Below are 126,281 nucleotides of genomic sequence, written 5' to 3' on the forward strand. Positions count from 1 at the left end.
AACTATGCCCAAACAGGATCATACCTGTACTGTGTTGTACATTACCATGATTACATGCAGTGTGTGCAGTTTGGTCATTCGGAGGGGGCAAACCCATCACTGTAATTGCAAAATGTGTCCTGGTTGGTGGAAACATGTTTCGAATATGATATAAAAGTTCTATGTCCTATTTCACCCAAAAAATATTTTTCCCAGGGGGCACTTTGAAAATGAAGATCCATCTGCCTGGGCTTCTGTAAGATGTGCACCTGAAACCATCAATTAGTGAAATATGCTGAAAAAGCTATAATAAAAAGCTGAAAAACAGTGTGAAATTGGGATAAATAGCTCATATAGGGCTGAAAATATAAAACAGGTAAATTTGAGCATTAAAAAAGAAGCCTACTTTAATCATGTTAATCCACTACAAAGCAGAAAAGATTCAGATCTGAAGATGATGTTATTCAAAATATATACTTATTTCCACCTGATTAAACATTTGTAAAAGTACTTTTTTTATGGATTATCTGATTACACAGTATCCTCTTAAAATTGTCAATCCATGTGTCCTTGCATCCAACAGAGAAGGTAGGCTGTAGTCACTTGATCACCCAAGCAAACAACAACTACATTAATTTTCAGACAGTTGTTGATGTAACCATGGAAACTTACATTTCTATCTTACGGTGCCAAATAGCGAGCGCACCCTTCTTTTCATGTGAGATGCAGTTTTATTTGAAATGTGGACGATGAGCTATAGAGATTGTGCATGAAATTATTGATTGGCTCCAAACAAAGGATTTGAACCAGTGTTCTTCACCATAATCATGTCACAGTGCAGTCCATTCAATCAAATATTGTCATCAACCTATTTGATCGTAGTGCATTTGTTATGTGTGTGAGAAGAACTGTCGCGGTAGATTGCAACCATGCTTTTGTTGAATGCATTTTAGTAGTCTGCATGCCATATTTACGGTATGATATGTCATATGCACAACCTCTATTGAGGTGAGGTGTAACATAATGCTTATCTTATGAAAAGTTGTGTCACAATTTTGAAACCACTTTGAAAGTTGTATCTCAACAGGCAACTTTTGGCATGCAGATGGCAATGTGATAAAGCTTAATTCATATGATAATGTAATCTGAATTTATTACTATTGTATTATTGAAATCCTTTCTTAAAATCCATACATCAGTCCACCCACACAAAACCACCTGTGTCTATTACTTGGAACACCAAAACATCCATCTAAATCTATTGAATTGGTAATATCAAAAGTATAACAAGGTCATACAACTTAACAATATGTGACCCTCGGCACAACTGAGCCCGGATGTCGCCAGTGCCACTATTGAGATATGCTCCATCGAACTTAACAATAAACAATAGGAAACAAAGGATTTATTGACTGATTTATTGATTTTTCACTACTTAAATGTCAAGTACTATAGACATGATATACATCATTTTAAAGCTAATTTCAAGCAGAATATTTTGGTTGAATATCTCAAAAATGATGATTGGCGACTTCAGGGCCAAGTTGTGCCGAGGGGTCACATATGTAAATGTATGATAAAAACAGACATCCAAACACAGTATTAATATAGACTAGTAAGGACATCCAGTCAAGCACCTCATTTAATTCTATGTTACATTCCAGCAAAATTAAAGCTGCAAATACAAACTAAATTAACAGCTCAAATTTACCACAAAAAAAAGCAAGATTCAAAACCAATGATTTCAAGGCATAAAAATAATTACTTTTTAATGTCAAAGTAAAGCATTTTACAAGAATGACAGTAATTAAGGTGTATTTTGGAAATATGGTACAAAAATGATCCTAATATCAATATGATTTACATACATAACATTATTTGTTTGAATACAAATGGAAGAAATCAAAACATAATAGTACTTTCCTTGTCATTGAGCTTCCATTGCGGCAGCTTTCATTGTCTTGTTTACAATATTAAGAGGTTAGCACAAGAGTGCACTATCAGCAATAGCTGCCAAGTGTCTTATTCAATAGTAGCAGAAATTAACTGCTCAGTGCCAGAAGTGGATAAGTGCAATAGCTGCCATGTCGCTGAACATTTAGCAATTTACACAGAGTATATTGTAGGCAGCTACACATGGCAGCTATTACACTTACCCACTTCTAGCACCGAGTAGTCAAAATAGTCAAATGTCTACAGGGCAGCCATCACAGATAGGGCTTTCTTATCTTGCACATCCATTTGTCATTACTGAAAATAGTTGACCAATTTTGGAGTAAAAAATCATGGTCAGGATGTCCAATACACATAATAGAGGCAGTATAAAAATTGATGGTTAAATAATAATGGAAATTTGATAGTGCGCTTTGCAACTGCTTTTCACTTGGCAGTGGCACCACTTGTAATTGATTTGAAGCCAGAGATAAATATTTACTAGCATCTGATGATGAACTCTCCACAGTCTGAAATTGGTTAGTAGGAAGGTTGATTCATCTGGTGCCTTACTTGGAGAGAAGGAATCACAGAATATGGCAAAAAATGATGGTACTTTTACAAGGAAAAAAATTGTGGACATGGTGACTTCAGGAAAGAAAGTTTCCTATTTAATATGACCTTTTGAGATTGTTTGCATGTTTTAAAAGTGCAAAATTAACCATGTGGCACCCTGTTTTACAGCTGCATTCAGAAATTTCAATAAAGACAAATCATAAACAAATCATCTCTGCAGGGCTCGATTAACCTTTTGGGGGCCCTGGGCCAGGCCAAAATTTGGAGGCCCCCAAACGCACCGTGAGGAAAGCATGTGCACTCAAGAGGCCAAGTTTTTAGATTTTACTACGACATTTGCGCGCAAAGCTAGCGAAATAAATTACAATTTTAGATTATTTTAGCCCAAATTGAAGCTGAATTTTGCTATATAATAGGCCAGTGCGAGCGAAGCACGCAAAATTTTGCACTATTTTGGCCCAAAACATGGTGTTTTTCGGCTAAAATGGAAGATGCACACTGCATAGGGCAATTTTGGGGGCCCTGGGCCCAAGCCCATCTGGACCTATGGTAAATCCGGCCCTGCATCTCTGAGTTTCACTAACAGGTGACATCAGATGCAAGCTAGTATTTTTATCTCAGGCTCCAATTATTAACATGTTGAGAACATTGATTTACTAGTCATGATTGTACATAAACATAACAATGTAAACATGATCAAATAAGCATCTCCTTATTTTTCCACCAGGAAAAAGAGACATTACCTTAAATTGAACATCCATGTTAGAATGGCCTACTTTATACCAAGAATTTTCCACCAACCTAAAGAAGAATTTCCATGTTGTTGAGTAGAATGGCCTACTGATACCTTTATACCCAGAAAGTTACAGTCACAAGATGCAGCTATAAAATGATATACACCTCTTGTTCTTTGATAATACCCTTTATTTATCATTTTATGTACATGTATACAACACATTTATACATCATTATTTCTGCATTGGAATTTAACATTTTATTTCCAGTTCGGACAAACAAAAGAATTATTAAGCTATGTTATGTTACATCGTGAAAATATTTTTTTTTCAAAAGATCAGTGTTATAACATATGTGCGAATGAAAATATAATTTTGATGTTTGCAAAACTGACTAGAAGCCATCTCTGCCAAAACATTGGCATTCCAAAGCATAAAAAACCCCATACCCACCACATAATATAATAAATGCATACCTCTAAGCAAAAAACATAAATCAATATGGAGTATTCTTCATTCCAATATTCCGGTTTGCAGCATATCACACATTATTGACTGTGCATCAGTTGTTCTGAGTGAATTGTGTAAATCTAAACATTGTTTCATTGCAAGTGAGGAATTCCCTGATTGGTGTAGCCCAAGGGATATTCCCGTTCCAAAGCAAACTGTTTAGTTATTTCATCTAACCTGAAATACAACTGAAGTATAGTCATTGACCTAATTTGGAACTGTCAATTTTCAAATTTGTAAACATTTTAATCACAACTTATATTTTGCCCTATAAAAAAATCATAGGCAAACTTGCTGCTCTACAGCGCAGCACAAAACCATGCGATGTGCGAAATACAACACTGAACACCGCTACTAATAAATACCAAAATTACATAGCGCTCATTGTAAAAACCAGCTCAAAGCACTTCTATAAAATGGTGGTTGCATCAGATTTGTACGGGGACCTGCAGAAGTTATTGTGCCATGTAATCCATCAATACATCATGCATATAGAGGTCATTGATGGGCAGTGTTAAAAATAAGCCACATTTCAAGGTTGGAAAATTAACGGGCCCTTGACAATTTTATCGGCTTAAATTGTAGAAATGTAGCATCTAATGGCTCTAATTCACTGTAGGAGTGACGTAATAATCGGATTAACTACTATAGCAATAGCAATTTTTGAGTAGATCGCCCTGCACTAAAAGCAGGTTGCACTAATCACCTGTGTGTCAGCAAACATAGATTGAATACAATACTGCTCTTTTTAAGATACTAATGTTACAGGTGCAAGTGATCAGCCTTTCTTTGACATCATTCCTCTCCCAATTGCATTGATAATGGGATTCTATCAAATTGACATAAGAATTACAAGGGGGAAATCTGAACAATTTGGAATCAAGTTTGAGGCAAGTTTCTGCTCTTTTATAAGAGTATTTTGTGATCCTACCATCCTCTTTTTATAGCACTTTTCTGGAGATATCCAAGAAAAAACTTATTCCCAAAACTACAGTATTTTTTTTTTGATTTTGCATTCGTGAGTTATGCATGATTATGTGTATTCAGGCCTGAGAGTGTGTCTTTGAAAAAATATCTGTTTTTAGCTTTAAATATCTGAAATTATTTAAACCATACATACTTTTGTACACATCAAGTGTAGAAAAATATCTGAAAGTTAAAAAAAAATATCTGAAAACAGATAAATATCTGGTCTCTCACACCCCTGTGTGTGTATTACACACCAACTTTGTTGAACAGAATATCAATACCAATTTGAAGATAATTATGCCAAGCGATGCAATCTGCAAGAAATATTTTGCACACAAACATTACTTAACCAGAGGTTAATTTTTTGGTGGAGGATGAGGCTGTAGAACATGAAATGCCCTTTAAAGGAGACCCTGCATGTGATTTTTCAACTGTTAACAGATAAATTACAATGAAATAACATAAGCTTCTGCCACGCTTTACTTCACCTCAGCATTCCAGACAGTATTCATAATTAATTCACGCTCTAACAACATGTATTTTCCTTTTCCAATAAGTTTTTTATGAGGCACTGTGCAGCTTTCTATCACTAGTCAGTGGGCTTTACAAGATTTATCTTTGGGTCACTAAACTCAACACTTGATGAAAATAAAAATTGAACTTATTCCTGAGGTGTGATCATTTTCATGCTGCAGACAGCTGGAAGTAAATTGGGCTATTCCAATTGAAATCCACACTACCCCTGTGGAAGATTTAGCTAAAGTCTTCCACAGAGGGCGTATGAGTTGTGAATAGAATAGACAGTTGGATAAATTCCATTTGAAATACTCACTCCAGCTGTGGAAGATGTGTAGGTAAATAATACAGGGGGAGTAAGGGTTTCAAAATGATTAACCCTGACCAATTACATTTGAAAAACATACTCTGTGTGGAAGGTATTTCCAAAATCTTCCACAGGGGGAGTGTGGATTTTAACTGGAACAGCCCAATACAAGTGACATGGCTACCTTTGGTTAGGCCAAATATAAAATAAAACATGTTTATTGTCATATTTTTAATGGCTTTTCTGGTTGGCTTTGTGGTTCAGTTCTAAGAGTGTATGAATTGCAAATAAATAACAGTATCTCAAAACAAAATCAGACTTGTTCGTTCACATCACATGGTTAATATTATAGCAACACAAACAGGAAAAAAAATTCAAATTTTATTAGACAATAAAATATTACGGCATAGTATAATTTATTTCATATTGATAGTGGTAGGCAGTTGATTCAAAAGCTGGTTTTGGGAGATACATATGGGAGAACCACTTTTAGTTTTAATTATTATTTAACAACATTTTAATCCAAGTTTGTATTCCAAAGTTGACACAAGGCACAAATATTTTGACATTTTTATTACAGTATCTCTAACTTACAAATGTGAATTTTCTTTCTATAACATTTGCAACACAACTGTGCAAGGTGGGAATATTAACAATATATAAAATGTAGGCGGGGCTTTGACAAAATGAATTGGGATCAGAAAATTGAAGCGTTCAACTTGACCAGAGATGAAAATCAAGTTGCTCTAAATTAATTTTGATAATCTGACCATATTGAGCAAATATTGGGTCCAAATCAGATGTATTGTTTTTAAGAAACAGTATTTTGACGTTTCTTTGTATCTCACTGTTGAAACCAATACACCTACATGAGGAAAATATCCGAAATCTGCTCATAAATATTATTTTCCCTAAAAGTAATCAGCATTTCACTTTTATCTTACAGAATCTGGGTCTGAAACAGGAAAGGGATGCGATGACCAATTTCATATCCACATTTGTTAGACCCAATTTACATACTGGCATGTTAATTAGCATTAGCGTAATTAGTTTTGGGGCAAAATAATATTAATGAGCACTTTCCACCATTTTCCATCAAATGTATTGAACTAGTAGTATTAAAAAATAATGCAATACAAAGACACTTCGTAACTAATACCATTTCTTGAAAATACACAGGCAATTTAACCCCGTTTTGAGACTTATGATCAGGAACTATGGATCCCTTTAAGGCTATTACAGGTAAAGTTGAGAGCAACTTAGGTATGCATTTACAAACACTTTATATCTGGTTGCAATTACCACTTACACATGACTATGTAACATCTGCAGCAAATACCAGCAGGAAGATGTCTGCCTATTTCCAACCTGATCACATTATTGTAATTAACCTGTACCGTAATACCCAGAATCCTTTGCAAATCTATGCACAGATTGTCACTGCACCAAGACTGGACATGTTGAACTGCACAATAATTATATGCGCTTTGATGATGATGCAGTTATGGTTAAATGGGCTATTCCATTTAAAATTCACACTACCCCTGTGGAAGATGAGTTAAAAGTCTTCCATGCAGGAGTACCAGTTTAGAATAGAATAGACAATTGGGCAACTTCCATTTGAGATACTTAATAATACTCCAGTGGAACATAGCGGTAAAGCCATAATACAGAGGGGAGTATAGGTTTCAACCTGATTACCCCCGACAAATTACATTTGAAAACATACTCCCCCTGTGATTGATATTTCAAAAATCTTCCACAGGGGTAGTGTGGATTTCAATTGGAATAGCCCAATTCACAAGGCTTTTGGGAATTACTGAAATGGCATATTGACAATCACAATAATGTCTCAACAATAATTGACAGCAAATTCAAGCAAAATTGTACACTATTGTTTATCATATCTAATCATAATTTATTTTTTAAAGTATTTCATTTCTCCATAAAATGAGAAAGCATATCAAGCTTAAGATAATTTTTTTTCGTTGTTAAGTTTACAATCATAAAATCCCCACCCACATCCATCTGGGCTTCCTGATTGACTGTCATCACAGACCTAGGGTCTGTGCTGCCATCAATGCAATTGACAGGGACATTTTTGGTTGCTGTAAATATGTGACCATGAACTTCTTGTAAAGACAGCAAATTTGATTTTGAGTTTTTCAGTACAAAATGCGCACGAAAGTCATCTTCGTATGTGCATCAAAGTGCACAGTTCAAGCAACCATATTAACACTGCTTCTGAAAATCTTAAGTCAAATTATATTATTAGCTTATGTCATATATACTTTCTAATTATAAAACAAAATAAAATTGACCACGCTGACTTTACGAGAGGTTTGTGGTGGATGGTCACATATGGCGAGTCGGCGACCACAACACAAAAAGGCATGAAACAAAAAATGGCATTTTGACATAAAATTTGTAGTGAAGATCCTCTTATGAATGGAATAATGGAATAATAGTATTACCGTATTAGGGATTTTGTCCCTTGGTGCACAAATGCAAATTTCTTAATATAATGCACAAATGATAGAATTCTATATAGCCACAACTTGCCACTCCCTTACAAATTTTTTGTTTCCAGACACACAGAGGGATTAGATCGTGTGTGTATGTCACACTTGTACCCCTTCGTATGCCTGAATGGCGTCACATTTACAACACAAAATACAAGCGCCACATTATACACACCCTTTTATACAAGTCCCTAGGCCTCGGTACCGTATTTCCTCAATTAGTTGCCCACTGGGGTGTTGCATTTTCTAAAAGGGGGCGTTTATTAGGTCATTTTTAGAATGGTAATTCCAGTTAAAATCATTAGGTAAGCTTAAAACTTACGCTGAAATGACAAACCATGAACTTAGGAACGATGACTTCTGGTTCACTTCCGGATTTACGACCAGATTTTCGCCAATTACCAACACCATTAGTGACAATGTGTGAATCTTGGTAAGCTTACAACACAAGATAGCATGTAAATATCAACATTTTTTAAACATCTTCGTTAAAAAAAGTGGTGGGGTGTTCAATTGAAGGGGGCGACTATTCAAGGAAATATGGTATTACCCACCAAACGAGTAACTTCCGTTTGCCCCATGGAGAACATGTGCATTTTCTGAATACGAACACTTTCTATTCTCACTTTCAGTGAATGACACCTAAAGAATCAAAAGCTCAGCCTTCTGATATGGATTTCTACTCATGATATTTTCTTTTCAAGTTTGTTTTCACCCATAAGAGGTTAAATAATTACTTACGTGCCATTTTGTTATAAGCATTCATTGTTTTGCATGTTTCAACTTATGCAGCCTACGAAAAATATAATACACGTTACAATTTCATTTTCTCCCCTTTCTGGTAAAAAAATGTATACAGTGTGACCCAGTTAAAAAAAGTATTCTGTATGGCCTCACCAAGGGAGAAGGAATAAAATGCTCATTTTGTGACCTGCTATCTACCATTAGCACTTTTCTTTATATAATTCATACATACATACATAAGTCCTCTGACTAGTGAGTCACATGGTTTGAAATATAAACCTTTTTAGAATACTCGTAATTTAAAACAAGTACATTAGTAAATTACTACAAGGTTTGTAAAACATGTCCCCATGAATTACGAGATCTGAGAAGGCAAGTTTGTGAAGAACGAACACAATTGTAAAATGACCCCTCACATAACAAATATATTAAAAACCTCGCATCCATTGACATCACACATACCATTGATTATAAGTTAATGAACATGTATTACTTGTTGGGAGAGAAATTAGACAAAAATAATGCACACACGCTGATGTTGATGCGTCTAATGCACAAGCCTCGAAGGGCGGAGTGCATTGGACGCATCAACATCAGCGCTAGTGCATTATTTTGTCTAATTTCTCGAGCAACAAGTAATACGCTTTCATTAACCTATTTCATACACAAGAAAAAACATGATTTTTGCTGTTTTTATAACAAAAATATCACTAAAAATATTGGAGAACAGAACCAAATATAAATGCATCAACCGCCCGAAAAATGAATCAAGCCTACTCGACCCGTTGCAAGCACTGCGCGTAGTATGGGGAGTGCACATTAGACACAATCAATGCATGGTTTGGATTTTTCTAACGCTTGCTCTGATTGGTTCTCGCCATCTAAGAGTGTATGAAACCCAGTTATTCCATCTGCATGCAATCCATACACCCCTATGTAAGACATGACCTTAATCCGTTTGATCTTACCTTACATCACATAAATAATAAGATTCTCTACATAAATTTGGCTATTCTAGTTGAAATGCACACACCCCCTGTGGAAGACATGACCAGGGGTCGCGCTAAGTTGCGTTCTTGCGCGCCACGCGCATTTTTTTAAGTTTGAGCGCATCTATTCATTTTTGCATACCAGTTCGGGGTTTTCATGCGCCAAGCAGAAAAATGAAAACATGTGAAAGAAAAATAAAAGCTTCGATCTCCAATATTTACGACCTGTCCAGAAATTATGTAACATAAAATGCAATAACATAAATGTGGAAGTGAAGTCGCCGTAGCATTGTAACATAATTTAAAAAATAAAAATAAAATACACACCTCCAGCGTAATTTAACACAGATTGTGATATTGTATAGAATCACTGATGAGTTTTATTGCAGTACTGAATGACGACACGCACGTGAGTTGGTAATTTCTAATTCTAGGGATCGGTAAGGAATGCTTCAAGGGTGGTGTGTAGAGATATGCCAGCGGTGAAATACGAGGCCGTAGAAGGAAAAGGTGACAAAAATTTGCCCTTGAATTATGTTTTATAGTCAAAATACTCCAGTAATTCAATAAATATCATGATATTTGGCCTAAACTTGAACTCATTAGCAATGAAATGTCATTTTTATTGAGTAAATCATGGCTTTTTCACTCGTCACATGTGACTTGCAATGATGTTGAATTCTGCACTTTGCCAAAGTTGAACTGCATTTTATGGAATTCGGCGAACTTTTATGGCATAAAGCAACACTTTTATAGCAAGTACACTGCGTGGGAACTTTCTTTAAAAGCCAGATAGTTGGTTAGGGAGTGATCGTTATTTACTACAGGGGGGTAATGGGCGTTTTGAGGGGGGAATCCGAATTTTTTTGGGTCTTGAGCCTGAGGGGGGGGAACACAAAATTGTTCGTGGAACCAGGGGGGGGGCACGCGAAATTTTTTGTCGATATTTTTTCCAAAGCGCCCATTACCCCCTGCCGTAAATAACGATCGGTCCCTTACATGACATTGCCTTAATAGCGAGAATCGCGCGTGAAAGGGAGATCGCTTTTGCCAGGCCATAAACTATTTACACATAACCAAAATCACAAAATCTGATACTGATATATTGAAACGGGCATTCAATACTTGACTAGAGAACCCCTCATTTTAGGATTTGAGCGCATATTTTTAACACTTTCAGGGGGTTCAGGGGTTCTGAGAACCCCTGGATTTAAAACCTAGTGCTACCCCTGGACATGACCATAATCTCCCACACAGGGAGTGTAGATTACAAATGGAGTCACCCATTCAGGTAATCCAATTTGAAATTTCCACTCCCTGTATGGAAGATTAAGGTCTTTCATAGGGGATGTATGGATTTCAACTGGAATAGCACATGTGTCCCAGGTCCCATTGAAATTCATCAAAGCATGTGTGGGAGAAATCAAGATGTAGGGTTGACATTTTTGTCACATACACAGTACATCCACACATAAAGACAGTGCCCATTTCATGGTCCTCTCCTGTACTCGGTCTTGATCAACATGGGACAATAGAACAAGCAAACATGAATTACAATATCAATATTCATTACTTAAAAGTAAAAGATCTAACTACTTGAAAATGGCAGGCACCTTGTTTCCATTCATACCCGGCATGTATGAACCTCATTCAGTTTCTGAATTGATTACACATACAGATAATGTACAGTTTATGTATGTTATTGCCAATGTTCTGGTCATTCCTATGACCATGTACTTCCAATCACAACAGTTATTTCAAGTAAGTTATACTTGAAAGTAAAAGAATTTCAAAACAATGATCCTCAACCATTATTGGAGAAAAAAATGAATACACTACCAGATTCCCACACCAGAGGTACACTCCTGCCCAGCTACTTTGGGGCTACCCGTGCAGCACCAGTCCAGTACCAGTGCGTGTACTGTACGTTTTGATTCCAATGCGTGTACTCTACCAATGACGTACCTGTGCGGTAGTGTAATTCTGGGAGTGGCAGCAATAACAATCTGGTTGTGTAGTCTTCACTTTGTACAATCAGCTCAGTGTTACTTCCATTATCATATTAACCTTTTATAAAATTGATTTTTAATACATAATTTTCAACTTCGTTCACATCTTCGATACTTATTCACCTTATATAAACTTTAATTTGCAGACTATTTAATTATTAATGTAACATAACGCAAACACTTGCCAACCAAGTCATCACAAGTGACCCAAGATGAGGTGGGATATGCAAACAGGTTTCTTCATTGAATCTGATACCTTTATTTTGTCGTCTGATTCAACTGACCTACTTAGACCACCTTTTTTAAATTTATGTACTGACACATTAAGGGCTGGAAAAACTATTTCTCAGGATAAGCCAACTTTCACTAAGAAATCACATTTTTAATAATTTCTGATGTATTTCCAAACTTTCCCTCCAAATCCTGAAATTTCCTTAGAATCAGTTCCCTGGATTCCATGTGTTTTCCAAGCCTGCATGCAATGCTTAATACCTAAAAGAATGTTTTGAGATACAAATATTAAGATTGGTTCAAATTTGAGATAACTATCTTTTATTGATTTGACCCAAGGTCATTTTGGGTCACTTGTGAAGTCAACTCCTTCACAGCATCTCTGGAGTTCTCCTGATGAGGATGTGTGTCTTTACGTTGAAATATTGAGGCTAGTCGCAATTATTTTTGTGTTGAATGACTGTTTAAACCTAATTGATATCATTCAATAGTTCTTGCCCTTCCAATTTGAGGCATCAGTAAGTGACTATCAGGGGAGCAATAGCCTTCCTTCCTGACTTGAAGTACAAAGTCATTTCATTCCTTCAATGTTATTATTTGAGGACACCCTCCACTCACAAAAACCGATGGACATTCTTTCTTTGTGAACACACTGATAAAACGGTACCACCATAATTATTTTGCATTTGACTTCATGTGAAGTATAAGAATGCAAATTATAGGGTTACTGATCAAAACATACCATAAAACAATGCGAAAATCATTAACCTTGATCATGAGCAAGTCATACTGCAGTGCACACTTCGGCTCTTACACACAATAATAACCAGGGCAGTGATGAAGATTATCAAATGTGAAACATTTTTGACAGACATTTTGACATGATTTGCAATGAGGAGTCACATCTTACAATACATCATGATTTGATTCCTGACATCAAGACAGGACACAGAGTCTACTCATCCTCCTCACTGGATGAGGATGGGTCTGTTAGTTCTTGGTCATCATCTTCCTCATCTGCTTCCATACTACTGCTTTCCTCGTCGTCGTCGTCACTTTCCTCGTCAGATTCAGCTGCATTATTGTCATCCTCCTCTCCCGCTTTATCGTCTGCTTCCTGCGTTTCCATTTCTGATTCGGATAACTCCTCCCACTCACCCTGCGATGGAGACAAAGGTGCAATTGTTATCGTTGGTGGTTGAAATCAAATCTTGATTTTTACAGGCATTCTATTTAAAATGACAGACATGCTACAGAGCACACTACTCAGATGTTTGAGTGTGCTATACATTAGTGTGTGATTGAAATCAGCAGTTCAGTGTACTCTCTACATTTAGGTGTGCTTCAAAGAAGATATCGTACACTTCCCATAATGCATTTCTCACTCTACTGATTTGCTATTGACCCATGTTGAACTAAATAGCAAATCAGTAGAGGGAAGAAATGTATTGTGGGAAGTGTACAAGATCTTTTCTGGGTGTCCTTCACATCGCACTCATTTAATGACCACTTTATGCATGTGACAGTGCGCAATCACACTTACACTACTCGAAAGACGAAGCCTGTTTTACCATCCATTTAAAAAAAAGAATTTTACAAGTTTAATTTAAGTAAACATAACATCTTCAACCACCCTTGTATCAGTCACCTTTCAACTCTGTCAGAAAGTTCAACTTTTGTTGAATCCAACTTCGCTGTACTGGTCAACTATTACATGATATTCTGGGCTTCACTGTCATAGCCCCATATTACATTGTACATTGTAGTTCAACTATCTGCCTCAGACAAATTGTGGGTAAATGATGATTATCTTTCACTACCAGTAAGTGTGGTGCATGTTGTCATCATTGGCATATCTTAAAACCACATCACACTCTCCCATATGATTTTTAAGAAATTGAAAAATATATGAATTTTATTGATCGTAAGAAAATGAAATCTGCTGTACCAAGCTTTGTCACTTACCTCGGACTCTGAATGAATTGGTAGAGGCTCTTCTAAATCAGCTTCATCTGAGGAATCTAATTGACAAAAGAAAGAAAATCACAACACACGTAACTTCTTGAAGCATAAAAGTGCAAATGGGGATTCTAGTCAATTCAGGTCATAAAATAATTAAAAATCATAGGCTTGATCATAAGCAACAAGTCGTACTGCAGTACACACCCTGGCTCTTTTCACAAAACAATTAACCAGGGCAGTTATGAAGTTAGTTCAATAACATACTTACCATATAGCTTCAATTATATATTGACAATTTCTCTAGTAAAATAACGATGAACATCTGTCAATGGGCTATTCCAGCTGAAATCCATATACCTCTATGGAAGACATGACCTTAATCTTTTAGACAGGGAGTGTGGATTTCAAATAGGATTACCTGAATGGGTGCATGACTCCATTTGAAATCTACACCCCTGTGTGGCAGATTCAGACCTGCCAACCTACCAAAGTCAGAAAGAGGGACATTGAGGCCAAAACCTTGTACATGTACACAAACCAGGTATCGGCAAATTCAAAGACTTGAGGTGTGCAATATTTTCAGAATTCAGGTTTTGCAGGTGCAATAGAATAAAGAGAATGCTATAGCAAAATTTTAAGTGAAATTTGCATAATTTTCTGCTGTTTTTAACATTTAAATTTGCCATCACTGAAATTTTCAGAAAGCAGGACTGTCCCTCATTTTCACTTTGGAAAACTCCAAATAAGGGACAGTCCCTCAAAATGAGGGACAGTTGGCAGGTCTGTTGATTAAGGTCATGTCTTCCACAGGGGTTGTATGGATTTCAACTGGAATAGCCCAAAGTATCATGTGCAGTTTTGATGGGTGTTTGTTTGGATTGCTCCTGTGTGCATTATAATGGAGTAGATGTATCCTTATTTTCAGTTTTATGACACCTAATGCTGGTTTCCTACTGCTTGCCGCTGAGCGGCGTGACGCTTCTTAATGCCGATTGCACTTGTCTGCAAGCGGAGCGGCACACCACTGAGCAGCAGTGGCATGACTCTGAAATCCACTCTTGCCATTGTGTGAGTTTCACTGTGTGTGTTATGAGAAAGTTATTATATAGCATTCTGGTGCACAATAAATGGCACAACAATTGGTTCGTAAGTAAATGTGACGGCCACGTCTTAAATAGGTGTGATGTTGAGCTGGAGTTCTTTGCCTCAGACAAATAGTTGGGTGAATACTGATTTTCTTTCACATTATGTTCAGTGCGGTGCATGTTGTCATCATCGGCATAATAATTATACACAATCTATTTGTGGAAATTGGGGTGTAAAATCACAAGGTTTCTTGATATATAATGCAGCAGTGTAGCGTAGTGTGCAAGACTTTGGTGAGTGACTGTGTGAGTTTCAAATCCCAGCACCACTCCAAAATCGTATTTTGTTCTCATACGTCAGAGCCGCACCGCTCCGAGTTTGAATTCAACAGCGGTGTTGCCGCCGCGGCATAGCGGTGGAGTGATCGATATATAAGCTTGCCGCTGGTCACCATTAGCATTTTTGGCGTGACTGCGCAGTGAAGTAAAATCATCTTCAGATCGGCAGGAAAGTATGACACCAGCACAGGAGAATCTTAAAACACTTCTTACTTACTCAGGTTTACAAGATTTCCTATACAAAAGATGCTTACCTTCTTGGTATACCAGCAATGCTTCTGCCTGGCTTGGGTCTTCTTCATGCTGCTGTCCTTGTGACTTTATCTGCAACACACAAACAATGTCAAGTTAGTTAAAACAAAGTCATATACAGAGGATGGTTCTCAAATGAAGACGCTACTGTTAGTAAATGACAAAGGTTGCAATATTAAAAAGTTGGCTTTCACAAGTATGCCCCAACCTTGATCATCAATATGATGCAATCATATCTTTCAACTCAAAGATTAAGATCCCTTTTTTCAGTCTATTTATTTTATTTTAATAAATTAGTGCAGAGATGACTAAATATTTGCCAATCCTTGAAACTTTATGCTGCTTTTTGTTTTTGCATTTGCACAAACATTGTCAATGAATCTAAAAACAGGTTTAAGCTATTAATCTGTGGTTCCCGTCATTTGTTCCTCTTGAAACAATAATCAGTCTCAGATAAAATCTGTGGGTAAAATGCTGGTTGTCTACCATACAGAGACTAAGTGTGGTGCATGTTGTCATCACCGACTGATTCCATCCATCCCAAATGCTTTAGCCATATTATAAACTAATACAACAGAAACTATCACTTTAATATAGTGACAAAGGCACCCACGCAATTACCTACTCAAGGGCGGCTTGAACACTGACAAATTTCCGAGATACCAAGGCTAAATCTAAATTCGTCTTGGCAATGAGTTGGTACCCTTGCCTATTTCTTTATGCAGGTTGGATATATCCTATAAAGTCAATCAACTTGAAATGAACTAATTTACAAAGCATGTGATTTATTATTAAGTCATTACGTACGTACCTATCAACTGTTCCAATACCTACAGAGTACATGTAGTGACATGTGTACAACACATATTCAAAAGGTATTTCAGAATGTGGACACACCAAATGTGACAAGCATAATGACGTCACTGACTAGAGTAATCTAAATCAACTATAATAAAACAGTGAAGACCTTGCCATTACCTGTGCTAACATAAGACCAAGTTTGCCCTGTAATCTCCTCAGCTGTCCTCCTGTCCTTGTCCTGGCGTGGACCATCTCATATACGGTGTTCAGTTTGTGTAATAACTCTGGCACGGCCATCAAGTACGAAGCATGCTCCCTAAGGACGCATCTCACCCACAGCGCCAATATTAAACCCCTGACAGGAGAAGATACATACAAATAGAATTATTTGAATATTTGAAAATTGTTAAAACTGTGTACGTCTGGCTTTATACCCCTATCATACTCGCATGCTGATTACCGCTGCGGCAAGTGGCATGACGAATCAGCCAATCATAAGCCTTGATTGTGTATGTTTGGCTGTACTGCTCATACACCATGCCGCTCAGCAGCAAGCGGCATGAAAGTATGAAACCAGCATTAGGGTGTATGGGGACACTCGTATTGTTGGGTGTTATCTGATACGAGTATGTTGTGGCGATGATCAAGTTTTCAAGTTCCTCTCTAGCTCTTTAGACCCTGTTTTGGGGGTATTTTTAGGCTCTATTTGCACCCAATTTGGCTAAGTTTCAGCTCCAAAGTCACTTGTTTTTGCATGGAAAACTATCAGTTCCCAAGACCTTAACATGGTAGGTTAACATTATAATCAATCAAATGAGCACCAAGGATGGCTCACCTTTTCGGGTTCATTGTAACATTTTCAAAACTTGGTTGTGAGAAATGCATAGCATTCTGGTGCAAAATAAATAGCAAATGCACATTTCAGAAGTAAATGTGAGTACCACATCCTTAAGGTTATACACAATTTTGCCATTTTCAGAAGTAAAATGGGATGCACGTAGCCCCCTTTAAACTTATCTATTTCTGGAAATAAATATCGAGAGAGAAAACATAAACTACGTCTAAAAGCTGAAAGTGTAAGGGTCATTATTATGCTTGAATTTTCCACTTGGCTCAAAATGAAATGTACTTTTCAAACATTTCAAATTTTTTTTTTTTTTTTTTTCATCAATATTTTTGGTAACACGGCCATTATTTTTCATTGGAATTGGCGATTTTGTTGGGAACTTCGACGACATTACAAACAAGTCAATAAAAGAATGTGCATATTCATTCTTGATATTGGTTGTCTCGATTTTTTATGTAAGCTTAATATGTTGGCCGTATTTGAAGTAAAATGGCCTCCACTTGTATGTCGTTTTGTAACCAGTAATAATAATTCCGTGCAAGATTTCATAGACAAAATTCTGACCTACATTATTTCTATAAACCCTCTTCTGCATGCAGGTGCTATTTAAATTTTCATTTCGATAGCAGAAAATTGAGATATTTGCTATTTTTCCGACTCGCTGCTGCCAAATTGTCTAGTTTCGCGATAAAAAGATACAGCGAAATCAATTTTTTTTCGAACCATTTCACCTCGTTTTGCTTGTGCTTTGAAGTACAAACTTCAAAATTGATATAGTGATTCTATATTTCAAGCTGCGTCATACTGTGTTTTTCTTACCTCTGATTGTCGCTGCTCAAGGCCAAAATTCGAAATTTTTTGGACAGAAGTGACACTCTCATTTCTTTTTAAAACACACGTTTACGTACGACATTGTTACGACGGGCTGTATTTGCCAAGTGGTGTTGCCGAGGGCAAGTGGTGTTGCCGAGTTTGGATTTTAAAATATTTAGGTATTTTCTAGCTTAAAATCCAGCGCCAATGCTGCGCTTGCAACAGGTAGATATTTAGAAATCCATTTAAGGTATGGGTATGGGTATGGAAATTGGGGATCCCAAAAATTGGCATATGCCTATATATAGGCTATATGCAAAGGGATGGGGCATTTTTGGCAGGCCAAGGGGAGGGGCCACAAAATTTGGCAGTCCAGGGGGTGCGGAAGCGATTTTCGGCTGGCGAGACGGGAGGCAAGCGATTTTTAGCGAGGCGCTTGGAAATTTTGGCTTATAATTAGTAGGCTAATACCGGTACTGATTGCACAGCCTTTCGAGAAAGCAATTTTTTGGCAAGCCGGGCCGGGGGAGGGAATAAAATTACTGATTTTGGCAGGTCGAAAGGAAGAATGACTTTACCTAGCACACATTAAACGGGCATTTCGTGATCCACAGCCTCATACAACCCCATAGGCCTACGTCCTTTCTCACAAGTTAAGATTTTTATACCAGTCATCCCGCTCTGGCCACATGTTTAGGCATTTTCACGCAGATCAATTCATTAAGCAATGGAAAATATTGCCAAATTTGAATTTCGTTTTAAAAGCCTACTCCCCATTAAAAAAAACACACTAATTTTGGAGGATTAAAAAAAAGTTCTTTAAAATGAAACAAAAGGCTGCCTCAATCCTAATTATTCATTTAATAGGCCAGGCCTTCATTTCTGAAAATAGCGGGAGCTCAGTTAGTCACTCTCCTATGTGTAGGCCTACTGAGGAGCTTGACAAGGAGCTCAATTATATAATATCAATATTAAACCATAGGATTTTCAAGAAGTGAGCAGCTCAATAAATTCCATTAGTAAAATTATTGGGCCTACGATTTTTATATTTTATTTGACTGTGATCCGTTTTTCTATAGGCTATATACATGCCTACACTGTATATAGGCCTACCTTTAAAATTTCTAAAATTGGCGGAATTGAACAAGCTCTAAATTTCTCATACGTCCAGCATAACCAAGGGCAACGGGGGGAGGTATGGCTATGGCCATACCCGTGAGTATGAACCAGAATTTTTTTCCGGGCATGGGGCCGGGGAAGTGAATTTGAGACGGGGGCACTTATTGCACTTGAAATTGCCGCAAAAAGTGGAAAATTACATAATTGTTGGGATTTTGCCTAAAAACTGGATGAGAAAGAAAAATATTGGGGAAATACTGCCCCCCTAAGCGGCGCCACTGCATAGCCTATCCATCCATGATGCTAGAATGACGGAAGTTCTGGCGCTGAAATTCAATTTCAATATCACGAGTTTTTATCAGGGATTTTACCAAGGGAAGGCGATAGTGTAGGATTTTGCTGATATACCAGGCAACACGAGAAAGGTGTGGCTAAATAAGGGAGTGTTCATTATAAATTTTTTCCATTATCATACTTTTGACGCCTTGAGAGCATAATTATTTGAAGCGAGGCCTACATCGTGTCAGTCACATGGTCACATTATTTTCTGTTGAAAGAGAAACGCACATGTCTCTGATTAGCTCGGGGATTAGCTACTGCGCGCTGCGTGCTGGTCTGTTGTTGTCGAGTGGAAATGGGAAATTTATGAATGAACTTCCGCAACTCAGTTGCAACATCATCACGCAGCGGCGTAGCTGGGATTTTTTCCAGGAGGGGCAAGACTGTAGGCCCTATGGCTATGGGGAGGGGCCCAAATATCCACCAAATTTCCCACTGGGGGCGGGGGCCCAAATAGACAATTTTGCCAGGCTTATCATAATCAGATATGGTAGGCCTATTGAGCTGTATTGCATATCGTTTGGATTCCCATCTCTCTGCCCCTCCTCTCACCCTCTCCTCTCTTTTTCCTCTTTCTCCCCCCCCCCTTTCCCTTTTTTTTCCTTGCACTAGGGGCGGGGGCCCAAATAGGCAATTTTGCAATTGCCCCCCCCGGCAGCTACGCTTACTGTCATCACGGTAGACATACGCTGTAGGCCTACAAGCAGGGCTGTCAACTCTCACGCATTGGCCGTGAGTCTCACGCGATTGGGTCACTTTCTCACGGTCTCACGCCAAGGTAGTATAATCTCACGCCACGTAATAAATCTCACGCAAAAGCTGGAAAATGAGTAAAATCTCATGCATCGTCCTGAATAATTTGTTGCTCCTACTCCCCGCTTTTCACATTCCCGAGCGCCGTGGCTCAAATATTAATGGTTCAAAATGAACATTGAGTCGGCAAATCCCTGCACGCCTAGCTCTTTATACAGACAAATATAGTAGGCCTATCAAAATGTTGTATTTTTATATTTTCTGGTGGACTCATGGAGAATATCATGTCATGTAGGTCCCGGCGCTGGGTTGGGGGGGGGGGGGTCTCAAGGCATTTTGGTATAGGCCTACCCATGCTTGATTCCGGAGGTTTTTAGCAGGCCCGACCATTTTTTAAAATAAAAACACCTCGGCGGGTCTCTTCAAAACATTTGTACCATGGGGATCAAAGTCATCCAAATTTGGCCTAATTTGACGCTTTTTTAAGGGCACTTTTGCCAAAATGCGCCCAAAAGTTGGTCTTCGCTGTAAACCCACCCATCATAGTCGTTGAAAAGGTAGGCCTACCCCAAAACTGTGGCACATCCACGAACCCGAGGAGAGACCTCCATGGGTAAAAACACACCTCTAGCGGGACCAGATTTATAATTTAAAATAGGCCTACATTTTGGAAGCCAGTCATCACGACAAAACGGGCCATGGCAGTGTTAATGGTATTAACACTTTGATTTTAGGCTTAAATAACGAGTGTAGGCCTATAAATTACAAATTTGCACACACCGGGGAACCTTCTCAAGCTGGTTTGGGTAAGGATGTGAGGCTGTGACTCCGAAAAAACTACGGTACGATTTTTAAACCAAATTTGAAGAAAACAGACCCAAAATTGTATCAACTTTTGGACTGAAAGTTTTCGCAAATATTTACTTTTTCGAGAAAATTATTGAAAATACCCTTCTTGAACCTAATTTTCATGACACTGAGGGTCAATAAAATCATGGCTAAAAATACAACAGAGTCTAAACTAAATGGCTGAAAATGCACCCCAAATCTGTGCCAAGACATCCCCACGACACATTTCACCTTATAGATTTTGAAAATTGTCGCAATAAAATAGGCCCGAACTTATCCCAAATTATCCCCGAAAAAATATTTTTTTGCAGGTGAGGTTGGAGTCTTATTATTTTTATTCTCAGAGAGGATATGGGTTGATATTTTTAGCAGGGTACAATTTGTCTTGTTTTTTGACGTTGAAGTTCTAGATTCTTTTTTTTATTTGTTATTATTCATTTATTTATTTATACCCCGGATTTATACCCTGTACGTGGGGGAAAAGTACACACGGCAGCTACAGAGAAACCACGAAAAACTCCTGTAAAGTGCATGAAAATGGCCCGAAAATGTGCCAACCGAAACACCCGAACAGGAAGATAAAATAAAAAAACAAAACCAAAAACCCAGGAAATTTCCCGAAATAGGTTCCAAATTCTTTGTCCCCACTAAAATATATGAACACTCCCTTATGAAGTCTGCCCTCTTCCGCTATTCTGGTAGTAGGCGTTGACAATTACCTTCATATTTTTGAAGCATGTTTGAACCCGATTTGTTCTCTATTCACATTTTTAACGTTGCAAGTAACATTTCAAGACCTCTATTTGTGACAGGTATTTATTACCTTGCTAGAGATGTGCCTAAAGTTGAAATTCAATATTTCGGATCGCAAAGATCGAGAGATATAAAGTTGTTGAATATCAGTTTAACACCATGGATCATATGGGCGTCTTATATGAACGATTACGATAACTAGGCAAAAATGGCTGGGATACAGGTTGTGTAAATACTACATGAATATTCATGAACTATACAGATTCCATTCTTCTCTAATAATAGAGATGTCAATCACTCTCCCAGACGACAGTTGCTTGGCGCTTGTAAACAAATCGAATAATAGTGCTTGATAACAGCTAAAAAAATAGGCTAAAAACACATTTTCACACAATTTTTTCCGGATTTTTTATTTCACATGATAAGTAGACATATTTTCTTACGTATAAGGTAATAATATATTTTTTCTGGAGGTAAAGCCCTTCAACACTTTGTTTAACCTTAATAGGTTTGATGTTGAGCTGCTGGAGTTCTTGCCTCAGACAAATAGTTGGGTGAATACTGATTTTCTTTCACATTATGTTCAGTGCGGTGCATGTTGTCATCATTGGCATAATAATAATACATCTCAAATCTATTTGTGGAAATCGGGGTGTAGAATCACAAGGTTTCTCAATACATAAACACAAAATGCAGCAGTGTAGCGTGCAATAACATTTTCCAAACATAATATAGTTCATAAGTAAGCCACATCTTAAAGGTGGGTAACCTGATTGGCAACCTCATCCCCTCACTTTACCCCATCAAAATGCCGATTTTGGTATCAGGTGAAAGCTCATATTTTTCTCATTAACATGCTGAAATTAGGCGTTCCAAATTGGTAATTTCCGGAGAAATCATCAAAAAAACTGTCGAAGTAGTCTCAAATGTGGTATACCATATTTTAGACTAATTCAACAGTTTTTGATCATGTCTTTCGGAAATACACCGATTTGGAACTCCTAATTTCAATATGTTAATGAGAAAAATAGGATCTCTCATTTGATATCAATTTAATACATGATCATGATGATTATCATTAATAAAAACACTGTAGACTACCAAAATCATGCTATATAAAATGTCAGTGATTCCATAAGGAATTAGTCACATTTGCAAGGAACATTTACATGTTCTTTATGCATGAATGTTTGAAAGGGACAACATTTTATGGTATAGGTAAGTTTCAAAGAATTCGATTTTCCAAATATATCAGGGCACCTTCCTTTAAATATATAGGTGTAATGCTGAAATGGAGTTCTAGCCTCAGACAAATAGTTGGTTGAATACTGATTTTCTTTCACATTATGTTCAGTGCGGTGCATGTTGTCATTATTGGCATAATATAATATATATATAATTTGTGGAAATTGGGGTGTAGAATCTCAAGGTTTCTTGATTAGGAACACAAAATGTAGCAGTGTAGCTATAAGGTAGCTGTAGCGGTAAGGTGCAAGACTCCGGTGTGTGACCGAGTCCAAGCAATGTTGTTACTCTGATCACATTAAAAACTGAGCTACCTTGAAATTTTCTTTACAAGAACTTGCTGCTGATTTCCCAGTACTACAAATCTGAGGATCCTGGTTGTGAAGGCAAATCCATGTAAATTATCCTGTTAAATCTGTGTATATATTCTGGTCTAAAACCTGGTAGTTATCGTTTCTAAGTTCATAGTTCATCATTTCAGCGTGAGTTTTAAGCTTACCTAATGATTTTATCATGAATTATCGTGCTACCGAGGCAACTATTCAAGGAAATACAGTATGTGATTACTACATCATAGTGTGATGTTGAGCGGGAATTCTTGCCTCAGACAAATAGTTGGGTGAATACTGATTTTCTTTCACATGATGTTCAGTGCGGTGCATGTTGTCATCATTGGCACAATAATTATACAACTCAAATATATTTGTGGAAATCGGGTGTAAAATCACAAGGTTTCTCGATATATGAACACAAAATTCAGTACTACAGCTTAATCAGTAGCGTGTTAGACTTTGGTGTGTGACTGTGTGAGTTTCTGAGTCCCAGCAGCATTGTTACTCTGCTCTCATGAAAAAATTGAGCAAGCTTGAAATTCTCCCAGGCAAAGAACTTGCTGATAATTGACCCAGTTTATCCCTACAAATCTTAAGAGCTGATACTGGTTGTGATGGTTTGTAATGGTATACCTATAGGATGACTGCTTGTAAGTGTAAAACCATGCATGTTGGTAAATGATTTATGGAGTGACCCTGGGCCTCAATGGTCAGTGGCAATCTGTAAAATATGCACTTTCAACCAATTTTGTTTTGGTATTTTCAGGCTATATATGCACCAAATTTGGCTAAGTGACAGCTCTGATGACACTGTCTTTGTTTTTGCAAATCAGTTTCCAAGCCCCTACTTTTCAAAAAAAACCATGTGCAGTACATACCTACTCAAAAACAAATTGTGAGTGAAATACCGTATTGTTTGTAATAAACGCCCCCCTCCAATGTTTCTGTGAAAAATTGACAAAAATGCGAACATTTCCATGACATATCGTGTAGGTAAGCTGAAAACTTGCATCAGTCATGTCAGTCACCATCCATTTCATTGCCTAATTATGGTAGAATTTCACTAATTCCATGCACTTACAGGTGTCATTTTGTTGTATTCCCACGAAAATATCATTTTCCGTGGCGCCGCCATCATGTATAGTGTAAATCCTCCTTTTAATAGGAGCACCATCGGAAACTGAACATGATTGTTAAGCTTTTTTCACTGACAATTCACTTCCAATAAACGCCCCCCTTTTGGAAAAATGCAACGCCCCCGGGGCGTTTATTACAAACAATACGGTAAATAGAATAAAAGAATTCTCCATAACAACATTATTTGTATCTCATTGGTTTTACTTTACTAGATTATCCAATAACCAACTTCTGCAGAGCACAGGTCTTCTGCAAGATGGACACAAATAAGAACAATTATAGTCGAACTCCATTGCATCACTATGTGTCTGATATTAATAACATTTTCCAAACATAATATCATTCATAATGTGACAGTAACATCTTAAATAGGTGATGTTGAGTTGGGAGTTTTTGCCTCAGACAAATAGTTGGGTGAATACTGATTTTCTTTCACATTATGTTCAGTGCGGTGCATGTTGTCATCATCAGCATAACTATTATACAACTCAAATCTATTTGTGGAAATTGGGGTGTAGAATCTCAAGGTTTCTTGATATACGAACACAAAATTCAGCAGTGTAGCTTCTTAGAATGCTAGATTCTGGTGTGTGACTGTGTGAGCTTGTGAGTCCCAGCAGCATTGTTCCTCAGCTCTCATGAAAAAAATTGAGCAAGCTTGAAATTCTCCAGCCAGGCAAAGAACTTGCTGATCGACACATCTTATCCCTACAAATCTGGAGAGCTGATCCTGGAAACCATGTATGTTGGTAAATGATTTATGGAGTGACTTCAGGTCTCAGTGGTCAGTGACAATCTGTTAAGTATGCACTTTTTACCAAATTCGTTTTGGCTAATTGGACAGCTCCAAAGATTCTATTTGTGTTGACATTTAGTTTCCATGACCCTACTTTTGAAAACGTGTGCAGCACATACTGCACCTACTCAAAAATACTATTTTCCATTTAAAGAGCGAGTGAAATAAACAGAATTAACAAATTCTGCTTACCAACATTATTTTTATGTATTGATCCAAAATCTGTAGAAAGCACAGGGTTTCAATAAGATGGGCAAAAATAAAGATCAGCGGTTCAACTCAACTGCATCATCTCCAACCAGTATGATTTTTTATTATTTTTAGGTGTGTGATTTATCGGACTCCTTCTGATCATTTGAGGCATGCGATCACACTCCCACACTTTACAACTCAACTCTTTACTACTACATCCTAAATACAGGGGTGTGAAATGGCTTTAAAAAAAAAGCGTAAAATTTACCAACCAGTGGGTTTTGAAAAAAAATCGGAAAATTTACCTACCAAACTACAGTACAAATTCAATGCTATTCCGCACGTATTTCACCAGCAATAAATTGAAGATTATAAGCTTCCATTTCATGGCCTAAATGTGAGTGTCGCTCGACAAAATTACATTTTATGGTAGCCATGATGTATCTTCTCTTAATTCCATATGATTTTTATGAAATAAAATGTGAAACTTCCGATGTGATGGTTCGGATTGAAAATCGCTTCCGAACACTCACGTATTTCGTATTTCCCCACAGGTACCACGATGCCATTTTTAACTCATTCCGATGGGCGCAGTTCCCAAACAAACATATTACACAATGAGTTAGAACGAGGAATCAAACAATATCGCGATGATGTTATATATGACCTGCGTTTCATGACCCGGGTATGGGCCAGGTTCATGACCTTTCAAGCATCGTTAATCTCATTTCCCAGTCGTTTTTATTGCGACACACATGTAATGCTATCAGAAGTACACAGACACACTTGATTTTTGAAAAGCGGAAATTGAAATCGGTCAGAAAAATGAAAAAAGCGGATTTCCGCTCTGTAGCGGAGATTTCACACCCCTGTAAATAGGTGTGATGCTGAACTGGCAGAGTTCTTTGCCTCAGACAAATAGTTGGGTGAATACTGATTTTCTTTCACATTATGTTCAGTGGGGTGCATGTTGTCATCATTGGCATAATAATTATACAACTTAAATCTATTTGTGGAAATCAAGGTGTGAAATCACAAGCTTTCTCAATTATATATGAACACAAAATTCAGCAGTATAGCTTCATCAGTAGCGTGCAAGACAATGGTGTGTGACTGTGTGAGTTTCCAAGTCCCAGCAGCATTGTTCCTCAGCTCTCATGAAAAATTGGGCAAGCCTGGAATTCTCCCAGCCAGGCAAAGAACTTGCCGATGATTGACCCAGTTTATCCCTACAAATCTCAAGAGCTGATCCCGTTCTGATGGTTTATAATGGCATACCTAGCATGACTGCTTTTAAATGTAAAATCATGCACCGTATACATGTTGTTAAATGATTTATGGAGTGACTTCAGTCCTCAGTGGTCAATAACAATCTGCAAAGTATGCACTTTTTACAAAATTTGTTTTGGTTAATTGGACAGCTCAAACGAATTCTATTTGTATTGACATTTAGTTTCAATAGCCCTACATCTGAAAACGTGTGCAGCCTACTCAAAAATACTATTTTCCATTTAAAGAGCATGTGAAATAAACAGAACAACTTCTGCTTACCAACATTATTTTTATGTATTGATCCAAAATCTCTGGAAAGCACTGGGTTTCAATGAGATGGGCAAAAATAAAGATCTGTAGTTCAACTCAACTGCATCACTATCCACCCAGGATGATTTGTTTGTTTTTTAGGTGTGTGATTTATCAGACGCCTGCTAATCATTTGAGGCATGCGATCACACTCACACGCTTTACAACTCAACTATATACCGTATTTACTGGAATAATCGCCCACTTCAATTAAACACCCCACCACTTTTTTCAACCAAGATGTTTAAAAAAATGCTGATATTTCCATGCTATTTTGTGTAGCAAGCTTACGAAGGTGCACACATGGTCGCGAATGGCATAGGTAATTGGTAAAAGTCTGGTCTAAAACCCTGAAGTCATCATTTCATAAGTTCATAGTTCAGTGTGAGTTTTATGCTTACCTAATGATTTTATCATGAATTATCATTCTCAAAATTTACCTCTAATAAACACGCCCCCCTTTTGGAAATACAATGCTACCGGGGCGACTATTCGAGGAAATACAGTATGTGATTACTACATCATAGTGTGATGTTGAGCGGGAATTCTTGCCTCAGACAAATAGTTGGGTGAATACTGATTTTCTTTCACAATATGTTCAGTGCGGTGCATGTTGTCATCATTGGCATAATAATTATACAACTCAAATTTATTTGTGGAAATAGGGGTATAGAATCTCAAGGTTTCTTGATTATGAACACAGAATGCAGCAGTCTAGCTCGATCGGTAAGGTGCAAGACTCTGATTATAAACTGAGTTACCTTGAAATTCTCTTAGGCAAAGAACTTGCTGCTGATTTACCAGTACTACAAGTCTGGGGAGCTGGTCCTGGTTGTGAAGGCAAATCTATTTAAGTTATCCTGTTAAATATGTGCATATATCCATCCATGTATGGTAAATCCATGCATGCATCCATCCATGTTGTATGTTGCTTTAGTGTGTTTTAATAGAAAATTCCTATTTGGCAGCCATTTTGGATGTCATATTTAATTTTACTTGATCTGAATTTCTTTCCCAACCTGTTCTGAATGTCTTGGCATATATAACATGACAATACAAAGTAAATTTCTAAAAGAGTCATGTATACATACGAAAACACCCCCAGAGCCTGTACTAGTTATTTTCAGGCTCTTATATGCACCGAAAGAAGTGTCAGCTCTGAAGATAATGCTTTTGTTGCTGTTTTTTTTTTAAATAGGAGAGTGAATCAGTTTCCAAGACCCTACTTTAAAATACATGTGCAACACATGCCTACTAAATCTGAAAAATAACATACCCCGTTCTGTGGGCAAGACCCAGACCCAGATTTTGATTTTGTTGTTGTTGTATGGAATTTAACCAGCCATTTTGGGGCTGGAATGGATTGATTTAGATTTTGTGCAATTACCACATCCTAAATAGGTTTTGATGTTGAACTGGCAGAGTTCTTGCCTCAGACAAATAGTTGGGTGAATACTGATTTTCTTTCACATTATGTTCAGTGCGGTGCATGTTGTCATCATCGGCATAATAATAATACAACTCAAATCTATTTGTGGAAATCGGGGTGTAAAAGCACAAGGTTTCTTGATATATGAACACAAAATGCAGAGGTGTAGCCCAATTGGTAAGGTGCAAGACTCTGGTGTGTGACTGTGAGTGTTGTTACTCTGATCACATTAAAAACTGAGCTAAATTGACATTTTCTTAGACAAAGAACTTGCTGCTGATTAACAAGTATTACAAGTCTGAAGAGCTAATCCTGGTTGTGAATGCAAAACCACGTAAGTTGTTAAATCCTGTTAAATCTGTATATGTATCCGTCCATATATGGTAAATCCATGTATGTTTTTAAATTAATGTATGTTGTAAAATGATTTATCGAGCGACTGACTCAGTTGTTTGCGACAATCTGTGAAGTGTGCACTTTGCATCAATTTTGTCAGTTTTCAGGCTCTACACTTTATTCACCAAAATAAGTGTCAGCTCTGAAGATACACTTTATTCACCAAAATAAGTGTCAGCTCTGAAGATAGTGCTTTTGTTGCTGGTTTTTTTTATGGGAGAGTGAATCAGTTTCCAAGACCCTACTTTAAAATACATGTGCAACACATGCCTACTAAATCTGAAAAATAACATACCCCGTTCTGTGGGCAAGACCCAGACCCAGATTTTTTTTTTTTTTGCTGTATGAAATTAAAACAGCCATTTTGGGGCTGAAATGGATTGATTTAGATTTTGTGCAATTACCACATCCTAAATAGGTTTTGATGTTGAACTGGCAGAGTTCTTGCCTCAGACAAATAGTTGGGTGAATACTGATTTTCTTTCACATTATGTTCAGTGCGGTGCATGTTGTCATCATCGGCATATACGTCAGCTCAAATAACTTGGTGGAAATTGTAGAATGGCAAGCTTTCTAAATACACTATCAAATCTACTAGGGTAACTAAACCAGCATCTGATGTGTAATGGTACAAGTTTGAGCCACTTCAACTTGGTCTATTTTTATTAGGCTTGAAATTCTCTTGAGAAAGAACCTGCTGCTTCTTGTCCCTGTTTCCCTATTCTCTTGGTCAGGGGAAAAGGCCTTGTAAAACCAGTGTGCGCATGTGCAGTTCCCCTTCCTCGAGCTGATTGCTATGCGCGTGCTTGTGCAAAGGGGGAGAATGTTCCCAGATGTCCGACCCAGCGAATACAAAATTCCTGAGCTGATTCTAGCTGCAAAGATTTAATAAGATGTGTCTAAGGTGAATGAACACTTCTGTGTGTAAGTCTTGGTTGTTATATGGTTTAGGGAATAGGTTTGGGCCACAGAGGTCAGCCACAATATGTTAAGTGAAGGTCTTGTGAGTTTGGTGCAGTGCTATATAAATCACCACCAGTTATACAATAATGCATACCTTTGTGACGTTGTATTCATTCTTGTAATCAATTCCTTCACTAATGGAATTACTAATGGCACTGGTAGTCTCCTTACTGTTGATGTCACAACACTCTCCTTCTGGTGGTAAAACACTCTCTGTAACAAAATAAAAAAACAATTTTTCATTTAAACTTTAAAAAAAATCTGTGAAATAGTTGTATGGATATGTTGCCCCTTGCTCTTTAAATTATCCAAAACATTTCAGTAAAATCTTCCATGAGATGAGCTTATCAATACGCTCACAGTATGTCATCCTCATCTGCTAGGGATGCTTGTAAATGATTTTTAACTTTACTGGATACTACCCAGCTTTAGTGCTTAACACATTGTATGATTGCCATAACACATCAGAGTGGTAGTGCGAAGTTATAAATCTATTTGCTTCAGACAAATGTATGGGTGAATACTGGTTTTCTTTCACGACCCTTGTAAGTGCGGTGCATGTTGTCATCATCAGCAGATATCACTACTAGCTATCTATACCCAGGCTGGGCCAGCTAAACAGTTATCTATAGAGGTGAGAATCCTGGTGTGTTATGTTCAACCACAAATCCCCACGTAACTCCTCCCAGGCAAGTAAAGTCTGTACATTGTGGGATAGGCTTTTACGACAGGAGTTTGCTTTTGGACAAGTTTAGACCTGTCAAGCTTACGTCAGGAATAGCTCGGACTTCTTCAGGACAACGTATCTAAGAATGAGACATGTAGGCCACCCCTTGCCTACTGGTAGCTCTGAAAAGAGCCGTTCACTGGAGACTGTCCCTTGTCAACAGAGAACAAGCAGATCTCGCCTATCTGCTAATGTAAGTCTGCACAAGTCCTATAACAAATTTGAACTTGAGTAACCAAAAGCTGATAGAACGAAGTGTGGAAATAAATTGCCTAGATGGAAGAAAGAAAACAGAGAGATATATAAACAAAGAAAGAAAGATGGAAAACGAAAGGGGAGAGAGAGAAAAAGAGATAAAAGAGAGATAGGGGGACTGTAAAAAAATTGACTCTAGTAATGTCCGACATACTTTTGACCGCAGGAAAGTGACAGCCCGTCAGCCCGCTGCTTCCGAGGCGCTATCAAGGCTTTATACCATCTAAAGGAACTATATCTCGGGCATAAATTCTAATGGGGTTATGAGACAAATATGAGCCTTCCTCAAAGATGCCAAAATCTCAATTTGGATGGGATCAATTTTCCAGCTCTAGTAGTGTTTTATATTTTGTAAGATTGACATGCAATTCCACTTGCTTCAGACAAATGTATGGGTGAATACTGGTTTTCTTTCACGATCCTTGTAAGTGCGGTGCATGTTGTCATCATCAGCAGATATCACTACTAGCTATCTATACCCAGGCTGGGCCAGCTAAACAGTTATCTATAGAGGTGAGAATCCTGGTGTGTTATGTTCAACCACAAATCCCCAAGTAGCCCTTCTCAGGCAAGTAAGTAAGTCTGTATAAGTCCTATAACAAATTTGAACTTGAGTAAAAGAAAGCTGGTAGAATGAAGTAACAAATTGCAGAGAAGAAAGAAAGAAAAGGAGAGACAATGGAGAGATATAAACAAAGAAATATCGATGAGAACGAAAGACGAGGAGAAGAAAAAAAAGGTAACAGAAATAGGAGGACCATAAACAAATGGACTCTGGTCATATCTGACATACTTGGAGACCTCCCCTTCGAAGAAAATGACAGCCCGTCAGCCTGCCGATTCGGAGATGCTCTCAAGGTTTTATACCATCTAAAGGAAATATATCTTGGGCCTAAATTCTAACGAGCTTATGAGAAAAATATGAGCCTTCTTCAGATGCCAAAATCTCAATTTGGATGGGATCAATTTTCCAGCTCTAGTAGTGTTTTATGTTTTGTAGGATTGACATGGCAAAGTTATAATTCCACTTGCTTCAGACAAATGTATGGGTGAATACTGGTTTTCTTTCATGACCCTTATAAGTGCGGTGCATGTTGTCATCATCAGCAGATATCACTAATAGCTATATATCCCCAGGCTGGATTCGCTCACAGACATCTATTTAGTAGTGAGAATCCTGGTGTGTTATGTTAAACCATAAATCCCCAAGCAATTCCTTCCAGGCACATACCAATTAATAGGTCTCTAACATTTGATTAAATCATAGAATCAGGCCATTGATTACTCAAGTTGTAAATCTGACTACAAGGGGCAATTTGCGGTTTTGGTCCACTTCTGGTAATTTAACTGAATGACAATGTGTCAGAAAAAGATGAAATATAACAAGCATCTTATTTTATCAATCAAGGCGAGTAGTCTAACCAGGGAACTTAGATCTCCGGGAATTGCGACTGCAAAAGGTCACGTTTCACACAAGTCGGACCTCATATCTACGATCTAAGGTTGGTTCCCCTTGCAGTTGAAGGTAGCCAAAACAGTTCAGTAAATGCCTCTATGAAATGACTTTTAAAATGGGTCAGCTCTTAGACAATGTCTTCGTCACCTACTGTGGACATATTGACTTTCATGGCATTTCCTAGCTCTAGAAGTTTTTCATGCTTTGTAGCAGAAGTTATAAATCTATTTGCTTCAGACAAATGTATGGGTGAATACTGGTTTTCTTTCACGACCCTTGTAAGTGCGGTGCATGTTGTCATCATCAGCAGATTTTGCAGATATCACTAAGTACTAGCTATCTATATCCTGACATGGCTTACATACACATCTGTCCAAAGAGGTGACATTCCTGGCATGGTATGCCCAACCACAAAATAAGTACCCAGGCAACCCCCTCGGGACACAAAAACATTTTTTTGCTGTGCAGAAAGTTTGATTAAACTGGTCACAGAATCATGCCATAACTCAAACTGTGAATCTGACCATAAGGGGCAATTATTTTTGAGAGCAATTTGTGCTTTTGGTACACATCTGGTAAATAAAATGAATGGCGTATTACAGAACCCATCATTCTATTGATCTTTATTTATATTTTCAAGAGGTGATTTGTCCTGACACAAATTCATGACAAACGTGCCAGGAAATGATAATATTATAAAAAATTTAATGTAACAATAAAGGCAGGTTGTCCAATTTTTTCATGTTGTGTTTTCTACCTGACATTGATTTAACATAACATTGTGTTTCCTCCAACTTGTGAGTTAATTGATTTGATTTTGATATATTGATAATGATGAGCTTTCCTCAGACACCAAAATCTCAAAACTTGATGGGATAAAGTAGGGGAGAGGGGATGAGGCTACTAATCAGGTCACCCACCTTTAAATCTGTGAAACTATTGTATGGTTTGTTTTCCCCCTTGCAGTTGAAAACATTTCAGAAATTTATGCCTCCATAAATTTCACTTGCTTAGTTATAATTCCACTTGCTTCAGACAAATGTATGGGTGAATACTGGTTTTCTTTCACGACCCTTGTAAGTGCGGTGCATGTTGTCATCATCAGCAGATATCACTAATAGCAAACTACTGAGGCTATCTTTCCCCATCCATTATGTTCAACACCATAAATGTGCTGGAAAACCAAATGGACTGATTGATGATTGTTATTTTACTGGGTGAATGTCAAAGCTGCAATGACCTACCTCTAGCATGTCTTTGTCTTGACTTTGTAAACCTTGCGTCAGCAGCTGTACAAGGGTTCCTGATGTTGGCACCTTCTTCAAATCGGTCTCGGGCACGGCTTGTGCTATGCTTAATGCATTGATCCGATCCTCCATTGTGAGCTGTAAATGTACACGTAAAAATGAGATTATAGGTACTATGAAGGTATTTCCTACAAGATTTGATGCATACTTCAATCATTGTAACTTTTAATCATTTCTTGTTTATTTACCATTTTATATTCATAGAGCAACTTTTTAAACTAATTGTCATTTTGGTTTCCTGTTCCCCACTGCAAATACAAAACAAGGTGTACACACGGCATACCACTGTTGGAAACACACAGCACAATGAGTTCTAATTACAACCATTTCCATCATCTTTCTGAGATTGTCTAGTTCAACAGTGTCCCATTACATTGCTTAACAATAACCGATTCCTTCGCTTTTCACCATATACACAATGGAGTCCTTTGTGTATATTTCACATTACAGAATATTGCTTTCACATCATCACACCACTCCATTAAAAGATGCGTCATAAAAACTATTGTTAAGGGGATCCCTAATAAAGCACCCTTAAACTTTAAATCAAATCTGGTATAGGTAAGTTAAGCTAGCTCATGAATACTTATTGCAGATCAGTTAAAGTAAACATCATTACACTGAACAATAATCAGTCTCAGACAAAATCTGTGGGTAAAATGCTGGTTGTCTACCATACAGAGACTAAGTGTGGTGCATGTTGTCATCACCGACTGATTCCATCCATCTCAAATGCTTCTATATCATACCTGTTTTCTGCTTTGCTTTCTTTTGGCACCTTTTGCTGGAGCTAGTGTGGTAGGTCCATGCACTGCTGCATCAGCGGTAGCGAGTGGCTTCTTGACCTGCAAACAAATTGATTTGAAATATTGAAAATCAAAATGTCTATTCAATACTTTTCTGGAGAAGCTCCACCTGGTAACTTGTAAGCTGACCAGAGTCTACAACAGTTACTTCACATGTGCTTGTAGAAAATGTTATCACTAAGAATTTGTCTCAGACATAGTTGTGGGTAAAATGCTTTTTTTCTTGCACAGGAATAAGTGTGGTGCATGTTGTCATCATTGACAGATTCTCAATTCAATTTAAACACATTTACTCGACACTCCCGACTCAGTTTTGATTCCAATCATTTTAATGTTACCGGTGGTACTCCATACATTCACAAGTGAATCAGAGATCTTATACTATGAGATAAGACACTCTGTACAAACGGCCTGCATGTACACCGAAGTTGAGGAGCATAACCACTATGGAATAACAAAAAGTAATGTTACAGCCTACACTCAGTGATATCAATTTGTTTGCTTGTTGCACTTGTATGATGTTGTGAGGTACATTTTCCTTTATTTTATTTTATTTTGTAGCATCAAAATGGTTTTGACCACTTTTTAGCGGTCAAAACTAGGCGCTTTATAAACCCTGTGGTTAAAACCAGGGTGGTTTTAACCGCCAACCCTGCATAAAGTAGAAAGAGTAGTGACCTTTCACATCAGACATGACCTCTTGACCTTACCTTATCAGCTGAGACGTCCACTTGCAGGTGGCTCTTAGCTGGATCTTCCCTCACCAGACAGATTGACTTCTCGTTGGATAAGAATGCCTGTAATCACAACAAAATTTTCATATTATATGAACGACAGTTACACACATTTGATCACAACAAAATAAGACGGTAAAAGAAACCTTAGTATATTTATAGGGTTCAACCTACCACAAGGGAGAATTTCGAAAATGTTCATTAGATCAGAGTGTTACCTTCAGGTAAGCCTACTCACGAGTCGGCCTAGTATGAAGGTAGGGATTATCCCAGCTTATGGAATAAAGCTGTCTAATCCCTCAATGAAGTCTTGACAAAAAGCAAATTTTGTGTACGCTTATAAAGGATAGATGTTGATGACAATGGGTGTAAGACACTTGGCAAAAATCCAAGTACGAAAAAATATTTACCCTACAATGCCCAACTGATCAACTAACTAATATGAAAAATCCCATCCAAAACCCATTTATTCATTGAAACCACTCAAGCACTTTACTCCAGTTATAAGCGACTTCTTGCGACAGAAGGAGACCCGCGGCGGTGCCCTGAAGCGTTGTCAACAACGAGAACCCATTTCAGAATGGTGTCACACTTTCAAAATGCCATAAAGGAACAAAGGTGTTTATGATGTGATTTCAATCTACTCCTCCCCCAACCCCACCTCACGCTAACTTACTATTTTTTCGAAGACTATTTTGAGGAATGTGCCATGTGCAATGATGATTTCCCTGTCACTGATGAACTGTACAGCTAAGATAGGTATAGGCCTGGGTGTGTTTTGCTTGTCACCAGCCGTACTGATTTGTATTGTATGCCTCGCACTCAATGGTTTCTTGGATCGCCTGCAATACCAAGAAAATAATAGGGAAAGGAAAATGTGTGACGATTATAAGGGATGGCTTCAAAACTCAACCAACGGTTGCCTGCCTCCGTCCAGTTTCCGCCAGTTTCTATTGTTCTAAACAATGGAATGCGGTTCAGCTGCCGGTTGAGTTTTGAATCCGCCCCTAAACAAATATATATCTGGAAATGGTAAACTTTTTTCTTTGAAGGTTCACAAATAAAATCATTACACATAAAAACAATTTTTAAAATTCATACTAACCCATTCAGAATAGGATCAAATATGTGGACTTGTCCATCATTGGTTACTACTGCTAGGTAAAGTGTCTGCTCTGTAGTGCAAAACACATCGTACTGTAATGGTTCTTCTAAGACAGAAAACGAAGCCATCGCCGTTTTGTCTTTGGATGATGACCTGACTTGCCTGGAAAGAGCGAAATATAAATTAATTGGTACATAGTTGTTTTGTGAACAACTGTGTACGGATACAAAAAAGTGTTTGCCGAAAAAGCTCTATGTGTGGAGCTGCTGGCAGAGTCTTAATTTTACCACTAAGAATTTGTCTCAGACATGTTGTGGGTAAAATGCTTTCTTTCTTGCACAGGAATAAGTGTGGTGCATGTTGTCATCATTGACAGATTTTCAATGTAAAGTCAAATTAACTTGACACTCCTGACTAGCTTTTCATTCTAACCATTTTCATTTCATATAGCTTTGCCGTCATATATTGAAAAAAAGATGTGAACTTCCATCAGATTTTCCACATCTATAGAGGTTGTGCATATGACGTATCATACCGTAAATATGGCGGACTACTCAAATATATTCACCAAAAGCATTATTGCAACCTACCGCGACAGTTCGTCTCACACACATAACAAATGCACTATGATCAAATAAGTTGATGTCAACATTCGACTGAATGGACTGCACTGCGCCATGATTACGGTGAAGGACACCGGTTCAAATCCTTTGTTCGGAGCCAATCAATAATTTCACGCACACCCTCTATTATATTGTTTTCTAATCAGGAAACAAATTTATTCCTTTTTTCTTAGTCTAAGCCATGTATAATTGTACTTTTGCATTCCATTATATTCCTGTATTAATTTGCAAGATTCAATGCAAAAAGCAAGCACATATCCGATATTCAGGTGCTCTCAATCAAAAAGGATCTGGTTAGATCACATTCACAATAAGTCTGTGCTAAGTCAGCATTGTTTGCTCTTTGTTTATATGCTCCTCTACAACTCTATACACAGGTATAGCCCTACAGTGGAAAGCAATGTCAATTTCTAATCACAAAATGTCTGCACTTCTTGTACACAATACTTACCACATGTTGAGGACCCTGTCTGAGACAGCACTAGATAGGAAATATAAGCCCTCCACAGATTCTATCCCACCGCCATCCTGCACTGAGCTGTCTGTAAAAGCTACCTTTAACCTGGACACTGGACTTGCATGCCCTACAAATTTCTGAGGAAAACAAAAATCAGAAAACACAGTTATAATTGCTTCATTGTGGGGGTTTCTTTCACTCAATTATACATTTTGTTTGGTGTGTAACTTACATGTAAGGGCAGAGTAATGGGAGAGAACACAGGCCTTTTCAAGCATCATTATTTTTGAATTGTATGTCCAAAGTATATAAAACTATACATTTTTGGAAAGGAAATGAGTCAAGGAATCCCATGGTGATGTCAGATTTGTTCAAAAATCTCAAGATTTTGAAAAAATCACAAAATGCACTTTTTACCCCAATTTTTTGTGACAACTTAAAAAAAATCCGCTCGAGTAAAAAAAAATTAGTTAGTTTTTCATGAAGAGACATGAACTTAGGGAAGGTTTTTTTATTTTTTGAAATTAGTCTTATTTTTCGAAATATTGCAAAAAACATGTGAAAAAAGCAATTTTGTCACTCTATTAAGCTAAAAATTGCACATAATGGTGTATATTTTTGTTTAAAAAAAAAAAAAAAAAAAAATGAGAAAACCTTCCCTAGACTTTGATGTGCTCTAAACGATAGTGCAAAAGGTTTACGTTTTGCTTGCATATTTTTCGAGTTATCTTGTCACAAAAATCGTACAATATTGTTAAAAATGAACTCTGAGAAATCAACGTTTTAGTAAAAAAATTGTCAAAATTATGCACAAAACGTCCTTATATTTTAAAACGGCAAGACTTTCACGCTTGTAAAAGCTGTATCTGGTGCATGGTCTAAATATGCATCTTTTTGCACCAATGAATCTATAATGTCTGCTTTTAGTGCGCCTAAATCCAAAATAATTAAAAAATCTAAGTGGCTTTTTCACTGCAAATTTTTGTTTTGTTTACATCACATTTGCTGGCGTTAACAACATATACCGAATGCGCCTTGACTGCATTGGACATACGCCGCAGAGTTGCGCGTCACGCATAATCACAATATTTCAGATTCAGCAAGCATTGCCGACTCATTATTTCCCGCCAATTTACTAAGCTGTCTTGAGCCATGTGACTTTTTAGAGTTGAAAAGAGTGAAATAAATCAAGCAACAATACAAGTAAATATTAGGAAGTTGTATTTTTATCAGTTTCAAGTGAAAGAATACATCTTAGTGTTGATAAATATCAAGAAATCTCAAATTTGGGTGTGGACGAATGTGTCTCCCCTTACTCTGGCCTTAACACAGTTTTGTTTTTAAATATTAAAAGTTTAATATGTTTGTAAATATTAATGTGAAACACCTATCAGAAAACTCATTTCATAAAATACAGACGGGGCTAGCAATTTTGGTGAGAATCTGATAATCAATTCTCGCAAAGATTCAGCTGAGTAGATTTGCAAGAATCAAAGCACATGTAGATGCTTGTAAAATGTTGTGTGATACTTTATTAAATGGAAAATCAAAAGAATTCTTCAGCGAGAATTTAAGTTGATTCTTGCATCATGTAATAAACTTCTAGCCATGCAAAATCCAGTTAGTACATATGCGCACTTGAAAACTGCAGAGATTTTGCTTTGAAAGGTAGTAGTCAAGCATGTAAGCTATATTGATACCGATGCCACCAATAGAATGAGAAGATTTGCCATTTTGCATACCACTTTGTCCAATTTTTTTTTCTTTTTTCTTCACAAAATGCAAAAAAAAAGAAAACCCACACAAAAAATGGGTGTAGAACCCCCTTAAAGAGCTAAGAATTTGCTCAATGATGTTGACCACTTCCGCCGGGTTTCTGAGATATGACGAGTTATCCAATTTAAAGATATGTGATGTTCAGTTCTATGCTGCTCATGTGAATTTATTTCTAGAGAAAAGCAAGACAGATCAGCTTCGTGAAGGAGCATGGGTAGTGGTAGGTAAGACAGGTAAGATCACTTGCCCGGTTGATATGCTCATGAGGTATATGAAATGTGCAGGTATTGAAGATATGTATTCAGATCAATTCTTATTTATGCCAATTGTGCTCAAGAAGTCACAAGGGAAATTTACCCTGGGATCTGTTACATTGTGCTATACAAGATGCAGGGAATTGTTCAAAGAAGCACTAGAGGACATTGGTGTAGATTCGAAGAAGTTTGGATTACACAGTTTAAGGGAAGGGGGGGTATCTGCTTCAGCAGCATTTGGAGTGGAAGATCGCCTGTGTATTCAAGAGGCATGGTAGATGGAAATCGGATAGCTCAAAGGACAGATATGTGAAGGAAACCCTCAAAATTAAGTTGTTAGTATCAGGCCCATTTCACGGTTAGGCGCCACTTTTTGATTTTCAACGTATCTGGCCTGGTGTGTAAAAAATAATGGGGTTACAGAATTGACTGTTGGTGATTTTTCATTGTCTCTGTATAGCCTACCTCCACTAGCTTAATCGGCCTTTCTGCTTTTATCTTTCAGGGCGCACAGGGGTCAGAAGTGGTCAAAAACCACATTTTACTAGCAACCTAAAAGAGACATTTATTTTCCAATGCTGTCACTTTTAACTATGTTGAGCCTACCAGCTGCTTTTGTTGTTTTTATGTAATGAACAAGTTGCACTATACAGCCATACATGAACAAAGTAGTAGTTGTCAGTTAAACTAGCATGAGAACCATTTAAATTTCTGAATTCGGATGTGACATTTTCCGTTCACATCTATGTACCTTATTCAATGTGGAATAGATCGACTAATACTTTACATGAATGGCAAACTAGTGTGTTTTAGTAAAGTTCAGAGTCTTGTTACTATTTGTTGAACAAATTACACTTGTTGCTCTTAATACGTAGATACAGCGATATTTTGAATTTTTGCCAACAAATTCCGTTCACAATTTTGTCACATCCGATTAATTTTCCAAATAGTATAATTTATTAACAAATAAGTGGCAGAATTTGTTCTCCTTGATTTTTAAAAATCTCCTGCTATAAGCTATCTAATGACACCATTTAATGAAAACTCCTTCATCAACTTAGCTTGCAGATGTCATTTCAAAGTTTCCGTTCACATGTGTCACATCCATGGTACCTGTCACATCCAAAATAGTTTCTTCAAAGAACTAAGACAGGAATGGGACTAGAATGCCAGTTTGAAGTTATTTCATTACAGGTTTGTAGGGATCAAAAGGCACAATAAGTTTTTAATTCAGCATGCCTTCTTTAATTGTGACAGGAGATTCAAAAGCTTCAATTTCCGTTCACATGTCACATCCTCAAAATTAGTAGTTTTAGGCCAAAATACTTAAACAACATGATATTTGACTTTCTAAAATAGGTTTATTATTTCATACATGTCACATATGATTATTTCATGGCTTTGTTGTTGTCTTTTAGGGGACAGTTTTGTATACAATTTACAGAAGCGGATGTGACATTTTCAATTGTGAACGGAATATTTCAGTATTATAAACATTTTGCTTGGCAAAAATATAAAGGGTCAGGAAAAACATTTTAGCATTGCTCAATTCAATAGAATCTATCAAAATATATGTGTTAGAAGTGCTTTAAAGCTTATATTTTGACAAGCAAACTGTTTATAATAATGAAATATTAAAAAAAAAAAAAAAAATGTCACATCCACCTCTATAAATTGTAAACAATGTTTTAAAATGAACACTAACACAGGTTAATATGTTTCAATATATCCCATTTAATTTACTGAGTGTGTGAAAACTCTTTGAATCATTATTTTCTGAAACATACTCTGCTTTACAATGTGTGGTTTCCGTTCACATTGACATCTGTCACATCCAAAATTGCACAAACATAAGAATCTTGAATTTGACCTGTGCTTTCAAAGTGGCTGATATTATTTGTGAACACTACCCATATTATGACCATCAAAGCTGTGAAATATCAGAGTCATTCATTGATTATTAAAAATTTTGAGTAAACCTTTTCATGTCAATTTCCCTTTTTTACCACAAAAATTACATGTAAGTGGCCATAAATTTGTCATTACACAACAAAATTTGCCCAAATTTGGTCAGAAGAGAGCCTATGACATACTTGTTTATTTTAAATATCTATTATATATGTATTGGACAGTAAAAGTATAAATATTCACTACTCAATATTTATCAAATTTGTTAAAAATTACATAACATGAGATAATAAATTATAATTTTCTTCAAGAAGTAGAGAGATTTAAGCTGGGAAATGATATTTTTATGAAAATCTGGTCTTATGTGGAAAAGAAAACCCCAATTAAATGAAATTTAATCCATTTTGAAAATTTCAAGTTTTTTTCACCAAAAGTGGCGCCTAACCGTGAAATGGGCCATCAACAAATCTGGATATTTAGGTAGCTCTGAGAAATGGTTGATAGAAGATCAGTATTTAGAGGCAGGTGGCAGTAATTAAGGGTCAAAGAGCTGTATTCAAATATGATGTAATGCAGAGTAAGTAATATACATCACTTGATATATGTGACTCCTCGCCACAACTGAGCCCGGATGTCGCCAATCATCATTTTTGAGATATTCAACCAAAATATTCTGCTTGAAATTAGCTTTAAAATGATGTATATCATGTCTATAGTACTTGACATTTAAATAATAAAAAATCAATAAAACAGTCAATAAATCCTTTCTTTCCTATTGTTTATTGTTAAGTTCGATGGAGCATATCTCAATAGTGGCACTGGCGACATCCGGGCTCAGTTGTGGCGAGGAGTCACATATATGGTATTGGTTTTGCATTGATTCATTCCATAATATGATCCTGATATTGTGTTAGTGGTTGTTGAATTAAAATTATTATGGTGACAACAATTCAATTTCGTGGTTTTTCCGTTCTTTAGTTTTGACACAGGGGGTACAGGCTTAAGTGCTCGGCGCTGAAGTACAGTGCTCCCCAAGGCTAGTAGTGTGTGTTTGTATGTGTTGGTAAGTAAAGTAGCGATGGCTCAAGACGAAATTTGTTTATTTCCATTTGAGCTTGCGAATTAGGAAATAATGAGATTTTCCCATTGAGACCAAGGCTCATTTGCATATTGATTATGCTAATCAAGTTTTCAGGTTTTTTTTTTTTATGCGGTGGAGGATGTGGTTCCTCATTGACCGTGTTCAGCCCAGCACACGTTTAAGGCATGTTTAAGGTGATAAGGATTATGGGATCAATATAATACTATAGTTTACTAACAAGTTACATTTGCAGATGGGTAAGATATACCGGGAGAAGCCAAAAAAGAACAAACAGGAATAGCGGAGAGATAGGCAGGAGGACAGAGGACAGGTTGGTAGGTGGAGGAGCGAGTAGTGGAGGCAGTGTTAGATAAGCAAGGCGTCAGGGACACTATTAGGCGTGTCTACTCAAGTGCTTGGCGCTGAAGTACAGTGCTCCCCTGACACATGGGGCACAGGCTCAAGTGCTCGGCGCTGAAGTACAGTGCTCCCCTGACACATGGGGCACAGGCTCAAGTGCTCGGCGCTGAAGTACAGTGCTCCCCTGACACATGGGGCACAGGCTCAAGTGCTCGGTGCTGAAGTACAGTGCTCCCCTGACACATGGGGCACAGGCTCAAGTGCTCGGCGCTGAAGTACAGTGCTCCCCTGACACATGGGGCACAGGCTCAAGTGCTCGGGCTGAAGTACAGTGCTCCCCTGACACATGGGGCACAGGCTCAAGTGCTCGGCGCTGAAGTACAGTGCTCCCCTGACACATGGGGCACAGGCTCAAGTGCTCGGCGCTGAAGTACAGTGCTCCCCTGACACATGGGGCACAGGCTCAAGTGCTCGGCGCTGAAGTACAGTGCTCCCCTGACACATGGGGCACAGGCTCAAGTGCTCGGCGCTGAAGTACAGTGCTCCCCAAGGTTGGTAGTGTTTGTTTGTATGTGTTGGTAAGGAAAGTAGCGATGGCTCAAAAGGAAATTGTTTATTTCCATTTGAGCTTGCAAATTAGGAAATAAGGACAAATAATATATAACTGCATGATGTATCATCATACTCCATATGCAACTTACTTTTAAGACTTTCTTAGTTTCTAGGTCCCATAGTTGAATAGTTCTACCAGCTGACAGTAATGTTTTCCCTCCTGGACACACACAAATACAATGAACAGCATTCTTGTCTGCTTTCCATTTACTGTAAGTTAAAGACAAAGAAACAATGAGAAATGGAAGGTTAAAACAGTAATTTAACACATACGGTGACCCATCTGCCTCCTGACTGATCTCTGTGATATGCTGAATTAAGGGGGTACTACACCCCTCGTTAAATTTGTGTCTATTTTTGCATTTTTCTCAAAACTAATAACACAGTGGTAACAAAAGTTATGTATATTATAGGGCAAAAGAATCCAATTACTACACTGGAATTTCAGTGACCCAAGACAAGCGGTTCGTTATTTATGATAAAAAATGAGGAACCGCTAGGATGTACCTCATTTCCTATCATATATATACTGAACCGCTTGTCTTGAGTCATTGAAATTTCAGTGTAGTAATTGCTTTCCTTGCCCCAATAATATACATAACTTTTGTTACCAGTGTGTTATTATTTTTGAAAAAATGCAAAAATAGTCACAAATTTACCACAGGGTGTAGTACCCCTTAATGACCAATACCTTAAATAGCTGGCACACGACAGGGTGCACAAACTCAAAAACTATATTTTTTGAAAAAAATTCATCAGGTTTGGTAATTAACAAATTTAAAGAGTTTTTCATTTGATCTGATCTGAATTGATTCTTTAATCCTCTTTGAAGAGGGGGCGAGGAGTAATGAACAGACACAAAGGGTTCTACCATCTAAGTCACATGTATGATCCACTTTTGAACACTGCTATCAAGACTAACATCGGTACTGGAAGTGACAGGTATCCATAATGCACCAAACAAATGTGGACAGAATATGGACTTCAAAATAAAATAACACTTACCATTTGACCGACTTAGTTGGAATATGCCATTCTACTATTTGCTGGTCATCGGAGGCACTATATAAGACATCCTCTGCAGGATGCCAACTAACATCATTAACCCTATCATTATGACCACCACTCTGTAACAAACAGAATTGAATTATTACAAAATATCAATAATGTATCCATACATGTATGTACACAGCAAGAGGGATTACTTTCCAGTATGTACAGCTGTGTCGCATGCATATCAAGCAATTATCCTTACAACGAAACCAAATTATATTGCAGTACTCGTCAGGACCCAACGATATAAGTGAAATCAATCTTGTACGGTATATCATGTGCGTTATGTGCCTATCCAAATTACAATAAAATTTTCAGTGTTTTGTCACCAAAGTCTGTAAGATTAAAGTTCACTCAATGTCTACTTCAACATAAATCCATGGCATGAACTGTTGTTGACGAATTTGCAAATCTGAAACCACAGCTGGTTTCTTCAGATGGGGGTGAAGGGGTTAGCTATGAAACAAAAACTAGTTACAGCTAGGACTTACATCAATCTTCTGGTTTGTTCCCTTAACCTGTCATATGCAAATGGACCCCAATATTACAACATATCTTACCATTTGACTGTGTACATCTCCTTTAGCTACACTATACAGCATAACATGCCCCGCTATTGTACCTAACGCTATCACATCTGATGGAACAGGATGAGATGTATCTGGTTCGGAGGTGCAGCTATCAGTGCGATGCCGCCTGGCTTTCTTCCGTTTCCTTACAGGGGAAGCCTATATTATAAGATGGAAAAAGTAATGTAAAAATTTAATTTAATGCTGTTGCTAGTCTAGAGACCATTGCATTCAAAATCTAGTAGGATTCGCTGAAGTATGACACTGTGTAAAGCAATGGAAGTTCAAAAGTAAACAGCAGATCATGACAGGCAATTGCATAATTCAATGCATTGAAATCAAATTGAATTGAAATGAATTTTGGGCTATTTTCATTTGAATGCATTGGAATTGAATTGGAATCGAAATGAGTGGCCTTGGGCATGAATTGAATTGGATTGGAATTGAAATCATCGTGAGCACTGAGCAATGAAGAATTGAATTGGATTGGAATTGAAATCATGTTGAGTGATGAAGTGGAATTGAAATGAAATTCAGCTTTGATTTCAATTCAGCATTTCAATTCACAAGCAAATGTCTGTGATTCCAGATCATTCCACCTGTAAAAGGGCCCTTCCCCATTCTGAATTCATATACACTTCCAGGTGGGCGAGATGGCCGAGCGGTCTAAGGCGCTAAGCCGTCGGCCGGGATAATAGTAAAATACGATCTGCGTGGGTTCGAGCCTTGGGCTTGCCTTTGGTGAGAATAATTTCATTAACCTATCCCAAAATGTTCCTATAAGGTCGGGAATCCTGCAAATATGTTCAGTTACTGAGTCTGTGAGGTTAGGGTGGTCCTGTGTACAGGAAGAGTCAAATCCTATGCACGTTAAGTGTCAGCTATTCGAAAGAGAAGGGGGACCAATAAACCGGACCATTCCCCGGGCCCGGTTCTGGTATCTGTATAATCACCTCCTCTAAGTTCCAGAGGACTTCAAGTTTAGCTCAACTGCTCAAATGAGCTGCTATAGGAAGTACAAGAAAGGAAAGGAAAGGGAAGGTCTAATCACACAAAAGACACACATTAAAAATTTTTGTCACTATTTCACAAAGCCCCTAGGCTATTTTTCTCAAACTCCTAATTTTTATGCTCAAATAGAATAGAAATAACTAATAATGAATAATGAAAAAAAAGCCGCATGTGATTTCAAAAAGTTCTGCACGCAAATCTACTACTTTAATTCCCATGGCCTAATGCATGGGCATGCATGGCATGCATGCATATGCATAGACCGAATAATCAGTCGCAATACAACATCTGTATAGCGACTGAAGTGGTTACAATGCTAAAGTCCATGGTGGTTTTTTACCGTATTTATGTCACTTTTTGTTGAATTTGTCTCAACTGCATTTATATGAACCACTCCAAATTGTTGCTTGTATATAATACGAGGTTTGGGTGTGCAATCGACGTCAATGCATTCCTTAAAAAAGCCAATTTGTAGTTGCGTTTTCAGCACAGTTTCTCTCATCACATGCTCGAGTATTTACTTTTAAACTGGCATATGGACAATTCCACCGTTACGGACGTTACAGATACATGCAACTTGCAACTTTTAAGTGAATAGCACACATGTTTGCTGTTAGGATAACACTTTATTTCTTAGTATGCTACTAGTACACACTCTAATGTTCAATATAATGAAGCAATTTTGTTTTGGCTTTCTTAGCTAATTAGCTACAGATAATTAGAAACGAGCGTTACGGATGTTACGCGAAAGTGCCTGCCATTTTGGCAGATGGTACATATCCTTAAATCTCCATTCATTTCTGTGTTTTATTTTTTTCTGTTAACTATATTGAGCAAGCCCTGACTCCATTCTATGTAAACATGAAAAGCAAGTTTGAAATTAATACTCCTGTACCGTCCTACACTGTTGATTTAGTGTTACGGACGTTACATTTTATCTCAAATGTAACGTCCGTAACGTTTTTCATAATGAAAAAAAACTGTCAAGGTGATTCCTCAGATTTTTTTCTTTACTATCTTGAAGTAGGTCTGACATCAATCTATGGAGGCATGATTAGCAAATTTGAAATAAATGCTCCTGTTTTGAGCAACAGTGTTCCAAAATTTTGTTACGGACGTTACAAAAGGCACTTTTGGCATGGAATTGGCCATATGGAGCATGCGCGGCTAAGCTGAATTTATACTCCATCGCCGATCAGTACTTGACCAATGAGATGCACGCTTTTTCCAACGCAACAAAAAGTGGTCTACCTCATTGGCCCAAAAAAAGTCGCTACCGTATCGCTTAGCGATGTAGTATAAATTTAGTTTTAGCCTAAGTCTTCCGGCCCCGATTTTGAAGCTAGTAAACATAGTAGTTCCAGTAACTGTAACTCAGTAATCTTTATTTAACATTATGACATTATCTGATTACTGAGTTACAGATCGGTCTATTTATATCCTTTTCGCAAAGAAGCTTACTCAGGCCAATACCACATGATTACCGGTTGCCGAAAACTTAAAATTCTTCTTTCTCTAAATCACATAAATAACTTACGCAAATGTAGTCCAAAATATGTGAACTTCAGACACTCCGGCGAACTATCCGCATATGGATGTCTTCATATTTTCACTTATAATACTGTAATTTGATGTTTTTTTTCGGACTTTCCACATTTCGTTTCACACTGTTTACATGGTGTGAATTTTGTGACGTCACTTCTGACCAGGGTTGCCAAAACTTTTTAGCCCAAGTCGCGGGTATAGCCGTGAAATGGCGCCCAATAGCCAAAAAATCGCCCAAAATTTTAAAAGTGGAAATAGGGGAGGCTCTACATCCCTTTTATTCTGAAATTTTTATATAATTTTTACAGCCAAGGTTTAATTCAACTTTTATCCAGAACACTCGTTACTGTCACCCACCGCTTGGAGGTAGATATAGGACTTTGGGAGCATTATTACATAAATATACTATTGTAAAACCGCGTCCATGCTGTTCTGACACAGCCCAAGGTGTAAGTTTGTAAACACGCCACACAGGTTGACAAATTTGACCTTTAACCTCACTTCCGCTCGACAACTTCTACTTAGAATATAACGGGACCAAAAATCATGAAATAATTGCTTTTACAAGAAAATGAAGAATACAGTGAAGTGTTAACAACAGCGTATGGAAAGCTTGTAGTTTAGAGGTAAATATTAGACATGATGTAGGTGTTTATTTTTATATAACATATTTTATGGGCCGATGAAGAAGGCGAATTTATTTGCGAAACGGATGACAATCCACCGCAGCATGTCGAAAGGGCCCAGTAAATGTCAGTATGTTGAAGGATAGGACCGAAGACATGTTGGCAGGTCTAGTAAACATAGTGGAACGAAATGGTCATTTCTCATTCGATGACCGTGCGTAGCAATTGAAGACTAATGGGATGAACCCTAAATGCGGTGTCGGCCATATTTATTTCCGTTGTCCATGCAAACAAGATTCGCGATGAGCAGGAAATTTTGAAGGTGAGAGCGCAAGAAATTGGATTTTTTTTGCACATTTCAGTGCCCATCCAGAAGCTTGAAGTACATGTATTCTGGTTCTGGTTCTGGTTCAGGTTCAGTCGGAATCACAGTCAAGCTGCATCTTCTCCAACATTCTTTGAAGATTTGGGTAGTCAATGTGCCGTGTGTGTCTCTCGTAACTCGCGGAAGAATAAATTAATTACTTATAGCTGCTTGAGGTCCTACTTTTGCCCCCAACTGGTTCCAGTCTGCAATTGTTCTGGGAATGAAGCTGTATCTGTGGGCGTCTTTCTTTACGTGCGGTCGGTAGATCTTCTGTGATCCCCTTCTGTTAGCCCTGGTGGTTTTTGTGAGCTGAATGATGCTGTCAGCCTTGATCCCAACCTCGTTGTTGATGATTTTGTTCATCATCTGGATTCTTGTTTCTTTCCTCCTGTGTTCTAATGTCTCCCACTTCAACTCCTCTATCATCTGAGTGACATACACTATCCCTTTGTTTGTAGTTATTGAGGCAAAACCTGGCAGCTTTCCTCTGGATTGCTTCTAATGACTGTACACCTCCCTTCCTGTATGGATCCCAGACACTATTGCGCTCGAGAGATAAGTAAGTTATTTAGCACGTATGGTATTGCAGGGAATTATTATTATACAAGATTATTTAGGGGTGAAAAATATCAAGTAAAACACATTGTGGCCGTTTGCAAGTTCAGGATGTAAATATCGTCATCCTCGCCGAATACAAAACATAGCATAATAGTACGGCACTAGCATATATGCTACCCTGAGTAAAGATAGTCACTTGTGCTGAGCATGAAATTGGTCACATATCGCTCACTGTTCAAAATGTGACATCTACACCAATTACAGTCCCCGAAACTGTCTACTTTTTTAGCCGACCTCAATTCCGAAACATTTAGTGATAGTTAAAAATGCGATCCCCAACCCTTTGGTTACCTTTGGACGAATTTTTCGAAATCTCCGCGGAGTCTCCGTGTCTGAAATTCCCCAGTACAAACATCGAAAATGTCGCAATTCTCAGTTCTCGGTGATGATACTATATCCGCATCGCTGTTTCCATACATGAATATGCATATCTCTGACCCCTGTAAGGTCAAAAACGTGGCGTTGATTTCAACCAATCCGATCCACCGTTTAATAAGCAGCTTGATACTGACGTCATATCTGAGGTGACCAGGAGGCAGGAGCTACCATTTTGGTAAACTGAACTCGACTCGTGCGTTCTTTTGGTTCACATTTTCAATAACGGGTAATAGTATGATTTCAATTTTTTATTAATGAAGTTACTTGTAGTTTTGAGGAATGACAAAGTTGTTTTTGGAAACTTAGATGTTTGTTTCAACTGATGATGTAGGATCGCAAGGTGAGTGAATTTGTGAAGAGATTTGCTTGTTTGAGTGATAGTAGGATACTAGACTGCCTAACTAGCCTGTATCTCGTTTCGGCCAAAGGACGTCTGTAATACATACCTGTTTTTAATGACTTTGCAACAATGTTTCTATTGTCAGCAATAACAGCTTGGATTCATACTTTTGAGTTTATATGGTGAATTTTCGTACACATCATAAATAAGTGAAATCAGAATATCCTGAAAGGAATTTAGGTAACAAATTCAACGACACTGTCACACTGACCTCGCAGCAGCTAATGTTTTCATGTAAACATGGCGTCATTAGACATTTTTAGCCTACGTTTCGTATAGTGATGTGGTCGACATGCCTTATGTCGGCGATCGGCACAATATGCCGACATGTCGACATCAAAAATCATGTCGACATATTATTATTATTTTTTTTTTTTTTTTTTTTTTTTTTTTAGTTTTTCAAAAAATATTTTTGGCCAGAAAAGCAAGTTATAGGCCCAAACTGACTTGTTATTCAAGGTTGGAAACCAGAGAAATACTGCTACTAAAAAAAAAAAAATGCCAATTTTTTACAAAGTTGGATGAACTTGTACATTTTGATTACCTTTGCTTCTATTGAACAGTCAGGGACACATTGAATTAGTATGCATTGCTAGCTGTTCAATAGAAACAAAAGTAATTAAAATGTACAACTTTTTCAACTTTGTAAAAAAAATTGGCATTTTTTTTTTTTTGAGTAGCAGTATTTCTCTGGTTTCAACCTTGAATAACAAGTCAGTTTGGGCCTATAACTTGATTTTCTGGCCAAAAATATTTTTGGAAAATTTAAAATTTTTTTTTTTTTTTTTTTTTTTTTAGAATTTTTTTTTATGTCGACACACTGTCGGCGTCGGTATACTGAATTATATCGACATGTCGACAATAAAAAACGGTGCCGACCACATCACTAGTTTCGTATCCTACTACATGTATCATATCGTTGAAACAACAAAACCTCAATCCCCGGCCTCATTCACAAATTCACTCACCTTCCTACACCACCAGTTGAAATAAAACTCGAAACATCCCGTGTTATTCCTCAAAACTACATGCACCTTCATTAATAAAAAATTGAAATCCTAGTAGAAATCCGTTATCGAAAATTGTTTGATATAAAACGTCAACAAAAGTAATTTTTCTGAAGAGTAGATACCGCGTGTCAAAATGGCGGCCGCAGTCGCATCCCCCCCAGCTTTGTACGTGTACAAAGGTCACGGTATGTCTACGTGACGAACAGTCAAGGTCAGAGGACAGCGCAACCTGTGTGCTGTCATGCCGAATATAATGGCTCCGCCCAATGAGCGGCGCTGTCAATCATCCTTATTCACAATCGCTTTGTCGAACAGACTTTTGCGCAGGTAAGAGCTCACGCTGTCCTTACTTTAGCGATTAGGATCGACGAGCGTCAGGCCGACACAATCTGGTTGTGTAGGAGACTATCATCGTGATGCCCACGTTGGAACCATTGGATTACGGAAGAAATATTCATACCAGGACTGAAGCAAATGTGGCCATTTCTATGTTTGTACCGGGCAAGTACCGGACATTTTTCAACACGGCGCTAGCGGAAATTACTAAAAATTCGTCCAAGGTAAGCAAAGGGTTGGGGATCGCATTTTTAACTTTAACCAAACTGTTTCAAAGTTAAGGCACGCTAAAAGTAGACCATTTCGGGGGCTGTATTTGGTGTACATGTGACGTTTTGAACAGAGTAAAAAAAACGACCACTTATTCGCTATTGCTGAAGTATACTCGCCGAATCATGTACCAATACACAAGGTAATTGGTACATGATAGGTATAATACAAAAAAAATTGAACTTTTTTTGATTCTCATCAAAGTAATCTCATATTAAAGAGCTAAATGAAAGAAAACTGATGAGGCATAAATGAATGTCATACGACATGTGGTTGCGGAGATATGCTAATTTGAATGGCTCAATTTTTCAGCCAATTTCCTGTACAAACTTTTGTGCATGCACATATTAAAATGCTTATAGGCCTATACTGTGCATTGTGAGTACACAATTTTAAGAAACAAGCACTGTCTTGCTATTTACTGGTCCTATATTGATTGAATTTGTATTGATGTGAACGTAAGGGCCTATCATTTTCTTTGGAAGGGGGTTCCCAAATATACAGGGGGTCATAATTTTTGGAAAGTAAAATAGGCGGGGGGGGTCATAAAATTTTGATGACCAAAATGTAGGGAGTCATAAGATGACCACAGATAGTGTGTTTATCTTATTCAAAAAGACTGAATACAAATAGCCTTTTTAGGGGGTACATGTAAGGTGTATCAGTGGGTGGTGGGTAAGGCTGGCATTTTCGGTCAGGTAAACGGGTACCGCTTGAGATTACATTACCAGGTAGGAAATACCCTCCCAGGTACCCGAAATTCAAAAAAAAAAAAACAAAAAAAAATTTTTTTTTTTTTTTTTTTAAAGTTTTTATTTTTTTCGGTTTTGTAGTGTCCTGGACCTAGACCTAAATGCTAGGATCATTCATGGTTGACCTAAAAAAAAAAAAAAAAAAAAATTCAAGATATTTTGTTATTTTTAATATGAAAATTGATAATTTGTATTCATGTCATAGTCTATTAATGATTTCAAAATGCATTCAAATTCAATACATTTTGAAATCATTAATAGACTATGACATGAATACAAATTATCAATTTTCATATAAAAAATAACAAAATATCTTGAAATTTTTTTTTTTTTTTTTTTTTTTTTTTTTTTTTAGGTCAACCATGAATGATCCTGGCATTTAGGTCTAGGTCCAGAGACACTACAAAACCGAAAAAAAAACTAAAAAAAAAAAAAAAAAAAATTTTTTTTTTTTTTTTTTTCAGGTACCCGGTTACCTGCCCGAAAATTGCGGCGGGTACCCGGGTACAAAATTACCCGAAAATGCCAGGCCTAGTGGTGGGGGAGGGGGTCAAAAAATTTTGTTGCCGAAATAGGGGGATCGCAATTTTATTGATACTAACTTTTTGTAAATTTGGAGCCCCACAGAAAATGATAGCCCCCTAATATACAAATGAATATATGTATGAGTAACATTCTGTTTTATTTCTGTTTTCTGATGCAGATTCCAGGTTTGACAGAGGATGGAAACCAGGGACTGTCTTTTGGAATTTGCAGGAGAGCATTAAATAGCTCTTCTAGAGCTTTCAAGAGCTGTTTAGAACATTTACAATAAAATGTAATGAGAGAATGGTCAACTAAGGATTAGGAAAGCTAAAAATCACTCAATCTCCTATATCTGATTTAAGGAGAGCAGTAGAGAGCGATTGCTCTCGCTCTCCTCAAAAGGCAGTCCCTGGGAAACCACAGTGAGGGCCAACAGCAAATTATGCAAAAATAAAGAAAAACTTATTCAAAAAGATGAAATTTGTGTTGAAGTGTCTTATTTTTTTTGTCATTGAAAAACTCACGGTTTTGATACTACCCACCTGAGTACACCTTTTCACTGATACAAGGGGGGTAATTTGTTTGAGGGGGCACCCTTTAAAATGTTTAATTATTATAAGCAGTAGCTGATGCATTTACCCCCTCCCCCAGGAAAATGTTTTTGAGCAGGCACCCTTTGGAGCACTGGCTGGCGCATGCTCCCTATTCCGAAGATCATTATGAAACTCGAGGGCCAGTTCACTTGATCATCAGAAGGGGTCACTCCTGCTCAAGTATGAACCCCCTGCCCCCAGCTGGCTTTGAGCAGGCACCCTTTGGAGCACTGGCTGGCGCATGCTCCCTATTCCGAAGATCATTGCGGAAACTCGAGGGCCAGTTCACTTGATCATCAGAATGGGGTCACTCCTGCTCAAGTATGAACCCCCCTGCCCCCAGCTTAAGTTTTGTCTTTGAGCAGGCACCCTTTGGAGCACTGGCTGGCGCATGCTCCCTATTCCAAGATCATTGCGGAAACTCGAGGGCCAGTTCACTTGATCATCAGAATGGGGTCACTCCTGCTCAAGTATGAACCCCCCCACCCCAGCTTAAGTTTTGTCTTTGAGCAGGCACCCTTTGGAGCACTGGCTGGCACATGCTCCCTATTCCGAAGATCATTGCGGAAACTCGAGGGCCAGTTCACTTGATCATCAGAATGGGGTCACTCCTGCTCAAGTTACCCCCATTACACCCCCCCCCATCAATTTGAACATTTAGAAAATCAAATAGGAAAATGGCCAAAAAGCGGCATGTGTCCGTCCCCCCCGGCCATCATACCCGATGTGCCCACAGTCATTCATGCATCTATCATAGCAAAAATCTGCTAGCGCTATGCATGATGGGATAGGAATAGGAAATGTCCAAATTTGCTTCTTTCCCTGACTCAAAGTCGGCACAGAATGAGAATCTATCCCAGCATCCACAGCATGAGCCAAGGGTAGCGCTAGGTCCAAAAGCTTGGGGGTCCCAAGGGACCCCCGAGCTAACAGAAAATGCAAAAATGGGGGGTCCCTAAAGAAATATCGGGGGGTCCCAACTATTCATAATTGAATACCTGAGTGGAAGAAGGGCCCAACTCCAATTTTTTGCAAAAAAGAGTTAGACCCATCATTTTATTGCCAGCAGACTGTTCTTCCTTGTGTGTGAAACATGAGCCAAAATCCACTCTCTAAATAGTCTTCCACGTATAGTTAATCATGGTTTTCATGGAAGAAAGGCCCAACTCCATGGAGTTGGGCCCTTCTTCTACAAATATTGGGTTAAAGTAGAATTTTGTTCATCCATGAAATCTGCTTTTCATTACAATAAACTTTCATGCTAACATATTACATGCTTCTACTTGTGGAATCAATGGATAACTATCAAATTTCTGTAGCTATTTATAACACATCTGCTTACGGAACTCGTACTTGCAGTATATTAGTGGAAGAAGGGCCCAACTACAGCTCGTATTAAGACCTGTACCGTTGTCATGGAGACATCATATATAATTTCGAATGTATGTAATATTGTATGTTAATGTATTAAAGGTCCTCTGAAGACGAAAACATTCTGTCTATAAAACTTTTCCAAATATTAAGTTTTTTCTTAATATCTCAAAAACAGTTTTGATGGAGTTGGGCCCTTCTTCCACTCAGGTATTCACTTGTCTAGCCAATTCAATCTATTTGTGTGATACCATACTATTTTTTTTTTTTGGTGGGGGGGCAGGGGTTTATTAAATATTATTGTATTTTTTTTGTTTTTCTTTCATTCTTTTTTCTTTCTTTACTTTCTTTTCTTTTCTTTTTCTTTCTTTTTTTCTTTTTTTTTCTTTCTTTCTTTTTTTTTTTTTCTTTTTTTTTTTTTTTTTTTTTTTTTTTTTTTTTTTTTTTTTTTTTTCTTCTTTCTTTTCTTTTCCTTTCTTTTCTTCTTTTCTTTTTCTTTCTTTTCTTCTTTCTTTCTTTTCTTTTTTCTTCTTTCTTTTTTTTTTTTTCCTTTTATTTTTTATTTCAATCAAATTAGTATAATTACCTAATATTTACCGCCCGCCACTGGCTGCCCAATAATACTTTTTATACTGCCCTCTATTTTCTGTAGTTACCAGTAAACATACAATGGCTGCCAGAGATCTCGCCGTATTTTAGCGATATCACAGCTGTTTTGCTGTCAAAATTTTCACTCATAAAGCAGTATTACTGTGCATAATATTAATTATTGAAGTAAATAAGGCCATAATTTGGTATTTCAGGGTTCAGTTGCTTGAAAATGATGTGCATAATGCAAGTTGAGGAAACTTTTGAGCCTAGTTTTATGAAACCTGGATATAGAAAACAACATGTGGGAATTTTTGTTGCGTATGACGGGACGCAATAACTCACTGCTTTTGCAATATTCATGCGTGAGATTCGGGTTTTGGTGGGTCCGGGACGCAAAAACGCAGCCTAGCGCGACCCTTGGCATGAGCCCATTCAATTAGTATATACGCAAACCATGCCGTGTTAAACATGTTCACTCACTGGCAAAAGTCGCCGAATTCGTACTACACAAAGTCCCCAGTTCACTCACTTTTTGCGCAAGGCATCCATCCAATCTCATCAAACCAAACATTTTTATGTACAAAAAACTACCTTTATTCACCGCGTGCTCCATTTAACTTACCGCTCAACTCCGTTATTTAGATATTTGGAGAGTAATTTAGATCGAAATCGTCACTTTCAAACCCACTAGAAAGTCGCCAAAATTTGCCGCGACCACGTGCATGAATCATCTGACCTCTTCCGGTTATGATCAAGTTCAACCTTTTGACTTGACCTTGTAAGCTTTGGAACTGCTTTTAACTCGATCTAATTCCCCCAAAAATTTTCAAAAACATCGCCGTAAAATTTACTACCGGTAATGAATTTTCAAAATGGCGCGGTGCGCGATTTCCCTATGCTGAGAGAGGCTGAATATTGCGCATGCTCAGGTAAGGAATGCTCACATACCTATACATGAGATCAGGTATAGTAGGATACGGGATGCATGGGATGTAGGCTAGTCCTCTGTGTTTGACCGGCTCCGACGTCTCAATTCACGACGTCTCAATTCGTACCTGCTTACCAGACAGCAATACTGCGTATTGCTGTATGGAACCAGATATACATATATGCATGGTCTGCATGGTCGGAGAATGAGAACGAGAAAGTGCTAGCCCGAAAAATGAGAATACTGATACACTCTTTACATGCAAAATACAATATCTTGGGACAAGGCCTAAACATTTAATACACATTATAACAAAATCAGGAATTACATAGTCACTGAGTACCGGTATTTAAACATGCTACATCTATAACCACATCACCACTAGTCTAAACATGCAAACTTGTCTTCCAAATTTGGCAGTACGCATATATGTACATGATGTACGAACTTGGCGAAGCTTACCTGCTGTCGAGAAGGGCACCATGCTAAGCAAGTACAGGTTACTGACAGGTGAGAACTTGGCGTGTACTGCTGCTTTGGAGTTCCCCCTACAGTATCCCATATTGTTAGACGTCCATCTGGGGATGAAATCGCCAAAGAATTAACATCTGGCGAGTAATCACACTTGCTAGACCAAGTCGCCGCCATTGCCAATCTCCACGTGTGACAAATCGCGCATGTTCCGTGACCTATTTAGTGTTGCCAAGTTTTAAAATCATGAAATGAAGTTTAAAAACAGATTTAGATATTTTGTATTTTCTTCAATAAAAGGAAACCATAGAGTAAATATCATTAATTTATTAATTCTATCCCTTTAACTATTTACACATTACTAAAATAATGTTTTTCTACCCAGAAAGAAGTCCAAATATCGGAAAAATATTATATTCATTTGGAGATATTTTGGAAATTTTGATTCAAGAAAAGTTTTTACTGGAAATGGAACGGCAACGTTGTTGATAAAATGCATGACACCTGTCCTGTAAAATAAGTCAGCTGAGCCTGAGAGATGTTGCAAGTGATCATTGCATCCTGTAGAAAGTTTGTGAAAGATAAATTGTTTTAATGAAAATAAAATGGCATTATCATTATACCAGATCTTCCTAGCCTGTGGCATGCTCATCACTGGCAGCATCAATACAATCAGCAAGAAAGCACAAAATGATTTCAAGTAAGTAAGCTTAAAATTTGAACTGATCTGAGACACCGGTCCCCGCACTCCGTGCATCCGCGGGTATTCATGCTCGTCGAAAATTTCGCGAAATAAGAGGTGTTTTCAGATGAAGAAACGCGATTCGCGAAATACACAAAAAAGGGGTGTTTTTTCAAACCACGTGTTCGCGAAATTGAAAAAAAGGGTATTTTCATTGAGCAGCCTAGGCATTTCTGCCAGAAAAGGGTATATTAGAAATATCGTTCGCGTTTTAGCGAAAATAGGGGTATTGTCGAAGGGCAAATAATTCGCGAAATCGCTAAAAAAAGGGATGTTTTTCCCCTAATAACTTCGCGAAATGAGATGCAAAAGGGGGTGTTTTTAAAGTTCACCGACAAGCATGAATACCCGCGGATGCACGAAGTGCGGGGACCGGGTCTGAGACTAGAGCTGAGTGAAGTGCACTTTATCTTTCATGCTTTACAGAGGTCAAGAAGAGGTGTTAAAGTTAATTTTTTATTACTTCCGTGGTCCAGGTATGCGCTGGCGAATTGCGATCGTGTAGAAGTGACAAAGTTGCCTACTACGGGTCTACGTGCCACGCCGACAACCAATGGGTCAACCAACTTGTTGAATTGTCAAGTGCATTGATCAGCCAACATCAGCGTGATTGTTTATCTGATGTTTACGCTCTTGTACGCTCACAGCTCGGACCACGGAAGTCATAAAAAATAAACTTTAGGTGAAGTAAAGTATTATACAATAATACAATAAACACTTTTAATAGAAACATATCGAAACCTTTGGGGAACTAAGATTTTCCGAGCTATTCCACGCTTGAACTGCTATAGAAACACGGGCTAAAATCGGCTCTTTTTTACATCTCTTGCCACCAAAACATAATTTGTAGTGATATAACCTGGATCTGCTAGTTACATGGAGCAAATACTGTGATCGTTTGATTTTTCAAAAATAAACAGGCACGAAACTTGTTTAGACTCAGCGTAGCTGGGGTAAACCTTTTATTTTTAGTCAAAAATCGCGAAAATTTCAGTGTAAATTTCGCGTTTCTTGATAAACCAGGAGCTTCTAGTCAGCTTCTATTCACCAGAAAAATAAACAGCGCCATCTAATCACTTGGATCTCTTGAGTAAAATTTCTTCAAAGTGACCGCTTTCCATTGATGTAACAATAATTTTGGTGGCTTCAGATTAAGACTCGCGTGTGTTCAAGAAAGAAAACATCGTGAATTCGAAGTCTGACTGAAATCTAGTCATCAGGCCGTCATATCCTAGTCTTTTGCACAGACCTAAACATTTCGACGCACTGAATGCGCAAAGCCAATCGATCAGAAAGTAAATAAACAACCCGCTGAAGAGGTTAAGTGAGCTATTGTGCATAACGTGGACAAGCTTCTTCGCAAAGTTCGTGTAGATTCAATCGTATTTGTGGCCAAATTGTAATTAAATATTTATTTTTTTTATTATTCTGTAACCACAGTATTGTAAAATAAGTAATACAGAATAAAGGTGTGTATTTGTTTGCAATAAAACACAAAATAAAGTGGTTAAAATAGCGATAAACGAGTCGTATGTCAAAATAAAAAATTCGACCGATAGTATCATAGGTTTCAGTGCTTCGTTGACAGTATTGATCTGTGTTCACTATGCGTGACCTGTGCGTTCAAGCCAATTTTGATAGGGCCCTTTTCACCTAAAAGGTTTCCATATGTTATACATGCATAAAATAGTCATGCAATGTTAATCATGAATGATATTGTATAAGTTATAACTACAATAAACTACGGTGAATTTGAGCCGTTTTACTCTGATACCAATTTGCCCGAAGAAATAGATCATATTATAGAGGGCGCTGTAATGATACACTTAAAACAAAAATAACTAGAAGTGCTGTGGTCCTTCGACCACAAAGACAGCCATTTTGACCTGTCTAGGTACATGGGCAAATTTGTGAGCAGCCCATGGTCCTCCTGGTCATGAGGTTTGTTGTCACCAAGTTTGAGCCCTTAGCCCTGTACCCCAAACAGAATGATGTCCAGATCATGCAATTCTAAGATTGAACCCCAGATGACCTTTGACCTGACCCCTGCAAAATGTTCCATAATGTTCCCATGAAGACCTATGTAAGATTGATTCAACACCACTTTCTGGATTAGATTTTGAAATATATTGCACTTACAAAATTGCATCTCTGCACAAAATGTGTGCACTCGTTGCACCCTCCTCAAATGTATGACACAAACAAGGTTGAGTCAAGGCAGGCTCTCCTATCCTTTTAAATACCTCTTGGGTATATATAGGCCTGCTAAGAATACGCGATTTTGGAGGCCAAAAAACGCACCCCAATTTTCCAAAAACGCAAAAATCCGCGATTTCCCGCCAAAAACGCAAAATCAAAAAAAAAAAAAAATTTTTTTTTTTTTTTTTTTTTTTGAAATTTTAATTTTTTTTTTCGCGGATTTGGAGAGTCCCTGGGCCTAACATCAAGTGCTACCATCATTAAAAAAATTGAAAAAACTTTAAAAAAAAAAATAAAATTAAGAAAATAAAAAAATAAAAAAAATAAAAAATTGCGTTTAAAAAAAATATTTTGCGGATTTAGAGAGTCCCTTGACCTTGAGTGAGGTACTGCAATCATTTGTGGCTGATTTAAAAAAAATTGAAAAAAAGATACAAAAAAATGACAAGTTTGTATCCAAATGGGACCGATTTGTAACTTGTGTTCACTGCATAGTCTATTGAAGATATAAAAATGCAATGGTTTTGTACACAAGTCTGTATCTTAGATAGATTTTGAAGTGAACACAAGTTACAAATTGGTCCCATTTGGATACAAACTTGTAATTTTTTGGTAACTTTTTCCAATTTTTTTTTTTTCCAATTTTTTTTAATGATGCTAGCACTTGATGTTAGGTCCAGTGACTCTCCAAATCCATGAAAAAAATAAAAATCGCAAAAAAAAAAAAAAAAAAAAAAAAAAAAAAAATTTTATAGATTTTTTCAAAAATGTCAAAAAACGCAATTGGAGCCAAAATACGCAAATTGCTTGCGCAAATAACGCAATGCGTATTCTTAGCAGCCCTAGGTATATACCTATGTGTACAGATACAGGATAGAATGTTTTATGAGATCATAATTGTGTGATTTCATTCAGAGACAGTTCAACATCAGCAATGCATCCTCTTGGGGAGGGGTCCCTTTTCCGTGAATTTCCGAGGGGACTGTGTATGTTGTGCTGTTGTCACCCAATGACCTCATTCTCTGTATACTTACGCTTCATCACTCACAGGTAGTCCCATATTTCACTACAGATCTGTCACCTGCAGACCCTGTGTACAAATTTATTTCAACCTTGAAGGGCAACTTTCATTCAACACTTGACTTGTTTCTATATGTAAAATATACAAATTCATTTCAAGCTACAAATGTATTTGGAACTACTGTAGCAATCAATAATCTTGGCATCTGGGGCTCTGAGCTCTGAGAATCACCCAAAGACCCCCTTTTTAAAAGTCCAGATCCCATCTGGCACCCAAAGACCTGATATTGTTATTTTTTCCCTCTTTCTGAATGTCCTATACTAGCAAAACCCAGCCTTACAGTGTACAAGTTACACCTGTATCAATTTTAATGAAGTGCCTCCAGTCATCCTACAAAAAATAACCATTTTTGCCAACAGTCCAACTGGAATGTGGAACAACTGAGATGTGCATTGTGTCCTTTCTCTATCAGCCATTCCAGCTCAACTGACAACAATATGTCATGAAACAATCATCAGAATCTTAAATTGTTCTGAGATATCATTTATCGTCATTTTTCATATCACCATCTAGAGTTGCAGGGAGACCTCTTCCTGGTGTTAATGGAACCAATTCAACAGCAGAACCTCATAATTTTGATCATCCATGGTTTCAAACTGTCATCATGTTCATAGGTATGTTACTTCATTCCATTTTATGTCACTTTCACATCTTGTAACACAGCCTTGCAGTACAGTTTGTCCACTCTGAAGTACAAAGTGACAATGCGCGTGTATACAGGGCGTAAACAGTGTGCAGTGCTGCGTTTCTGCTGCAGGTATGCGTATCTTCAAAGTTGGCACAATATGTACGTCCACGTCGGTACTTTGTACTTCAGAGTAGACTGACTGTACATACATGTTCAATTGTTCATGTATGGGATTACAGGGTTTGTCTTTTACATAGTGCTGTCATCATGTTCATAAATATGTTGCTTCACTGCCAAGCCATTGAAAATCACTTTCACTTTGCATATGGTCGCATGTCATAAGTTGGGTACAATTTCCATTACATGGTCAAAAATGACAAAAATGAATTTTTTGATATGTTGTATATATTGACAACCTCTAACAATTAACACCACTTTTAACCTTAGCACATGCTTAATTTTTGAGATAATGCTTAATTACTAATTAATTAATACACAGGCGTCTATGTAAATCTCAATTTTCAAATGCATTTTTCTCAAATCGGACCTCAATTACAAAAATGACTAAAATTTTTATTTTATGCAAGAATGTCATCAGATTTGGAGGATATGTTCTCAATACATTAATGCTTGAAATGAACTATTTAAAATAATTGTATGTATGTTAATTACATTGTGGAGGTCAATGACCTTTTTACGAGTAATTAGCGAGATGGTTATTCTATTGTTGAGGAAATGAATATCAAGAAGAGAAATGTACATTAGCATATTGCTAAAAATACTGAAATTCAACCAGGGTTTCATTAAAAATGAAAAAAAAGGAACATATAACCCTTTAAGGTGGTACTACACCCCTTGATAAATTTGTGAATATTTTTGCATTTTTCTCCAAAAAAAACAAAAACACTGGTAACAAAAGTTTATGTATATTATAGGGGTAAGGAATCCAGTTACTACACTGGAATGTCAGTGACTCAAGACAAGCGGTACGTTATTTATGATAAGAAAAGAGGTACCGCTAGAATGTACCTCATTTCTTAACATAATAATGAACCCCTTGTCTTGAATCACTGAAATTTCAGTGAAGTAATTGGATTCTGTGCCCCTATAATATACATATAATTTTTGTTACCAGTGTGTAGTTACTTATTTGAGAAAAATGCAAAATTAGTCACAAAATTTATCACAGGGTGTAGTACCACCTTAAATAGTTAGTAATTGTTTTAGGTGTACAAATTCAACATTCAAAGCTTTCAATACATCATACCCTCACTAGATTTGAAAAAGTAACCAGTAGTTTTGACATGCTGACATGTGAATTTTCACATAGGCCCTATTGCACACCTCCGCATCCGCCTGCTCCACATCCGCCTGCTCCTCCACCCCTGGCATTTTTCATTTCAACTGATGTGATTTTTTACTGAATAATATATAATTATATGCTTCAGTGGACTGATAGAGTATAAAATTAGGCTTAAAATGAGGTATCAACCACTGCTGTAGGATATGGGGTTACGGAAAGCCAATCAAATTTGTATCGCAATTTTCAGAAAAGTGTAATCCCTCCACCCTTTTTGCATACCCAACTTATGACATGCGACCATATAGACAAATCCAATTTCACGCATTCCTACACCTCAATGGCAGTCATATTTGGGTCCCCGTGGGCTCCATCTCACCTAAAATGTGAAATGATGCGGCCTTGGACTCATTGGAGGGTATTTTAAACTGCATTCTATCACCCGTGTTACACGTAGACAAAAGAATGATGACAGTTTACAACACAAAAGAATCCAACATCAAATTTTAAGCGGCTTTAATCCACCCACTTGGGCAGTCACAACACCAGTTTGGTGCTGCGGCCCCTGGTCATGGCCGACCAAATCCTGACCATGACTTGGCTCGTTGGATTCGTCTATATACAACATTCTTTTTTCAAGACAGCATGTCAGTAAATTTAGAATTACAATTACTAAGTACATTTTAGGTAGTGAACTAACAGCAGGCTTATGTTAGATTTCCACACACAGTACAATGTGAGTGAATAAAATATACACTATGATGAAAACTATGATGTAATTTAGAAGTCCTGGGTTCAATTCCTGGCGGGATCACTTTTCCTATTTCCTCCTTTAATCAATGCTCTATGGCGAAACTGGAAAAACTGTCATCATAGTTTGCTTGTTCCCATCGAAAAAAAGTCACCATTTTTAATGAAATATTTCCTGAAATCAAACTGTCATTTTCTCAGGGTTCCCACGGTCCTTGAAAGTCCTTGAATTTGAAAAAGTCCTTGAAAATTGGAATTCTACCTGAAGTATAATTTTGACAAAATTTGGGGAGTGGAAAGGAGCTGCCACTTTAGTTAATATGTGCCACATGGAGAGCCGCATCATGATTTTTGTGTTGTGGAAAGTCCTTGAAAATCATGCTTTTGGACCTTGAAAGTCCTTGAAAAGTCCTTGAATTTTGAAGGCTTCAAGGGGCAAGAACCCTGTTTTCTACAGCATATATATATAGTAGATGCATTGTTATAATAAAGTGTTGTTTTCCGCTTTCTTTACACTCAGGTGAATTTCTATGCATATTTGGACTTTTGATATATCGACGCAATGAAAGGGAAGCTTTTAGACAGCAGGTAAGGTGCCCGGATAGAATGGCTTGGTTCAGAAATGGGCACACATCAATCAATCAATCATATTTATTTCCATCAAAATTTAAATATACAAATAACAAAACATGATAAAAAAATGATGGAGGAGACACAACTAGAAGCAGAAGCCTGTATAATGTTGTGCCCCCTGAAACGCTCAAAAGTAGGGCCTAAATATATAAATACAGATACACAAAATGAAAAAAAAAATACAATGCACCAAACCTGTACATGATACATGAGTTGTTGTTGAGCTCTATGGAATTGGTCCATTTTGGGTCTTTTTAAAAAGTAAAAAAAGGGAAGCCCTAGGGTACAAATCTGGTTGTAACCTATTTACCTGATTGTACAACCTATCCAAACAAGCAGGTATTAAGAAAATACACTATATAATTATGAAGGGTACGCAAATAGCTTCTTTATGGAAGAATTAAATCCAGTTTAGATTGTATTAAGGTGGTACTACACCCCTTGATCAATTTTGTGACTAATTTTTTTTTTCTCAAAAAAATAATAACACAGTGGTAACAAAAGTTATGTATATTATAGGCAACGAATCCAATTACTTCACTGAAATTTCAATGATTCAAGACAAGTGGTTCATTATATATGTTAAGAAATGAGGTACATTCTAACGGTACCTCTTCTTATCATAAATAATGTACCGCTTGTCTTGAGTCACTGAAATTTCCTTGTCCCTATAATATACATAACTTTTGTTACCACTGTGTTATTATTTTTTTGAGAAAAAAAATTATCAAGGGTTGTAGTACCACCTTAAACACTATACTATTTGAGCACACAAAAATTGCAAGCATCCTGTAAATTTATGTATTGACTGCTGATGACTTGTTGCTGTCAGGCGGTAAATATTTCAAGAGCAGCTACCTGTCTGTCTGGTAACTTACATTTTGATCAGTGCAAGTTGCACACATGTTTGGGCTGGCAATTTTTCAGGCAAGCCAGTATTAAATAGGCCCAGTTAGGGAGCCCTCTGTAAAAATCAAGGTACAGAGATCCATCTGACCTTAATACAAATGTGAAATTGATGAATTTAGCTATTTATGTTTACTTCTATTCTTGTACATGTAGCTACAGCAGACTCAGATACAAGCAGACAGCAGTGTTCCACAGACATCAACTTTGAAACAGCCAAGGTCAGTTAGCTTTTACAAAAACTGTAAAGATGGTGAATTGATTGATAACCACATACTGCACTTTACCTCATCAAAACATATTTCTTTCTTAGTTTTTCTTATAACCCAATAGACCTTTTCATACTGAGTAATTCCGATAAAACCCGAAGCATGAAATAATTTCCCCTGTCGCGCGCGTCTAAAAGTACCTCTTCATCATCATGTACAGTGCGAAGTTCCAATGTGTAACAGGCATCATAACTACGATGAACTTTCGATGGTCAATTTAGGGACGAGAGATGTACTTTTGCCAAGGATACTCAACGTGCAATTAAGCGTGTGGCGGTAGCGTTGTGTAAGAGACTGACTATGGAAGAGGTGATGAACGTAAACAAACACGTTCTGGAAAAAAAATTTAACTGACGAAAAATTACGGACATTATCCATTTCTTTCAATTAGTATCTTATTGTGAAAAACCAAGTAGCTGAGGTGTTAGCTCAATATGCTAGGAAAATATTTATCGCGATGACCACATGTTCACAGTGGCTTAATAAGCTGTATTTTCGCGCAAAAGGGTGTCGTAATTCATGACATTTCTTGTCTGCCAGTTTGGGTACAATTTGACCCCCTAGCTTACTAAATAAATATCGCGGTTTTCCAAACTTTTCCGATCTTGATATGAAAAGGTCTATACAAAAAAGTATTTGGATGATGGAAGAATTGGCTGCACCACAGACAGGAGTACATACTTCTATAGTCTCCAGTGATACACTTTATTCATTTTTTTAATATCCAAACTGCTAGGGTGATTATGATTAAACTTAAAACTTTGTCTGATGTGTTGGTGCAAAATTGCAGATACTTCTCAAGTGAAACAAACAGACCAAAATAGAATTATGTGACTCCATCATATCAAAACCGACCAGTTGTCAGCTGACTTCATCTGCAGATAACAATGAAAGAAGATGAGAAAATATAAAGAAAATACCAAGAAATTTAAATAAGATGTAATTTTAAAGCTAAAAACTAGCAGTTTATCCTGTTTTTTAAAGCTCAATTTTCTCTTCTGAAGACAACTGGTAGGTTTTGATGTGATGGGTCACAAATATACTTTCTGGATTAACTTCTTGTGATGGTACAAGTACTTGGAACTTGTATTGGCATCCATGTTTCTGAATTCCAAATTGTTGCAGTTATAGTTGTTGTTTGAATATATTAGGTAAATAATAGTATATGTGTATGTCCATATCAAAACGATGCATTTGTCGGCTGCTACATGTGTCTCATTTCACATAATAGCTAGGAATAAATACCAGACTCATCTCTGAAGTGGAGGTCACTTCAAATCATCCCCAAGTCACATGGTTAAGGAATGTCCTCTGTATTCCAAAACCATGTGACTTGGGATGATTTGAAGTGTCTGGTGTCTTCAGAGATGAGTCTGGTATTTATACCTAGCTATTATGTGAAATGAGATACATGAGGCAGCCAACATACAAGTGCATCACTTTTATATAGATGTACACATATTAAAAAGAAAATGATTACAGTTGCTAGTAATTTATGATAGAGCAGATGGGACCATTAACATTTTGTTCTTCTTTTATTTTTGTAGGATATTTCAATGGATCATTGCAGTGCCCACAGTATGCGACTTGTTTGGTACAACACTTGCAGGTATTTTGTTTTCCAATTAAAAACTTACATTAGTGTTTGGTGCAATATATTATGTGGATCCTGGGTTTTTGTATCTGCTGTCAGTTTGACCGAAATTACCCTGTAATTGCGCATATATGCGTATTCTGGAATAACACGTAGCGTAAGTTGCTCAGTAACTCGCACTGTATGCCCTGCTAATCATGTGTGTTGGGTGCTAATGGATGCGCTGTTAGAACCCACATATTTTATTGTGGGAAAGAATTTTTGGTTAAACTGACTTCCGGTAGAAAAACCAGGGTTTTACGCCGTAACACAGGAAAGGAGATGTGGGTAGAAATGGAAAGGAAATTATCATCCAAATGTAAATATAAATAAATTTATAATTACAGGCCTTTAATTATCTTTTGAAACTCCAGTGGTGCTATAAATCACACTCTTTGAGATGTTTAGTTGTGATGGGGTGTTCACTGTGTGCAGGGTCAGAAATTCGCAACCAAGTGCGAGAATCCTTTTGGATTCTCCCAGTGGAATTTTGCAAGAATTCATGGATTCTCGCCATATAACTTTGTATGATAAACTGAAATATTTACTAGAATCCATATAGATTATTGCAATTTTGTTGTGCGAGGGGTGTTTTGGTGTGTAATATAAATCCCACTCTTTGGGGAAAATTGTGATTAATTAAATGTTGGTCAACCAGAAAACTGATATGTTTGTTAGATGGAAACACTGATGTTGTGATCAAAACCTGTGGTCTTCAGCTGGTTGGGTGTTCTTGGATCATTTGAGGTCAGCCAGCGAGTAAGTTCCATGATGACCCAATCAGGCTGCAAAATAACCGAAGGCACCGAAGGGAATTGCCCCTACCAGTTGCCTTGATGGCCTATTAATTGCTGCTATTCTTTAACATGTAAAATATATACAGTGTGCTCTTTCAAAATTGCCTTGAAATGGGTGCCCTTCAGAATCCTTATTTTGCAGTCTGGACCCAATCCCAACCATGTGACAGTTTAACTCAAATGCTCCCACCCTAGTTGAATAATTCGAGAATAAACGATAGGAATTTTTATTTTGACTATACTCTACCGTGTGATAGGCAGGTCCAATATTTTGAGTAGTGGATGCCGGCGCAGCCGGCATCCACTATGATAAGATATTGGACCTGCCTGTCATCTATCATAGGTAGAGGATAATCAAAATAAAAATTCCTATCGTTTATTCTCATTCTTAGTCAGTTAAATAATTATTATTTTATAACTGTAAACTATTTGTTAAAGCAAGAATTAATTAAACGTCATAAAAACTCCCCTTTTTCTAAAATGAACGAAACTTGTTTACAACTTCACTTCTGTTGCGCGTACTGCTAGCGCGTACGAGTATTTCGCACTGCGTCTACGCATACAACTCGATACATACGCGCACCACTATGAACGTGTAACACATTATCAACACTCATGATGATGTGGGGTCGTCTATCGCCTGATAGACGACACCCAAAATCATGTGATATCCAATCAGATTATGTGTCTACGTAATAGACCACTCCCACTGACTAAGAATGGCTGTTCCACTCATATCCACACTGCTTCTTTGACCACCCCCCCCCTCCCCCCACATTTAAATCAACAGTGTTCTTGGCTCAAATTGACATTCTTTAGGATTTTTAAGTGTGTATGCTGTGAATTGACATTCCTAATCCTGATATTAATCTTGGCACAACTTGTTTTCTTTCCTTATATTTCATTGTTAACAGGAATAGGCTTACTGTATGTGACAGCATCGGTCTGGCAGATGTTAAGAGGATCCATCATCATTTTTACAGGGTTACTTTCAGTGAGTAAACATTAAAAATATACCCAAGTTACCTTCAAGTTCGGAGTGATGTCAACTTTTTCATGGTTGCACCGCAAGCATGCCAACAGAGCACTCTTGTACATGTAGATATATGCTCTGCACGGTTAACTTTATTTGTGTGATCAGATACTGTGACCAGTGAAGTATGATATGTCACTTCCAAACTTGAGCTGAACCAAATTAGGCCAAAAAAAAAATTGTTGTGTTGCCCTCCCAAGCCTTAAATCTGGTAGTACAGCCGGCCAGATTAAATTTTTTTTTTTTTTTACCAACTCAATCATTTGATACCTACTATTAATAACATGAGTGAAGACAGGCATATGCATAATATTGGCTATATTTTCTACCTAATATTTTATTGAAGTAAATATTAACATTAAGACCCTTCACAATTAATTCTTAGTTTACTATTTAAAGATTTTAAAAAAGGCATGAGGTAACTTAATTATTAGTTATTTATTACTTATTATTTTCTTCATTTTGAAACAAGTGGTCACAGCCCAATATCAACATGCTGCATGGTACATTTTGGCACTGCAGATCATATTGCAATTATGGTTGATTTTATACATTGACAATAATATGTGTTATTTGTTTGTTCAGGATTCATGATCAAAGTAAGAAAGTAGCAAATTAATGTAACAAAAATGTCATTTAACAGAGAAAATGACAGATAAAAATCAAATAATTAAATATTTTGCAATTCTCAATTTTTTATGCGGGCGGGAAATAGAAAACTCAAAATCAATTGTGAAAGGCCTAACATCCATGTTGTTGGGATTCAATGAGTAAGTCCTGCTATCCAATTTAAGTGCTGGCTTGGGGCACAATCTTTTTAGTGAACGTCAGGGATCCGGGAATAGGCTTGGGGGTACATGTATGATATAAAAAAAATCATTTGTTAAAAAAAATTATTAAAAAAAAAAGATTTTGACCCGACCGTGGAGGGCAACACAACATTTTTTTTTTTGGCCTTATAGAGAACTACCATGGCTGTTGTGGTTTCAAAGTAAAACTTGGTTGAGTGTTTGCCAACTCCATTTTATATTATAAAGATGAAAGGTTAAAGCCATATTATAACATTTGCTGAGGAGGACGCCCTCGCTGATTTTTTAAAATTCATTTTTTACACGATTATATTGTACTTGATTAAACCAATATACCCTGCAAAAATCAAGACTCTAGGTGCTGTAGTTTTGTCAAAATCCGAGATTTTGAATAAAACGACGGAACCGGCGTTTTATTATTACGACGGAATTATTAGTCGAACGCATACACAATGCTCATAACACACAGTACGTACACGGCGTGCGGGACGGTGATCTACACAACAAAGGGTTGTACCATAACATGGTACGACCATATGACCATATGCGCTGGTAGTAAATTCCAATTTTCTTTGCTTTGCCGTAGTTGTTCGGCTCAAAAATAAAGGGGATATATCTGACAGTAAAACTAACATTTTATGGCAAAGAAATGCTAATCTAATTTGTATGAAAATGTTATAATATGGCTTTAATCAAACTGATTTCAATTGCCCATCCGAGTACATCCTTACTCATTTTCACCGACAACCATGGACCCATATTGTGCGTGCCTAGAAAAAATGTCGAAAGTGGTATTCCCACTTACAAAATGCATTATTACGACGGAATTATTAGTCGAACGCATACACAATGCTCATAACACACAGTACGAACACGGCGTGCGAGACAGTGATCTACACAACAAAGGGTTGTACCATAACATGACTGAAGGAGTGGTACGTACATGTACTGGAGACATATGCGCTGGTAGTAAATTCAATTTTCTTTGCTTTGCCGTAGTTGTTCGGCTCAAAAATAAAAGGGATATATCTGACAGTAAAACTAACATTTTATGGCAAAAGAAATGCTAATCTAATTTGTATGAAAATGTTATAATATGGCTTTAATCAAACTGATTTCAATTGCCCATCCGAGTACATCCTTACTCATTTTCACCGACAACCATGGACCCATATTGTGCGTGCCTAGAAAAAATGTCGAAAGTGGTATTCCCACTTTCCACATTTTTTCCAAGCCTGCTGGCCAACTGATTCAATCTGGCCTTCCCATTGGAACTGTGATTGAGCAGTGAAAATAAGACATATATTGTATCTTTGATAGAATCAACAGGAGATATGTATACACTAGCCTATACTTTGATCAGTGTCAAATTAAGGGACCTCATAATTCGGAGGGAAATTTGTCTTTTTGAAGGGAAATTTTGATCATCTTCCATGGAAATTTTCATTTTTTCAAGCCCTGTTGGCCAGATCTAGCATGCAGGTCAAATGTCATACTCGCCTACATTAGAGCTACATGTGATTTGTTTGTTTGTTTTCAGAAATTTTTCTTGAAGAGAAAGTTGAGGTATTATCACTGGGGAGGAATGATATTGACAATGGTAAGTTTTGTTCCTCATTTATTGATAAAGAATAAGCTTCTGTCTAGAAAATATCACACACCAAAAATCAATTGTTACAGACTTAATATGTATTACCATTTTTAGGATATAAACCAAAATATTGATAGAAACCTTTGTGAGAAACTCTTTGGGGGGGGTAAAATGTTAATGTTTCAGGTTGGGATGGAGGTTAGCATTTACATTTTGAGAGCGTGCAACGCATGGGAGTGGGGTTCTGATTGGCTGAATCAATCGTCTGACAATCATAGCAACAGACCGATAATCTGATTGGCCGATTGTGCGTCAAATCGTTGGTCGGCGCAGATCGGCACCCATGAAGTGAACACAAAGCTCTGTGTATGTCGCTCATTAACAGGACGCTCACATCAATCTGAGCAAGGGACTGCCATTCTTCTCTGAAACCCAGTGTAGTTACACCATCTGATTGGAAACATTGTGACAACCTTGTCAGTGATCACTGGAATCTCAATTTCAAGAATAGCAATTTCCAGAAGTTGCCGGCATTGTGACATTGATTTTTGTCATCTTGCAACAGACCGATAATCTGATTGGCCGATTGTGCGTCAAATCGTTGGTCGGCGCAGATCGGCACCCATGAAGTGAACACAAAGCTCTGTGTATGTCGCTCATTAACAGGACGCTCACATCAATCTGAGCAAGGGACTGCCATTCTTCTCTGAAACCCAGTGTAGTTACACCATCTGATTGGAAACATTGTGACAACCTTGTCAGTGATCACTGGAATCTCAATTTCAAGAATAGCAATTTCCAGAAGTTGCCGGCATTGTGACATTGATTTTTGTCATCTTGCAACAGACCGATAATCTGATTGGCCGATTGTGCGTCAAATCGTTGGTCGGCGCAGATCGGCACCCATGAAGTGAACACAAAGCTCTGTGTATGTCGCTCATTAACAGGGCGCTCACATCAATCTGAGCAAGGGACTGCCGTTTTTCTCTGAAACCCAGTGTAGTTACACCATCTGATTGGAAACATTGTGACAACCTTGTCAGTGATCACTGGAATTTCAATTTCAAGAATAGCAATTTCCAGAAGTTGCCAGCATTGTGACATTGAGTTTTGTCATCTTGTTTCAGTTTGGTCTAGTATTAGTAGGAATATCTAGTATCTTTGATGAAGAAAGAAAAGGAACATCAGCTGGTTCTGGTGGACAAATAATTTTAGGTAAGGAAATTAATAGTAGTAAAAATGATTGTTAAATTGTGAATAGATTCATTAAGGCTCGGTCAAAAACCTTTGCACAGTATTGTTTCAAAAGACCTGAGAGTACATCAGACACACCAAATTACATTCTGAATACGAGGAATGTCCTTCAGATATCAAATATTTTAAATTTTTCGTAATATATAACAAATTTTATGGCAAGATTGAAATTTTTGACATTTAACAGTCCTCTAAGTAAACTTTATAAATCTAATGATATGAACTTAAAATGTATGTAGCTGGGATGAAACGCTGACCATAAATTGAAAATTTTGACTTTTCGTATTGAAGATACACATTTTTTCCCCAAAAGGCCTAAAATTTTTTGGTATTTTTTTGGAAAAAATGTATATCTTCAACACAAAAGATCCAAATTTGCATATGATGGATGGCTTTTCACCCCAACTACAAACATATCATTAGATTTATACAATTTACTTAGAGGACTGTTAAATATTAAAAAATGTTAATATTTAACGATTTAGCATAAAATTTGTATTATATCACAAATTTCAAAAAGATCAAATTTATTTGATATTAGAAGAACATTCCTCGTATTCAAAATGCAATTTGGTGTGTCTGATGTGCTATCAGGTCCCACCAATAAAATAGGTGAAAACATCGCTATCCGAGCCCTTAATGGAATGAACATTTTCAATTTTGTTAGTCAAAACTAGCTGGTAAGGATTGTGACAAATTGTTCAAAAATAATTTCTTGATTTGGTCAAACAAAATGCACGAGGCAGTGTGAATAATATTCACATTGAGACCTGTTCTCACAATATGAGCGGAAAGTCGACAGGAAAGAAAAGGAGATATAGTTCATTGAAAATGCCAGGAAACAGAGAATTCTGGTTTGCTATATTGACTTTAGAACACCAAGTGAGCGAGCAACCCTAGCAAGTGCTATATCTTTTTTTGAAGCTAATGATACAGAGACTATGAAACTTGTCATAACTTGAAAATAAAGATTTGCAATTTCCCTCTCATTTTATGGAAGCAGACCTGTCAAATTAAACCACTATCATTTATCCTTATGTCATTCCAGTTTCACTGACCAAAAGGTGATAAAACAAACACACCGCCTTTGGCTAGCTTGGCTAGCTTACACCTCCTTTGGCTAGCTTACATCTCCATTGGCTAGCTTACAATAGACAGACAATAGCCCAACCCAATGATACATTTAAATGGTAGTAAAATATGTGATCCCACTTATGACACCATGGAGATCAGTATTGAGGTTAATTTTATCACTTTTTTCTTTGGGCAATCACAAGTATATGTCTATCTAAATGCAAGTTATGGTAGGGCTAGGGAATTTTAATACATTTTACACTTATTTTGAACACATGGAGGACAAGTTAAAAATTAATCATTGTTTTTTTTTCACATTTTAAGGAGTTCTTATGAAATGCATTTTTGTCCCCTGCAACAATGGGGCATTTATTCCTCAACAGCACATAACTCAAATAGCACATAATAACAAATACGAGGGGGTATCCAAAAGTTTTTGACATCCCTCAGAAGCGAAGGAGCTATATCGATGAAATTTTGTCAGTGCAATTACTGGTCCTTTTGTACATTATGGTCCAAAAATGGTCTCATCAGTATGTTTACTTTTTTTTTTTTTTTTTTTACAGGTGGCGCCAGATGGGCAGTAGGCGCATAACCTGTTGCTTTTGAAAAAATGGTGAAAATTGAAGACGCATGAGCGTGATTAAGTTCCTGCATTTGAAGGTTAGGCCTACAATGCTCAGAAAATCTATGATGAAATGAAAGCTATCTATGGTGATGATTGCCCATCATATGGCACTGTTACTTTTTGAAAAAAAATTTCCAAACTGGCACATGTCCCTCACAGATGAGCCAAGTGGGCGTCCATCACTTTTCAGGATGATCCTCCACTTTTTTGAAATTCAAAGTGGAGGATCTTATCATGAAAAGGTTATGGACGCCCACATCTTGGCTCACCTGTGAGAAATGAAAACATACTTATGAGACCATTTTTTGGACTATAAGTGCCACATAATGGGCAATCACACTGAAATAGCTTTCATTTCATATAGATTTTCTGAGCATTGTAGGCCTAACTCTTCAAATGCAGGAACTTAATCACGCTGCGTGCCTCAATTTTCACCATTTTACAGGTTATGCGCCTACTGCCCATCTGGCGCCACCTGCACCACTAGCATAACAGATTCCTGCAAATGTTAACCGTTTTTGAGAAAATCTCAAAATGTGATTTTACTTTACTGACTCAAGGTAGGTATACGGACTCATAGGAGGAATATTACATAATATAGCTCATCTGCATCTCCTTGGCTACCTACCTTGAGACTTTTTTCAAGTGAAATTCCCTTTAAATAGAATATATACATCAAACAATATTTGTCATTTATTTATTTGATCTTACAGGTATAGTACTGATCTTGGCTGGGCAACTTGTGAATGGAGTCCAAATGATTATAGAAGAATTATTCCTTAAACACAGAGGCTTCCCACCACTACAGGTCAGTTACAAAAATGGGATTTTACTTTATTCCCACCATTGCTCTTGACATTGGTTGAAGAATCGCATGATTATAATGTGTCAATTGAAATGTCATCAGGCATGAGTACTTTCTTGATAAGGAATTCCTATGATTTTTTTTGCCTAAATGTCTGTTTTGATTTGTTTGTAGCCTACTTTGGGGGATGTTGATATCATTTCATGCATTTTCCATGCTTTCTTTAATAATTCCTGTTTTCAGTATAATTTATTTTAACTGTAATAGCACAATCAGCTAAAAACAAGAAAAGTCTAACACTTGCAGATACATTAGAATATGTGCAATGTCATAGATAGATGAAAGTGAGATGAAAACAGAACTGCTTGCTGGGGGATCATGTATTTTCAGAACACTTTCGGGTCAATTCAGAGTCAGACCCCAAATATCAATGTATTTGGTATTGAGTGACTTCAGTAGTGCATAGAAACAAAGAAACAGACATTTGAGAACTCCCCACTAATAATGGTTCACAGAACTGTTAGCAATGCAATTCCATTGCTATTTCATGCATTTTCTCATTTGGATCAATATAAGCTGATGCTTGTGAATATTTTTTAATATTCATGCCTTTTTTTAAAGAAATAGTCCAATTTGAATCATGGAACTCCAAAACAAAAAAAATGGATAATCTTTGTCACACCTTGAGGTGTAGCCTATTTGATTATAGTATTCTGCAGGGTTGCCAAAAGATTTCAGCCCGAATCGCGGGTCAAATAATCAAAAAGTCGCCCAATTTTCTCTTAACCATTGGTTTCTATGGGGCAGGAAACTAGCGGAAGTCGCGGGAGCCAATGTTGAAAAGTCGCCCAATTTTTTTCTTAACCATTGGTTTCTATGGGACCGGAAATTGTCAAAAGTCGCGGGAAAAATCTTCAAAAGTCGCCCAATTGGGCTACCAAATCGCGGGTTTGGCAACCCTGGTATTCTGATGAGGACTTCATAAAATATTAGGCCAAAAAAAAAAATTATTGTGTTGCCCTCAACCGCCCGACCCTAAATCCTGAAAAAAATCAACGTTTTTGACTTAAAATTAATATTTTATTGAAATACTAGTCTTTAATTGATGTTTAACAGGTATCCAGAAGTCAAAATTGACTAATGTCTTCTAATTGAAGAAGCATTATTTAATATTTGAGGGGATATTTTAAAACTGAAGGTTTGAAAAGAAAAAAAAAAAGAAATCCGACCGTCCGACCCAACTTTCCCATTTTCCCACTTGAGGGCAACACAACAATATTTTTTTTGGGCCTTATAGAGTTCACTACTTCATATCCCAATTCTTAACAGTATATTTGCCAAATGCTTTTGTAGTTCAATAACCCTAATGCCCCTGGTACTCCTTGGAGAAGGAAAGGACGAAAGAAAGAAAGGAAAATTTTTTTTTCTCAGGTGCTGTTTTGAACCATGGGCTGTTTAGGGATACCTTGCCACAGGGGTCTACCTTGTCCAGTCAAGCTTTCCGTGCTCATATGACTGTTCACATGATGACGCAATCTCATCATATGTGAGATACCTGGTAGGCAAATGTTCTCAACATAGATCCAAATAGTAAATTAGGTACTCAAGAAATACCCAATTTACTATTTGGATCTGTGTTGAGAACATTTGCTTGCCAGTGATTTATGAACGATCCTGATGAATCTGTTCAGAGATGTGAGATACATGCGCTTGCAGATGCTTTGTGAATTTAGCTGTTTTGATGTTTGGTTCAGTTATGCAAGTGTCAGTTTGAAGCTTGAACCTACCCTCCTCAAGCCTTCGACGCTACATCGGTGTAGATTCAACGCTAAAGCCGTGCCGGTATTGCCCTGCATGTTTCTCATTGCCAGTTAAACACTTGTGTCAAAGTAATCAGTAATCCTATTGTTACTAAGAGTATAATAAGCTTGCAATTATGTCTGTACAATTGTTATTGTACAGCTCTATTCTTTATCAATAAATCAATAACAGGTTCCATTTGTCAGAATAAGAATTTTTCCTTTTTATTTTTATTTTGGCAGGTTGTTGGTATGGAAGGAACCTTTGGATTTTTGATACTTTCTTTTGTAAGTATGTTTCACTTTCAAATAACTTCAAACAAGACCCTCTACATGATTTTCCAATGTTTAGGCTAATGAAGGCATTAATAGCAGTTTTAGGTAATGATGATGGGTTGGTACTCTGGCTCGAAGTTCTGCATATCCTGACGTGAGGTGCGTAGTAATGATATACGATCGGCGTGATAACATCACAGGCCTATCCGCAATGCTTATGAGATTTAATGAAAAGGTTAATTTGATAAAACAGTTCAAGTTGAACACTTAGAGGAATCAGCCATCATGACCGCCCCTATTGAATGCAAGCCCAAGCTTTGGAAAAGATACGTCGACGATATTCTGGAAGTAGTAGCCAAAGACGCAGTGATACCGCTTACTGACCATCTTAACCAAGTCGATGACACACAGTCCATCAAATTCACTTTCGAGAAAGAAGTCAAAGGAAAGATACCATTCTTAGACACTCTAATTGTTACGCCGCAAAGATGGGTCCGTGAAGCTTTTAGTTTATCGCAAAGCCACCCACACAAACCAGTACTTGAACTTCAAATCGCACCACCCCCTACATCAAAAACTTGGGGTAGTTCGCACACTGTTAGATAGGAAAGACAAGATTGTCACCGAAGCTCAGGACAAAGAGGAGGAGGAGAAGATAATTAAAGGTGCCTTAAAACAGTGTGGATACCCGGACTGGTATATAAAAAAATATACAGTTCAAGTTGAACTTTGGTTATCCCTGCAGTGCAGGGGCTGCACCAATTTCTCAGATTGTGTTCCATTACTCAGGCCAAAGTCAGAAATTGTGAAAAATGAGTTACTACCATTACTAATTGTGCCATGTCATGTCAAAAGGAGACACTTTTGGGCAGGATCGTAAATGGAGAAATAGCCAAAAATCTCTCGGTGATTTTTTCACAATTTGGGTTTGTTGCTTAATTTGTGATGTTATTAATGTTAAAAATATTGTCTGATAGTTTCAGACCGAATATAACTGGCATCTTGTATTTTTTGAGGCATTTTTCAAGGTAATTCCTACTTCCAACATTGTCAATAGTATTTTTAAAGGCTGATATCTCAATTTCCAATTTTATAATACCATAACTTACGAACTCAATTTCTTCGCTTAGAAATTTCATTGGGGAAAATGGCCTTGTGGAGCAAAATATCTCTATTATTTAAGATTATGTAAAACACTCAAAATTGTTAACCTGCCCAAAAGTGTCTCCTGTTGACATGGCACGTCACAATTTGCTCAGTACCTGGACTTACTGATGTTGAATTTCCAGGTCTCTTGAATACTTGGTTGCAAAGTTATGAGCCTTTTATATGTCCATTGTTTGTGTTTTTTACTCCTCTGTTTTTGCCTTTATCTCAGTTTCTTTATTGCCGACTTTAGCCTGATTGGATCAGATCTGGTCACATATTGACTCTTTCCAATTATGTTGTGTCTCAATTTCAGATAGTACTGCCAATATTATACTTCATTCCTGATGAGGCTGCCTACAGTGGTCGATATGAAGACAGCATAGATGCATTATATCAAATTAAGAATAGTCCCAAGCTATTAATGTTCTGTTTATTCTACCTCACATCTATTGCATTCTATAACTACTTTGGTTTAGCTGTTACCAAATCTTTAACAGGTAAGAAAGCCATGCTAATTTGTGGAACATTTTGATATCCTTACTACAAATACAGCACCTTGACTTTGACGAAATACTGGCCAACGTTCCCTGCGGGAATCGGTCTTGATATAATAGGTCTTGATTTTTACAGGGTATGTTAGTTCATTACAGTACATAACAATCATGGACAATTTTAGAATTTTGGAAGATAAAAAAAAGAGGCATCCTTGTCCTGGGCATTTATTTGAGGGGGGGACTATTTGAGGAAATATGGTAAATGATTATTGAAATTAATATATAATATAAGATTGATATTAATAGTCACCCCCTTCAATTACATACCCCGAACCACTTTCAGATGTTTCAAAAATGTTAATATTTCCATGATATCTTGTATAGTAAGCTTTCCAAGGTACACACATGGTTGCTAATGGCGTCGGTAATTGGCAAAAATCTGGTCGTAAACCCGGGAACTGCACTGGAAGTCATCGTTCCTAAGTTCCTAAGTTTTATGCTTACCTAATGATTTTAACTGGAATTATCATTCTAAAAAAATGACCTGTAATAAACACCCCCCCCTTTGGAAAATGCAGCGCCCCCAGGGGCAACTATTCGAGGAAATACAGCATATCATTTATTAATTTAACATGGATAGATACATATAATTTTAGTTAGTTGCAACATGTCTGTTGTATTGAGCTTTTACATTTGAAATCAATACACCCCCTTTGGAAGACAAGACCTTAATCTCTCACACAGGGCGGTAGGTTTCAAATTGAGTCACCATTTAGGTAACTCCATTTGAAGTTCACACTCCCTGTGTGGAAGATTAAGGTCATGCCTTCCATAGGGGATGTATGGACTCAACTGGAACAGCCCAATGAAAAGTACAAAGACCCAGTCCAATGGAGCCTGCCTGGTAATTTACTTATTTGCTGCCACCTGCAGTTGCAAATTACCTATTTGTCATTCCACCCAGCGAATGTCATTAGTTCTTATTAGTCCACAATATACTACAGGCATGAGAATTTGCAGTTTTAAAACTGAATTCATTTTTTTCAGTCAAAATGTCCGCAACTTTATTTAATTTCAGATGTTTTTGGTACTCTTTGCCCAATTTCATGCATATTTTCATTTTTTTCAGGTTTTTTTACATACTACTAAGTAGTGTGATACTAATGAGTTGTATGTGTTTGTCTTGTTTATATGGGTGTGTTTGGGAGGTGGTGGTGGTGGTTAGGGGTGTGTTGGTGTTGGTGTGGGGGTGTTTGTGTGTGTGTTTCTTTGTCTTTAGGTTTCAATAGAACTTTAAGAAAACATGTTAGTAGACCTGTGGTTCTGGATATGAATTTGGTGGTAGCATGCAAGGAAGTTGGAAAGCTTTCTTTTTAAGGGGAGGGGGAGGGCAGGCAACCTTTTAACAAAGTCTGGTACTTCCATGGTTCATGTGAAAGATCACTTTTTCATGACACACACCTTCACATGAAGCATTTCAAACATTCAACTTTCTTTGACTTGGAGTGTGAATTTCAAATGGGGTTACCTGAATGGGCGACTCCATCGAGAAATGTACACACCCTGTGCTGGAGATTAAGACCATGTTTACCATTGGGGGTGTATCCATGTCAACTGGGATGGCCCACTATTCCCATATTAACCATTTTGTTTTGTGTTTTTTGCCAGCTGTTCACAGAACCCTAATAGATGCGTGTAGGACAATAGTAGTGTGGGTCGTAGACCTGTTTATTTTCTACCTCATTGATGAGTCATTTGGGGAGTCATTCGACATCACATATGGCATCCTTCAAAGTAAGTTTATTGGGCTTTATGTTGTATATATTGTAGCATTCAATTACTGAGAGTACAGTAGGTCACTCACAAGTAGGTTTGCATGACTTGTTTAGAAGTTGACTAGTCGTCGCCAAATAGTAGCGACTGTGATGACAACTACTTGGTTAAAATCTGAATAAACGATTGTGGTGTCTTAGTGCATAAAATGGACAAATTAAAGTATGAGCGGGTAAAGTAAAATGTATAGTGAAAGCGACATGTTACACAACCGTTTAATGCCTTCAACTCAAGGCTTACTGGCTTTATGTAAGCTGTACCTATGGATTCATCCCCAAGATTTATCCAGACTTCTTTTATGAATGTACTTGTAGTGCCATGAGTGCCATTAAGTGTAAAATCTATGAATGTTATCTGAAGGTTAACATGTTATTATACGTGAGATTGTAGATAGGTACAGCTTACGTAATGTAAGTTAACTTGAGGGCGCCATAGGTAAAAGTTGTCGTAATAAACCACCGTAATTAAGGACCTAAAACACTAATTTCGCCCCTTGTGGTTCTGGATAAGAATTTGGTGTAGCATGCAAGGAAGTTGGTATTAACTTTCTTTTTAAGGGGAATTGGCCAATACAAGCTACCTAGAGTCTACGATTCTATTTTGAGGTCAAGTGTCCAAAAGGTCGCTGACCCCTAACTTGGGTTGCCAGTCTGCAGATGAAAGTTTCCACTGAAGTGTCCACTAAAAATTCCAGTTACACAAATTTTTGTGTTGTGATCAAAGGTTAAAACCACTAAATTATGTTTACTACCAACACAGATGAACCTTCATTCTTAAACCCAAAACACTGTTAAAATGTCAGAAATAAACAAAGATATAATATAGACAAGCGTCATAGCTAGCTTTTTAGTGTGCGGGGAGGGGGGGCCAAATTTTTTTTTTGGGGGGTGCAATTTGCTACCTCCATGGCGCCCCTGGCTATGCCACAAATATAGACCAATTGCCACAACATTTATACACTTATTTGTGCTCTTTGAGGATACGATAGATAGGCAACTATCACCAAGTCAAAGTCAAAAGTTGTGACTACATCCAATAGTCATGACCACTATAGTTGCCTTAGTCATGCAATTTTGACTGGGGGTACTCCATATACCTTCTACTGTGTGTATGTGCCACCTTCAAGGACCCCTATTTCAAGCTCTCTTTCCATACCCAAGGCCCTACATCAATTTCTGTTTCCATTCTGGAGACTTGAAGTTCAAAGAACCTTTGGTTAAAATTTCCTACAAAATTGATACACTAAAATTTGAACTCCAAGCACTTATATATGAGAAATTTTCGCCAAAAGGGTATTGAACAAAGCCCCATTTCTAGTTCTTGAAATCTCATTTTATGTCCGCAAACTCCGGTCCGAAGCTGGCATTTTTGAAATCTGGGCAGTACGTATCTACCAAAAGCACACGTTTGATACTTGCCCATCGGTAACTGAGAGTTGTAAATCCACAGGGCAAGTTGTGGCAGCTGTTACTTGCCCTGTTGTTTAGTTGTAATTATCAATGTTGTTTAAATGCAGGTGCATACCCTGGGTTTTAATTGGGGATATAAGACTTTAAAAAAAAGTAGACATTTACCCTTTCTGGCAAAAAATGAGTAGTGAAAAGTTGAAGAGAAAAAAAAAAAAGAAGAAAAGCAAATAATGGTAACCATCTTAATAGTGTCAGCATTACAGCCTTCAAGCAAACATAAACATGATTATGACAAAAAAAGTCACCATCCAACATTTCCCGAGATTAAAATTTCTCTATCCCTGACTCATTAGAGCCATAATGTACGATCTTATAATATGAAATTGGTTAATTTTTTTCAAACCTGATTTTTTTGCTTATTTGTAATGTTTACACATGTCCCAACTTGCACCTAAATGGAATCGGCCAAATTTGTTGTCTTTGTAGGTCAACATATTATCATAATTTATGATAATATGTCCTCCCATAGAACTGCGTGTTAAATGGCCAGTGGGGTTTCTTTCAATTTACCTTGTTATTTCAACATAAATTGGACATCAACCATTCCCGGCAGTTATTACTAATATTATTTCAACATTTTGAATAAAGAATAACAAAATTGAAATTTGACGGAAATCGTACATTAAGGCTTTAAGGTGGTTTATCGGCTAAAGTGTCATGCACAGAATTCCTTGAAAATGGTAGGATGTGTGTATTTTGAATTCACAAGCTATTTCAGAATTCTAAGAATTTCTATTTTAACTACAGCATCCACATTGCTACTTGAAAGCAACTGTTCTTAGAATCTGACCTCTGTCGTTTTTATTTGTCTCTCATTCTTTTAATAGCCCCACTCTCTTAACTGGAAAAAGGGGCACTCCACCTTTTTTCAATTGTGTCACCCATTCAAATAACCTTAACCCCACACAGTGTAATTTACCCATTACCAACTTCAAAGTAATGCGCCATATTGCCTTAGCTCCAAAGCTGCAGCACCCATATTTATCCAACAGTCAAATATGTTGAAAAATCACTCATGAAGTTTCATGTTCAATTTTTTCAGGTTCAAATTATTGTTAAATTATTCAAATGCTTATATTTACATCATAATGTATTTGAGAATAAACATTGACTTTGTTGTATATTTTACACCCTGCTACAACTGGTACACTCAGCCAGCAGTATAGTGTTTCTGCATGCAGGTCGTATCAACAGAATCCATGTGTGCATAGCCGACCCCCATTCACGTACACCCCCACACACCCGGGAAACACACACAGCGGCCATGCGAAAGATGGATTTTTAATGTCACAAAAAACAAAAGATCCGCCAAATTTGCAAGGGATCCGCTTCACAACCTTCAGCGCATTCCACGCTACGATACGTCAATGACAGATACTGAGATAGACATTGACATTCATACACACACAAAATAAATATTTGCAATTAAAAATTCGTGTTTTTGAATGATTTTGAATTTTATCAATGAAATTGCAGCGATATCGTCATTGGGTTAACGATTTCCCAAACACTGATTGGTTGATTGCGTCACTGTCAGTGATCTGTGCATGCACTGTACGGAATGATTTTTCGTATGGGTAAAATACACTGTGCCCCATTAGAAATCCACACTCCTTGTGTCATTTCTTCCATGTTTGAATTTCAACTGTATAGCTCATTTCTAACATGCTTTGGAAGTAAAACTGTTGAATTTCTTCAAACAAAATAAAACAGCGATTAAAGTAAGAAACACAATAATGGTGACAACAAATAGGAGGGTAGGAACCTGAGACGAAAATACCAACAGGGATTGGAAGCACGACCCAATTCACCCGTGTTCAATGAGCTAGGTCTGTTACGGCTTTATGTGCATGCATGCTCAGATGAATTGACCCAATTTTCTGCTTCAATAACTAATTGTACCTAATGCGCATGAGCAGTCCAAATAGACTGGCGCAACATTTAACATGACCTCGCTTGGATCAAAACAAACTTGACAGGATGGACTATGTGTATGTGAATTGGGAACAAACTTGTGCTGCAAACTACATAATTTATTATTGAGACTTACATCATGATTTTTAACCATTGCAATGCATCAAGGAAATAATACACCATGTATATAATGGGCAACTTTAAATTTACCTAAGTTTTTGCATTAATATGTAGTTTGAAGCACAAGTTTGTTTTCGATCTGAGCATGCGCATAAAGCTGTAACAGACCTGGCTCATTTGTGCAAGTATCATATTGACACGTCTGTGATATTGTTTCATATCACACGACTAAGAACCAATAAGATTGCAGGAACTGTTTAAGAATTTCTATTTTAACTACAGCGTCCACATTGCTACTTGGAAGCAACTGTTCTTGGAATCTGACCTCTACCATTTTTATCAGTCTCATTCTTTTAATAGCCCCACCCTCTTAACTGGAAAAAGGGGCACTCCACCTTTTTTCAATGTCATAACTATTGAGCATGGTGGAAATGGAAGGAAAAGCAAACTTGGAAGCAACTGTTCTTGTAACCTTTACCTCTACAATTCTCTCATTCTTTGAATAGCCCACCCTCTTTTAAGGCACTCCACCCTTTTTTCAATGTCATAACTATTGAGCAAAGTGAAAATGAAGGAAAAACAAAATCAGGATGAAAAAAATTCAACATTTGAAAAGTGAATGTAATGATTTGTGAAGTTATTTTCATATTTGCAAAACCAATATCAATTTTTCACAGAAAATAATGATGACTACTTTGACCTTCATCTGGAGACTGACAACCCAAGTTTGGGATCAGTGACCTTTTGGACACTTGACCCCAAAACCCGTTCGTACACTCTGGGTAACTTGTATCGGCCCCCGTCATGGTTGAGAGATGGTTGGTTGACTCTGATGTAAATTGACTAATAAATGAAAATAATGGTAGAAGAAAATATGCACTTAGGGATCCAATCAAGTTTCACCTTTGTTCACCGCCGTTTAACAATGATGCGTCCATGTTCTACGGTGTTGTCTGTGTGGTTTACTTCTCAAGTAAACCATGCTGGATGCACCGGACACAAGTTGTTAACTGGTGATGAACACTGTGAATCCCTTTTAACAACAAAAACAAGCTAAAGTTTGTCAATCTGCTGGATTCTTTCATGAGGAATATCCAGTTTAGTCATTGCCATTCAACATTACAAGAAGATTGTTGATTTTTCTGTTGATATCAGATCGAACAACATAATAAAACGGCAATGTTTAGCTGCTTTCTCCAAAATAATGAATAAAACATGTAAGCGCACAGAAGTTCCAGGAATGGCAAATTTTATGCGCTAATGTAACAAAATACCTAACGTAAGATTAACAATGGTTGGCTCCCATACAAAGGTATGTAGGAAGAGATGTTGAATACATAAGTAGGGTGTCAATTAAAGCCACTATTATTTATATTTTAGAGTTTGAAAATGGGGTTTATTGCATGTGAACCCTTTATGAGATTACACCAAGATATTCTGAATGCATTGCCCATTAAACAAGCTACAATATCCTGAATATTGGATGCTGATATTATACTCTGACCAGGCTATATAACAGGCATTAATGTTTGCCTCATCAAAAGAGGTGAGAATCATGTTGTGAATGCACAACCACAAGTCCCCAAGCATCCCTCTGAATGCACTGACCAATTAACAGTTTCTCTTTGACATTAAATGCAATAGTTAAGGGCTGGGGTATGAACGTTTGGACAGTATTTATTTTGGGACATTAGAGCACATCAGACATATCGAATTGCATTCTGAATATGAAGAATGTCATTCTGATATCAAATAATTTTGATTTTTTGAAATTCGCAAATTAATACACATTTTATGGCAAATCATTAAAATTGATATTTTTGATATTTAACAGTACTTGAAGTAAACTTTATAAATCTGATGATTTATACTTAAAGTGTATGTAGGTGGGATGAAAAGCCGACGATCAATTGAAAATTTTGACCTTTCATTATTGAAGATATGGATTTTTTTCCCAAAACACCAAAAAAAATTAGGTCTTTTTGGGAAAAAATCCATATCTTCAATATGAAAGGTCAAAATTTTCAATTGACCGTCGGCTTTTCCTCCCTGCTACATACACTTTAAGAATATATCATTAGATTTATATAATTACTTCGAGGACTGTTATAATATCAAAAATTTGAAAAATAACAAATATTTATAATATGTCATAAAATTTGTATTAGATTGAGAAAAAAAAAAAAAGAAAATTATTTGATATCAGAAAGACATGTCTTCAGTATTCAGAATGCAATTCGATAGGTCTGAGGTGCTCTCATGTCCCACAAAAAATACTGTCGTAAACGCATAATAAACGCTCATTTTGGATCCCTTAACTGTGCATAACATTTGATTTATCATAAAAATGTGCCAGATATAACTCAAGCTGTGATTATCTGACCAAAAGGGCAATTATCAATAATTTAGTGAGCTAATAGTGGTTTTCGTTCACTTCTGCTTAGATATACATGTACTGAACAGAGTATACATTCATGTTGCAAAATAACATTAAAATACAAAATAAGTTGGTCTCTTCTAAGAGAAGATATCGCTAGTATCCAAGATCCTTTGCGGTCGCCGCGGTCGACTTGCTAAAACCATGCTAAAACCACGTGATATCACGTGATACGTTGTTATCGGGTATCGATTGATCAGTTGCCTCTCTCAGTTGTTTACCTTGTGTTTACTATGCAATGACCATGGACCGAACGAGAGATCGCAATTAGAAAACATCATGCTCAAGAACCATGAAATGTTTTCATTATTCAGTAGAAAACGACATACCAATAAATATTCCAGGGTATGTCAAGTCCAACTGTTGCACAATAAAGCAAAATGGTCATCTGAAATTTGGATTTCGTCAGCGAACCTGTCGAATTCCACTACCGTATCGCGTAGCATACATTCATTCATATCAAAGGAAAGTTCCACAGAAGTCTCATTTGCATAATTTCACGATATTCGGGCACAATTTCAAGATATTTATGGACATTTGCATAATTTCACGATATTCGGGCATCTATGCAGTGCATAATTTCACGATATTCGGGCACACAGAACCCTTCTCGGCACGACGTATCACATGCAATCATCATTCATATCTCACTCAGTCAGAATGCTGACTATAATTAGGGACCTACTTGAAAAATCCCAATTGTAAATCTAAATGGTTATTTATGCACATGTAAACAAATGAACAATCTTTGACTTTTGGATATATGGTATCAAAACACATGAATCCACACCACGGCCAATTGTCTTTATACACCAATCCGAGAGGCGTTTACTGTATTTGGCCCTCTATTGACGGCAACACAGATGTACCAGAGCGGGAGATTTAATTCGTAATTCAATACTCATGATTGTGTATTGAATATCACTGCTGTGTATAATTCCCGGTACAATTATGTATAGCACACAATAAATAATGGATGGAACCCCCGACCTCAGGACACCGCAGTTTACATCTGGGACACCGCAGTAATGGCGAAGTCGGATAGGTGTATATCCCTGGTCCCATCAACTCTATTTTTTGAGGTATGGTATTAATGCGGCTGTCAATTGCAATCCCGCCCCCTAGAAATAATAGGTGCATCCACCGCTCAGTCCGACACGCAGCTAGTCCGACAACACAAATTCCCTATACTTAGAGGTGCGTCAGTCCGAAATTGAAAAGCACGGCGCTAGTCCGAAAAAAAAAGCATGCACCAGTCCGAAAATAAAAACCACTGCAACAGTCCGACACGCTGCTAGTCCAAATCTGAAAGCAGTTTTCTGTCTGACACACCGTTAGTCCGAATCCGAAATACACTGCGCTAGTCCAAATTTGGAAAACATTTCTTCAGTCCGACACTGCGGTAGTCCGAAACTGAAAACCATGGTGCTAGTCCGAAACTGAAAACTACAGCGCTAGTCCGAATCTGAAAAACACTGCACTAGTCCGAATCTGAAAAACACTGCACTAGTCCGAATATCAGACTATCGCAGTGTTCCCCAATTCAAATTCGGACTAGCGCAGTGTTTTTCAAATTGAGACTAGCGCAATGGTTTTCAGTTTGGACTAGCGCAGTGTTTTTAGATTCAGACTAGCGCAGTGTCGGACTGAAGGAGTGTTTTCAGATTCGACTAGAGCAGTGGTTTTCATTTTCGGACTAGCGGCGTGTATTTTAGATTTGGACTAGCGGCGTGTCGGACTGGTGCAGTGCATTTCAGATTCGGATTAGGGGCGTGTCGGACTAGCGGAGTGTCGGACTAGCAGCGTGTCGGACTAACGCCCTGTACTCGTTTAATAGTACCTGGGCCAAGTGATGTAACACAGTCACAGGGCTGTCAACGGTCACCCGGTCAGTCCGAAACACCGTCAATCCGAACCCCTGTCAACCCAAAACCTCAAAAAGACGGTCTTATTTTTTAAAAATGCAACTTAATTTAAAAAGACGTCTTATTTCTAAAAAGGCAACTTAATTTAAAAAGACGTCTTATTTTTTAAAAGGCGTATTTTTTACAAAAATCTCCCGTTCTAAAAATAAGTCGTCTTTTAAAATAAGGTCACCTTTTCACCTCTGAAAAAGTTTAAGCAACGCTACAAAATAATGTACTGCAACACACTGAAAGATACGAGTGCTTCCACACTTTATATTTAATTTCTTTCTATTTTATTTTTAATGTACATGATTTTTTTTATGCAATACAGTATTACAATGAATAATTTTTTGTTAAAATGTAAAAATGAACAATTCAGTACCATATTCAACAGGTTTAGAAAACAATAATTTTCTTCCTGAAAATTGCAAAATATGCTCAATATTTTGGGCATGCACCATTTAACTTCAGGGGGGGGGGGCTGGAAGATTTTTGACAAAAAAAATCCTCCCACTACATGAGCAAAAACCAAAAGCTACATTGTACATGTAGTGTAAAAAAAAAATAGCTGGAAAAAAATGCATGCCGTGAAAAATAACTTTGTATTTGTATTTGTATATAGTACTACACACAGTAAATACTCATGTGAAACATTATTTTTGCATTTTTGTTAAACCATTTTTTTTTTCATTTTCAGCCAATTTGACCTCAAATGAACTTTGACCTCGTACACCATGAGGGTTCCCATAGTGCAGCTATGACTCAAGTTTGATATAAAATTGGATTGACTGAGTTTTAAAATATTGGACAAGATGTAGTCGATTCCAATATTTTAAAACTCATAGTGAGACCAATAAATACTGGGCGTAAAGCATCCAATTTTATCATTATTATGTGTTGGTTCCAATATTTCCACACACTTGGATTAAATAAAACATATAAATAATGGTTGCAATAGGATTTGAACTGTTCACATGTGTACATCCATTTCAAAACGATGCACTTGTCGGCTGCTACATGTGTCTCATTTCAAATAATAGCTAGGAATAAATACCAGACTCATCTTAAGTGGAGGTCAATTCAAATCATCCCCAAGTCACCTGGTTAAAAAGGAAGCCCCGCCAGATCATTATTCTGGGGTGAACCAAACCTGCCTGGTTATCAAATTAATCAGTGACAAGGTTATCTCTGAATTTGATAGATCCTAATTGATGTTTTAATGTTATTAATTTTAATGTTATTACATCAATTAGCATCAGAAGAACTGCTCTGGCAGGGCTTCCTCTTCAAGGAATGATCTCTGTATTCTAAACCATGTGACTTGGGATGATTTGAAGTGACCTCCACTTGTGTTGAGTCTGACATGTAGCAGCCAACAAGTGCATCATTTTGATATGGATGTACTTTGTACACACATGAGATCAAAAAGCCTTACATTAATTGTTGACACACGACTCGTGATACCATAAGGTCTTTTCCTTAGGACGACCTAAAAATTAGTAGAAAACGATAAGCTATGTTAAAAAAATGTTGTCCCTAGGGGTCAAATTTCATACTACAGGGGTCAAATTTACAAATGGTCAGATTTTGTCAAAAACCACGGCATGGTATACCTCTGGTAATAACGATTCAGAAAAGTATAGTTTGATCTATCTGTGGCATACTGTTTCAGAGATCAAAAAGGTCAGAATTAGGAGACGACTCACCAGCGGAACACTTTGGCATATAGTTTTTGACAAAATGTGAACAATTTTGAAATTTGGACCCTGTTACATAAAATTTGACACCTGTTCAACCCCAGGAAATTTTTTTGAATATTTTAACAGAAAACGGAGATTGTCGTTTTGTACACATTTTTTCTGATCTACAGACATTGATTAGAAGTTAATTTCTGAGGGTGCACAATTCTCGCTATTCGCAATAAGAAGGCGCCGCCAGCGGTTTGCGATGTAATCGTGATGTATCATGGGAAAAGGTCGACATCCAAGTCCGCATAATACTGAATATTACCATGCTATTACATAGGAACACGTGACAATATTTTTTAGTTTGTCAAAATAAAGGTGTTACACGCGAATCGATACTCAGTGTGATTTGAAATGTGCACAATTAATTTTTTCTCTATCGATTTGCGTGTAATACCGTTAAATTGACAAACTAAAAAATATTGTCACGTGTTCCTATGTAATAGCATGGTAATATTCGTATTGCGCGGACTTGGATGTCGACCTTTTCCCATGATACATCACGATTTTCCCATGATACATCACGATTACATCGCAAAATTGAGTGACTCCCTCTTTTTCCAACTAAACTACATCTGGAACATCACCCTGTGGTTGCCTAATGTAATTTGCTACATTTATAAGCATGTGATGCATGTAATGCAGCGTAGAGTCTAATGGAAGTTAATGTCCATGTATACGGGAGCGAGTTCCAGTTGTGCAGTCTTTGGGAAGAACTTCTGCTGGAAGCAATCTGTAATGATACGATGATACTTTTTGATGGTACTTTTGGGGGAGTGGATTAGGATTTCTGGTATTATCATTGGTGCTACGTTGATGGAGTTGAGGTAATTCCCTTGAGGTAGTTCGCAAGCTGAAGGCGTAAAACTGGATATCCATTCTCCGGTTTACCGTTTTCCATGTGATGACTGTCTGAAGCCTCGGGGCTGTTTCATGGTTGGGTAATCACCTGTGTATACAGCAAAAAGGAACAAAAAACAATTTAGTTGTTTCAAAGTATGAAAATCAAATTGCAGCACTCGTTTTATACAGTCTGAACAGTCGTGGCGGCATCAGATATTTTTGCCGGAGGGGGCATTTCATTAAATTTCCACAAAATTGTGCCACAAGGGGGGAACTGGAGAGGGATTACTAGTACCCCCGGCATGCACTGCACCGCCACTGCTGAACACACAATCACATCACATGAACAGGCAATAAATGAATTTTGTATTTGAATGATTTCTTGCCCTGTTTTGTATACGGTACACATAAATTTTTAACTTCCCGACCAAAAACACGAGTTCCAAAGGAAATTCATCAGGTGGATTATTTGTGTTTAATTTGGACAACCATGTATTTACATGTAGAACTTTGTTGTTGTTGGGCTCTGTCAAGTCAACAAATTACAAAGGAAAAAACAATCATGTTGTTTACCCTTCCTACATGATGCACAGATGCAGTACACACTACATTACAGTTAGGCCGTATAAAATTAATGGTTTGGTTCTCGCCCAGAGGATTTTCATGAATTGATGAGGGAGGGAGGTGTTTTTTTTTTTTTTTTTTTTCAATGTAAAATTAGCATTGTCAGTAGTTTTCGGTCTTCTCCAACAGTGCTCGAGGAAGCGATGAGGCCTTTTTTTTTTTTTTTCAAATGTGAGATTCTGAGGATAAACTAGTACCACAAAAAGACTTGGAAGTGATGCTTGTTCTCTAATAAACTTATTCATATGTATGAAGATTTCATAAATCATTCCAAAGTCTAAAAAATTGAAAAATCTAAAAAAAAAAAAAAAAAATCTGACAAATCCCAGAAATTGAGGAGGGAGGGACGAGAACCAAAATATTAATTTTACACGGCCTTAAAGGGGGGTAACCCTATTGGTTTTGGATATGGATTGTCTTTAAAATTACATAATAATATCAAATATCGCCCCCTTTATGCTGCTTTGTGAAAAACCAGAGCATTTTCGGCGTAAATGTGAATAAATAGCCAAATTTGCAATCCAATACCTTGGTATACGTGAATTGCATTCTGGGTAGGCAAGCAACAACAACCATTTCCGTTCGTATGACGAATTTAATGCTGACATGCTGTACAATCAATGCCCGGCCCGTATTGAACGAAAAATATTTGTGTTTTTTGTACCGTTTCAGAAAAAAAGGAAACAAAATATATTTCCCTTGCAATATGTACATTTCAAATGAATATAAAAAAGTTTGGGTTAAAAATGGAGAGGAAAAAAACATTCCGACACGGATTTTGAACCGGTTACCTCTTGGGTAGAAACATGAAGCTGGCGCTAACCGACTGAGCTAATCGCCCGCTGCCTCCATCGTGGAAATTTTATAATTAAATACGGCACACCGTCTAGACGCGTCTCCTCAGCAGTTAGTGTGGTTCGCTTTTTTCACAGAATGTGTATGACGTGAAACCAAAGTAGCTGTTGAGGCGACTGATATTACGAGCTATTTCGTTCATAATTCCCGCCCAGAAATCAAAGTATTTACCATTGTTTACAAACTGGTATACCTGTAAAAGCCGACGTGTTTCATGATTTCTCCGAAATACATCGACTTGGAGCGTCAAATTTCAGGATAGTAATGAGAAAAATAGTATCTATTATGTGATACCAAAACCTCATCAACAATGAAAAAATCGGGGATGATGCTGTCGATCGGGTTACGGACATGGTTAATACACCAGATTATTTTAGGATTTCACTACATTCATAACATTCTAATTTGCATGTACCACTCGGGGTGTCATCTCATCTCAGCTCCTATTAAAAAAAATTTTGTCAGAATTAAAAACCAACCCACAACTATTTATTGGGAAAATATTCTTTGAAGAAGAAATAATTACAACGATCGACATGAAAATACAAAGCCAACAATTACATCACAAGCATGAAGTCTACGTGCAGCAATGGCCAATGCTACAGCTGATTTTATCATGACGAATGATGACATAATGCACGAATATCATTCTTTGCCTGGATCCGGGAAGTCATCTCATCTCGGAAACAATGAAGGATGTACTACAAAACATCAGAATTAAAAACCAAACCACCGAGTCAAGTATTTATTCGGATAAAAGAAGGAAATAAAATTCATATTGCGATCGACACGGCATGTGAAAATGCAATATCCACACGCGAATGCATGCAACCAAACAGCCAAAGAAACTCTCTCTGACCCGCGTACCGGGCTCAAACCAAGTAACAATCGAATATTTAGGTACACAAAGACTCATACTTACCAATATATCCAAAAACATTCAATCAAACTTGATATTTTCCACAATTTCATAGCAGATTCCATCATTCTGTTCTGATCACACTCGCTGTCCACACACCACTCGTGAATCGTGACCTCGGGTTTGTTTACAACTTGGTAGCCCGATATCGATTGATCGCTGCTTTGTATACATTTGGCTGATCCCCGCTTTTTTCAGCAAATTTGGCGAAATTTGGACAACTTTCATTGACTGTTTTGCCGTCTAAACCTGAATCGTTAGTGAAAAAAATGAGCATAGACACGAAGGGGAACCACTGTGAACAAGAGATCGTCTTGATTGCACTAACGATTCAGGTTTAATGCCTATTTAGTGAGTTCAAAGATGGGGAGTTTCAGACGGGAACACACGCAAGAGAATAGGGTGTAATTTGAAACGCTTGCGAACACGCAGGAGTTTCGGAGCGAGTTCTGCTGTATGCAGGGATACTAGCGATATCTTCTCTTGTCTCTTCTGGTGGACGTATTTCAATGTTATATAGCAATATGTGGCGCATTTTGCATGATCGTGTTGCATCGCCAGAAACTAGGTGCTGTGAGGGATAAAAGTCGACAATCCTGTCTTAATTAATGAGTTGAGTCATCACCAGCCTTGCACATGGATCATGTTATTGTGACTTCATTTATGTTAAAATACATGAGACTTCACATCTTGGCTAAATGTCAATGTACTCGATGACCTGAATTAGTTGGGGTTTTGAAGGGAAAACATTTAGAACATTATGGGTTGGGGAAGTAGTCATTATTCCTTGTGAAGTTCAGTCATTGATTATTTCAGGTAGCAAGGTTACTGTATTTGTTTCATTTATAGTGCTCATGCCTCCAATAAGCACCCACCCAAGATTTAGGGATTCAATCATGTTTCACCGTTGTTCAGCACCGATTAACAACGATGCGTCCATGTCGTCTGGGTGGTTTACTTCGAAGTAAAGCGAAGTAAACCACGCATAAACGCGCCGGACGCGAAGTTGTTAATCGGTGATGAACAACGATGAAACATGATTGAATCCTTTCAACAACGTAAACAAGCTAAAGATGTCTAATTCGCATGATTCTTTCATTCGGAATGTCCGTTTGTCATTGCCACTCAACCTTACAAGAAGATTGCGGTATTTCTCGTTGATATCGGCAATAAAACAAAAGAATAAAGCGGTAATATTTAGCTGCTACCGCCAACATAAGAGAGTTCATGTTTACGCATATGTTCCAGGCATGACGAATTTTACGCGCTCGTGCGTAACGCGTAACCTTGCGTTCGCGTATACGCTACTGGACTATGGATTCATCACCGATTAACAACGCTTGGCTCCTGTACAAAGGTATAGGAAGAGTTGTTGAAATTGCAATTAACAGAATATAATACTATTGCACAAGCACCAGAATATCCCTTCTTTGAATTTGTGCATTTGAAGTCGGCAATATGAGGGCGCACTGCAGTGAAATGAATGATTAGTTTTTGGCCCCCACACAATGTGTGGAACTGATGTTATCATCCAAATGGTTGTTTGTTTGTATGGTTCTTTGTTTGTTTCTTTCTTTCTTTGTTTGGCTGTCGGGGTGGAAGCAAATTCTTTAATCCACTGTGCAGCTCCAATTTGAAAATCTACACTCCCTGTGTCAGACAGGGTCTAATTCTGCATAAAACCGGGCAACGTTATTTCTATAGATCTGCTGCGCATTCAAATTGCATTGTATTGCATCGTAATTTCATTTGTGTCTATGCTAATTATGTTTACACAACATGAACTCACATGTTTTCAAGCAAATTCGCCGATAATAGGTGATCAAAAGCGATCGGAATGTTACAAAAGTACAGATCGCATTCAGCTTACTTCATATGAGATGATCTTTGGAAAAATACGGCATAATTTGTCTTGGTGTTTGCGGAATGCCATGCAGTAAAATATTAATACGCTATGCGGCAATTCATGATTGACAACTAACAATCGGTGTGTCCTTCAGATCCTCCACTGTCAATTTCTTATCCACTCACTAATCCTCACAAAAGCTTTGTGTTGATTACGTAATGTGTGGAGGCAAATTGCAATAAGTACAATGAAATAATGAGTAGGGCGGGCTCCGAGGCGAGTTTCTTCTTCATCTTACGTAACAGTATTGTTCTCCAAAAAAACCCGGAAGCTTGTCATTTGGAGCTCTAGCTGAAATACAGCAAGATAATGTAAGATAGTAAATGTAAACCTGTATTTTAGCTAGAGTATCTCGAGCTACCCTGTGTGAGAGATTAAGGTCATGTCTTCCATATAGGGGTGTATGGATTTCAACTGTAATAGTCCAATACAACAGACATTCAAGTAACCTCATTTGAAATTCACACTCCCTGTGTGGAAGATTAAGGTTTTGTCTTTCACAGGGGGTGTATGGGTTTCAACTGGAATAGCACATTATATGTAGCTTTATGGAAAGCTCTCTGTTTTAAAGGAGTATCTCGTGATCCTAACATCCTCTTCTTATGACATTTTTCAGTAGATATCCACGAAAAAAGCTCATTCCCAAAATTTCAGGTGATTCGGATTTTGCGTTTGCAAAGTTATGCATGATTATGTGTATGACACTGCTTCATAGGCCACTGTTGTAATTTTGTTCTGGTGTATCAGACCGTAATTCAAATTTGGCGATATTTTTTTGGTGAACGAATAAATCTGCAAGAATTTTTTTGACATAAACATATGTAGCCAGAGGTTTCCAGTGGTATAAAAATCTCAACTTTTTTTTGGAGAAAAGTGGGTGGATCACAAAATGCCCTTTTAACAATGTAAAATTAAAGAAAAAAAAAAGATTGTTTGCTTGTCCTCCAGCGACCGATCGTAATTTACCACCCGAAGTTTAAAAATAAAAAGTTTTTAAAAACTTTTACCGACCGACCGACCCATGTTTGTGACTGCGAGTTTTTTTTTTTTTTTACAATGATAACAAACTCAAAAATTAAATAAGATGAAGAAATTAATAAAATAGAAATAGTTTTCACCAATAGTTCAAAAATATCGCAAAAAATGGCAAAGATCGATGATAGAGAGGGTCATGGGGTAGGAACTTGGGAATGCAATCAAAAAAAAAAAAAAAAAAAAACGTTTCCCGACCGAACCGACCCAACTCTGAAAAAGTTGTGGAGGACAAGCAAACAATCATTTTTTTTTTGGCCTAATGGCAAGGTGATACTGAGAAATGCACTTGTGAATCATTTCAAACAATATAAAGTGTCCTTAATTCAAGTTTGCTATATGGGATATGCCACTTAATACTGTAGCACTGTTCATGATATGACATGTATCATCTGTGTCTAAAACTATGTAAAACAAGGTTGTTTTTTAACATGTGTTTTTCGCAATTTAACAATGTATATTACATATTATAGGGTGCTATATCTATATGCAGCTTTCAAATTGTAACAAACTTGTCTATCATATTCTCATCATTATATGTGACACAATCTGATTCATGGAGGCCAAAGAAGGTATTTTTGAAAATAGAGTTACTATAATTATAAACTTATACAAACATTATAGCTATCATATACTGAAGGTCTATTAAACAGTTTCATTTGTAGGATTGTTTCATACGATTGGTAATTTTTGGACAAACAAATCCAACATTTTTTTACTCACTTTCTGAGCTTTTGATGACCGGTTATGTCATCTTCATCACAGATGTCCAGGCTCACTGCACTTCCCGCCATGACAGGGGCTGATTTAGAGGGGGCGCCCCCTCTAATTTGTGCAGAGCGGCGCCGCACCCCTAATTTTTGCAGAGCGGCATCTGACTTGTGTGGGCGGCGGCGGTGGGTCGGTACCCATAGCGACCCCTCTTTTGAAAATTCCTGGATCCGTCGCTGCATGGGTAGGCATGTTCATAAAATTTTGAAATTTAATAAATTCATCTAAAATTGCTTTCATTAAAAAGAGAATCATTTAACGTAAAAAATGAGGGGTCAATCATGTATGTAGGCCTATAATTGGCAATGTTATGAGGAAAAGTATGCTCGCCTGAATGTCCCAAAATGGGCCAAATTGTGTGTCCCAGCATTATCAATGGCTTCCTATGTCATAACATGTGTGTATGTACTTTATGGCTAAATTTTTGAGCACGAAGGGCCATTTTACAAAACTTTCATAAATGTTTCATGAAATGTGGCTTTCATTACTTGATAGTATCAAATATTATTCAAATGCAGATTTTTAAAAATCATGCTACATTGGAGTTTTGAGGGTCAAAATCCAAATTTTCTTCATTTTCCTATTGGATTACACAGTTAAGACAGGATCTTGGTGCACAAGTAAGCTTAATGAAGCCCGCCCTCACATGTTCAAAATGTGATCATGTCTAGCATGGGACTTGGTAGTCTCATTCTCATCGGTTGGTGATTGGTTGAGCAGCAAGTCAAAGATGTGATCTAGAGAAAAATGTAAGGTCTAGCATACTTGGTACTTAAGCTATGAAGTTTTGTGATGTCAATTTTCTTATATTTTATTGGTTTTTTTATTCCATATTCTTATTCAATGGGTGCGTCTTGTAAAGAAATCACGTAATTTGATTGGTTTTCTGGTGTATAATATCTCACAATAGTTGATAGTGATATTAGTCAGGCGTAGCGCCACCACGCAATGATGCACGCTTGTTGCTCCTCAATGATCGCGCGATAATGCGTTCGCGTTATACACGTGCTAGAACTAAGAACGCGGTTTGGCGGCTTCAATGTTTGTGACGGTTTTGTTCATTTAAAACAACAGGGATGTCCTCATAAAAGTAACTTTATTTTTTTCTGAAAAAATGCAGTTTTTCTCGCAAAAATTACATTAAAACTGAATAAGAATGAGAGTAAAAGATAGGATTTTGTCTTTTGCCTATCCAATATCGTGCGCCGGCATCCACTACTCAAAATATAGGCCAGCCCATCCATTATGACACGATATTGGATAGGCAAAAGACAAAATCCTATCATTTATTCTGTAATTTTATCTCAATTTCAAATTTGCCGCCATTGGCCTCCATGGACCAGATCGTGTCACATATTAGTCCTTCAGCGTGTTTATACTGAGCGTACGGCTTTTTGACCCGCTATTTTCCGGGCACAAAATACCGATCATAATCCGGCCACCGTTACCCAGCTTGTTTCTACTGAGACCAGAAAGCCGTTTCTCTCACGATGCACGGCATTTTTGTCCTCTAAACCTTAAGTACTGAAACCAGATTTGACGGTTAATTATATCCTAAATTTAAATGTCTCACGGATGGCAGCTCATGGCATATGACTCTACAATCACAATTTAGTATTTTCAGTAAAATCCAAATTGCATTAATTTACCAGTGGATCTAGTAATTGGCTATTATGATAATTAATTTACAGCTCATATATAACCAACTCATTAATTATAAAGATATAACCAAATCATTAACTAAGGGGCCTATAAAGAAGTAGGCCTAGACTAAGTAAAGTCATATCCATTTTACTTCATCAAGTTCATGCGAGTCACACATGTGTCCAGTGTATATAATATCGGAAAGAAGGAACCTACTACATCATAGGCCTAAGCTAGACTATACAAGTAGAATATAAATCGCGTTATTTTTGCAACACGCATGACCTCGACCCGGCAACTGATGACACGGCTTGTTTCTACTGCGCAGATTACACGCTTTGATTCGGCATGATCCCCTCAAGAGGTGGATCACGAAAGCGAGCACATGACACGGCAACCGATTACCCCAAGTCGTTTCTACTGGGCTCGTTACCCGGCACGGCACGGCATGGCCCGGAATTTTACCCTCAGTAGAAACATGCAGCTTGTTCAGACTAGTGAAAATGTTCCATTTAACGTATTATTTGGAGTAACTTCAGAATAGTGGTGGAACTATATAATACAACCATTTTGCAGAGAAGTACTGGGGTTCTTCCCAATGTACAAAAACAATGTAAATGTATAGGAGCGAAATTGCAATAGTTTGTAAGAGGCTGAAATCCGTCGCTTACTCTCTGAAGATTCTAGCTTGTTTCTAGTTGTTTCTTACCCGGGTATCTTGTTATTTAAACCTTAACCCTAAACCCAAACCCTAAACCCTAACCGTAACCCTAACCCTAAACTAGGGAATTAATAAGATTGCCTAAACCCTAACCCTAACCCCTTATTCAAAAGTGTGTAAAAAACGAACCACGGTTCTTCCCTGCATTTTGACGGCAAAATATACCTCGGTGGTGGCCTTGTCTAACCATAAACCTGATCTCTTAATCCTAATCCTAATCTTAACCATAATCCGGTGTTTCCGTCGTGTAAGCCATGCAGAGTTAGACTAGGGTACAGACTTAATAGAGGGATTAAAAGATTATAATCCCTCGATGATGTGACTAGTTTTGGTGATTTTTTACATAAAGATGAAACCCATTATGTTCAATTTGCTCATACTAATCGCAACTTTTCTAATAACCCTAAAACCTAACAGATTTCCCATCTTTTGGAGTGACAGCCATTATTCTTCAGTCTTGACCAGTTTTTGACGTAAAGCCACACCTTGATGTTATTGTCCCTGCCAAACAAAGTTTGAAAAGGGGACTCAAACGAGCTCCGATGTATGTCCAGGTGTGTGTGCACAACATGTTTGCCTTTTGCAAAAAAAAGGTTAAAAAAAAGGTTAACCTGGCTTCTTTTGTTGGTTTCTCCCATGTTGGTTCGCACACAGACCTTTGTTCCTAAAAAATAAACAATTTTTACGTTTTGCCTTTCCAAAAATCGATCAGGCTAAGGACGACCGACCAATAACAGTAGTGCGAATTACAATCTGTGCAAATATGGTTGCGCGCAATCCAAATACAGCGGCTAGCACTCTCACAATTTGTTTGATGCACAACATGGTGCGCGTGGAGGTTACTAATATTTACGCTGACGGCACGGAGGTCCACTATCGAATGTTAGTAACCGTGTTCAGCGTTTGCGTTTTGGCAAATAAATAAAAATGGTTGGATTGCATGTATCACGTATATTAATGAAGTTATGAATTGTTTTTAATGTGTAGGTTTTCAATCGTAAGCCTTTTTTTTGTAAATGTGAGGTTTCATATTAGAGTACACAGATGTCACAGATGACATAAATTACACAAAACAATTATGGCAAAATGTGAATGTTGAAATCTTGAAATGATATGCACTATAGGTACCATTATAATCACTCAGTGTGATATTGGGTAGGCATGTTATAACATGTAAAAATAAATTTATTTCAGGATATTTTAAAATATGGCAATAGAGCAAAGTGTTTTGAATTATGGGACATTTTTGGCTTGAGTTTTTTTTTTAATCATTAGGATACTTCGAAAAGAATAATTGCATAAGTAGTGTTTGTGATTTATTCCGTCAAAAATGTGATAATTATAACAAATCCTGAAACCAAGATTTTTGAAATTATATGTACATTGCTTCAGTATTAATAATTATCCAAATATTAGGAATTTATTAATATTTATTAGTTTTGTGTGAAATATTATCAACAAAAATACTAGCATTCTTTTGCTTGACATAATTGATCCTATTTTTGTAATCTTTACAATTATAAACTAATCATTAATATGACAATATAATAATTAATTATCCCAAACAATTAGCACATACTGAAGTTGTTGGTTAACCCGATTGTGTCAATGTACTTTGTGACCTCATAATGAGGTGGCATATACCCCAGGTGGCATTCAGACACGTAGCATATGTGTTTATATCTGCCATGATATGTCCTAATGAGGCCAATCTATTAGCCGATTAACGCTAATTTAATTAGAAACAGGTGGTTAATCACTTGGATGTTTTTCAAGTCTATGTTTCAATTTAGTCAGCGACATTAATGTGTGGTTTGTTGGGTTGGGATGTGAACTAACAACATCAATGGGATTCAAAACAATTTTTTGTTTTAGACATATTTTATGAAGCTTTTTAAGGAATTGGATAGATCTAGCAATGTTTGCATAGTATTTTTTGTGGGATCTGAGAGCACGTCAGACATATTGAATTGCATTCTGAATACAAGGAATGTCCTGATGATATTAAATAATTTATATTTTTTGAAATTTGGGATATAAAACAAATTTTATGGCAAATTATAAAAATTTGATATTTTTAAATTTTTGATATTTATAAGTCCTCGAAGTAAACTTTATAAATCTAATGATAAGTTCTTGAAGTGTATGTAGCTGGGATGAAAAGCCCACCACCAATTGAAAATTTTGGCTTTTCATATTATTGAAGATATACATGTTTTCCCAAAAAGACCTATTTTTTTTGTTGGTGTTTTGGGAAAAAATCTATATCTTCAATATGAAAGGTTAAAATTTTCATATGATGGACGGCTTTTCATTCCAGCTACATTGTACATACACTTTAAGTACATATCATAAGATTTATACAATTTACATTGAGGATTAAAATTTCAAAAATATCAATATTTAATCATATGCCATAAAATGTATATTACAAAAATGTATATAGCAAATTAAAAAAAAATCATAAATTATTTGATATCAGAAGGACAAACCTTGTGTTCAAAATGCAATTTAATTTGTCTGCAGGTCCCATAAAAAATATGTGAAAATGTCACTATCCAAGCCCTTAAATTATTATATTGAAGCTTTTTAAATATAGATAGTTCATTGCAAATTGGAATGATAGTGATTTGTATGGATTCATATGATTCAATAATCATGCTTTTTTACAGCTTCATATCAGTATATCTGCATGGATATGGGTTCATCATGATTCGGCATATTTTGTTGTCTGCGTCGCATACTGTCGTAACTCTAAAGGCTGCCTAGTGTGATTTTTTACATTTTTTTATGTTGTCATGTAATTATGAGATACACTATAAAATTAACTTAGTATTAATTTTAAGGTATTTGTCATAATATTATGTCATGAAAGAAAGAAGCATAGTGAAATAGAAAATAACAATGTGAAATACAACAACAATAATAATAAAAATCACACAAGGCAGCCTTTTGAGATATGACAGATGCCCAAAACAACACTTGTTTATGTTTGTTTGTTTGTTTGTTTACCCAGGTTGGTCTGTGAGGGACACATGCTTATCCATGGGAAATCCATGGACCGTTCCAAGCTCATACTATGAAAAAGCACAAGCCTGGATAGCCAGTGTAGGCTAATAAAATGCATGCTGGCATAGATAGCTTTGATAAACAAAGCAAGATATAGCAGAAAATAGCAAGGAAAAGAAGAAAGAGAGAAGGCCACTACCAAACACAATTGTACAATTTTACTCTTAGCCCTTACTTCGTGAGAAAGGAAACTGGAATTCCAATCTCAAGCCCTGATGCAAAGGTGTTAAAATGTGCGACCTGCTATATCATATATGAAGTACAAAATATGCATATCATTTCATGTCAAGCGGAATGATTATTCAAAATAAATTGTCCATAATAAATGATTTGTCTTTGTTAATTCCCTTTACAGTTGATGGTTTCCTGTTTCTTATTGTGGGTACAGCCTTGTACAATGGATTATTTGATTGCTCCTTCCTTCCATGTATCCCATCGGAGCCTCCAACATCTGGTACTTCACCTTCACAAGAGGACGTCCATGGTCAAGATGGGGCCCAGGGTGGATCAGGTGATGCATATGATGAGAATGAAAGGACACCGTTACTCAAAGACAATAAGAATGTGTCAATTTAGAGCATGGATATATATTTTTATAGTTGCTAAATATCGCCAAGTTTACTTTGAAATTTGATCAGATACTGGAAAATAGACACTTGCTATTTTTTTTAATACATTTTTCATCGGAAATAACTCTGTGAGTTGGAACATTCACTAGGATCCACAACATGTTCATCTATCAGGGCACAGTTCTTTAACCCCAATACATTTGTACATTCAATGAATGACCTTTGAAAATTTGGGTACAAAAACTCATACTCTGCAGCTTGAGGTCAAATTTTGCACTATGATTGTTTAATTGAGGTTATCGAACTATGCTATTTGGATGAGGCCATTGTGGACCATAGTGATTGTGAGTCAGAAATCTCTATATTCAGTATTTGATTCAATTTCTAAGTGAGATGAGAGCTGCTGGATGAAGATGTAATATACAAAGACATTCCCAAGTTTGCTTCATGCATTAAAGACCCATTCAGTGATTTGCTCATCCGGACGATCGTAAAATCATCAAAATTCAGATTTTGGTACCTTTGCCATAGATGTGCTAACATAGCCTGTGAGTGGTTCAGCCGAAAGCTGTGTATTTAAGACAAAATAAGACATTTTACACGAACCTGTAATTTAGATACTGACAGTATATAAATTAGCTACATGTATTTGAATGGGGCTTCAACTTCTTCAGTACTGCTTTTTTCTTTGTTTGTCATTTCAAAATACCAAATGACAATTTGAATGACTTATCCTTCACTTTTAAGCAATTTATAAACAATTTTATTTTTTCACACTTGTGCTCGGATCACTGAATGGGTCTTTAAGTGTTGCATGAGGAGCCCAACAGTTGGGCAGCATTTTCATGTGTGCTCGGATGATTGCGCAATCGGATCATGTGAGGCGCTTGCAGTCACTTTGTGCTGTAGCCTTTAGTAACCTCAGGCGGTTAGACTGTACACTCCTGGAACCGCGTAGCCAATCAGAATAGATGTTAGAAAAATATAAGGATTGTATTGAGAGTATAATTGCACTTTGTATAGTTTGATCAGCTTGTAATCGGCAGGCCTTATAACATAGCGACTTAATATCAATACATTTTATTTCAATAAGTGTCTTGTGACATCTCGCCAGAAATATCACAAATTATTATATAAGTCCTATACTTTGTCTACTTTATTTACATGCACAATATAGACCAGACAGGTCAACTATAACACCTTAACGCTGGACTATTTTTCGGTGTAGTGGTAAAAGCCTAACAATTCCCACCGATTACGAGTTGATCAAACTATAGTGTGTAGTGTAGTGTATAGATAGAGCTTGCCCACCTTATTTTAGAAAATGAGAGATCAGGTGCACCTTTTTGCCACCTTCCCCAATCAAACACATTTCTCTTGCATTTGATCATTTTCTACTCTTCCCTAGAAAAATCATTATAATACCAAATCTACACACCATGGAATTCACCATATCACGTCCAAGCACTATTCATCATATACCCCTGCATAACGAAATTCAACAATATTCAATATCCAAAGCAATATCCTCACTACAATAGGTCCCAAAAACAGAAATCCCCACCCACATAATCGCAAATTGACACGTAAAGCTTCATTCCCATTTATTTCATCCAAAACGGTCCTGTCATACACCTTCCCCAATCAAACACATTTCTCTTGCATTTGATCATCTTCTACTCTTCACTAGAAAAATCATTATAATACCAAATCTACACACCATGGAATTCACCATATCACGTCCAAGCTCATATTGGGCGCCCCATTCCTTTTTTAAAGGAATTTTTATTGCCTAATGTTTGGGAATGTCTCTGTAAGTTTTAAAAGATATATAAACACAGATTCACTGCACAGTGTTTCACGCAATGGCGATCTTCAGGTGAATGAATGAAAACATGATGAGGATCTTTCTAAATCAAAATTATTTTGTTGCTATGTTACAAAGTTTTGATTTAGAAAGATATGTGTGGTTTCATTCATTCACCTGAAGATCATTGCGTGAAACGCTGTGTGGTGAAATGAAATAAAATCTGTGTTTATATTTAAAATAGCTCTACCATTTATTGGTATTGAGGACTGTTTGGCTGTCTTGGATGCATCTACATCTTAATAAGTTTTGAAAAATATATATTTTTGTATTATATCATAAGTAATAAACAAACATCAACCTTACATATGTCAACCTCATCAGGTTCAAAAGTACTATTATTGTGCAATTTGCACAAAACTGATGTAATTCCAAGTATAGTGGGTGGGATAATGATTGTTTTCAAGATAAGCCTACTAATAAATTAATGAATTTATACGTCATAATCATAATAAGAAAAATAAATGACAAGAATAAGAAGGCACATTCCAAGAAAGTCAAATATTATTTACTTCCAACTTATAGTAAATCTATTTTTTTCTGGTTCTCTATATTTTTGTTAGTCAAAAGAAGGAATTTCTCTTGAATCAAAACTGAAGTAAATTTGAAAAGTGTGTGTGCAGTGGCGAGCCAGGAGTTTGGAACGGGGGAGGGGGTAGGCACAACTTGTAAATGTACCGACGGAAATATTTTTTGCTGACGGAAGTTGTGATTTGTTGACCCAAATTTTTTTTTGCATGGCTTGAATAAGTGAAGAGAAAAAAAAAGGTTACTAGGCGGTACTAACATAAAAACACACAATTTTTATGTATAATTCAATATAATTCACAATTTTTCAGCATTTTTTTACAATTCTCCCCTTTTCTGTCACCCTGGGTAGAAAATAGTCTATTATTAACCCAATTTTTTTGTTACAAACGCGTTCCCCTGCCCCCCCCGCTGGCTACGCCACTGTGTGTGTGTGTGAGAGAGAGAGAGAGAGCTCTAGAGAACAGTTCTTGAATATGCAACAAAATGATATTTTAGGTTCAGCTTTACTTTGTTTTCATCAATGTAGACAAAACTTTTGTAATAGTTATGCCATTCAACCAGCGTTTCCAATCACAATACCAGAAATAAGAACTGCCAAACCAGTGTCACAGCCATTAGTTTGTAATGATTTGTATTGTTCAGGAAACATTTTTGCATTGCTTACTGAAATGGGAACAGGGGTGCTACATTTGTAATAACCCAGATGGGAAGTACAAATGGTCATTGGAGATGTGCCGCAAACGCAGGTAGCATTTTTGGCCATTTGGTTTATCGATGGGTCAATTTTTTTTCTAAAAAAATAGCCCAATTTTGCCCTCTATAGCCAAAATTTGACAAATATCTTGACAAATTGCTTTTAATAAATTGCATTGGGTCGAATTTCTCGTATAATTGGTGTATGGATGGGTTCACTGTCAAATTCTCAGCAACACATCTCTACCCAATTCAAACTTGAGTACCCCTGGGAAATAACAGGAGGCTGTTACTTATTAAGTCAAATATGGTAGTTGTAATTGTTAAAAAATTGTACAAAGTAAAATAATGATCTTGCCAAATCTTGCCACCAGGCCGGTAGCCAGGCAGACGATGGTGGACTACATTATTCAATGTGGCAAGAGCCAAAAGCGTAAACAAAACAGACATGACGGCAACACTGCCTGCACGATGGACGCAATATTATTATTTTTTCCCGGAGCCAAGTTCCGTTTTTAGCTCTATTGGCCGGGTGGCCCCATTACAGAAAAAAAATGCACAAAAAATATTTCCCAGTGCAATATATATAAATTTTCACATGAAAATAAATAATTTTAAATTCAAAGAAAAAAGAAGAAGACAAATTTTAATCATCGCCGGGATGGGAATCGATCTCGGGACCCTATGCGTGGTGGGCGTAAATCCAGAACCACTACACCACGTTAACTCATTGATACACGGGGAAATTTTCAGTATATATCGTAACATATCGTATGCGTTATTCATACAAAAAATATAAAAAACTACTTACAATGAGGTTCACTGGCGTAACCTCAACGGATTTAGACTGATAAAATAGTGCTTAATAACATACGTACAGTTTTGGAATAATTTGAGACATTTTTGTGTTTACGTAAAACCAATGACAACGCCAAAATTGAGCCAATCTTGGCGGCCCCCTGTAGCCAGGGGTACAAAGTACAAAGATGAAATGTATCTGAAAATGTCCAAATTAGAAAGAAACATGAACAAAAAGGGACCACTTTTTCATGATCTACTGTTCATTCTTAGTATTGTATTTCATTGGTTTGTGTATGCTGTCTATCGCACGGTAGACGGCAGCATCTGCATCATCGCGGAATGTAGCGTGTTCTGTAATAATACACGAACAAGATCGCAGTACAATCCAGAAAAGGGGGAGTTTTCACTGACGGTAACTTAATTTATGCTAAATAAAACAGTGTTTAGTTATTAAAATATAACTGAATGAGAATTAACGATAGGAATTTTTGTTTTTACTATCTTAGCTACCGTGTGATAGACGACAGACAGGTCCAATATTTTTAAAATCCTAGCTATGGACTTCCTATTGTCTGTTTTTCTGCTATGTGGGTTTTTGATTTATATATTTACATGTAGCTAAAAAAGTTATTTTTTATAATAAGAAAACTCAATAGAGTTGCAATAAATAGCTCTAAAAGCTATTGTAAATAGAATTTTGCATTTAGCATGATAAAAATACTTAAAATTTGTTTAAAATGGCTTAAAGAACCTCAAAAGATATTAGGCCTAAAAAAAAATTGTTTGATTGGCGTAACCCGACCTACCCTAAAATTAGGCCCGACCCTAACTTTTTTTATTTTTTTTTTTTCAAAAAAAAAAAATAAAATTTAAAAAAATTAATTAAAATAAATCAATTTAAAAAAAAAAAGAAAAAAAGTTCCAAAGCCTTTATCAAACGAAATTTACAGCTTAAAAAGTAAAAGAAAAAAAAAAAAAAAAAAAAAAAGAATCCCGACCTACCTACCCTAAAAATTTTTTTATGTTACGCCAATCAAACAATTTTTTTTTAGGCCTTAGTGTTAAATATAACAATTACTTTAATCGTTTTTTTTTTTCCTGTTTGGAATCTCTTTTTCTGCTATGTAGGCTTTCCTGTTTGTAAATGCAAATAATTTATATATTTAGCTCAAAGTTATTTTTTTAAATATTTTTATAATATCCTTTTCCTGTTCTTAGACCTCCAATGAAGAAAACTCAATAGAGTTGCAATAAATAGCTGTAAATGCTATTGTAAATAGAATTTTGCATTTAGCATGATAAAAATACTTTTAAATTGATTTTAAAAAAGCTCAAATTTCAAGGCCCTCAAAAGATATTAGTGTAAAATATGACAATTAACTTAATTGGTTTTTTACCTGTTTGGAATGATTTAAGTGCATCTACATGTACTTGCTTGTGGAATCAATTCAATTATAAAATTTCAAACTATTTTGATAAGTTTATTTGTGACTCTTCTAATTTATTTTGTTATTTTATTCTCTCTATATATTGTGCAATTGTGAACAAAAGTCACATCAGACATAAATTACTCAAGTTTTATCTTGGAGTGGAGCATGACCTAGCAGTGTTTGGTATGGGTCTAAAAAGGAAATGCCAAAGCTTGGATATCTAAGAGGTGTAAATCCACTCCATGTCAGGCATGAGAATTTTCAGGCTAAGCCTGAATTCAGGCTTTTTTTTGTACCACATTTCCGCACTTTCTTTTAATTTCAACTTTTCAGGTTTTTTCATGGATGATCATTCTCATGCCTGCCATGTGCATGGTTTTTCTTGGGAGGGGAAATGCCCTGAACTTGAGTTTTTGATATATTATTTGCCTTGACTCAAGAATGGCAAGATCTATGGATGTATAAATGTGATTATTGGCTTCCTAGACTCACTGGCTATATGATCACTGATATATTCATATCGAGAAATACACTGCACCTTTTTAGTTAAATGACTATTTAATTGTATTAATATTGCTCCTGTCATCCAACTCACCTTGAAGTCGCTGTCAACAATAGGCGTAAATCCTGGGGGATTCCCCCAATATTTTGATGGGGGGGGGGGTGGTCCATACAATCATCCCCCTTGTTGATGCCTGTATGTGGGTCTCTAACCAAATTAACCTCATATTTGGCCATTTTAGCCAATTTATTCCACTTTTGCACCATATTTGAAGCCAATTTAGCTTCAATATGCCAAATTTTATCATACACTTATTCTGTTGCCAAAAGGTGCTGCATACTTCAAGAAATTTTCCCCAACCCCATCACCCCAATGTCAAAAAAAAATCTACGCCACTGCTGCCAACCATATGTAAAAATGCTTAGTGCTACATTTTACATTTGTAAATACAATTTAAAAAACTTTAACATCTTCAACTGGTGCTATCAGTAAGGGTTTAGGGAGAGTTCATTATTTATGCCGTGAGGAAATGGGCATTTTCGGGGAATGTGAAATTATAAATGGAGAAATTTCATAACATGTTTGAATGGAAGCAAAAGGGGAACGTTAAAATTATTCCCGCAGCATAAAAAATGACCAGTCCCTTACATATGCAGATCAGGTAGTATCGTTCATCAATTCAGCACTTTATGAGACAGTGGTTCTTATGATGATATTTTATGTCAAATTCATAAGCACCTTTGACCAAACATTTAAAACAATATTTACCTGTGAGTTTTCTTACAGCTGCTAAAAATGTATTTTGCTTAAAATAAATCTTAAAATTGTATTTTTTTCATTTTAGTATAGTTTTATTCAGATGGAAGCAATTTTCACTGTCATTGCTTGCTCCATGTAAATTGAAAACGTCTTTTTGTCAGGATTCAAATTTAAGCATCCTATAAAGAATTCAATATGGGCTAGTATAAATCAACCAGTTGGTCCAAACTAAGTTGGTAAGCAAAATAAAACATGTAGGCACATTCACATGATTTTAGATGGCTCAGCAAAGAAAAGGAAAAAATAAACATTTATCCATTCATCAGAGACTTCTTTCTTTTTTTCTCATTGTACTTTTATCGGCCCCATCAGAATTTACTCCTCTTTACAATGTTTAAGGAAGCTTATGTGTGGGCATAATGGAGATATGGGGCAAAGATTGTATTCATCTGGGTGTTACATGCACTAAATGGCCAGCCAATGCGTCACTCATAGTTCTTGGAATGCATAACAAAAAAAAACGTCTGATACAAGAAATATTATTCTGAGGGAGGTGTATGTGAATATTGTATTTTGTGTAGGTTTATATGACTGAAAATGAGAGTACAATTTATATTGTGAAACTGCAAAAGTGGGTAACCATGATACTTGTATGACATAGGAGGAACCGGGAGGAGGGAAAGAGTGTGCTTCAAAGTTACATCTCAAAATAAAACTGTAATGAGACCAGGTGAGATTTATGTTATTTTGGAGGAGTAATTTCCTGGAGAATGGGTTCTTATATTTGTTTGGGTTCCCATGGCGATTGCCAGTGTGGGACTAAGTTGGCAGGGGACTACCAAATAGGGTATAAAAGTTGTTTCGTCATTGAAGGGGCTACCCTGCTTGAAGAAAGTTTAAATAAATAAATATGTGTGGGCATGATGAAGATATACATGAAGATTATATACATCTGGGGTTATTACTAAATGACCAGCCAATGCTTCACTTAGCTACTCATGATTCCTAGAATGGGTAACAAATATGTTTATCAAAAACATGTAAGGTGTGTTATTTGATGATTGTGTTTTATTGAAAAGTGTAGATGTGTAACTAGGAATACCAAGTAAATTTGTTCCTTGAAGGTGCATACAAGCTGTATCAAAGTGATTTTTTGGTATTATTAAAAAAGCGTGCCTCTTCCAAGCGCACCATTGGATTCACTTATAGCGACCAGGATTTATACTACATACACTTTATATTCTGATCATTTCAAATGGATCCAATGGTGGGTTTGAAAGAGGCAGAAATTTCAAAAACACCAAAAATCTATGGGGAACCAGTTTTTGATGCAACTTGTAGGTTATCTTGCTTAATGCACAAGTCTAGAATAAGTTACATCTCAAATAAAACTGCATTATGAGCACATGGTAACAAGTTGCATCCAAAATAAAACTGTCATGTGAAAACACATGGTAATTTATTTTTCAAATTAACTGGAATGTGAGTACATTGTTAAAAGTTATATCTCAAATAAAACTGCCATGTGATGACGTGAACACAAGGTAATTTTATCTTTCATATAAAACTGCCATGTGAATAAAGTTACTTCTCAAATAAAACTGCCCTGGTAATGTTATCTTTCAAACAAAACTGTCATGCGAATAAAGTTACATCTCAAATAAAACTGCAAAGTGAACATGTGTATACTATTTTGTGTTAACCTTCCTATAATGTGCAAAAAATTGGGAATTTTGTTTCAAGGCATATTGTAACATTTGCTGAGGATGGTGCTCTCATTTTGTTTTCAAAATTCTGAATTTTACAAGATTGTAACATACTTTACCCTGCAAAAATCAAGGCTTTAGGTGCTGTAGTTGTGATAAAATCTGAGATTTTGAATAAAGCAACAGTTTGTCGTTTAACATTAGTCAAATGCTTATACAAGTTCACAGTGTACAAATTAAGAAAAAAAATCTGGTTATCCTGCGGATGACCAGGTCATGAAATCTGGTCATCCGCCAGAGTTTTTGGTAATCCGTATATATCCGCCAAAATTGGGATTTAATAAAATATCATAACTACTAATAATAAGTACTCAAAATAAAAGAAAAGACACAAATCAATACAAAATCCAGTGTCATTTAGATTCTAAAATTTAAGTTTTTGGCTGATGTCAAAGCCTCATCATCATCACAGGCGCCGCTATTGCGCCCACAAAGCCACAGTACTAGTTTGGACTGAAAGAAGGCCACACAGCGCACACTCAAGCCCTAACTAATTATGTGGGGATGTGGTGGTTTGAAACTTGAAAGCTTTGAGGAGTACGAAGACTAGACAGAACTGGAAAGCAATGTGATTTTTCGTAAGCTTAATAAAATATCGGGACTAAATCATTTTTATACTGCATGAAGGTGAAAAAAGTGTGGGTGTCCGACGGATAACCTGCAGTGAATTTCTGGTTATCCGTCGGCAAATCTGGGGGTCAGGACTACCGGATTACCACTTAATTTGTACACTGCAAGTTCATAATATTGTATCTTCATGGCGTGCGAGAAGGTTATATCACTTCAAAAGGACCAACTTCAGGCGTGATGGAGATATTGACACCCATTGGCAACATATGTACTGGTATTAAATACAAATTTCCTTTCTATTGCCTCATTTGTTCGGTTCATAATTAAAAAGGTCATATATATGACATTGAAAACTAACATTTTGTGGAAATGAAATACAATTGTATTTACTGTACTTACAGTATGTCCAGCACCTCCTGAGAGATACTGAAGGGATGCTGCAGCCAAAACAAAATTGCTTCGCTTGCCCAAGATCGCAATAGTTGGAGAAAGCTTGTAGTCGCCTGCTCCGCAGCCGACTGATGATGATGTATTTCTTATGGAAATGTTACAATATGGCTTTAAAAGGCAAGAGTTTGCAGTAAAGGTAACAAGTCCGGGCTTCAACTCAATATTGACTATGTGTACATAATCCTTCTAAATTCCAAGAAAAAAGGGGTATATTTTCAAGTCGGATCGCAAATATTTACTGTCTGTAAAATCTAAAAATAGAGTGTTTTTCAACACAAAATCCTTGCAATAAATTTGTTCAATAAAGTGGGAACATATTTGCAAAATTGAACAGTGTGTTCTTGGACAGGAAATCAATATATCTGTCAAAATATTGCTGTTGATTCTGTACTTGATACGTCAAAATAGGGGAATATCAAAAAGGTTAATATTCAACGCATTCAAACTAAATGTATAGTTTGTGAATCTAAATTCCCATTGAATTGTTTCAATTTTTATGTTGTAGGCCTCCGAAAGTCGATCTTGAGTTTCACATCACATAATTTCTGAAAACAAGTGAGGTAACTTATTCATTATTTTTGTGACTTTCATTATACAAGGTGTATCAAAATGATTGGTACCCATCAGTTTCCAGTGATTATGGACAAGACTACTACAACAAAACGTATTTGGAGCTACCTTATTTGTAGATGAATGTTATGTAAGGTCATCAAACTATAAATCATCGGCATTTCAAGAGAATCCAATGTTGCATATTGAAGAAGCATGCTTGCCAATAAACATCAAATCTGATGGGTACCAAACATTTTGATACACTCTGTATGACCAAACATGAGTTTAAAACACAAACTGGGTCTATAGGATCTAGGACATTCATTTTTTTTGTGCAAAAATGACCAGTTTTTATTTTTATTATTTTTGGAAAATCACAGTGAATTCAAGTGGAGGGGAAACTCAAAATCACCTTTCTGAGGCCTTGTGTAAAAGAGGGATTAAAATGCAATTACTGCCATATGCACATTTATACTATTCCAATTTGGATACATTTAAAAGTACATGCACTTAACATACAGTGACGATCATGTATACATCGCTTTGTGACAGCATTTTGAAATTATTTTAACAAAAATAATTTTTTATCAAGACTCTTTGCCTTTTGGGGAACAATGTAAAGCCATAAGTTTTCCATGTTCTACATTTGAAATTCCATTTTATCAATATGTCACTTTCCATGTTTTTATGTTTTCATGTAGCTTTCTGTGTTTTGTCTGTTTATTACAAACTTAATCAGACTTTTTACATGATTATTTTATTGAAAACAACAACAGATACACATTTTTTTCTTTGTATTGTTTTCAATTTTATTTTTCAAGTTCAGGATACTGGCTTTGACAAATACGGCAAATATGGGTGTGATCATGATCATTGGCTTAACACTCAGCACAGTGCTTATGTGACAGACCCCCGGGACAGACCCACCCTGGCTTTAGGCGGGCTCAAGTGGCCACATGTCATGTTCCTCGAGCCAATTCAAACTCAGCTACACTGCAGAACTGTGTCATAATCTAACCAGGGCTTGAGCATAGGTATCGGTGGCATTTGGGATTGACCTCTTGACCTTTGACCTCTTAAACGTAGGTCTGAAAAAAAGATCACCGTGGAATCTTTTGTTTGTTAGTCCAAGGTGCACCCACCCACCAAGTTTGAGCTCCAGAGGGGCAATTTGAAATTTTGACCTTTCTTGACCTATGACCTCTTAACCGTAGGGTCTGACAAAAAGGTAATCGTGGAAACTTTTTGTGTGTTAGTCCAAGGTCCACACACCCACCAAGTTTGAGCTCAATGGGAGCAATTTGAAATTCACCTTTCTTGACCTACAGGTATGACCTCTTAACCGTAGGTATGACGAAAATGTCACCGTGGAAACTTTTGTTTGTTAGTCCAAGGTCCACCCACCCACCAAGTTTGAGCTCTATAGGAGCAATTTGAAATTGTGAACTTTCTTGACCTATGTCCTCTTAACCGTAGGTATGACTAAAAGGTCACCGTGGAAACTTTTGTTTGTTAGTCCAAGGTCCACCCACCCACCAAGTTTGAGCTCCATAGGAGTAATTTGAATTTGTTACCTTTCTTGACCTATGACCTCTTAATCGTAGTTATGATGAAAAGGTCACCGTGGAAACTTTTGTTTGTTAGTCCAAGGTCCACCCACCCACCAAGTTTGAGCTCCATAGGGGCAATTTGAAATTGTTACCTTTCTTGACCTATGACCTCTTAACCGTAGGTCTGACAAAAAAGGTCATTGTGGAAACTTTTATTTGTTATTCCAAGTCCCATCCACCGACCAAGTTTGAGCTTCATAGGGGCAGTTTGAAATTTTAAATTATTTTATTTTGTATAAACTGAAACTTTTAAAATACCAAAGTACTATCCTGTATTATATTTTTCTTTGTTTTCCAGTGTCTTTGAATGGCAATTTACAAAGAAAGTTTTTTTGTATTGTTAAGCATTCAATAACTGAGAGGATATGATTCTTTAACAGAAAATGAATTATCAATCTTACATGATGACAATTATATAACTAAATCTTATTATTATATTTTGTATAAGCTGTGTAAAGTTCTTGTTTGCATTGTAAAGATAGTTAAAAACTGTAATGTAACTATTCAATAACGGTGAATGGTATAAATATCAAAGTTGGATATACTTTTTAAAAGGTTAATGATTTACCAATCTTCCATGAAGACAATAATAACTATAAAATTCATTTATTTTGAAATACCAAAGTACTATCAAGTAATAAAGAATAATTCATGACATTTTATAAAGTGTTTCATCAGCTGAAAGCAAACAAATGTAGCAAAATATTTTAATTGAAAAGTACCAAAAAAGAACTGAAAATGTGATATAATAAATTACCATTTACCACCCTCTCCTTCTCGTCATTGTTAGACGTCACAAAACACAAACATTCGTTTTGAACTTTGAGTAAATGTTAACTTTTTCAAAGAGATGCCTTTCTTATAACTGTTTTGCTGATGATGCAAACACAATTTATCATCGTAATCATTAAGCTACGCAACTGATAGACCCTACCTCGGGTCCGTGGAGAACGACTGGTAATGTAGATTACATAGCATTAAAAATCAACCCAATACACGGACCCTCCCAGTCTGTAGGCAATTTGACTTCCAGCTCCCACAAACTGCTGGAAGTTCACTTTTACGGATTTGGAGTCACGCAATCTTTCTATATACCACGTCCATGTTTTCACTACATTAACGCTTGTGTAGCGACTAAACAACGATATTGTATCCGACCAATCAACGCAGCTTGGCAGCGCTGGGATATTTGAAAAGGCTTCCTAGCTAAATAATGTGCAAACATTTGCAAACCGCACGCGATAATGTACGCACTTAATATGGACAATAGGCCTAAGTCCGAGTCAGTGGTTGCCTTTTATTATTGCGCTGCACCATGGGTCTATCAGACGCGTGCCACTTGAGCTCAATACCTCTCAGTTGTTGACAAGTGTCCCATCCGATCTTCGCCACATCCCGCGGCATAGCTTTGTGCTACCATATTTGAATTGAAACTGGGGCGGGCTTTCGAATTGACATCGGAATCACCGTGCTTCGTTGAACGAATATTTGGAAGTGATATCTCTAACAGATTGGACCAGTCTCGGAATCAGCGCTCAATGGACTTTCGCGTTCACTTATAATACGATTGTATTTCTATATTGCTGCATGGTTGACTGTGGTGGGTGTAATTAGTGGCGCCGATTTGTGGATGAAGAGGAATGGGTTTTGGCATTGAAGAAAATAAGGGGGGGGGGAGTTGGCATTTTTTTCATAGGGCATTACGTAATTATTTATTGTTACATTATCCAGAGATGGAACCGAACCGAGACTGGGGGCCAGTCTACGCAACTGATGACAATTGTTTATCGCTTTTAGTGCTAAAAATATGTGCTATTGCCTGTAGTAAAAGCAGTAGTAGTAAACGTAACCTTGACTTTGTTGTTTACTCTGAGAGCTCACTTGTTGAAGCACTAGTACTCCTCCATGTCCTTCAAGGCATTGTTTTGAACATCAGATATTGCCATTACATAAGTGTCAAGTACAGATCTCTTCTTGAATAGAATTAAGATAAAATCATCAATGGCGTAATAGGACATGCGTTATTGCCTGAATCTTTGTTGCGTCTTTGCCAGAAAAGCTTGCCACCAAACTGACGCACATGACATGCAAGCTTATTATGTGACACGATCTGGTCCATGGGGGCCAAAGGAGGGTTTTTTGAAATTTGAGTTGCTGTAATTATTACATTATAGGCCTACATATATACTGCAGGCTATCATTTACTGAAAACACCAAAGGTCTAGCATTATTGGTTATGGAGGTTTTTGATGTCTATTTTTTGATGTATTTTATTGTTTTTTAATTACTTCATATTTTTACCTTTATCTCAGTTTCAAATTTGCCGCCTTTGGCCCCCATGGACCAGATCGTGTCACATATTATAAGCAGGAGCTGGGCTTTTTTACCCCATGGTTGCCAAGTTTTGGCTCCTGGTGTGTCCAATATTTTACACTGCAAACTATAGGACCAGGAGCCATGCCTGGTCCAGGCATATTAAAGGCTTAATGATATGCATGCATGTACCCTAATTGTAATAAGATCTGCAAAGAAGACTTTAATGCCTTCACCGTGAGGCATACTGTTTTTGCAATGTCCAAATTCTGTCCTTCCGTAGTCCAGATACCAATTTGGGTATTTTGCCTTCACGTACCATGCAATATTCATAAATATACCACTATAATGCCCATATTTGGTAAACCATATTACGCAACTATTATACACAAGTGCACTAGAAATTTTGTGTCATTTTTTGACACAGATAATAGGTATCTTCTCTTTTGATGTTTTAAAGTATAGAGAGTGTGGCCTTCAACACATAAAATTGGGAAAGCTATTTAGCATAATAAAGGGCAAGTTCTCGATACACTGCGGAGCAAGGAAAGTGGTTATTCGCTGTCGTAGTGCACGTTAGAATATGGCCATTGCTAGGTCAACTGGATCACGCTTTCTTTGTTACGAACCACTGATCGAAATGATCACAACACAAAGCCTATGGCATATCAAAATTCAGAACAGGTATATGAGCCCAGGCTTAAAGCAGTAACCAATGGTAACTAACGTGCACTATGACAGCGATAAATTGGGTGATGATGTCACCATGGTCACAGCTCATTAGAGTTTGTCACTCGCTCTATTGTAACTTATTGTAATGCCACATCTATTGGTAGTGTCAAAGGTCATATGCTGAGGTCAAAGGTCATCTTGTAAAATACCAATATGTAAGACTCTTGGTTAAAATTTGGTCTCATATGAACAGTTCTAGTCCTATTGCAACCAACCATGGTGGAGGCATCCCAAGCGACCCCTTGCGTCAAAAACCGCTGCCTGCTTTTCTAGTTCTAACTTAGGACATACATGTAGCACACCCAAAGCTAGGCTCCAAACCGTGGACCCATTGAAATTTTTACTATCCAAATGAGTCTGAGACATGACCCTACACACCAGCAAACAAGACATTGTCTTTTAATGCATATATAATTGTGTTGTTTGCAACATGCTGGTAGATAAAGGAAACTGTGGACATGCTCGGTTGCAGGGTGTCCTCTGTTGCTCTGCTATTGTCATGTGAGTGTCCTCAGTTCTTTACAAAAGCATCCCTACTTACACACCACCACCACCCCCCCACACACACACCCGGCCCCACACTTAAGGCAAAAAATTATTGTACATGAATGGCGTAACGACCTGGACTGAACAAAAATAAGGAAGCAGGAATTTTCTTTTGTAGACTACATTTTAAAAAAATAATTTTAAATTAAATTTTTTTTTTTTTATAAAAAAAAGTCTAGGGTCAACATTATTTTTAAGGTCAGTCGGGGTAAGCCAATTCAACAATTTTTGTTTTGCTTTACTATGTCCACACACATTACCCATACACCAGACACGTGCATTTACACTTCATCAGCTCAGTGGTGGTGCCAGGAATTTTTTTCAGGGGGGGGCAATGTGAAAATTGCCGCAAAAAATGAAAATGTTCGTAATTTTGGGTTTTCGGGGCAACAGGAGGGGCAAGAGTTCTGACTGGGAGCATTTGCCCTCCATGCCCCCCTGGTGCCGCCACTGTATCAGCTATTTGCAAAGTTACATACACAAACATGCCCAGTATTATTTTGCATACAATATACAAAGAACACTAGCTGCCCATAAGCTCCCATACTTCATACAAAGCAGCAGCAGCATTAATTTTAACACCCACTATTATCATGATATTCTCCCTTGTGCTACAGGCAACAGACACCAGCTAAGCATGATCATTCTTGAAGATCAACCTTAGTAAGGTTAAGCAGAAATAGCATTCATTGATTACGTACAATGGAGGCATTAGTTGTTCACGTCATCAAAAGTATTACTAAATTTACTTTCCTGTAATTTTTGATTGAAACTGACAATTGATTTTCAAATTGATGATATAAATACCAAAGTGAAAACAGACTTTGTCAGGAGTCCATTAAAAAGGCAAATGTCAAGGTTAATATCAAAATCAAATTCCATTCATAAAAATAAGTATATTTTTAGTTAATAGTACGCAAACTAATCGGTGGTCGTCATTACAGAGCTATTAAGAGATGATGTAGTAAGAATTTTCATTACTGACAAAGCTGAAGTGATTGGGGCGGAGAATATTAGACTACCCTGGGTAAAAGTTAGAATTCTATTTCATCCATACAGGCAGTGACGTAATGAGGACTTTTACAGAGTGAGTGCAAAGGGGGAGGGGGAAAGGCCACTTTCAAGGGGGGTAAAATTTAATGAAACTTGTTAAAAATGGGCTAAAAAGTACAAAAATGGCATTCAAATATTAAATATCAGGTGGCCAGCATCCGGGAGGGGGGGAGAGGTCAAGAGGGGTAGTAAGACTTATCACACTCACGGGGGCACTTTTTTGTTCTTTTTGCACTTTCTTGCAGCTTTGCTCACTCAGGGATCGTAACTTTGGGCGCCCCATTTTTTGTCACCTTGCTACTTGCCTGGTACAAACAAGACTAGTAATGGTTCAGTGGTTCTTGAGATAGCTCTTGATATTTTGAGAAAACATCTCAAAACTTAAGGATGGCTGCATGTCCGCATCTCTGTCACAAGATAATAAACCTTTCCCTCTCTATACAACATTGCCATGTTTTCATTATTATACCTGAAGAGGTTGGGTATGTTGGCATATCATATGTACAAAAATCAAAAGATACACAGCAATTTGATATAGTCAGGGAAGGGTCCCAGGGAGGGGTAAACTTGCCTTCAGCTTAAAAATTAAGGATATGTGGAATAAGAATTGGTTGTTATTCAGAATAGCCTGACAAAGATAAGGGCCCTGGGTGCATACAAAGTGCGGACAGACATTTACATGTCTACTTCAGAGAAGGAACAATCAATCCCTAGGCCATAGACCATGCAGTGAATCAGGCAACTACATGGATGTGTTGAAGAGGGTCACTTTCCTTTCCAAACAGACAAACACAGACTGAGAAAAAACAATGCAAACAAGGTAAATCTCAAAAGTCACAGGGTAGTCAATCCTTAGGCTCTTAAAAATTTTCTCCCACTTGCCACTATAGCCATCAAAATCCCTGGTTCAAATTCGGTTCAAATATCATACTTTGTCAAGTTTTTGCACGAAAATATCCTTATTAAGCGTTAAAGCCATAATGTAGATAATTCAGTAATAACAAGGGTTTCTGTCCATTTTAAGCCAAATGACAAGGTAAAGTGAAAGAAACCCCACTGATTATTTAGGCGGTTTAACATGGTGTTATTGCTACTCAAAGAAGTGCAGACTTTGTTTTTTGATATGTTTAAATACACAGGACGAACCCAACTAAGGACCGCCATTTCATGTGGTGATTTTGATATAACAAGTCAAAATTGTCAACTTTTTCTTGTCCAAAGCAGCTACATTGTACTGTATACCCCTCATTTAGAGTATTTAGGATGGATATAAGGGGCTGTGCAATAATTATGAGCCAAAAATCGCTTCCCCCTCTCTCGCCCGCCAAAAATCGCTTGCCCCCTCTCGCCCGCCAAAAAAATCTTTGCCCCCCTTGAACATGCCAAATTGCAAACCTTAAATGGTCTATACACATGTTGTGAGGGCAGCGAGCAGGAAAATTTGCATATTTAAGCGTTTCCGTACTGTTTTCCTAAGCCTTTTTAGAGGATTTTATTTAAAAGGCGCCCAAGAATTGGCTTGCCAAAATTGCTTGCCCCCTTTCGCGCTCGCTAAAAATGTCTTGCCCCCCCAATTGTACCCTCCCCCAGGGTTCATATTGCACAGCCCCTAAGTGTTTAGGATGCGTTTAGATACAAATTCAAAGTGTGATAACTTGTAAATCAAAGGGATGGTGTTGATTTTATTTTGGAATTGTGATATGTAGGAGAATAGGTTTCAAAACATGAACTCTTTTTTCTGAAAAGGTACATGTAGATAATAATAGCAATTTGGCTAAACGCCTAACATGTTTAAAAAGTGTTACAGCTGTACCATTTAGCGAAACAATGTGTTTAGATATCAAACATCAATCATATCACTGTTTAGCTTGTGTTTAGGTTATATACAGGTTGATGTTTGATACCTTAACATACACAAGCTAAGCATGGTGTTTAGGATGGGGTATAAGTGTTTAGGATGTGTTTAGATACAAATTCAAAGTCCGATAACTTGTAAACCAAAGAGAGGGTGTTGATTTTATTTTGGATTTGTGATGTTTAGGAGTAGGGATTTCCCAAAATTCCAATCATTTTGTGAAAATATGGAAAACAATATTACAGATATTCCTAAATACTTTATGTGTTTATGTGTTTAAAAAAGTGTGTATACAGCATATGTTTAAAAAGTGTCAAGGCTAAACATTTAGAACCCAAACACATTAGATTTACAGTGTACGTCTATACCTCCAAGTTAGCAGTAACCTCCACATGAGCAGTATATTTCCAACAATTCTAATTACTCATAGCTTTAATGCCTGTAGAGTTCAATGACTTGAAAAAAGTAGTGTGCTACCTCAGTATTTTTAACAATTTCCTTCTTTTTTGCATTGTATTGTGTGCATTTCTGTGCACTTATGTGACAGAACATCTAAAATAGCTTAAAATAAATCCTTAACATGTGGCATTTACGTCACTGCATTAGTCTTTTGTGTTAATTGCGTAATATAGGATATAGCAGTACAATGAATTATTAAACAACTTTTAATGTCATCTATACAGTCAAATGTCAGGTGTAAATCATCACATTGAAAAACTTGTCATATTTGCTTTGGTCTCAGGTCGATCCTTTTATATTCTCTTCTGATATAAAGGCCCATTCAGTGATCCCAGCAAGTTTTTAAAAAAAATTGTGTTAAACTGCTTAAAAGTGAAGTATAGGTCAAGGTGCAAAAAAACTGATTTGATGATTTGTTCAAGTTTTTGCAAGAGCAAATCACTGAATAGGCCAAAAAGATTTATAGAAACTGTGAGGGGAGCAAAAATGGCTTGTGCCACCCCTTATCAGATCCGGTGCTGCCCTTCCCCATTATGGTCATGCCCCCCTGTAAAAAAAAAAAAAAATATGATGCCACTGCCCAACCCCTCTAAATTTTAATGTTTTTGCTTCCACAGCCTAGGGTTAAAAGTAACACATGCATTGCTGATAATTCAAGTTCAAAATATGTAATTAAAAAACAAATAGCACTTACCTTGTTCTTTAAATATATATGAAAAACCTGGGGAAAAAACTTAGCAAAAACTCATGCACATTTCTGAGCTCCATATTATCTTCATGAAGCAACCACAAAGCCTGTAAAGAGTGTGATGCCCTTTAAAGTTCAACTTGATTGTCAAGACAACTTTTAAAACTTTTTTTGCCATGCATTGTTAAGTGGTTATATAAGAGAGAACATTAGAAATAGAAAGATTCTTACTTAGCCTTAGGACAGTGAGGTTAGTGCAATTCAAAAGATGCACTGTTAACGCTCCGCGTGCTAGCTATGCGCTTCAACGGAAAAAGTTCAAGTGTTGAAATAATTTCCTAAGAACTGTACTTATGTTAAGAACTACTGAACCAATACTAGGCTTGTTTGTACTCATTTTAATGCATTTTTCATGCTGGTTCCAAATATGGTCATGAAAATTTATATTTCTGAAATTGTTGAATTAAAAAAAATTGAAACTTGTCGTCTGCAGTCGACATCCGCGTGAAGAGAGTTCATTAACTTGTGTATTATAACTCATTCATCTACTGGTGTGTGAGTGCGCATCTAAAAATGGCACATTAATAGTGTACGCACACTTAATGCATGCGTCATAGGTATGGACATCACTGAGTGGGGGAAATCAAATGAAGCTGGTTTATTAAACAGATGAAATTATTGTTTGGTTTTATAAGATATTTTACCTAAATGCTATCATGATTTGATCCACCAGGCAAATGAAAATGAAGTCCTTGATTCATGTTAAATAATTTTTAGGATTGGTGGGGACTATAAATTGATTATTTGATTCCAATGTCATTATTGTATAAATAACAGTTGAAAATGTGGCAAAATCCCAGCAGACAGCTGTACTGGCTAGTCTTAAAACTTCACCCCAGTAAACACAAAACATGTTTAAAACATTTTAAAAGGTTACATTATATATTTTGGGTTTTGGGTTTGATAAATAAAAACATTTGAATAACATTAAATATCGGGTTTTATAAATGTTATGAAAACTTTGTCTGAAAATATACTACAACAACATTTTTAAAATGTTATCAAAATGTTATTATAAAATATTTTTTTGCAAACATCCATCGCAAAATATTCTGTCAACACTTACATAATATTATCTTGGAATAATTTGCATTAAGTTTTCAAAAATATTTTTGAATGTTATGAAAACGTTTTATACCCTTTATACCCTGTCCCTTTATAACCTAACATTTAAACATTATCTGCCAAGTTTTTCTAAACTAATATCAAAAACATTTTGTGTTTGCTGGGACCTGCTGGAGTATTACAATATTTCAACAACATCCCATGTGTAATTATATCTATCATCTACATTTGGTCATATTAAATTTAGTATTTAGTAATAGAATTGTCAAATTCTCTATATTTTGTAAAAGTAAAGGTTAGCAATTTAGCGTAAATAATATTAAGCATAATGTCAAATGAACCAATATCATAATGCCAATATAATTATTTTTGTCTATCTGCTCAAACAATAATTCAAAGTGCCCATTTAAGACAAAAACACCACTCCAAACCAGTGAATCTTGATGGTTTGCTTGACATAACACAATTTTTCCTTATAAAACAAAGCATTTGAATTTTACAAGCCCTAATTTTTTTAAGAAAGCCAAATGCATTATTGTCTACTTACTCACTGTGCTACTTACTAGACATTAGATAATTATATTTAATATATTTATAGCCTAATATTTATAGCACAGCTTGCTGAAAATAAAGCTTGAATAATACAAATTTATGACAAATAGTCCCTACCACTAATTAATTTTGGCTATAATGAAGTTAAATATCGGTCTTAAATTGATCTTTCAAATGATATTGTGCTGAAATGCTCACAAAGCACGGAAAAATGACTTTTATTGCTTGGAGGCCGAGCCCAGAATCAATGCTGAATTGGTCAATTCGGCACCCAGGGCATGTCAGCCCCCTTGCCTCTCTAGACAAAAAAACATGAAAATTTAGAACTCTTTTTAGAACTGTTTTCAGCTGTGACAAAGAAGGATTGAGAAAAATAAAGAAATTGATAAAAGAGTTCTAGTCATTATTATCTTTAGGATAACAGGATATGATGAAGGGGTTTTCACAGATCATATCACTTGTGTTTAGTTCTAGCCCAAAGTATTGATATTGGGACATTTCTAGGGTATCATACAAGTGCACGTGGGCATCCTTTGGGAATGAACTCCTTCAAAAAAATGAACAAAATAATGGCGAGTAATTTCACTTGGTATCCCTTTAGAGTGGGTGGCTTTTGTTTTGATTCCCATGCCAAATTTGGTTCATTGAAAAAACAAATTCACAAAAATTAAAAAACAAAAACAAAACACTAGTCTTTTTCATATGCTATAAAAAAAAAAGCGCAGTGATTTATAGTGCGCTACGCACAGGCACAACGCCTCTAGACGCTGATCCACAAGCCTCGGCACACTTTACAGAACCTGAAGACAAGGGGGAAATTTCTCGAAAGTAGCTGCTGGCCGAAGGATTCTTGAAGAATGGACATTGGCAGTGGCTACGCCCAGGATTTTTTGGGGGGGGGCATTAGGGGCAAAGTGAATTTCACAAAGGAAATTTTATGCAAAATTGCCACAAAAAGTGGGGTTTTTATGGTATCAAAGTAAGGCATGCAATGAGAAAACACTTGGACTTACAGGCTAGGATGGAAGACCCATGCTACAGCTCACGTATCCTTTTTTAGGGAAAATGCAGTGGCGGTGCCACGGGAAAGGGGGGATGGGGCCCAGCTTACCCCCTGTTTCCCCCAGTAAAAACCCAAAATAACAAATATTTCGGCATTTTTGCGCAAAATTTGTTGATTTTGTCCCCCCTGAAATTCACTTTGCCCCTCAATGCCCCCCTGAAAAAAATTCTTGGTGCCCCCACTGGCAAAATGTACCAAAGATATTAAAGCAGGTACAAATTATGAAGACAAATTATTAAAGGGACCAATTTTTGATGTTACTAACCATTCAAATTATCCCCCAAAAGTCCATTTTAGCCACCCCTCCCCTCGCTACAGACTTGTTGAAGTGTCATGCATACATCCCGGGCATACATGCTCTGTCACCCAAATAGGGTATACTTTAAACATTTTGCTGAAGGGGTATTTTCAAATTTGTTTGACCCTTTCAATGTGAATTTTTACTCTGGGTCCAAAACATTGCCCAAGGGGTATATTTTTTATTTTGGAAAACCGTTTTTAACAATATTGGGTGTTTCTATATTCAAATCTTGTAATATTTGAACGTGTACGTTTTCAAGATTTTGTACCCGTTGACTTTGAACTCCGGGATTTGAAGGGGTCTGCAAAGTGCGTGAACGCGTGTTTTGTGCATTAAAGTAAACCCTGCCCAAAAAAATTGTATGATTTCCTGCTCTTTTAATTAATGAGCTGGTCTCGCTAAGTATTTTAAACTTTTTATCGTATTTCTTGCTAAATTGTTGGGTTTATTTTTTCTTGCCATTGTAATGCTATTTTTGTTGATTTTATGATGTATTGCACCGGCGTGTCCAGGATCTTTTCCTGCGGGGGGCTCAGCCCCTCTTTCAGATTTATGTGGGGGGCTTGATGGCTAAAATCGCCAAAAAACGGCTGATTTTACATGATTTTTAACAAAGTGCGGGGGCTTCAGCACCCAAAGCTCCCCCCTGGACACGCCACTGAATTGTATTGTAAAGCGCTTTGCACATGAAAAGGCGCTTAATAAATGATGCTTATTATTATTAAAGACCTTTTTTATTTTTCCCATTCGATTTGTCACCAAAAGGCGCCATTTTTTCAATATAAATAGCAACTTTCATTTATTACTGATTTTGTTACATATTTGAGAAGAAATAAAGGCATTGGAAGACATTTAGAACTAGAAATTCAATGTTTGACCCCGGGTGTTATCATGCTTCTGTGGGACAGTTTAGCTCTTGCTCAAAGATTCCATTAAAAGGTAATGTTCTCACCATTTTT

The 126,281-nt window shown here is 37.0% G+C and overlaps 2 protein-coding genes across 2 annotated transcripts; one reads left to right on the forward strand and one right to left on the reverse strand.

The window, feature by feature from the left end:
• Positions 1–11,016: 11,016 nt before the first annotated feature.
• On the reverse strand, positions 11,017–57,072 carry LOC140153691 (WD repeat-containing protein 43-like). Its single transcript, XM_072176515.1, has 15 exons — positions 56,868–57,072; positions 45,076–45,243; positions 44,468–44,589; positions 43,552–43,672; positions 37,466–37,608; positions 36,392–36,553; positions 35,963–36,128; positions 35,263–35,349; positions 34,496–34,591; positions 33,684–33,824; positions 30,096–30,214; positions 16,635–16,812; positions 15,659–15,728; positions 13,984–14,039; positions 11,017–13,177 (listed from the first exon to the last, which is right to left on the reverse strand). Exons 1-15 carry the CDS (start codon positions 57,051–57,053, stop codon positions 12,974–12,976), a joined length of 2,019 nt encoding a protein of 672 aa, XP_072032616.1. The 5' UTR covers positions 57,054–57,072; the 3' UTR covers positions 11,017–12,973.
• A 341-nt stretch (positions 57,073–57,413) lies between these two features.
• Positions 57,414–104,685, forward strand: LOC140153692 (solute carrier family 35 member F6-like). Its single transcript, XM_072176516.1, has 13 exons — positions 57,414–57,576; positions 61,412–61,512; positions 64,097–64,164; positions 65,272–65,336; positions 66,932–66,993; positions 68,729–68,808; positions 71,197–71,256; positions 72,375–72,462; positions 74,917–75,011; positions 77,051–77,095; positions 78,546–78,729; positions 80,395–80,520; positions 102,891–104,685. Exons 1-13 carry the CDS (start codon positions 57,482–57,484, stop codon positions 103,109–103,111), a joined length of 1,290 nt encoding a protein of 429 aa, XP_072032617.1. The 5' UTR covers positions 57,414–57,481; the 3' UTR covers positions 103,112–104,685.
• Positions 104,686–126,281: the final 21,596 nt, after the last annotated feature.

This window comes from Amphiura filiformis, chromosome 5, assembly GCF_039555335.1.
Source record: "Amphiura filiformis chromosome 5, Afil_fr2py, whole genome shotgun sequence".
NCBI lineage: Eukaryota > Metazoa > Echinodermata > Ophiuroidea > Amphilepidida > Amphiuridae > Amphiura > Amphiura filiformis.

Coding starts and splice junctions, on each gene's coding strand:
- LOC140153691 (XM_072176515.1), bottom strand. CDS start 57,053: ATGGCGGCGACTTGGTCTAGCAAGTGTGATTACTCGCCAGATGTTAAT. Junction 36,129..36,391: donor TTTGATCCTATTCTGAATGG/GTTAGTATGAAT, acceptor TTGGTATTGCAG/GCGATCCAAGAAACCATTGA. Junction 35,350..35,962: donor AAATAGTCTTCGAAAAAATA/GTAAGTTAGCGT, acceptor TTGTGATTACAG/GCATTCTTATCCAACGAGAA.
- LOC140153692 (XM_072176516.1), top strand. CDS start 57,482: ATGGCATTATCATTATACCAGATCTTCCTAGCCTGTGGCATGCTCATC. Junction 61,513..64,096: donor AACTGTCATCATGTTCATAG/GTATGTTACTTC, acceptor CTTTACACTCAG/GTGAATTTCTATGCATATTT. Junction 71,257..72,374: donor GAGGAATGATATTGACAATG/GTAAGTTTTGTT, acceptor ATCTTGTTTCAG/TTTGGTCTAGTATTAGTAGG.